General features: G+C 44.2%; 9 protein-coding genes across 25 annotated transcripts; 4 read left to right on the top strand and 5 right to left on the bottom strand.

Annotated features, from left to right (window-relative positions):
* Positions 1 to 851: 851 nt before the first annotated feature.
* zbtb7a (zinc finger and BTB domain containing 7a) lies at positions 852 to 21,406 on the bottom strand. Of its 7 annotated transcripts, none has more exons than XM_081708407.1 (5): positions 21,201 to 21,406; positions 20,049 to 20,980; positions 12,752 to 13,288; positions 11,421 to 12,319; positions 852 to 8,356 (listed from the first exon to the last, which is right to left on the bottom strand). In XM_081708407.1, the coding sequence occupies exons 3-5, from the start codon at positions 13,208 to 13,210 to the stop codon at positions 7,915 to 7,917; spliced, it is 1,800 nt and encodes a 599-aa protein (XP_081564533.1). In that variant the 5' UTR covers positions 13,211 to 13,288; positions 20,049 to 20,980; positions 21,201 to 21,406; the 3' UTR covers positions 852 to 7,914. The 7 variants fall into 7 exon arrangements, with proteins under 7 accessions (XP_081564533.1, XP_081564528.1, XP_081564532.1 ...); XM_081708402.1 differs by having other exon boundaries at positions 12,752 to 13,378; XM_081708406.1 differs by having other exon boundaries at positions 19,834 to 20,980.
* A 972-nt stretch (positions 21,407 to 22,378) lies between these two features.
* map2k2a (mitogen-activated protein kinase kinase 2a) lies at positions 22,379 to 32,804 on the bottom strand. Of its 3 annotated transcripts, none has more exons than XM_035523382.2 (12): positions 32,655 to 32,804; positions 32,110 to 32,217; positions 31,815 to 32,025; positions 31,577 to 31,723; positions 31,078 to 31,155; positions 29,898 to 29,949; positions 27,028 to 27,152; positions 26,635 to 26,848; positions 26,103 to 26,167; positions 25,905 to 25,966; positions 25,547 to 25,592; positions 22,379 to 25,375 (listed from the first exon to the last, which is right to left on the bottom strand). In XM_035523382.2, exons 1-12 carry the CDS (start codon positions 32,705 to 32,707, stop codon positions 25,265 to 25,267), a joined length of 1,272 nt encoding a protein of 423 aa, XP_035379275.1. In that variant the 5' UTR covers positions 32,708 to 32,804; the 3' UTR covers positions 22,379 to 25,264. The 3 variants fall into 3 exon arrangements, with proteins under 3 accessions (XP_035379275.1, XP_035379276.1, XP_081564392.1); XM_035523383.2 differs by having other exon boundaries at positions 32,601 to 32,804; XM_081708266.1 differs by lacking the exons at positions 31,577 to 31,723; positions 31,815 to 32,025 and having other exon boundaries at positions 32,601 to 32,804.
* A 5,525-nt stretch (positions 32,805 to 38,329) lies between these two features.
* Positions 38,330 to 43,474, bottom strand: pias4a (protein inhibitor of activated STAT, 4a). The gene is made up of 11 exons (XM_027028362.3): positions 43,415 to 43,474; positions 41,937 to 42,321; positions 41,749 to 41,833; positions 41,538 to 41,579; positions 41,346 to 41,436; positions 40,652 to 40,780; positions 39,929 to 40,034; positions 39,668 to 39,741; positions 39,131 to 39,291; positions 38,886 to 39,034; positions 38,330 to 38,715 (listed from the first exon to the last, which is right to left on the bottom strand). Exons 1-11 carry the CDS (start codon positions 43,439 to 43,441, stop codon positions 38,447 to 38,449), a joined length of 1,518 nt encoding a protein of 505 aa, XP_026884163.1. The 5' UTR covers positions 43,442 to 43,474; the 3' UTR covers positions 38,330 to 38,446.
* Positions 43,475 to 45,567: 2,093 nt separating this feature from the next.
* scamp4 (secretory carrier membrane protein 4) lies at positions 45,568 to 49,381 on the bottom strand. 2 transcript variants are annotated; one of them, XM_027028363.3, is made up of 7 exons: positions 49,109 to 49,381; positions 48,622 to 48,638; positions 48,369 to 48,497; positions 48,095 to 48,251; positions 47,903 to 48,004; positions 47,061 to 47,178; positions 45,568 to 46,813 (listed from the first exon to the last, which is right to left on the bottom strand). In XM_027028363.3, the coding sequence occupies exons 2-7, from the start codon at positions 48,626 to 48,628 to the stop codon at positions 46,631 to 46,633; spliced, it is 696 nt and encodes a 231-aa protein (XP_026884164.2). In that variant the 5' UTR covers positions 48,629 to 48,638; positions 49,109 to 49,381; the 3' UTR covers positions 45,568 to 46,630. The 2 variants fall into 2 exon arrangements, with proteins under 2 accessions (XP_026884164.2, XP_026884165.2); XM_027028364.3 differs by lacking the exon at positions 47,903 to 48,004 and having other exon boundaries at positions 49,109 to 49,380.
* Positions 49,382 to 53,409: 4,028 nt separating this feature from the next.
* chaf1a (chromatin assembly factor 1, subunit A (p150)) lies at positions 53,410 to 63,672 on the top strand. 2 transcript variants are annotated; one of them, XM_081708420.1, is made up of 17 exons: positions 53,410 to 53,744; positions 54,751 to 54,839; positions 54,936 to 54,986; positions 55,670 to 56,280; positions 56,994 to 57,044; positions 57,217 to 57,461; positions 57,563 to 57,623; positions 57,850 to 57,918; positions 58,123 to 58,340; positions 58,970 to 59,141; positions 59,736 to 59,816; positions 60,182 to 60,280; positions 60,513 to 60,756; positions 61,358 to 61,496; positions 62,192 to 62,507; positions 62,696 to 62,777; positions 62,992 to 63,672. In XM_081708420.1, exons 3-17 carry the CDS (start codon positions 54,938 to 54,940, stop codon positions 63,108 to 63,110), a joined length of 2,556 nt encoding a protein of 851 aa, XP_081564546.1. In that variant the 5' UTR covers positions 53,410 to 53,744; positions 54,751 to 54,839; positions 54,936 to 54,937; the 3' UTR covers positions 63,111 to 63,672. The 2 variants fall into 2 exon arrangements, with proteins under 2 accessions (XP_081564546.1, XP_026884135.3); XM_027028334.3 differs by lacking the exon at positions 54,751 to 54,839.
* Positions 63,673 to 64,142: 470 nt separating this feature from the next.
* Positions 64,143 to 69,217, bottom strand: ubxn6 (UBX domain protein 6). Its single transcript, XM_027028361.3, has 11 exons — positions 69,026 to 69,217; positions 68,451 to 68,608; positions 68,176 to 68,240; positions 67,966 to 68,094; positions 67,783 to 67,880; positions 67,620 to 67,695; positions 67,450 to 67,534; positions 66,850 to 67,069; positions 66,060 to 66,190; positions 65,381 to 65,529; positions 64,143 to 65,241 (listed from the first exon to the last, which is right to left on the bottom strand). The coding sequence occupies exons 1-11, from the start codon at positions 69,106 to 69,108 to the stop codon at positions 65,116 to 65,118; spliced, it is 1,320 nt and encodes a 439-aa protein (XP_026884162.2). The 5' UTR covers positions 69,109 to 69,217; the 3' UTR covers positions 64,143 to 65,115.
* An 84-nt stretch (positions 69,218 to 69,301) lies between these two features.
* Positions 69,302 to 77,678, top strand: hdgfl2 (HDGF like 2). 2 transcript variants are annotated; one of them, XM_027028333.2, is made up of 16 exons: positions 69,302 to 69,347; positions 70,891 to 70,967; positions 71,283 to 71,421; positions 71,864 to 72,034; positions 72,234 to 72,356; positions 72,782 to 72,850; positions 72,940 to 73,120; positions 73,271 to 73,352; positions 73,690 to 73,987; positions 74,070 to 74,191; positions 74,302 to 74,369; positions 74,495 to 74,565; positions 74,773 to 74,874; positions 75,193 to 75,343; positions 76,004 to 76,127; positions 76,741 to 77,678. In XM_027028333.2, exons 1-16 carry the CDS (start codon positions 69,306 to 69,308, stop codon positions 76,835 to 76,837), a joined length of 1,917 nt encoding a protein of 638 aa, XP_026884134.2. In that variant the 5' UTR covers positions 69,302 to 69,305; the 3' UTR covers positions 76,838 to 77,678. The 2 variants fall into 2 exon arrangements, with proteins under 2 accessions (XP_026884134.2, XP_026884133.2); XM_027028332.3 differs by lacking the exon at positions 69,302 to 69,347 and adding an exon at positions 69,856 to 70,073.
* Positions 77,679 to 77,920: 242 nt separating this feature from the next.
* Positions 77,921 to 99,182, top strand: ap3d1 (adaptor related protein complex 3 subunit delta 1). Of its 5 annotated transcripts, none has more exons than XM_081708216.1 (34): positions 77,921 to 78,229; positions 82,318 to 82,413; positions 82,771 to 82,851; positions 82,954 to 83,034; positions 83,435 to 83,542; positions 83,690 to 83,819; positions 84,132 to 84,271; positions 84,348 to 84,421; positions 84,925 to 84,974; positions 85,076 to 85,125; positions 85,575 to 85,623; positions 86,905 to 87,050; positions 87,448 to 87,596; positions 87,824 to 88,054; positions 88,195 to 88,426; positions 88,524 to 88,669; positions 88,868 to 89,009; positions 89,342 to 89,413; positions 89,524 to 89,599; positions 89,843 to 90,042; positions 90,142 to 90,215; positions 91,256 to 91,400; positions 91,607 to 91,750; positions 92,647 to 92,700; positions 93,519 to 93,602; positions 93,838 to 93,996; positions 94,412 to 94,459; positions 94,768 to 94,788; positions 95,182 to 95,371; positions 95,772 to 95,860; positions 95,938 to 96,023; positions 96,139 to 96,260; positions 96,467 to 96,546; positions 96,714 to 99,182. In XM_081708216.1, the coding sequence occupies exons 1-34, from the start codon at positions 78,134 to 78,136 to the stop codon at positions 96,807 to 96,809; spliced, it is 3,741 nt and encodes a 1,246-aa protein (XP_081564342.1). In that variant the 5' UTR covers positions 77,921 to 78,133; the 3' UTR covers positions 96,810 to 99,182. The 5 variants fall into 5 exon arrangements, with proteins under 5 accessions (XP_081564342.1, XP_081564341.1, XP_035379251.1 ...); XM_081708215.1 differs by having other exon boundaries at positions 77,922 to 78,229; positions 91,604 to 91,750; XM_035523358.2 differs by lacking the exon at positions 94,768 to 94,788 and having other exon boundaries at positions 77,922 to 78,229; positions 91,604 to 91,750.
* A 405-nt stretch (positions 99,183 to 99,587) lies between these two features.
* On the top strand, positions 99,588 to 108,837 carry cdc34a (cell division cycle 34 homolog (S. cerevisiae) a). 2 transcript variants are annotated; one of them, XM_027028331.3, is made up of 5 exons: positions 99,798 to 100,503; positions 105,491 to 105,577; positions 106,423 to 106,520; positions 106,894 to 107,028; positions 107,139 to 108,837. In XM_027028331.3, exons 1-5 carry the CDS (start codon positions 100,318 to 100,320, stop codon positions 107,353 to 107,355), a joined length of 723 nt encoding a protein of 240 aa, XP_026884132.1. In that variant the 5' UTR covers positions 99,798 to 100,317; the 3' UTR covers positions 107,356 to 108,837. The 2 variants fall into 2 exon arrangements, with proteins under 2 accessions (XP_081564633.1, XP_026884132.1); XM_081708507.1 differs by lacking the exon at positions 105,491 to 105,577 and having other exon boundaries at positions 99,588 to 100,503.
* The last annotated feature ends 2,453 nt before the right edge of the window (positions 108,838 to 111,290 follow it).

A 111,290-nucleotide genomic window follows, 5' to 3' on the forward strand; every position in this document is an offset into this window, starting at 1 on the left:
GGTATAACCCGTGTGATACCCTGCTTTCAACTCAATCTGTTTGTGGAAAAAAAAAAAAAACACCCCTGATGAGAACAATGAAACCCCACAGCTTGGTCTGTTCTACTTAATTATTAATTTCCACTCAGTTGCTTGTTTCACAGTGCCTACTCCCCACTAAACATCATTATGGCAAGCTATAGCTTTTACTTTTCAGTATCTGACCTGGAATATTTCATCATTGTACCACGATGTGTTTAGATAACCTACTGCGCTAAAATCTGGCAAAACCAAACCTTATTAACTATGACTGTTGTCTGGCGGGTCTGAGGCTGGTGGGCGGAGTGCTATGTTTGCTGGGGAAGAGAAGACAATTTCATTCGAAATGCCAAACCCAAGGGACCATCAACGTCTGTCAAGACACTCACTGGGCTGTTGTTGTTAACTTAGTTACTTTGTCCATTCGAGGTCTATATGTACACGTCGTATTACCCAGTAACACGGAATTAACTAAAACAAAACGTCTACAATTTTCTTGCGATTTCTCACACAACACACACGGCCTAAGTTGGGTTCACAATTTAATTCAAACAACCATGCATAGGCGTTCGCGAGATGCCTGAATGCCCTTAGCTTGAAGTTTTGTGCCATCTTCTGGCCAATGATAGAACTGCAATCAGACAGGTGGCTGAATTCAAGAAAAAGCAGGTTTATTCTCATGATTTGTGGCTGGTTAAAATAATCGCTTATGGTAGATTTAGCCTGACTGCTTCTTCAACTCTGCCCAGTAAGCCTACATGTTTCATTAGGTTCCATCTCATATTAATATTAACTGCTTCTGATCTGGATGTAATGTAAAAGAGAGAGAGAAGTCGTAAACATTCTGCTTTTTAATAGAAAGATCTTATTTCTTAAACCAGGACACCAGACATTTTTTGGATATATTTTGTAAAAATAAACAAACAAACAAAAAATAAAAACAAAACCAATAGAATAAAATGGAAACCATAAAAGGAAAAATGGAATTATGATTTAGACATTGTACATTTAGTGGTCTCATATACAATACAAATTCTTTTCATCGCCAAAAGTGCAAATTCTCCCAAACTTGCCTGTCCCTCCTATAACAGACACTGAGGGACAGTGGAAAAGGAACAGGACTCGCTTTAAGCTGAAAGAGGACAGGACTACCACTGTCCAAGCCTGAGAGACTGGGAAACGCTCCGAGAGACTGGGAAACGCTCCGAGACACTGGGAAACGCTCCGAGAGACTGGGAAACGCTCTGAGAGAAATGGGAAACGCTCTGCCGCCCCAAGATCTGCCAAAGTGAAGCGTTCAAATGTGCCCAAATGCTCTTTGCAAACCAGAGGACTGCTGCTCAATGACTGTTTTTCTTCTGCACTCTGCACTGTGTTATATTCTTTATATAATCTCCATGAAGATCTGACAAAAATAAAGAATGTTGCATATATTCCTGCATATATTATCTATATTATTCCCTCTAACAGCTGAAATTTCAGAAGTGACTGAAAACTACTATAGTGTGCTTGTACAAACTAGCATTACGGTGGGAAAAGCAAAGAGAGGCATATGTGGCCCCTACATGTGACAGATGAATCGTTTTTCCCAACCTGACTGACACTGCATTAGAGATGTATACAGCTTTTTGCTACATTGGAGGGGTTTGACGGGACGAAGACCATCCCAATACCATTCTAAATGTATCCTGCAGTGTTATTCATTGTAAATATAAATTCTAAGAAGTCCTTTAAACATTTTTAGAGGTTTTTCCCTCCCCAAACATCACTGTTGAAGGGAGAAAGCATATATTGTTCGGCTCACTGTTGTTAACGTATTTTTTTTTCTTTTTTTTTAGTGGGGCGGCAGTTCAAATGGACTTCAACCCAAATATTACATATTCAAGTTTTTTTTTCTTTCTATGTAGTTTTTGCATTTAAATAACTCATCATATCCACAATGAGATAACAAAACAAAACCATATCAACACAGAGAAGAGAAAAAAACAAAACAAAATTAAACAGCAACAACAACTTTAACAGTAATAACCGATGGAGAAAGCGCGTGATATTCTGGATGGCCATTCGCAAAGTGCTTTTATTTATTACAATCACCAAGCTGCAAACAGCATGATGGCTTTGAGAAGCCCAGCTCACTGCCGACCTGCTGACCTTAGAGCTAGCGGAGCTCTGGCAGGGGACGGGACGGAGAACCCCACAGTTTAAGACCTCTGAATCTCCTTCTCCCTCCATCCCTACCCAACCCCTTCTCCTACCATCAATCCATGAGTGGGAATTTTAGAAGTTACGGAATGCATTCCAGATTCCTTGGTGGCTTCGGACCCGAAGTCTCTCTGCGACACAGTCTCTTCCGCCGACATTCTGTGGCTTAGTGTGTGGAAGGTGGCCAGCACAGACAGGCTATAAGCCCAGAGGAACAAAACAATATCTCTGCAGCCCTGGAGCCACCATTCAGTAAGCCTGTAGTGACAGACTCCTTTCGGGCACGCGTTTGCTTCAGCACACATGAACACACGTAACGTAGGCAAAGTAATGAGGGGACTACGGGCAGCTCGGTCCTATAACACATAGGTCCTGTCTCCACATGGATAGATAGAGTACAATAAAGCTTTGATTAGACGAAAGGCAAAAAACTGGGCTGGTACCAAACCAATGGACTGCAGTGTTGTTCAACCTGAGAAGCAACTGACTTAAAAGGATAGATGATTTCCCATAATACCCAGAATAGTGACTTGTGTTTTACACCACATTCCAACCCCCCCTCCCCCCGTACACACACGCACACACAGAAATGCACCAAAAATTCACTTCCAGCATCATGTCCACGGCCAGCGAAGCACGACCCGCTCGGGCCGTCATAGGCTTAGGTAGCTGCCATTCCTTCCTTCCTGCATGCAACGACACAGCACACGCTGCCATACCTTTCCCAGGCTTTCCAGGCCCCGAGGCGCACCCTGGTAAAAGTGCCCCTGACGCTCTCCATCCTGGGCAAACCCCCGGCTCCACCCACTAGGCTCTTAGTGCAACCCGGGCCGACCGGCCGCAGGCAGGAGGTAGGAGGCTCTCCGCAGGTCTGCAGGCGGAGCCGTGCCCTCTGCCTGCTCTGGCGTGTGGCAGCCTTCGGTGTTGCTAGGCTGCGGTCTCGCCTCAGCATCTGCACGCTCTGCTGCCGCCCTCACCGACTCCAGTCCCGTGATCATTATCATCGATTTCTTTTTTTAAATAATGCTTTTTGACATCCCATCCAATAAATAAAACAAAGACAACATTTGGATATAACGACATATCTGGCGTCTTGTAAAAGGGTTTGTGAGACACCTTCTCAGTGTAGCATCTTCCTAAGGAGTCATAGTAGGGGACTGAGGCTGGGGCGATTCACTGTCGTGGACTTTGTGATGAAGCCTCAGCCACGCTTCATATCCAAATCTTCACGGGCTTAACCGATCGGATTTGTCGCAGTTGATTACAAGAAAGGAGTTTCACATTCGGCCCCGTACAGTACTTCTGTAAACGTCCTACAACAGATCATGACTTTAATTAGACTGGTGAGAGACTCAGTGGGGACCGTCATTAGCAACTGGACAGGGAATGAAAACGAAAACGTCCTTTTGAAGAAAACCCCTCCCGATATGCTCCCGCGTTAAGGCACGTTCTCCCCCAGGTCTCTCCATCCCCTCACCCCACCCTCAGCCCAGGCCTCAACACCCCTACCAGACTCCTTGTGGATCCTTTTAAACAAAGCTTAAGTCCCAAGACAAGACCTTTGAGTTGCTGTGAACCAGCAGAAGCATCCTATTAGTCCACTGAACAGGTGTGTGAAATCAGGCATTTAGGTTTTGATCTGATGAACCTGCTGAACTGGGCTAGTCCCCAACACTGTATCTGTGTTAAGGAGCCTATGTTGGGGACAGAGTTTTTTTAACCACACAGAATCTTAAAAAAAACAAACAAACAAAAAAAACAACAACCTGTGTTATTCAATGTTCAGTAATATTCGCATTACAGGAGGATTCTGTCATCTGAAACCAAAGATATAATTAGGGATAAGAGAAATCTTATTCATCTTATACATATACGAGTAAAATTAATTCAAGTAATCCAGGCCTTTGTCTACTTTGGTTTAAAAGTGATTAATAAACATACAGTAGAAAAGGTGATGGAAGGATGGCTTAAATTACGCTGTGTTCACAGAAACTCAAAGGTCTTGCCGAGATTTCTAGCCCTGGTCCTCTGAGGACAAAGGTGTGACTTTTAGTGCAATACTCGTACTGTCTCAGCCAAAGCACCATATTCAGTGCTATCAGCATTTACACCCCCCACCCTGACACACACACACACACACTACCCCCATCCCTGCTACCTAAACCCCTAATCCACCTCCACCGTGTAAGTTCAGATCCCCTCACATACACTTCAACTTATACAAGAACCATTAACTTAGAAAGAAAATGTAGCAACACAATTTGCAAGGTAAAAGAAAACAGGCATTTCATCAACTAAAAGGTCAGTGACAGACAGAAAAGGAGGTCAAGTAATTTCTTTCTCCGCAATGAAATCCACTGCTACTTCTGCGTATGTAAAGAGGGGAGGTTTTGGGTGCGTCAGTGCTACCAGTTCAGAGCTACTGTGTGTGTGTAACACCTGCAAGCTGACTTAAAGAACAGAGTGTTAGAGACTGGTTATAAGTTGGCCGTCAGCGAAAGAAATCGTAATCGTAAAGATATGTTCCCAATAATGATTTAAGGCTGAACTAAAAATGTGTGAAGCGCAGGCAATCCGAACTCACGGCGCAGTGGGCACTGCGACATATGGGTGCGGCCCTGTAATAGCGGCCTAACCCTTTCCCTTTTATGACATGGACTACAGAGGTCGTCAACTGGGCGACCCCTGAGTCAGATCACAACGGGTATCCTGTCCTCTGCACATAATGACAGAAATAAGAGCAACAAACCGGTCAACTCTGTAAATGGGATATGCTTATTAAGAATTGCTGGAAGACCCCTGCAGACACACACACACACACACACACACACACACGTACGTGTGCAGCCACCCCTCACCTCCACCCCGTTCTACCCCACCCGAGCAACCACTGCTCTGAATTAAGACAGGTATTAAAAGAAAAAAAAAAAAAAAAAAAAAAAAAAAGATTGTTACATCAAATTAAAACTTCAAGTACAAAGAGATACATGGGGAATCATTTTCGTTTAGGGGTATTTTTAAAGTTTGCCTTTTTCCCCCATCAAGGCCAAAATACCATTTGGGAAACACAACTAGCTGAAGAACCCTGCAACTCTGTGACTGTACATGTCTTATTTTGGCAGCCAGTCTTAAAAACAAACAAACAAACAAACAAACAAAAACAAACAAACAAACAAAAAAACAATACAGACCAACTAAAAGAATGACCTAAGCGTCACCATACGGCTGGGCCTCATTTTATTTTAGCACATTCCTGCATTTGTTTTAAAGTACCCGTTTCTCTTGACAAAAAAAAAGTGCCCTTCTCAGTAACAAAGTGCAATCGAAACCTGCCGTTTTCCCATTAAGGTGCAAAGGACTTAAACGCTGGGCACGAGCGCTGTGGGAGGGGCTGCAGGCGTGTGACGCGGTGACGTCTGCGCTACAAACTCCGCGATAAAAGACAAAAAGAGGGATACGGTGTGACGTCAGGCCGCTGCAGCCGGCCGGTACGGCGAGAGCGTTGCGTGCATTCTCCAAAGCAGGCCGCATGCCCCCCACCCTCAGGATTCAGGCGCAAATCCTGCTAACTCTGCAAAATCCATCAAACTCTCTGGAAGACCTGGACCTCGTTCATTCAGCTCCCCTCGCTAAATGGGCCCTTTTAACAAACAAACAGCTAAGGAGGGGAGAAAAAAAAAAAAAGAAAACCAAAAAAAAAAAAACCCAGAGGCCATAACTGTGCAGCCACTGTGCCAAACCTTTTTTTTTTTTTTTTTTTCCGAGGGGAGCGTGTTTGGACGTGCCCACAAGCCTGACACGCCGGGGAGTGAGTCACGCAGCTAGGATGTGGCCAAGGGACAGCGTGGCACCTCACCCACCCTGCACCCCACCTCACCCCACCCACAGCCTACTGGGGACCTCCAAGCAAAGGGTGGAGGAAACAAATAGATCTAAGTGCACATACACTTCATCCCATGTTGAGTTGAAAGTGTTTTTTGGGTGGAGTTTTTGTTTTGTTTTGAGGAGCTGATTGGTTTGGAATCTCTCTCCGCCCCCCCTCTACCTGAGCACCCAGTGGGCATGGCCTGTCTCCTGGCCCCGACTGTATGCTAATGTGGCCTCCCGTATTGGACAGGTGTGTATCGCACAGGTCAGGATAAGTACTTTAAACTGCCTTTCCCACTCTTGAAATAGAACACTCTTTCTATCTTTCAGATATCTTTAGTAAAGCTGTGCAAATGCATAAAACGGGCTGGAGTCCGTCTCTCTCTCTCTCTCTCTCTCTCTCTCCCCATTCTCGGCTTTAGTGTACCAGCTATTTTGAAAACAGTGGTCCCCCATATCTCTCTCTCTCTCTCTCTCTGCGCTGGCAAACCCCTGCATAAACACACAACGTCAAACATGTGAATTCATACTTCGGGCGGGAACTTGTGGGTTCCATCAAGTGCTGAGTTCAGGACAAAATGGGTTTCTTAAATTAAATGCTTGCAAACATTCAGACAGTATTTTCCCCTTTACAAGCCACACTCGGGGAGAAACCCTTAAGGAAGATATAGAACCTTATCAATCTGTAGTATATCTCTTATAAAGGGACTGATATCATTATCACCTAATATATACACACACACGTATACAATGTAAAGTGTCAAGTACCCAAAACAGTCAACTCAAAGGAAAACATCAACGGCGGCCCAAAAATATTTAAGACAAACAAGAAAAGGAGGAGGAGGTGCTAAAGAGGAAAAGCAGGCGTGCAAGAGGTAAAGATTCAGCATGGTTGCTGTGGCAACCTGACGCCAGAAGTGCTTCAGCCCCTCCCCCTCGCTCCCACGGCTTAAAACGAACGAGCCCCCCAGAGCGGATTCGGCTCAGAATTTTAACCTTTGAAAAAGACAGAACCAGAGTTGGCTTTTTTTTTTTGTTGTTGTTGTTTTTACAGAGAGCGAAAGTAACACTTAAAATCAAACCCCTGTCTGATTCTTTCTGGTACATTTAGAAAGAAGGTGTTGCATCAGAATTGCATAATATTGCCATATTGATCGGAGACAATATAACGTTTTTCTTTATGGTATAAGTAAATGCTTTTTTGTTTTTTTAAACTGCATTAGAAAACGAGATTAACTTCTTGTTTCTCCCATCACACTTCGTCCACCTGTTGCACTGGTAGCAGCACTGAGCCAGGTGTTGGACACCCCACTTTGTATTAAGACAAGGCCCCGTGAACGCAACCTGGAGACGAGGAACCAGTGTCAACTGCATAGTAGCTCCGCCACCTGGTATGCATACGTTTAAGCCGTCGCGTCGAAGTCTATTAAAAAAAAAAAAAAAAAAAAAAAAGCAAAAAACCCCCAAAAAGAAGGAAACTAAGAGACTAAAATGAGGACCCAGAAAGATGGACCCAGCACAGGTGAGTGACCTGAAGTGCTCTTCACTCGTCCAACCAGCCAGGAACTTTAGGCTTTAGGTCTCTATGCTGAATGTTAAAGAAACATTTTTTTAAAAAAGAAGAAAATTAGAAACGGAAAGTAAGAGATTAAATTTTTGTGACACCCTGATTTGGTTTTTTTTTAAAGAGGATCATGTAGTTGTTTTTTTTGTTTTTTTCTTTCTCTCGTTTGCTTTCATTTTTCCTGTTTTTTGTTTGTTTTCATTTGTCTTCCCCCTCACACTGTGCAGCAACCCTGCTCCTCTTCACCCCCTCGCTGCCCGGCTTCATGGCGTGGCTGAGTCCCTCTGCCTCACGCCTCCGTCTCCCCGACCGTGGCCGTCGGGGCTGTGCGGTGGGCTCCCGGGAGCGTCTTCCGTCGCCGGTTCCCCGCCGTCAGGGTCGCCGCGCCGCCGACCCCGGACCAAGCGCGGCCCCGGACCGGCCAGTTCCAGGGGCGGCTCCAGCAGGTCAGGCTCGCGCACGCGGGGCTTGCGGCCACGGCGGGATGGGATGCCGTTACAGCCGTCCTTCTTCAGGTGGCGGTGCAGGTGATCCGAGCGTACGAAGGTCTTGAAGCAGCTGGAGCACTGGTAGGGCCGCAGACCCGTGTGCACGCGCATGTGGTTCTTCAGATCGTAGTTGTGGGCGAAGGCGGCACCACACTGCGTGCACAGGTACGGCTTCTCTCCTGTGTGCTTACGCATGTGAACCTTCAGCTTGTCCTGTCTGCAAAAAACGCAATGAAAACAGATATTTTGACATAAAAGGGCTCACAGTGACATATATTCACTAAAGACTGACCTTACCGGGGAACAACAAAGCTATTAATGGGTCATTTCATAAAAGAGATTTATTCTCATCTCTCCTGTGATGTACAATAAGCATGTTACTGTTTTACTATAGAAACAGAAACAATTTTACATGAATGGGACCATCATAGTGATCAGACAGACATTGCACAAATCACACACACGCGCGCACACACACGCGCACACAATTAATGATCTATGGGCTGTCCATGCAAGAAAATACGATGTCACGTTTAAATCAAACAGCCTAAAGGGCTATAACTATTCTCAAAAAGAATCCACCTTTCTTCCAAAGGATGGTGTAGGCCTGATTATCTTGCAACATATGTTTGCTCCCAGAAGACACCAGGTCATGTGGGGACGTGGGCCATAAAGCTCAAATCTTTATCGCTATCGTTTCTCTGTCGGGCAATGAAGAACTGGACGGCTCAATGTTCAACACTGAAGGCTCCCACAGGAGTAGGGCAGGGGGGCAATGTTTTATCATAGTAGAGCACTCGGATTTACTCATACCGGGGCAGGCAACGGCCAGCCTATGGTGATGCATGCGTGGAATCTTTCTGGTTTTACATGGCCAGCACGAGGACGCCTTCCGGAACATCGCGACATCAAAGGAACAAGTAGAATCAAACCGTAGGCTCATCAAGATCTGTTCAGGAACGGCAGCGTTTAACCTTCACACACACTCTAGTTTGATACACAGTCAAGACATCACAAGCTGCGCTGGGGGGAAAAAAAAATCCACTAAAATAAACATGGAAATGTGTAAAAACATTCAAGTCCATAAATCTAGAAGGAGTGCTCGAATGGTCAATATAGCTAAAAGATTTCTAAAGACCGTTTAAATATAGAAGCATGGAAGTGTGAGGGAAAGGGCATTCTGTGTCTAGCAGGGAACAGTAAGGGAGCACTCTTGTGCTACTAAGAGGAAGGCCTTGTGTTTGTGTGTGTGTGCGCGCGCGCGTGTGCAAAGTGTGTCTTTGTGTGCGTGTGCGTGTGTGTGCGTGCGTGCGAGTGTGTGTGCGAGTGCGTACGTGTGTGTGTGCGTGTGTGTGTGCGAGTGCGTGCGTGCGTGCGAGTGTGCGTGCGTGCGTGTGTGAGTGCGTGCGAGTGTGTGCGTGCGAGTGTGTGTGTGCGCGCGCGAGTGCGTGCAAGTGTGTGTGCGAGTGCGTGCGTGCGCGCGAGTGCGTGCAAGTGTGTGTGTGTGTGTGCGAGTGCGTGCGTGCGTGCGAGTGTGTGTGTGTGTGTGTGCGCGCGAGTGCGTGCGTGTGTGTGTGTGTGTGTGTGTGAGTGCAGGACCTCTACATGCGCTTCACTCCCCTCTCCCCCTCCCCCATAGCCTGTGACCAGGGCAGAGTACAGCTAAATAAACTACTGCGGCTAGCCAGCCCGGAACTGAGGAGGCTTACTGTACAAATACACACACACACACACACACACACTTACCTATATAAACACCCAGACATACAGGCATAACCACACATATGCACCAAACACATGCACGTATACACACACACACACACACACACACAAACAGACGAAGCACATGTGTTTAGGTCTGCCTTCATGGGTGCATTCTCCCCCTTGACATCTCACACATGTGCAAACACCCTGCATATGTGTGAGATTCTGAAGCTGAGAACTCACTGTAACCTATATACTGGTGCACACAGGCACGCACACACAGGCACACACACACACACACACACACACACACATACAGGCACACACACACACAGGCACACACACAGGCACACACACACAGTCCCTATGGGACAGTGTAATAAAGTGGTGCACTGACAGAATTAAATTATTTAAAGGACAGGATTGATTTATTACAGTGTGAGGAAGACGCACTCTTAACCCTGATCAAACAGGATTAAGATTACAATGCCCCTTCCCACTGTCTGCTGCATTTAGAGACACCCGCCACAAAACAGTCTCCTGGATATTTTCAGTGCGGCGTCTATTTCCAATGCAAGTCCCCTGATTAATTCATCAAGGGGATGGTTTCATGGAAGAAGTGAGGCGCTTAAAGGCATCCCAGCACCTCAGTTTTCATCAGAAGGCCATCGCAAAGAGGGCCATTTGTGTAGCCGTGTGTGCGCCCGGGGGGGGGCAATAATCAACGTAACACCCAGGATCACAAGTTCAAATAACTCACTGGCATAGATAGGGCACCAATCCGTAATCCCGTTTAATATCGGTATGGAGCAGTTTACAGCGGCCTCATCTCTGATAAGTGGCAGCCAAACCATGCCATCACAGCCCATTTTTATTGGATCCCCCCTCGTTAAAATTCCGGGACTTTGTCATGCAGGCTGCCTGTCACTATAAAATGTTGTTTTATAGCTGCATGCAGCCTCCTGGCACACACAGTACCTGCCCCGTTTCACTGTTCCTTAGCATTTTAGGTTTGAGTTAGCAAAAACGCTACTGCTGACAGGCTACACAGTTGCTAAATTTACAGCAGGCCTGCCTATTGTAAACATGCCTGTCGAGCCTGGCGAGGTAGTTGTGCCAGCCTGCACCCCCAACCCCCTCAAACACAAGCTTCAACTTTTTTTCTTCCTTTTTGACATTTTTTTTCCCCCTTGCCTGCCAGTTTAGTGGTGGTCCTTCCCCAGTGTAGCAGCTTTGTCGGCCTGTTCATTGCACTGAAAGGAAAAAAGGCTGAATCCTTGGCTCCGAGGTTAGCCAATACTGTCTTTCCCTCTTGATGACAACACAGCCTATTACGTGCTTGCGGAGCCCTGGGCAGCACATGGCACAGCTGTGATTCAAACCTCTTAAGGCGGTATGGTCTAAATTTGCGCCGCTTAGTGCGAGTAGTCCCTCACGTTAAAAGACGAGTATAAAAACAAAAATAACCAAAAGGATGGCAGGAGCAGAATATTATCTAACTTTACCAGAGGAAAAGAGTTCTTAACAATGTGAAACGACTCTCCGTTCTCCTTAAAAGAAGCGCGTTTCTGGCTTACCTGGTGAAGCGTACTTTGCAGATGGCACACTCGTAGGGCTTTTCTCCCGTGTGTGTGCGGATGTGGCGCGGAAGTTTGCCTGCGCCTTGAATGACCTTGGAGCAGATGGGGCACTTCTGGAAGGCCTTGGAGCGCATCTTCCTCTCTCCGCCGCCAGCCACACCCCCAGCGCCTTGGTGTGCCCCACCGCCACTGCCTCGCACAGGCCAAAGGGGCAGCAGTCCCTGCGTGACGGCCGCGCTGGCCACCTCCTCGTGCTGGGCACTGTTAAAGTACTTCAAGTAAAACTCCACGTCAGGCTCCTCGGCGTCGGGGCCCTCGTCTTCCTTCCCGGGCGGCTTCTGCTTCTCTATGGAGTCCATCATCTGTTGCAGCAGGGCACTGGCAGGCCCGCGCTGTTCCTCCGCCTCCAGCCCCGCCTCCCGCCCCGCCTCCCGCTCCGCCTCCCGCTCCGGCTGGTGGAGGTAGAAGTGTCCGTTCTCCCCCGGGCCGTAAAAGCGCGAGAGGACTTCGGCGCCGTTGCCACGCGCCCATGCCAGCGCCTCCTCGGCGGCAGCGGCACCCGGCGGCCTGTCCCGCCGCACCTTCTCGTCGTCGGGGTCATCGTCGTCGTCGTCGGGCTCAGGCGGCAGTGGCTGGGTCAGGACGTGGGCCAGCGGGGAGAAGTAGGTGGCCGGGCCGGGGGCCCTGCCGTTGCTATCGGCGCCGTTGCGCTGGCTAAAGTGCAGGTGTGCGGGCGGGTCCCTGAGCTCTGGCGTACTGCAGCTGCTGCTCCAGTGCGCCCCCCGCTGGAAGAACTCCAAGTACTCGCGGGCACGCAGCCGGCGGGCGCGCTCCCCTCCGCTCCTCCTGTGCGCCTCGTCATCCTCCAGCTCATCCTCACCTTGCTCACTGCTCACCTGCAACCAGCAAACACAACCACAGCGTATCACTGGACACAGCAGTTCACTTAAGCTGCTTAAGATATCACCAAACACAGTCTTTAGAAATGCTTGCTCAATCACTGCTTGCATTTCTACCCTTTTTCCTGTTAATATATACTGATTAATTATATATATAATTTTCTGAAATCAGAAAACACATAGCAAGACTGTCTGAAGCTAAGTGGAGCGCATGGTCCTTGGTCCTTTTAAGGTAAGCTTCTTACACCCCTAGGACTAGCCAGCGGGTCTAAACTCTCATTCCTCAATCTTGTACCCGTCATACTAGTCTCAGTACAGTTCCTGAATAAAACACAGGACTTACTGAATAATATGCCTGAAGACAATAAGTAAATAATAGCCTGGTGTTCAGAAGGTTAACCATGACAGCGTGGGAGCAGGGTTACCCACCGGCGGGGAGAGCACTTTGGTGTCCAGCAGCTCCGTACAGACGTCCTGGACGGGTGAAATCTCGAGCAGGCGCGCAGCGCTGAGGATATCGCCCACGCTGCTGCGGCTGACCGTCAGCGTGGCCGTGTAGGCGAAGTCCAGCAGCGCGGCCAGCGCCTCGGCCCGCACGAAGTCCAGCGCGTACACGCTCTGGCGGTCGGCCGCCAGGCCCGAGGTGAACAGCTTGTGGAAGTAGCTGCTGCAGGAGGCCAGCACGGAGCGGTGGGCAGGGAACTCTCGCTCCTGCGTCACCAAGAGCACGTCACACAGCAGGCCGCTCAACCGCTGGCGGTTCAGGCCCTCCAGTAGGTCGGCGCTGTGCTCGGGGAAGGGGATGCCCACGGGTCCCTCCACCACCTCGCCCGTTGACCCTGCCGCGCGCCCAGCCCGCCCGCCCCGCCCACCGGCGCCCGACGACATCTTCCACCAGCCTGCCGCCGAGCCGCCAATCGCAGCCGCCGTCTGCGCCTCCGTCCTGCCGCCTGTCCGTCCGACTGTCTGCGAAGAGAAACGCACGACGCAGCTTCAGTCCGGGGTTAGGGCTTCCACTGTAGCATCATATGGGCTCTGTTGGGTCCACACGAACTGCTGGAAACAGAAGATTTCACCGTTGGTTAATCGATGAAAACTCCAGTGTGAGAAGATACCGAGAAGGGAGTATCTGTGCGAGTCGTTCTTCCTCTTCTCTGTACAGCGTCTCTTAGTTCGGGATCTCACTTCCTTGTGGGGTGAAGCAACATTTCTGCCATTATCGTCAAGCGGCGAATGCAAATTCGACGCAGGAGACGAAAAGCTAACAGAACGAGGCCTAACGGTTGCCTTTATCAAAGGCAGCGAGGCAGAAGACCGCTGATCAGGACCGCAGGACAGTTCCAAACAGCAGTGTGAAGTGAAAGTTAAAAAGATTATGAATGTTAATGACACACAGCGGGGGAATAACATACAACATGCCGGCTCCAGCATAAGCCGCTTCAGTGAGCTGCATCTCCCCCTGAACCCAGTGGCAGCACCAGGTTTGAAAACGTTGACTATCATCTCAGTGTTATCAATAACCCCATAAAAGCCTCCAGATATGCTACATGAGTTCCATTTGACGCACCTCTGCAAGCCTGATATACTTGGACCTACTATTCTGATGTGCCTAGCTATCCTGTGTTATTATAACTGAAGAGAGTGTCTTCCTGGAGAACGTTCCAAATTAGTCGCATCTGCGCGCCTTAAACTCGGAGGCTCTATACAGCACGGTATCCTTAAGATACTTTAAGTAGTCCCACCACTCGTATAGACTGTGTCGGACTGTGATCGAGTGTTTGTGCTGCAGTTGGGTGACAGAGGGCAGGAGAGGTGTGGAAAGAGGTGAGGGGAGAGGAGAGGTGAGGGGAGAGGAGAGCATGTCACAGTTCAGACTCAGCACGGTGAAAGTGAGACAGAGCAGGGCGGCATGTGCACTCAGTGGCGTGCGGTGGGAGTCACAGTTCATGTCACATGGATGGAGGGTGTGAGGGTAGGGGCTACGCTGTCGAGTGCAGGCCGGAGTGGAAAAAAACCCCACTGGTGGAGGAGGAGGAGGAGGAGGAGGAGGAGGAGGAGGAGGAGGACATGCGCGGGGCTCTGAGGGAGCCGTATTAAATAGGGAGGTTGTCAATCCGGTCTGAGCCGGTTTCCCCACCCTGCGCTTGTGTGCCAAGTTTCAGGAAAGCCTTGCCCCCTTTGCTCACGTGTGGGGGAAAGATTAAAACGATCGACCGCAGCCGTGGGGGGGAGGAGGAAGTAGGGAGGGGGGCACTTTGGAAAGCAACCCTCCACAATTTGTCGACTGAGCACGAAAGCCAAGCGGGCGAACTCCCCTCACCCCTTGCTTCCGTCTGGCAGATCCCCCGGCGCAGGAGGGGCCCAGGGGAGAACATGCTCCATAAGAGCATTTGACTGGCATTCCTTCAGCCCAAGCCCCTGGTATGTAGGCAGGACCTGCTCGGCCTGGGCACACGCCCTCTCAGAAACCTGCTTCCGTCCCCACCTACCGCTCCAGCTGGCACCGTGTCAGCACCCTGCAGAGGTCACGCTCAGGTAAACCACAGCGTAAACGTTCCAAACAAACCCGTCTTTCATTTTCTAATTCAACCCCATTTTCTACCTCAAGGTTCGCAGGTTCCCACCAGTTCTCCAGCAAACAGCCCCATCTGCCTGGGTTATCCACCCAGGACATTTCACGATAGGCAGGAAACGATCTTTTCACTGACACTGCCCCAACACAAAAATAATGATTTTAGCCACTACGTATTACGAATGACAAAAATACTTTAATCTAGGGCACATACGCAGCACACAACTTCCTATATAGCGCCCCTCAGGGAAACCTTTCCAACAATAGTTCCACTCTAGACCACGGCTTGGCTGGTTTAAGTTGAATGGTAATGCCCATAAGTGCAGCACTTTAGCCCCTGTCAGCTATGACACCCCCCCCCCCCGCCCCATCACACACACACCCCTCGCTCCCAGCAGCCTGGAGCTCATTTCACTATCTTTCCCCCACAGCTCATTTGAATGAGCTGTAGAGGGGAACGGCGGAATGGTCAGGAGTAGTGGACGAACGCCTGTCAAGCTGCGGGCTCGCGCCCGGCTGGAGGCTCGTGCCCGGGCCCACCTCCCGATCTGCACGAGAGCCTGGGACAGGGGTAAGCGGCACGAGGAGAGGAGCCAGGTTTACAGGAGCGGCAGACGCCCAGGGAAGGGACGTCAGGAGACGAGCTCCTGCGCTCGGGCTGGCAGGTGACGCCCGTGTCCCAGAATAAACCCGGGCTAGGCTGACAGAGAGGAAACACCGCAAACAAACCTGATCCTCACACCTTCTCATGGCTCCAAACATTCCTCATCACTAATTCATGGCTGCCGGTGAAGGGGGCGGGGCCTGGCGTCTCTCCGGCTGGGGCCGCGGCCGCTCGCACGCATTCGTGGCTGTGACGCTGCTTTGCAAGGCAAAGCGCCGCATGCTCCGATCGTCCATCCCTCCCACCTCAGCTGAGCCTGCCTGTCCCGGCTGAAGCAGAGCGAGATTACCGGGGCTTCCTAGCCTAGTTCTCTTCCCAACCAGTCCTCGACACCGAGTTTCGGACTATCCATATATGTTTTTGAGAGGCTTACTGAAAGTAAAACTCGTTGAAAGTAAACACTCTTAATTACTTACCTGTAACTATATACCCGAGTACTCATATGATAGTTACTGTACAAAATGTTTTGTTTCAGCAAACAATGTAATACCTTCTTAAATTATGCTTAATTACTATAAAGGAGGAGGTGTATATTCATCTAACCTTGTGCAACACCAGACATCGCACTGTTGTTACAAACGAACCTGTCCGAATAGTGTAAGCAACCCTTCCAGAGATAACTAAGTGCAGCGCTAGCTTCTGTGAAGGGAAAAAAGGCAACGTCTTTTGAACGTGTTAAAGGAGTAGGTTCCTCTTCACCTCAAATGACTCTGAAACGAGCACAGTTCAGCATGGCATGCGAACTGGATTGGATCATAAATTTCTATCAAGTGTAAATGGACACCTCAAATTGAAACATCTTAGCTGAGCACATGCCACACATTCCAGAAACACACACAGAGTTATGACACAAACCAAAACAATCCGAGGTGTTTTTCAGCGCAAAGCACACCAGTATTTTATATTAGGGTGTGTTTTAACCCACCACGCCCACCATGATTGCCCCCATTATCTCAGTGTACCTTGCCCCAGTCACATTTTATGGTGAATTTACTGATGAGATCAAAACACAGCATTCATCTGCCATGCACGAGGATTCCCATGCTGGAAGATTACTCCCACGCACACGAGCTGACACACTCCGCGTGCCGTAGGTCCAGTACCTTGGCGGAGGGCAGAGAAAAGTGGAGTGGACAAGCTCCCCCCGACCTCCATGTCCACTCAGTGTGTGTGTGATTAGTGGCGTTGCCTCGGAGACAGAGAGGGAGGGGAATTCACAGCCTGCAGGTCGGCAGGGTTCAAGGTCAGAGCCGAGAGGATATTAGCGGATAATCGGAAACACTACGGAGAGGGGGGTGTCTCATTCCAAGAAGAACAGGATTTTGAGCAAGGCCTTGGATATGAGTCACTCCTGCCAGCCGTGGTTAGAGAAGCCTGATTGGCCACACGAGTGCAAGCAGGAAGTGGGCGAATGACTGATAAAACTGGAGTTGTGGGGTTGGGCCATTTCGCTGGAGATATGTCAGTAGCCTGCCAAAAATCCAGGCTTGTGTTCACAATGCCCCCTGAAAGGTAGTGGGCGAGGCCACTTACCAACCAACGTACACAACACACGAGTTGACTCAAGTCTGTCTCAGCCATGTCAGAGGCTGTTCGCTTTCTCTAGAAGTACAAAACCAGCATCCGACCCCACATAACCCCGGGCTTGTGCTCCACCGGACAGTTAATGCAACTTATGTCGTCTGGCTCAATAAATGTTTTAGTGCAAGGAACTTGCGTTGTTTTTGTGGAGAAGTCTCAAAGTTCCAGCAGAGCCTTTCCGTCAGAACGGAATAAAACGTCCAGAGGCTTCCGAATGAGCGGTGGCGTGCCGGCATTCCCCCCCCCGGATCAGACGGGAGGTTAGACCTGAGTGCGAAAATGTCCTGCGGCCCCCTCATAGTTTGACCAAAGTTTTCCAGGCCCGATTCCCTGCATCTGGCAGTGGGCTGGCCGCAGCTCCGGCGAGGCTGCGGGACACTGCGGCCGAGCTTACAGGAAACCCGTGGGGAAGAGAGAGACCGCCCGACACGAGCCCCTCCCCCGGAAAACCGTGGCCGCGGCGGCTCTCGCGTTTCCAGTGCCCTTGCGTCGGGCCTGTGGCTCCTCTCTCTCTCTCCCTCTCTCTCTCTGTCTGTCTCTCTGTCTGTCTCTCTATCTGTCTGTCTCTCTCTCTCTTTCGTGCTCCCTCTCCCTCAGTCTCTGCTGCAGAGGGCCTGGCAGGATGGACGGAAGATGACTTCCTGCGTGAATCCGGCGGCGGTGTAACAGAACCTGCTCTGTTATCAGATGTCCAGCTCCCCCAGATGCTACGCCGTGACCCTTTCTGCTGCTGCTCCCACTTCCTCCTGCGCGCCTTCGCCGAAGAGGTGAACAGGCTCCTCACGTGTCCCCGCCTCACCCAACGCGCCCTCCTCCCCCACCACCTTGTCTCGCCCATGTCTCTCGACGACGGCGTGTAGGTAAGTGTGTCAAGGACTCCTCTGCATGCTGGGGGCCACAGCGCCGTCACAGTGAGCGGAGTTGATCGAGGGAATGACCTTCCAGGTAAGTAAGGCAAGCAGGGGCCCCGGGCCCCGGGCCCCCAACCTCCCCGCGCACAAGGCCAATAAGTGGACAGAGGCCCTTTAAAGAGCGCAATGAGAGCATAATGAGATGAGCTCTCTGATTACCGATAGGAAGGTCGGCATGCTGATGTCCAGCTCCCAGTGTTCGGGCCTTTCGTTCGACCATTTTAAAAAGTGCTTCACAAAAACCCACTCAAGCTGTCGCCCTGCTCAGCTGCCCGCGACTACAGCTCCATGTCCAGAAGCGTTCGCCACCAGTCTGACAGCTCCTCCAAGGTGCGTCGGTTTAAAAACACACCAACACACCCAGCTGCCCCGAGTGATGTTTTATGTATACAGTAGTCTGAACTTTCTGAATATGAAAGAATGGTAAATCTTAACAAGAAACATATGTTTAGTTTTAACTTCCAATCAAAGGAGAGGGATCTCATGGCACATGTAACTCAGTACATTCAAAGTAACAAGCGTGAAGTATTAAATCTACACAACAGCACTGAGGGTGTGTGTATAGTGACTATGCATAAAAATTGCTGCGTGAAAAGGAATTATGCACAGTCAAAACAAAAACAAATCTCCATCTGCAAATCTAGTCTAGTGACAGGTGACACTTTCTTTTTACATACATGAATATTTTAGTGAGAAATTAGTCCTGCCAATTTTGGTTTTACGTTAAGGAAGACCGACGTTAGTGTTTACTGCATGGGTGGTGCTTCTGAAGCGCTCTCACACACACATACACACACACACACACACACACACACACACACACACACACCAAGGTTCTCTGGTGGCCTCATAACATTCCTACGTAGGTGTCGCGACCCAAAGCGACCCCGCGGTAGATTTACCAGTATACAAAGTCCAATCAAGTGGGCATAGATATGTGTGTCATTCATGCAACAAGTAAGAGACAATGAAGATTGGCCTCACCCCTGACAAGACAAGGAGCCAGTTCTGTGTATTGTTCAGACACAGGGCGTCATCTGCGAATAAAAATACCCCTCGCGCCCTCCCTGTACCCGCACCAGTGAAAACGAGTCGAGCAAGTATGGGTTGGAAATCATCCGCATACATCCTTGAATAAAAAAAAAAAGAGAGAGAAAGAGACGAGAGAGAGAGAGAGAGAGAGAGAGAAAGAGAGAATGTGTGTGTGTGTGTGTGTGTGTGCGCGCATGTTTCCAGCCTTGGCTCCATATGCAGGACACCCATGCAGTGTTGCTCTGACTGAAGTCATGAGACACTACCGAAGCCCCTCAGTTAGAGAACAGTGAGGGGGATGTGCACCGAGACTGAACTATATAAAGTATGAGGAAGGGGTTAGAAACACACCAACCACATCTGCCAGCGGAAGGGACTGAACGCCTGCAGGTCCAGGGTTCGGTGATTTCGCTTTGTGGCATAAATAAACGGCACTTTTTCATCACACGTTAGCAGTGAGCTTGAGGTGAGCACAGTTCTTCTACACACAGCAGATGTGTCAAAACTCAAGGACCAGCAAAGTCACGAAATGCCGTCCAACTCTGCGATTCAGACTTCTTTTTTTTTTTTCTTTTTTTTTTTTTTTAAAGAACTTGCCTACAGCCAGCTTGTGCCTACCGGTTAAAGTAATATTTATGAACAATGAAGCACATTTTTAATGGGTCACATTCTAGACTTATTGGCAGCACATTAGAAAAAGTCATTCCCCCAAAAGTTAAAGTTAGCGGGACGTGACCTCTCCGGGCCGTACCTTAGAGCTGCGAGCCCCTGTCTCCCATCTCCGCCTGCAACTGGGTCAAGCACTCTGCTCAGCCAAGCCTAGTGCCTCTCTCCCTCTGTCCTCTCACTAGTCCTCCACTCGCCTGTCTTCTCCACTCCGGGCAGTGGAGAGAGAGAGAGAGAGGGAGAGAGAGAGAGAGAGAGAGAGAGAGAGAGAGAGAGAGAGAGTGTGGTGGGAGTGCTTACCGGCCAGGCAGAAATGTGTCTCTTTCCGTGGGCCGGCAGTCTGCCCTGCCTGCCTCCGTGTCTGGGCAGGAACCTGCTCTGGAGCAACTGCAGACGGGAAACTTCCAAGTGGCCCGATCCACAGGCAAGCCCTTGCCTGATCCCACACAGGCAGACACCTACTAACTCTCCCTTGTGCTCCCCACCCCTCTATTTTCAGCCCACTGCTCTGGCTTCACTTCCCCCTCTGCGATTGGCCTGACAGCTGCTTACTCACCACACCTCCCCACAGGGATAGGCTGCTGGCTGTTCCCTTTCCTGTATGGCCAAAGGCAAGGTACTCTGGGATGTGGAGTTCTTGAAAGCTACTTCATCTGTTTCTGGGCCACTGCTGTGAACTACAAGTCCCAAGAAGTCCACTCTCATCAACCCCCACACCTCGGAGCCCTGGTTCAACGTAAGCACTCAAAGCTGAATTATACACTACGGTGTGTTGCCAGCAGGATGCCAGGTATTAAGAGTACGGACCAGCCATCAAGCAGGGACAGGACACGGGACAAAATGAAAAACTCCCAGCACTCCCAGTCAAAACCACGCAACACAATGCTAACATGTCGCTAGCCTGAATAAATAACGTAAGCACTCTTGACCTAAATAAGACTTTTAAGCCAGCCTGACATTTCCCAAAACAGCAGGAAAAGGACAGCAAAAATAAAAATAAAAGTCCAGGAGATACGGGGCGCTGAAAGCTCCGACACCAGGTGTTTGTTGCAGCCGGTTCTCTGCGACGACAACAAACCCAAAAGCGAAGGCTGTGACACACCACTTTACCTTGTCCCGTGGTGTTAATGTTGGTTCGTCCTTCCTCGCATACTGCCTCACTCCTTTACTTTCAACTCCAACTCCCCCGCCACGCTGAAGTGCTAATACCCCGAAGTTCAGCAAAGCAATACCTACACATGCAAGGTGAGTCGAATGAGTTAGGCTGCACACAGACGAGGAACTCAACTACTCAACACTTAGCAGCCCCCTCCCAACCCCCCTTGCTCTCTCGCTCTCTCTCTCTCTCTCCCTCTTTCTCTCCGTTCCCCTCCCTCACTCCTTGCTCCCTCTGGTCGACGGGCCCTGGCCAGACAGTAGGGTGACGGGTGGGAGGTGTTGGGCTGAGCTCACCTGCGATGGCCGTGGTGCTGCTTGTTGTGGCTCCTCTCCTCTCCTCCTCTGTGGAGCGCTCTCTCTCTCTCTCTCTCTCTCTCCCTCTCTCCCCCTCACACACACACACACACACAGTCTCTCTCTTTAGCTGTCCCTGCTCCTCAGAGCTCCGTATGCGCTAAACAGGCAGCAGCAGATCAACTCAATTCCCTTCCTGGTTTCTGGAGGGCAAAGAGGTCCCTCCCTTTCTCTGTCTCTCTCTCTCTCTCTCCCTCTCTCTCTCCCTCTCTCTCTCCCTCTCCCTCTCTTAAAGAAACAGCATTCTCCTCACCGGTCTCCTCCACACCTCTCTGGGGAATACAGTAAAATTATATTACCATGTGACAGTGTTAACAATCTTTTGTCATAAAAGCAGGTTGCAGAGTGCAAGCGAGGTTTCCCATAAGCTCTGGCTGTGTTTTCACAAAGTTATTCAGCCAGGCATGACATTTACAGTGAGCGAGAGTGTGTGCTAAAATTATGATTGTAACCGTCCTTTTCTTTCTGAAGTGGCTCTGTGGAACAGAGTCACACCCACCCATCCCACAGCCTGAGGTCATGGAGTCCCACCCCAGAAACAAGCCTTGGCACATTCCGAAACACTCAGGGTCTGCCAGCAACACCCCCCACCACACACACACACACACACACACACACACAATGCTGTCTCACTTACGCGGCTCAATGCACTGCCTCTCAAGGGTCTTCAGTGTGAGGTGCCACTCCTCCCATTTATACCTCAGGCACAAATTTTAAACTATTTTCCAGATTAACAATTCGACACATTGCTTACTTTGAAAGTGATTCATAAAGATGTGCAAACAAGATTCCAACAATTTGCACTGTGACCACGCCAACCCTCTGAATGCCTACCTGGACAGAGGGTGACCTCTCCCACCACCGCTCGCCCACAATCTGAGCAAGAAATCAGACAATCGGGGGCACAGCATTTTACCGCACCTTCTTAATCTTACGCAGATTAGGCATAACACGGACTCCACCTTTAAGAAGCTTTGAGGCAGAGTACTGCTCGTGTCCTTGGGGAAGGGGACCCCAAAATGCAAACTCACACACTGCCCACAGAGGGAGCTGTGCACAGGTCAGCGACATGGCAGACGCACGGTAACAATAACGTTAATGACCATCCAGACGGAGCCTTTGGAATAGAGGACTTCTTTTATTTGCTTTTACATTTCTTTCAAATGTTAGAATTTTAAAACACTATTCAGATAAAGTGGCATTAATATTAATGTCAAACGGTGGAACTGGCTAAAGCTGTGCTTCATTTAGTTTCTGATTTGAAAAAAAAAAAAAAAAAAAATGCGTGATAGTAGTACATTTCAAATGATGTAAAATATCCCTGGAAAGTTTTATGTTTAGCAACTGAAATAGATGAAGGCAGACATGTGAACTGTAAAGTCACCCTTGTATTGGGTATAAAATATATTTTCCTGGTTCCTAAAAACCCACAAGTCTAGCTGTGGCTTCTCTGGGGTATAATGTGGTTTTGAACCAAGTAACACAGAGAAGGAAATAAACGCTCAAAATCAAGGTTGGCCAACTCCAGTTATGGAGGCCTGGAGATTTTCTTGCTCTGTCACCATGGTCATTACCTGGTCATTACCTAATGAGCTGAATCAGGTAGGTGTGTGTGTGTGTGTGTGTGTGTGTGTGTGTGCGCGCGTGCGTGCGCAGGGATACTACCAGGCTGCGCCGTGTGCTGGACTGTGGGTCTCATTGACTGCCCCTGCTGAAAACAGTCAGGGTTTCCTAACCCATTCCTGAAGGAGTCCCAGCCAGTGCACGTTTGTGTTACTCCATCAGGTTGGGATTACTCCATCAGGAGTTTTCCTGATGCTGAACTGGAACAATCATGTGGATGGGCTGTAAAACTTCCTTTACACAGTACACTCTCATAAATGAATTATGACACAATGCCGTAACAAAAAAAAAAACATTTGTTTTTAAAAAGCAGCTAAAATGTCAACTGACTATAATCATAACAAGAATCAGGAGTGAAACTATGTAAACTTTCATTCACAAATAAGTTTTATTCTTCTATGAGAACTGTATTCAGCACATTTCAAATGATAAAATGACTTCCTTTTTTCTCTATACCTCTCAACAAACAAACAAAAACAAACAAACAAACAAAAACAGAAGAAAGCTATTTTTAAGACCGCAAAACAGTACCAGAGGTACTGTACAAAAAAATTCACACACACGTCTGGCAATGGATTCATTTTGGTCAGTGATGAATGCCAGTGTGTAGTAGCAATACATTGTTGTTTTTCAAAAGCATCACGCGGGATTTAAGATCATCGCGGCTACAGTTAAGACAGTTCAGAAGGATACTGGACCACTTGGGGATGCTCTTTGCTCTCAGAATTTTTTGGAGAAACCCTGAACATTGAAGAAGAAGCAGAAGAAAAAACAACCAGCCAAGCACCGTCTCCGGTCTGAGCCCCAGAGGCATACAGCGAACTGCTACACCCGCTTTACCACACCCACCCACTGGCTTGGGCCAAGTCTACATCCTCCTTTACTCCAGCCATCACGCCTTGCAAGTACATGTCACTTCTGAAAGAACTTGGTAAGTTATGTACTCTGCAAATGGCTTATTAGTTCATATTAAACAGAACTTACGGTTCATATTCCAATGCAAAGGACAGCTGTAACGTAGAGTGCAATTCTGGTTTGACTTCAGTCTTTATGTGGGGTCAGAAAATAAAACTACATCAAAGCACAAAACAAAAAACAAAAAAAACCCAAAACCTTCATTCTAAAACAACAATAGTTACAGCGTGAAAAGAGAACTTTCAGATGATGAACATAACTCAAGCAGCAGACACAGCTGTGAATAAAACACCTTAATTAAAAAAAAAAAAAAAATGTAATGGCCTTCTGAAGAAAGTACACCATGCCTGACTAGCATTAGTGTTACAGCTCTTGCTGCAGATTTAAGAACCAGTTCCTTCCTTCAGCTGATGAAAGGTTAATACACCAGGAAGTTCATCCATATTTCATTACTGATATTCAAATCAAATTGCTTTTTTTCTGAAGGAAGGGTTCATTACCACGCTTTACGGCAGAGGGCACAGGAAGCTGTGAATGCTTAACGAATGCTTAATGAACGCTTAATGAACGCTTAACGAAGGCTTAACGAACGCCACGTGACATAACGTAGAACAGAGCCATCGTCTGGCAATGTCTCGGGTTGGGGATTAGCTGAAGATCTGTGCACATGCAGCAGAGAGCAAGCATGCTGACGTCATGGACTCACTCTGCTCTGCTCATGGACACTTCCAACTCTGCCCAAACTCCAGGATGAAGCGTAGTGTGATCCACAGTAACCCTCTTTGGTCTAGACCATTCAGACGCAAATGAGACCAGAATAGGCGTACATCTTCTGAAATGGAACGTTCCCTATTTGACCAAACTGACGTTTTGGTTTTACAGCGCAAGAGTTTTCACCACGTAGCAGATATAGTCGTGAATTATCAAAGGACTTCATGGATGTATCTGAAAATTTGAGTGGAAATATGCATTTTACAGTATACACCCATGTGCTGTACGCCACACCTGAAACTCCCCCAAGAACTTAGGTGACCCGCTGTAGCGAAGCGTAAAGTGTTTAAAGTAAAATTCAGATGGACAGGCAAACCAACAACAGAGAGGAAAAACACACCACCCATAATCCAGTGCCTGCAGTATGTACTGAGGCACGGAGAGAGAGCGGAATGGAGAGGAGAGGAGTGGAGGGGAGAGGAGAAGGGAGGAGTGGAGGGGAGTGGAGAGGGGAGTGGAGAGGAGGGGAGAGGAGAGAAGAGGAGAGGAGGGGAGAGGAGATGAGAGGAGAGGAGTGAAGAGGAGAGGAGGGGAGAGGAGAAGGGAGGAGTGGAGGGGAGTGGAGAGGGGAGTGGAGAGGAGGGGAGAGGAGAGAAGAGGAGTGGAGAGGAGAGGAGGGGAGAGGAGATGAGAGGAGAGGAGTGAAGAGGAGAGGGGAGGAGAGGAGCGGGGGGGGGGGGGGAGCGGCTCCGCCTTTACTCGGCGTTGCGCGTGGGGGTGCTCGGCTGGTTCAGACCCATGGTTCTGCACAGCCACCCGGCAAAGTCCACATCCTCCAGCTCCGCACGCTTGATAAATGTGTGAGCCTGGAACAGAGGAGGAGTGGCTTAGAAACACCGCACGCACGTTTAAAACGGAGTCCTACCGTTACTAACCCAACAGTGTTCGCTATATGGATGGCAATGGGTTGGGCTATAAATGAAGATTGTAAGCGTGTTTGCTACAGTCACAAGAGAAGGACAATAAATAACAAGTACCATCAACATCTTCAGGTCAGCTCTGTCCGCAGGGTTCTTGATGAGGCTGTGGGGGGAAACAAAAAAAAACAAGAAAAAACAAAACAAAGAGCTAAAAACAAAGTCAACCTGAAAATCCCGTTGGACAGTGAGGAACGTGACCCCAAACCTACATCCTTTTATCATTTAAAGCAGGTGACACATAATAACGTCTTTTTTTTTAATACAAGTATGAGTTTTCAGGCCAACATGCGACATTAAGACAATACGAAAAGGGAAAAGAAAACACTTCTGGCTCTAGCAGCTAGCCGACCTGTGCAACATCGTCTGTGGAGAGCGGCCGCCATGCGAGATGAAGCTATAAGAATATGGGACTCACCATTTGGTCACAAAGTCCTGGAAGTCTGGGGTAAACAAACCATGCGGCAACTTGGGTGGGGGCTGTGAAAAATGGAGGGACAGAGGAGAGAAAAAAAAAAAAAAAAAAAAAACTAGGGGTGAGATCGAGGAGCCTTTGAGAGAGAGAAAAAAATATTAAAATATGAGACAAAGTTGTGTACTAAGCAGTTTCTCTGACCTCATTGACAATGTAGTCCAGTAGCTCAAATATAGCCATGGCTGGCCTGCTGTCCACACCATGGCCTTTGGGGAAAATAATTTCACATGAGTCAACTAAACCAGCTTATATTTTATAGCCCCAGTCTCTATAACAGTCTCTAAGATAGGAAGGTCTCTGTGGGGTACCCTATAGAGAGCACCACTGGTGTTTTACCTTGAATGAGAAAAGATCGTAATCATGACAATCACAGGGACGCAGCGGACACAAATATGTTCATGCCAAGATCCACTAACCCTACCGCTGAGAGTTTACATTTGTTTCAAATGAATCAGTTTTGCTGTGAAAATGTGAAAGAGGCAGACTAATACACCTGAATGTTGCTTAAATCAAAACGGAATGTTCAATAGTTGATCGAGATTGGAATATTGGCAATCACTAATCACCAATATGGTCACGATAAGACCATTTCTCTGTGATAAATGGACTCAACTTTACACCTAATTCAGTGTGGAAACCAGAGAAGCTATGAAGGACGGCAAGGCGTCCTCACCGCTAATGGGCCGTCCAGGGGGGCGGGGCCTCGGCGACGTGCTGTGGGCCTCCATGCCTGCTCCGTCCAGCACGGGCCGCCCGAAGATGGCCTCCAGCTCCTTAGCGTCCGGCGGGGGGATGGGGTAACGGCCAATGGCCAGCTCCACCAGCGACAGGCCCATGCTCCACACGTCTGACTGCACCGAGTAGTGGGTGCCCTGGAGTCTCTCCGGCTGTCGAGGGAGGGATGGAGGGATGGAGGGAGAAGCCAGCAGAAAGCATGTGAGTGGCCGGGCCTGGGAGGAGCGTCGCGCTCGGCGCAGAGGAGTGGGCAGAGCTGTCGGTGCCCGCCTCCGCGGGCTCAGGGATGGGCAGCGGCAGAGCGGGCGAGGCGAGGGGAGGGCTGACTCACCGACATGTACGAGCGCGTTCCCACGAAGGAGTTGGCCATGGAGTCGATGAGCTGGCCGCTCACGCCGAAGTCACACAGCTTGATCTCGCCGCGCGAGTTCACCAGGATGTTGGAGGGCTTGACGTCTGCAGGGGCCAAGGATCACGAGAGAGACAGAGAGAAAAAAAGAGGGGGGGGGACAGAAAAGAGAAAAGGAGAGGGGGAGGGGGAGAGAGAGAGAGAGAGAGACCAGGTGAGACAGAGGGATGAAGAGGGATAAGGGAGAGTAAGAGTGCCAGAGCCCAAATCCCACCACCTGGCTCCTTCCTCCAGGCCTGCTCCTCCTTGCCAAGTATTCAAGCAGAAAAACATTTCACAAGAAGCCCTGCGTTCAGCAGCCATGCGCAGCTCCCAGGATGCAGGGCTGCCCGTGATGGCGCACACGCACGCCTGTATTTGCACCTCCCCAGAAAGTGGCAAAGAACCAGAGGAGCTACACAGCTATTGGCCCCAGTACCACAAGTGAAGTGGTAGTGCAGGTATCGGCAGTGCCGATATGATACATAATATATTAATTTCATCTCATGTTGCAGGTATGTTGGAAAGCTTGATTATATAAATGCACAAGAATGATACAAAGCTTACCACTCCCATATGCAAGACCAGTATACAAACTCAGGTTTTGGAATCAGAAGAACCAGTGCGTCCATACAGATACCGTGACCTTGCGCGGTGCTGCACACAACCTGACAACTTTGAAAGGAAGTTCCAGAACGAGCCATCAATTCCAACCAGGAACTCTTTCGGGGCGAAGTTAGCAAAGTCCTTCGCCAGGCTAGAAGCTTCCCGTGAGTTCTGCAACATAAGCTTCTGCTCCCAGCATTGCCTCCCACTGGGAGAGCTAAGAGAAACTGAGTGGGCAAGAGACAATGGGGAAGAGGGAGAGAGAGAGAGAGAGAGAGAGAGAGAGAGAGAGAAGGGGCTGCAGAGAGCGGCTGCCTTATAATCACATCCGAGAGGCCATAATTACCGGCCGCGCTCCGAGGCAGCATGTTCACTGGTTCTCCCTGCCACCGTAGCGCAACTACAGCGCCGAGTCTCCCACAGCACTGAGCCTGGCTCCCTTAGACCGTCACACAGCCTCCATGACATCCAGGCAGCCATTTTGGGCTCGCCCTTAGTTTCATAATGTCCCTGTCGCGGAGGCCAAAATGGCAGCCGAGTGACGACGACGTCAGACCACCCGTTGGACTTCGCATTCGTTTTGTACTTACTGATATTAATTTTCTCTAATGCATGTCCTTTGGAACGCGGTACACATAATAGCTCGACAATAACGTGAGTCACATAATTAGCATTGTTATTTCGCCGCGGTTTGTCTCTAGCAGATGAGTTTACGTATGTTGACTGACAGTACAGGCATGCAGGCTCTGTTACAACGAGACAAGTAACAAAGACTGTGAGGAAGAAGACAAAGTTGTTTCGCCTGGCTCGTTTTAGCGCAGTTTAACTGCTTGCTGAATAAAGGGTATTAAGTGACCGGGCAGGAAGTACAACACACCTTGAAAATTTTAAATGAAATATTGGAAGGCTAAGACGGTGGGCGGGGTGGGGCAGAAGTCAAGAACATGATGTGGAGTTGTGGAGTATGGACACAGCGCACATCAACAACTGGTTGGGAACGAAGGCCGAAGGAATGGTCGTGAACAGGTGAGGATGGATGAAAGTCCAAAAAGGACAAAAGAGGGATAAGTCCAAATCAAGCTGGAAAATGGCTTCCGTTTCTGCTACTTTGCAGTTTAAAAAAAAAAGTTTAAAAATTCAGCAGATTTGGCCTAAGTACAGGCCAGGAATTTCACAATACAAGTCCCTTCGAAATCTTTAACCACAACTGGCAAAAAAAAACAACAAAAAAACACAAAAGTAACTACTTTGTTCCTTTAACTGTAGTTCTAAGAGTATATTCAAGTGAGTAATAGTTTGTCTTTGAAGTAAGAGCATTTTTGTTCCTGAGTATCACTCTCTTCGCCTGCAGGCAGTACTAACTGTTAGATCATTTACAGATCTAATCTGAAGATGCACTTAGGTATCACTCTTACAGGCAAGTCTTAGACACTGCAACAGCGGAAGAGCTTGGTTAACACCATGACACGTCGTATGTATGTTGACCAAGCTCTCTGTTACCAGGCTCAAAGCTGATACTGCCGCATAGACCTTAAAATTGCCCTGATTTGGACTTTAAGGAATCTTAATAATGGGATTAATGGATTAGAGATGTAAACTATACAAACTGCCATTTGTGTGTACATGTATATACAATGTACTTAGCATGTATGGAGAGGAGTTTTATTGTTAATTGCGAAAATTTATATTTATGTATTTGGCAACTTATTTTTATAGTGTTCCTAAGTGACACTACCATCTGAAAAACTACCAGATGAAAATACAATATTCACACACACACACACACACACACACACACACACACACACACACACACACACACACACACACACACACACACGTTTATGTAGGTAGGGGGAGGGTTGGGGTGTGTGTATAATCAAAACTGCAGTAAAGTACACAAGGTTTAAGCAAGATGTTGCACATCTGATTAAGGACCTCTGTCCGAAACGTCCTGCTTCTCTGGAAACCTGGACATTTTCTCTGGAAAATTTGACTACCTCTACATCTTTTACTACAGTACACTGCAGTTATTCCCCAGAAACTCCTTCATACATTTTAACTCATAGACCATGAAGCATCACTGTTCTATTCTGGATTTCAAAAGCTGTATCAATGTGCCCAGGTCCTGCCCTGCCAATCTGGCAGTAATTTGCACATGCACACACATGCAGCTTCACTGGTTCGGAATGTTGCTCTCAAAATACCTCTGTGCATGATTTGGTGTTTCTCCCGTAGATAAGCAAGCCCACGAAGCACCTGTGGAGAAACACACACATCACCAATGAAATGCCAAAACGAATCACAGTGTCCATTAGTTAGGAATGATTAGTTAATGCATAGTTAACGCATACTGTCTACTGAGAAATTTGATGCCTAAGTGATACAATAGTTTAAATGCTTAGACACTTTTGCCACCAGCAAACGGTCAGACGTGAGGCTATTAATGCTAAGAGAAAAGTGAAAAACACACTGCAGAATGCTTAGGAAGTGCCGTGTGTCACCAGGGCATTTAGGTGACTTCCAAAAACATCTGGCAAGCCACCGACTTCGCTTAAGGCACAACCTTCGGGTGTGGACAAAATCCTTTTTAACGTATGCCAATAAAATGTTCATAGAACGTTCAAATATCATGGACCAAATCAGAGGTTCAAATACAAGAATGGTGCAAAATGCTAGGATACTAGAGACACTACAAGATTATACCATTATTATTGTAATATAATATTACTTTGTTGAGCAAAAATGTTATGTTTCCCTTAACTTTGGCTGGCAAAAGAAATTTACTTAAATTAATTGCACAATAGAAGGCTTGGTCAAATTACGCCTAAGAATTAACCGAAGTAACTGAAGAGAACTGCTTATGTTTTTTTTATAATTGTAGTTGTATGACAATAACAAAGATACAAATAACCTCATAAAACTGTCATACAACTCATATCACTGCTTATTGTGACGAATTACCATCTTAGTGCCAACTTTTCTGTGTTAACCATTTGCTGCATGAACACACTTGTGTTGGTCTGCGCAGTTAAAGATCTATTTGTATCTTTTTCTGCAGCCTTTCACCTCTTTTCCATCATGAACACTATAGCAATAAAAAGAACAAAATTTAAGAACTGTTTTTTTTCCACTCCATCTACAATCAATATGTATCTGACTGCCTCAAGAGTACGTGAGGAACCAAACAGAACCCCCAACTGACGCAGCGTTTGCTTCTCTGCCAGCCTGTGAAAGGATTATAAAGATGTACTACATGCATTATAAAGAGGGGAGGTCACATACAGCAGACACTGCAGGTGTCAAAGTAACAAAACACTATTGAACAGTATAGCTTTCTTATGATTTTATGCTTCCAGGAATGACTGACAAAAACAGAATACTCACAGCAATACTAACTTTCCCTAGGATTTCCTCTGGAATTCTTCTAGCTTCTTTTAGCACCTGATCTAGGGAGCCTCCATCCTGCAAAAAGGACAAAAAAATGGGAAAACATTTTGGAAAACTTTCAGACAAAGCAGCATTTTAAGGAACATCCTAATGGATATGAATTGCTAATTTTGCAGCACCGTTCAATTGCTAAACTTAGACCGAAACCTGCCATGCATCTAAATATAATAGTACGTTGTAGTCTTTACTTCTCAGATGCATCCCAGATCCAGCAGCATTTTTCCCACTCCAACATCCCTGAATCAAACTATGACGAGTTAAGGATAAGGCTTCAATTGAAACTAATGAGTAGGACCAGATGCGTATCAGCAAAACACTAAACACTAAAGTGCTGAGGCCCTGCACTGCAGGCTGATTTTCAAAAGCCCAAATATCTCTTATATCACTGTATACCTTTCAAAGCCATTTTCACCTTCACTCATCTCCTCTCACTCACCATGTGCTCCATACAAATGCTGATCTCACCATCGCTGTAGAAAGCCCCGTAGAAGCCCACAATGTAGGGCGAGTTGCACTCATGCAGCACCTGAAGCTCCCGAATGATCTGGTTCCTGATGGCTGGTTTGATTTCCAAATGGATTAGCTGCAGCGCAACACGAGCAAAGTGACTCAGCTTCATCCAGAACCTTGTAAACAACTAGAGAGGGCTGAGCGGGTACAGTTAGAACGCTCACCTTTCTAGCCATAACTAGTCTCGAGGGTTTATGTCTCACTTTGTGAACCACCCCACCATTGCCTGCACCCAGTTCGCAGATGGGGTCAAAGTCATCATCCTTCAACTCGCCCACCTGGGCTTTCTGGGTGAGGAAAGCCTCCAGGCGCTTTCTCTGCTGCTCATCCATCTCTAGCTCTCCTAGTTTCTTCTGCAAGGCCTCCAGGTTCGCTCTAATAGCCAGGGGGCAGAACCACACAGTCTGAGAAGCAGCTTGTTTAGAATGACCCAGGTCACGTGGCATGTCGAATACTCACTCTGAAGCTGCATCAATGTTGGTTGACGCTTGTCCCTCTCCCGTGGGCGCAATGTTTAGTGGGCCGGGTCTTCTCTTCGGTGCCATAACTGACCAGTATGGGCGATGGCTATATTTTTAGAGAGAGATGTAACGGCTTAATTGTCGTAACTGTAATTTCTCCTAAAATCACAATCTCTGTGTATTTAAAAAAAATTTAAAATAAAGATAACTGCTTTTATTTTCCGTATTTTTCTAAGGCCTAACTGGAAGAGCCCGTCGTGTCTTTTGAAGCCACATCATGCAGTCTGGCAGGTAGCTAGAAGGCGGATGACAGGAAGACACCAGAACCGCTTCTCACATGCATTTGCTATGCGTAAGCCCTGCTGACTGCAAAGCAGTTTACTTTAAGGTATGTACCAACGTTTCAGGAGAGCACATCGTTGTAACGTTTATCTGAGCAATAGCTGCAAACAACAACAACAACAACCAAAAACCAAAAAACAATCGTGCCTGACTCGCGCGATGGCCCTGACTCCTCAGTGCTCGAGCAGACATAAGAAGCACCTTCGCGCAAATGACGGCTCGCTGTTCTCGCACAGCCGGTCCCTCTTGTTCATCGAAAGATTGCCACATAAAGCACTTCAGAGTGTCTACTGTCGATGCGAGAGCGTCTTCAAAATTCTGTTAAAACTCCTCATAAATGTAACGGGGGGGGGGGGGGGGAAATCCGGTACAGGAAGCAGCTCTCCAAGCAGGCGGAAGCTTGCTTTCCCTCACGAGATTTCGTGCAAAATACAAATCATCGCGATAAGACGGTCTGCTATAAATGTGAAGCGTGTTAAGTAAAGTCAAGTAAAAACGGAGGCTGTGTACGTTAAGAAATGCACGTCATGTCTGTTCACCAAATTTACTACCCACTGGAAGGTCACGGAATCGTTTCAAAACCAAGAAAATGTTAACTGCATAGGAATAGTTAGTGTGAGTTATAGAGATTCATCGATCTACACATCATTCGTTCCCCTGACTTTCGTGTGCTGTGATATTCAGATCGCAGGCTCTGCCTTTCAGAAGCCGGGGAGTCGGTTTTAGTCTGAATCGTCGATGGAGCGCGGATGGCTTCAAATAGATCAGTACACTGCGTGCACAATTATTAGGCAAGTTGTATTTTTGAGGATTCATTTTATTATTGAACAACTAGAGTGCTCAGTCAATCCAAAATGTTAATAAACCTCAAACCTGAACATTTCAGAAAGTGAAAGTGAGGTTTTGGAGAATATCTGTGTGTGCATAATTATTGGGCAACTATTAGTGTGTCGAATTATTATGCAACTAAATGAAAACGGAAATTTTCCCATCTCAGTTTATTTTCGTCTCTTAAAGTGAGAATAAACAACTCAATTTACAAATAAACATTTGACATTTCCCAAAAAAAAAAAAAGTGACGAATCTAACCACACTTCTTTTCAATAACAGTCATAAGCCTTCCATTCATGGAGTCTGTCAGTTTCTTAATCTGTTGATCATCTTTTTGTGCAGCAGCAACCACAGCCTCCCAGACACTGTTCAGAGGACTATATGGTGTTCCTTCACCATAAAGCTCCCGTTTAAGAAGGGCCCACAAGTTCTCAATAGGGTTTAGGTCAGGGTAGGAAGAGGGCCACGTTGTTATTCTTTCATGTTTAAGGCCATAACTGGCTAGCCACAGAGTGGAGTGCTACGATGCATGCGATGGAGCATTGTCCTGCATAAAAATCATGGTCTTCTTGAAAGATGCAGACTTTTTCCTGTCTTCTAAAAACTGGCAGTAGGTTTGGGAGTTGATTTTGAGTTCATCTTGAACCCGAAAAGGTCCACCTAGCTCATCTTTAATAATACCAGCCCACAGCAGTACCCCACCTCCACCTTGCTGGGGTCTGAGTCGACGTGGAGCTCTGTGCCCGTTCCTGATCCAGCCACGGGCCCGTCCGTCTGTCTGTCAAGAGTCACTCGCATCTCATTAGTCCATAAAACCTTCAGTCTTCAGACATTTCTTGGCCGTCTTGACGTTTCACCTTGTGTGTCTTGTTCAGTGGTGGTGGGGTTTCAGCCTTCCTCACCTTGGCCATGTCTCTGAGTACTAAACACCTTGTACTTTTGTGGTTCTCCATGTAGGTTGCAGGTCTAGAATATGACAGCACTGGAGGATAATGGGTTCCTGGTCACTTCACGTTTGACTCTTCTCAAATCTTTGGCAGTTAATTTGCGTCTTCTTTTTTTTTCTCTCAACACATTTCTTGCGACCCTGTTGACTATTTAAACAAAATATTTGATGGTTCTGTGATCATGCCCCAGTAATCTTAAGAGTGCTGCATCCCCCTGAAAGACTTTTTACCATTTTTGACTTTCCAGAGTCAGTTAAATCTCTTTTTTGGCCCATTTTGCCTGAGGAAAAGAAGCTGCCTAATATTTTTGCACACATTGATATAGGGTGTTGATCTCCTTAGGCCACACCCTCCCTCATTACACAAACACACATCACCCGATATGCTTAAATCCAATAAGCATTCAAGTTTATACAGCTTGGCGTTGGAAAATATGCATAAAAATGATGATATGGTCAAAATACTCTCTGGCCTAATAATTGTGCACACAGTGTATATATGAAGCAGCAAGAATAATGTTGTTAATTGTTATTAATGATAAAATTATACAATTTTAAAACTTCACTGATACTCCATTCTCTTAGAATGCTTACTCTACATTATTAAAGATATAAAGTGATACTAATTTATGTAGTAAGTAGATGTCGTAAAGGAATGAGATTGATAAATGTTTGTTCTTTTTTGTTGCTGCTAAGCTAAAGCTTCCAAACGTAAGCTCTGAATACGCGTAAATGTTCTGCAACTGCGTTAGCATATTCTTGCTCGCTTAAAATCCCCAAAACGACTTGCGTTTTTGTATAGCAGCGACTGCTCACTCAGTGCGACATCTAGTGAAGTAATCAAGAAATTGCCTCGTTAAATTAGTTCAAGCCTCTCCACTATGGCATCTTGTCAAATGAGCTTTTTTTATTTATTTATTTATTTTAATTTGAAGTGGCTAATTATTTAAAAATAAAATCTTAAAAAACACTTGAAAGACAAAAATTATTATTTTTTTTAAATCAGTTTAATTAATTGCACACATAAATGACATGTTAGAGTATGACTTCCTTAGAATGTTTACATTTTCTCAAAACAGGGACAGCTGAATACTTGTTCCTAAGGCCAAGTCCAGTGTTGAGGACATGACAGTGTTTCAGTGATTTATATAACTCTTATGAATGTGGCAATAGCCACCCACTAACATTTCAGTTATCTAATTCCACCCACTTCAGCAATTGGAGGCAATTCAGAATTTGATAAAATATTATTTATTATTTTTTTTATTGGCTTTTAATATGAACATATAAAAAGACACAACAAACAAAACATTTACATCAAGGATTGCAAGCCACTGCCCATGCTGTCATAAGCACTGTAAGAAGGGATGCCACCACTGAAGTTTCCTCCTACCCCAAAGAACCGAGAATCAAACCCTACATTTTTAGCCTCACCTAGCAGGTTACTCAAGCATTCTATACCCCCTGACTGTTGCAAAGCTGAAAGTGTGTTTTGGTGTTACAAAATCATCCACTGGACACATCAGCCTTTTTCTACCCACTTCTCTTAGAATGGATCTGCATATAAGAAGCCTGACGTGAAGGTCCTACATTTTAGCTGCAGAAACGAAGAGAGAGAGAGACCACACAAATGTAGTCCAAACCGAGGCACTAACTACCACAGGGACGTGCAGAGAAAATATGCCATAACCAGTTTCTCTACTAAAACGTGAAGTTGGGAGTATTGTGAAGGCAATACATGGAAGACCATGCTCTCACACACACACACACACACACACACACACACACACACACACACACACACAATTAAATTTGACTTTATCCATGGCCAAGACATTCCCTTGCACAAATGGAATACAGTACTGAGTGTCTTTTCAAGTCAGATTTAAGGATGATGTGGGGGGGGGGGACAAAAAAAACCAAAAACTAAGGCGGCAAGCATGCCACCCAGAGCAGTGGAAATTATGCAGTGGTTTCAATAAACTTGATTTTTCAAATTAAAAGCATGAAATTTAACTTTTCATTGAAAATGAAAACGCTTTTAAAACAATAAACAAATGATCTCTTTTTGTGCGAATCAAATCAATAACGTACAGAATGCTTAAATCAAGGATCACTACTAATGAATCAAATGACAAAACATGTGAAGGAAGTCTGACTAATGACTTGAGTGTCTTTTCAAGGGGATCACCATCCTGCAGACACGGGCTCACATACTAAATATCATCACAATTAGAGTGCTGTTCAGGGATCTGTTCCTTTCGCCCCCTCTACATAACTGCACTTATTAGCATTTGATAGGAACAAGTGATCCCAGATTCTAACTGAAGTCACGGACACGAGTTCTGAGAACAGGATAAAGTCTCAGTGATATTCCTGCCACTGTCCACATGCGAGCGGAGTACCCAGGCCCCATTAAGTGGCTGAGTACAGTGAAATCTCCCACCTTAAAAACGAACGGATGGGCAACCAGCCAAGAGCCTGTGCAAATAAACAAGCCTGATAAGCACAACGTTTCTGTTCCTTATGAGAGAAAAAAACAAAAACAAAACAAAACCTCCACTCTTCTTAAATGCCAGGCCATTTTAAAAGGCAAACAATAAAACCAAAAATGAAGTCTCATTTTGATGACAAAAAAAACAACAAACAGAACATTAGAAGAATATTGCATGTTATATGAATTCCAACTTCACATCAGAAAATGTACCCATCTCACGACAAAACATAACATCCCAACAGCACTTCTGATTCACAGGGTTCACAGTGGAAACAAACTCTCCCCATCATTCGGAAATCAAAAATAAAGGTCCCACTGCAAAAAAAAGCATCACACAGAAAAGCTAACCCATAGTCAGGTGCCTACTGTTCATGCTGTCAGTAAAAGTCCAGGAACTGAAGCTGTCTATGGCCACTTGGCTTCTTGGCATTGGGTGGGCGTCTGCACAATCCCCTCTGCCCCCACCACCACCTCTACCCCTGACAAATTAAAAGTCCTCATTTAAAGCAGTCTTACTTGATCTAAATCATTGCTCCCCTTCACAGTCTTAACCGAGTAACCCAATAGAAGTGGGAATCAGAGACCTGCAATCATCAGATAATGCTCTAATACATAATAATTATGCCCTACTGTACAGTATTTACCTGCAGGAACATCAATTCCAAAAAGGATCACTAACTGAAATCCTCGTGTTCCAAATGTTGACCTTTGACGTTTATTTAGTTAATTATGCGCAAACCAGATTGGAAATCCAATGCTTATGGCAAAGTTCAGGGATGTTTTAGTTCAACATGTAAGGGCACTACAAATAATGCAGTGAATGAGTTTTCCCTCCAGTGTTACCGCGCACATGCGCGCGTGCACACACACACACACACACACACAAAAAGAATCTCAAATCAAGTCAGGTTTGCCTTTAGACTGAGGTAGGTTGTCCATTTCTGTGAACAAAGGAGCAATAGAAGGGAAAACAGAAAAATACATGGAGAGAAAAAAAACAAAAACAAAAACAAAACAACAAACACCCCTTAGTTTCCAAATCCGACTGAACCATGCATGATTCCTGGAACATCCCAAAGTCGTTTTGGCTTTTTGTTGATGGCAACTGTATAATATATCAAAGCCTAATGACAATGCCTCCATATTTAGTTGTGGGTGGTACAGTCAGAGGGAAACAAAAAACAAAAAAAATAAAATTAAATGAAATCGGTACGGCTTTTGATCTAGTGATATTGCCAATATTTGGAGAAGAGCAGTATCTTTTATAAGCATCTCCTCGCACAGCTGAACAATGGTAAAAGCTAAAAATGCCTGATTGTGAGCTTAAGTGGTTTGGGACAAAAAAGACAGTGAAAGTGAATGAGAAAGGAATGCGGGTGTTTGTAACTCCTCCGTAGTAATTTAAAGGGAGAATACGGTATTCGGATGCTGAGGAGGAGAGAGAGAGAGCGAGAGAGAGAGAGGATGGCTTTTAGTGGGCATCTGTGGGTTTCCAGTGGTGTCATGGGGATGCCCATCTGCTCCAGAGGTCAACAGCTTAGGTTTGTGCATGTGTTCATGTGTCTGCAAGTGTTTCGGGGCAAACATGTTTTAGGAGAGGAATAAACAGGGGGCGAGGGGCTGGGGGTGGGTGGGGATGACTTCTGAAATTCCAGGGCTCAGATCTGACCCGTGCCCCCCCCGCCCTCAATCCCTCTCAGTCTGCAACTTCATCCTGCCTCAGTACGCAGTGACCAGGTCTTTGTCATAATCGTATCGGCCCCTCTTAGGAGGTGGACTGTCCTGGCTGTCTTCCGTGTCCTCGCTGTCCCCGGCCCCCCCTCCCCCCTCCTCGTCTGACGAGTCGTCCAGAGTAAGGTCCACCACGGCCCCACCTCCCGAGGTACTGCCCGTCCCGGCCGAGCCCACTGCCGGCCCGCCCGGCGCCGACTTCCCCGTCTGGCTCGTGCTGCTGTGCGCTGGGGAGTGGCCGTTTGCCTCAGGGACGCCTGCCGTGAAAAGACGACATGCAAGACAGATTAACAGGGGCTCCAAGAAATCAGACTTCTTATATACCAAAATAAACAGCTCAAATAGAATTACGCAATCCCTCTTTTATTTAGAGGTCTGGCAAACACGAGAATCTTTTTTTTATTTTAAGAACACAAGAACATCTTACATATATCCACCAGAGGGTAGTCTGGAGTGTGGCTTCTTTCCCGCTCCCTCTCCTTGTCTTTCTCATCCCTAATGGGCCTCCACGAGCCATCAGTCAAGTACTCGATCTCCTCCACGTCCTCCGTTTCCTTCAAGATCTCCGACAGCAAGCTGAAGGTGAGGGGGAAAAAAAAAAACAAAACAGGCAGCTTGTAGTCGACGGCATCTCCGCTGGCATCAGGGCACACGGCGTCACCCTCGACTCACCCATCAATGGTGAGCAGCTCGTACGGAGCAGGCTTGTCACACACGGGACAGGTCCACGTGGGCTTCTTTTCGTTCATTTGCAGGAAGAAGACGGCGTCGAAACACTGCAGGTGCGCGCAGGTGAGAGCCCGACACGGCACCCCTAGCCGCATCTTCACCAGCTGATGAGAGGCAGAGTCAGGAGTGCATCATTTACAGTTCCCCAGAAATGTCAGTTCATCGATATATATGTCTTCAAACGCAGCTCACTAGTCGTTTTTAATATCAGGGAGGAAAGACGTTCCATCTTTAGCTATCCCTTTTGTTGCAAGGATATACCTGGCCATACAAAGCTTGTCAAACAATAACCTGATTTTTTTTACTTCAGCTCCAAAACAGAAGTTGAAAGGGCCAAAATGCTCAAGTATCTCTTTAAAGTCAAAGACTTAATGCTTGTTGTGCTACTATTAGATTTTTTTTTACCACTGCTGTTAAAAAGGTAACTCATGTCACACATGGGAGATGAAATGGAAAAGTATAAAAGGCAAAAAAACATACTGGGCAGATGAGAGACACTCGTAGTCCTGTAGTAGCTATCTCGCTCTCAGGATCAAAACGCAACTTGTCCTGAACTGCAAGCAAGCACACACAGCAACGACTCGCACAAGTTCACCTTAAATCCATCTAACATTCGCAGAGAGACGGTCATAGAAGAAAGTACCACGAAAAACACTATAATGGCTGCCATAATGCTGTGGCCTCACAAGCGCACGTGCCAAATGTAGGGGCAGGGGTGGGGTTTTAAAGACAGCGACTCACTGCGCTCGCGGCATCGCTCTGCACTCTCCACTGAGCAGTGTTTGAGCTGGTTGAAGAGCTCGGCAGACGTGAAGACCCTCACCAGGTACACAGCCACGGAGTATCTCTGCAAACGTGATGAGAAGCCATGCCCACTTAGTGACCACAGCGCTCACGTTCTTTGAGCATAACGGCAATTTGCAGACCTGCTTCCCTTATCACCAAGCTAATTTGGTTCATGGTGGGTTAAAAATAAATAAATTAATTTTTGTTAATAATGAGGTCATGCTACAATAGCCTGAGGAGCCAAGTAAAGGACAAGGGTTTGATTTCTCTCTGCCATTGTTTTCTTCTGTGGAGGCAAAGCCCATAAAACAATGACAAGGTTCTTTGCATCTGCCCAACATTCTAATACAGTAACCAACTCAACAGCTTAATCAAGTTGTTTAGGTGTCATCTGATGTGTCCATTTTAAATGATAACACAAATAAAACATGATTCTTAGCAGCATTTTAATACAAATATTATTTGTATGAATCCCTTAGACACACACCATTATCTTGAGAAAGAATATGAAATTATATATATAAAAATATATAAAAACAACTCAAATCTAGATTTTAAAGCTTTTGTCCACTTTTGGATGCAAATGTCCACAGTAGCCTCCTGAGAAGACTTGAAATAAAAATACACTAGACTGATCTGTTCAAGCGCTAGTCTTCGGAATATCTTTTAGCAGACTACCTTTCCAAAGTTGCCCCATGTGATGGTGACCCGGTTGGTGGCTGTGGAGAGATGGAGCCAAGGGGTGATATTAATTGGACGACAGGGTCGACGAGGTTCCACACCTGGTTTATTGGACGGGTAGTAGCCCTGGAGATGACAAGTGACAAAAGAAATGGCAAGAAAAAATTCAAAAAGATTAGGAGAAACAGATCAAGTAGGCCTTATTAAAAATAAAAATGTTAAATGTCCTTGTATTGTGTTTAAATTAACTTGACCTTAAGGGTCCTATTTATTCCAAATAAAAAGACCCTAACCACTTCCCCTACTCTTAAAGAAAGATTATAAGTTAACTTTAAAATATAGATAGAAACAAAAAGACCTCAACCTCAATTAAAAAGTAGCTACATCATTTAGGGACAGTTTCTCAGACCCAGATTAAGCCTAAACCTGCATTAAAAAGAATTTCTAATGATTCATCATTTGCACCGCAGGTGTAATCCAGGTACAGGAAAACAGCCCTTACAATAATCATTTACTTGCACCAAATGATCCCATGCAAGCAGAAGTAGCTAGGGAGAGTGAGGAAGGTGAACTAACATGTCCTTTCAGGCCAGATTCATACGTCACTTGTATTCACCAAATGAATTGCCCCTGTCATGCCATGAAAGTAACCAAAACCCAAGGTTCATGAAACCCAGATAGACCTCCTTACCGGAACATGACAGTAGGACTGATTCACTTTGACAGCGATATTTGGAGGGTATTGATCCTCCTGGACACCAATAGAGTCTGTATAACAGATTCTGAAAAAGATCATTAAGACAAAGAATTTCAGAGCCATTTTTCATATCATATCTGATATTCAACAATAACAACAACATGGCAGATGTTCTGATAGACTTGCCTAAGAACCACCTGGACTGATTTCACTCCTGGGCGAAGTTCACTAAGAACAAAAAGGACAGAAAATAAAGTTTATACTTTTACCATTTCATTTTGCCTTATCATCATTTACATTGTAAATGTGTAAACATACAGGCAAATGAAACACTATAAAAACACACTGCACAGAGGAGACCCATATCTTTTTTATTCCTTTCACTGCTATTTCTCACCTGGAGTTTCGGATCTGGTCCACCTGGCTCTGTGTTAATTCAAAAACACACTGACTATCCTGTAGTTTCTCACTGTTTTGAGCAACTGCAAAGCATGGCAAGATTGGATCAAAAATCAGATTTGTAACACGGCAACAAACAGAGTGACAATGAGGACCCGTCACACTTTCTTAAGCAACGTGACGTACTTAGCTCTGTGGGTGGCAACAGTGTTTCTAAGTTGTGGTAGAAAGGTAAGGGCACTAGTTTAACTTCGGCAGCCGGCGGAGCTGGCAGCTTGGGCATGCCGTTGAGGTAGTCTGTGCCCTGCATCGCGCCTCGGGGGGAGGAACTGAGAGTCGGGTAGGACACCGCCGTCACTCCCTCTGGGCGGCGGGCGGCCAGCCACCCGGAGGCCTTGGGGAAGCGCGTCTCGTAAAGCTGCCGGACGTGCTTCAGGAGCTCGGGGCTGTATTCCGTCTGCACGAGCCTCAGCGCTCTGCCCACCAGGTCCTGCTTTAGCCCACTTTTACTGCGTCCCATTGAGGCCAGCAGAGTCTGTAGGTCAGACACCCGGAAACTCTTCACCATGTTCTGTCCGCGGCATAAGCAGCAAGAGGATGGAGAAAGGAGAACAAAAACAAATGGAACACATGTTAAAAATGTCATCGCACAATCCGTAAGCATCTCAACAACCAGACATATGGTTTATGCATATGTGTCTTGTTCACTTATTTACAACACGCCATGACTGGTACAAAACGATGTATACCTTACTTGCCTTTTTATAAATAATTAAATATAGCTCTTATTTTCTCTTCATAAATTGACTGACAAATGAAGAGAGGGTCATCACGTGAACTGATCCCGTAGGTGCTCATGACTAGCATCATGAACGAAGAAAATATTGCTTAACTCACTTAGCTAAGCATTTAATACGGCTCATGCGAAATTTCAATCTCGCCTGCAAAGAACCAAAGCGTTGGCATTTTATTTAAAGGACAATGCTGCAAATGATGCATCGACTGTCCAAAGTACCCAATATAGCCAGCTGCCTCCAAACCCATGTCTGTTTTCAGCAACATGGTAGGTTAACTTACACTAGGCAACCATGCACTCTCATAAATACAGGCCAACGTTGTGTGCCGTACACTAGCAAAGGGCTAGCCAAGAAGCATGGGTGCTATCATGCAGTGCGAGCACGGGAAGGCACCGGATGAACCGACACAAGTCATTTATTAGTCTCACTTCTTGTTGTCACAACGTCCAACCTGATATGTCAGGAGTGTGTTAAATGACAGCCGCATCTACCTGGTAAATGTTCACATTCGCAAGTAGTTGTGACAGCCAACGGTCGGACCTCGTTGCCTTGGTTTCGCGCCTACATTGTGAGCGACTGTTTTTAACATCATTCATCTCCACCAGCGTTAGCTTAGCTTGCTCCAGGCAGACAAGTGAGACAGCTAGGCTAGCTAAGATAGCTAAGCTAGTTAGCTAAGCTACGTCCCCTGCCCCGGCACAGGCACAACTGCCAACGCAGTTTAAGGGAGTACCAGTAAAAACAAATTAGGATAACATTACACAGCCTCCGATTCGGTTTTAATTACGTTCAGATGAAAAGCAACCGGTCTCTCTTGGCCTTGTTAGCGCTTTTATTTTCCTCACGAAAAAGATCTCATCTACTTACCATCGCTTCTACCAGTTCAGCCGCCATCTTCACAAAGCAGCCCCGCGAGAGCCTGAAGCGAAAGGCAGCGGCGCGCCAATGAAAAGCGCAGAAGGCATTCGGCTACGCCGCGGAGCGTCCAATCGGCGACCGCGAAGTCATAACATGGGCCGGGTTAAGGGAAAAGGGGCGTGATTGCGAGGGTTTAAAAAGACAGTGCGCTTTTCAAAAAAAGAAAGCTCGCAGCTAGGTCTACCTTACCTGATAGGCCTCTCGTTCTTGTAAAGCTGTCCGGTGCTGTCTGAACCTCGTAGTCTAACTCGCCCACTTTAATAGCCCGGTGTAAGGGCGAAAGCGCGGCGTATTTTTAATTCATACTCAACGTGAGTATGGTGCATTCCGCGTGAAGTGGAAAGGAGCGCATGGCTCCGTCGACTCCATTCCGCACAGAGAAAATCCATTTCATGAGTTGTAGGAATCCAAACACCGAGGAATATATGCTTTGTTTAATTTTTACGTTCAGTTATTTTGAGCCCCCATTTAAACAACAATGCAGAGATTCATCAATAGGTTACGATCCTAACACATCGTAGAATACTCTAAGATACATCAGAGCTCTTTACCTGCGACGACAATGAAGAAAATGGCTTAGGAGAATGGACAAATCTGTTTTACACATTCCTCACCCAACTCCATCTCATGTTTTACTTGCCCACTGCAAGTGGTGGGGGAGGGGAAGAATGTTGAGAACACTGGTGTGAAAGAATCAGGGCTATGAATTGTCAGTACTGGTCTGATAAGGGAAAACCTCCTGGATTTAATTTGCACAAGGAGGCCAACAACAAAGTCATTTTCACCAACTAAGTGACAACAGTAATATATTATATAAAGATGCTTGTACTAATATATATTTAAGTGGTTTTGTGATCAAAGATCATGCATCGTTTGAGGAAAATCAGTACATTTAAATTTTAAATCTGTATTAAATCTGTAATTGATCTCAGCACAAGGCTGTCTCTGGGAAAGCAATAACCCAAGCTGTGACCTTATGCAAATATTATATATATATATATATATATATATATATATATATATATATATATATATATATATATATATATATATATATATATGATGCAGATTAATTAAGACTTTATCCCAGAACAAGTTTTTCTTCATGGGAACTGTTATCCATTTTTCTACTACTTATGTGATGTTGCATGGTCTGCCAGGTTGGTAGCTTTTAGGAACACTCACCAGCACATTAGTATTTCTTAACGATACACCCCACGGTTCGTCTCGGCACACCTAATGCTTTGGCTGTGGGCTTGCTTTGCTCAGATTTTTCAGCCATGTGATGGTCTACCTCTCTGGCATCCTCACTTGACATGGACACGCCACATTTAGAATCATCTCTGGACCTTTTTGTATAGCTCTCTCGTGCACGAAGTAATGATGCAATGACACTTCTGGCTAAGAAACCACTGAGCAGATGGGGAGACGATGCATAAAACAGTCTGCAATTCCCAGATGGTTCTTTCGGTACAGCTGTATGTACCCTTGAAATAAAGCCTCTGCACTTTAATCTCAGAGACATTGTTTACTATCCAATTTATTGGAGTACAAAACTCCATTACTGTCCCTTCACTTGGGGACTGCACTGTGAATAACCTCTGATCTGTTTTGGATTCCTGCATTTTAATAGTTTTGTCTTACAAACAATTGTTCATGTATCATTCTTACACTAGCAGTATGAGAATGTTTGTTTGTATCTTCATTTTTATAATATAAATATAACCAAGGTGTCACAAGGTATTTTATTTTGTTGGCTCAGCCCCACCTGAAGTCACACATATATTAGATGTGTTGGTGTAATTGAGGAGATTAAATTCGATGGTGTGGACAGAAGTTGATTTTGAAATGATCCAGCTGTTATACTCATTGTTATCAACAGACTTCACTGGAGCCTTTGGCACCATCACTAGATAGTAACGCTGCAACAGAGCCTGTTTCTTAATAAATTATCTGAAGTAACCACATACTCAGTTTCAGCTGAAATCATTAAAAAAATTTTTTTTACATTTTAAAATTAAGTCAGCATCTGGTGATTGATTAAGAAGCCAACCAAGTCAAAACATTATTGATGCTAACAGATTAATAACAAAAGCACTGAGTCTGAAAAGGAATGTTTTATTAAAGTAAAACAGTAACACCTTTCTGGTGAATTTAGAGTCTTATCAAATATATTCAGTCAATTGATGTCTCACAGATCAAGTGTAGAGATGAAATGCATTTAATGAAAAAAAGTCTCAATTTCGAGAGCCCACAAACGTAGTGTTAAATTAGCTGAAACACTGGCTAAAGGAACGCATGTTTCAACAGCATGGCACTAACATTAAAAGCAGCGGATGTCCAGGAGATAAGAACAGCATTGAGCAAAGTGATAATACTGAGCAATAGAAATTGCAAGCATTAAGCAAAATAGTACTTATGATCCTGCATAGTTGCACAAGACCATATCCCCATGCGGAACTGCAGCGCTTCAGCCACTTTCAAGATCTTTAAGACATGCGAGCACGAGAAGGCATTTTCAGGTACATCTCCATTTTGAAGATCAGGTACACATTCTGAACAGTTTCATGAGAGAAAAAAGGAATTACAGCTGGCACATTAAAAAACAGGCAAGTCATATACTCATCTCCAATGTAAAAAAAAAAAGTTCCCAGTAACTGAATCGTGTCAGTTTCGGATGAATGTCAAATATCTCTTAAAACACCCGCAAGATACACCTTTACATTTTGTATGAAAATCTAGATAATTCCAACAAAACAAAAATATGAATTCATGGCTTCTGTTCTGGAACACAAAGGGTGCAGTTCTGCAAGGTGTCTTACATAGTGTTACAAAGCAGTGTAAATAAAATGCTTGGCAAAGTGCCACTATTATAGTGTGAGTAGCATCGCATCAAGATGACTCTCATCCAGTAAGATCATTTCTATTCCTGCAGATATGACTGTACTGTATGCGATGCAACATGTTTCTGCGATGCAGCTTGTAAACAAAAGTACACCGGACTCCATCAAACAACTGTTCTGTCTTCTCGTTGTAGGTTTGTCATTATTGTACATTTTGTCGTGCCTTTACGTGTTGAGAAATGAGTTACCCATTTGGGGCAGTGGAAAAAGTACACTCCGGCTCCATCTACAATTTGCTGACAGGGGCGGGGGTCCCCCTCTTTTACCACGGGCTGTTTTCTGGATAACTGGGCACAGCGGCTGGGTACTGTGGAAGACTGGGACCACTCTCCGCAACGGCTTTAAAGCCAGCTTCTCTAGCAGGAGCACTCTTCCACACACCAGTGCTCCACTCATCCTGGGCACGCTGCAGGCTGCCTCCCCCACCACGGTACAGCCGGTGAACCTGAAATGACACATACAAAAGTGTCACCTTCGCCACACTGTTTAACTTATTGTTCTGCACAGCCATCATCTAACATTAAACGACTCTGCACAGCACGAATCCAACGATGACAATGCTACCACAAAGTGGCGCTCCCCACTGCAGTGTATTTAGACAGCGGAAAGAATGTATTACGTCTACAAACTGGTCGTTCAGTACAGGACCACGCGTGACGTCAGGCCTAAAGTGTTTCATGCGTCAGACTCACCCTGATGAGCGCCAACACCATAAGTGCCGAGACACCCGTGAAAAGCAGAGCCGCGAAGAGCATAATCACTCCGGAGCCCACGTTAGTGCTGAAAAACGTCACTGTTGCTATCCAGCCACTAGAGGGAGGTATAAGGCAGGGACAGGAAGACAGAGGCTGTGCTCAAAATGACCTACTAAACACTACTCACATACTGACTGGGCCCCAAATCAGTATTCAGTATGCAACCGACATGTTTTTCCAGTACACAAAAGACACGCGGATGATCTACTACTCCAGCCAAATGTTCCAGTATGCGACCAGCACCATCTTTGTGGTCTACAATATGCTGTCATGTAACAGTGGCAGAAAATCTTTCACTAGAAGGCGGGCACCTTTATACGTTCACGTGATCTCATGGTATAGTTTGGGTCCGTTTCATAACGTATACTGTACTGTATACTACTATGGAGACTAGTACGCAGTACACAGTAGGCAATTACAAACATAGCCAGGGTTAGTCATTACCTTGCCTTTTATCATTGCCCTAACATTTACACAAATCATGTGATGATGACTATTAGAATTCATAAATCTCCCAGGTTGAACTAAACCTTGGGAATACCAACAACCTGAAAAAACTGTGGGGATTAAGCTCTATTGATAAGAATTCACAGAAGGGCTATTTTCTCATGAGCCCATTTTAAAAATCATCAAAAATACACTAGTGCAAGAAAATAAGAGTCAAAACCGCTGACATTATGAAAATTTCCCTTGGGTTGTTTACCTGTAATAAACACTCATAGCTTTCGTCATATGAAAAATTGCACGCTGCATCCCTAATGTGTTTGGCCCATACTCACCTTGCACCCCAGCCATTAAATCCTAAAGTCTGTATTAAGGCAAGAACACACTGAAGGAAGAAAATAAAGAAGAATGCCATGAAGTTACATGAACTGTCAGCCCTGCAGAAAGAGAAAAATCAACGAGTTTGAAATGCTGTTTATTTAGACACATTGGCTATATACCTCTGCTCCCATTTCCTCTGCGGTTACCTGAATGCCTTGTAAAGGGCCCTGAACCAACAGATGTAACTGCAGGGGCTGAACAGCAGTAGCCAGAGAAGCGCAAATCCAAAGTTAGCCACACCGCCCCCGCCAGCCCACCAGGCTATGCAAGACACCACGTTCACGCACAGCGTAACCGAGTACACTGGGAAGAAAGCAGCACGAAGCAACAGCATTTTTAATGAGAGTTCACGGAGACTCGGCTAATAAGGCTGCAAAGTCACAGATTATCGCGGTCTCAGTATAAGTTTCCGCCGCTTACACATCCAAAGGTAGTAAACTCTGCGAACGATCTGGCGATGAACTTCGGGAATTTCCTCGTCGAAGTTTTGGTAGAAGCATGGCTTAATGCGCAAAAATCCAGGAAGAGGTGGAAAGTTGTTGACCCGTTCTGAGAGGACAAAAAGGAAATCTCATCTAGACAGGTGCTGGACTCAATGAAGTTACGAACGAGTACTTGTCTAGTCTTAGAAATATACAAAGTTGATCAGTTTCCGCCACACCAGGCTACTCACCCGTCATTGTGATATTACTGCAGTTATCGTGTAAAACAAATACATAAAGGAAAGAAAAAGATAAATCAATATAATCACAGTGAAATCGCCAAAGTACTATTAACGTCAAGTAACTGTTTTCTGAAATATAACATCATCTGAATTGTTAAACGTGCACGACCCACTATCTTAAGTTGCTTGCACATCGCCTTCTTCTATATATTAGTGAGTGGTTAAGTATTAGTAAATCATAGGACTCATGTCAGCTAGATAGTTTCAAAAGGAAAAACGAAAAGTGAAAACTACTAACCAGATTGCACAATAAAACTTAGCCTGCGGCTTTGCTTCATGAGTAGCTAGACTAGCCAACTCGCACGCATGCAACGATAGAGGGAGCTAAACAAATCTCTTTCAGACAGCATAAGGAAGGTATGTAATAAATACCTGATATATTATGAAAGAATCATTCTCACTGCAATTATATAGCCTATGTAACGCTAACACCTACCTGTTAGGACGCTGAGGCTAACGTCGAGGATGCACCTCGGTCGCTCGGTTCCGTAAAAAACGGGAAATCGGTTCATTCCACTTGTAGGAAATGTAGTCCAAAGAGCCGTGCAATAGCTTTCTTCAGCTCGCCCAAAAATGCGTGAAACTACAGATCCCATACCAGGATTTTTAAAACTCGGGACTGCTTGAAAAAGCGCTATTGGTCGATTTGCATTTTAGGCTTCCTTTTGCATTTTAGGTTGCATGCGAATAAACGTTTTCGTGTGCCGCCTCAGTGCCTTGTTAGTAGCCCAGTGTTCAGTCCTCATAATAACAACCATTTCACCAACAGCACGAAAGATTTAGTGAAAACGTTGTGTTTCTCATTCTGATTTTTTTGTTCCTATTTAGTGCATGAGAGCTTTTCAGTGCAGTTGTCCAAAACGGCCCCCAAGAGTATTTTATCAATCGAAACGCCATCAAATTTCCTTTGGATTCCGTCAAAACGATTGAATTAAAGTAGTGGTCATTCCTTCTGGGGTAAATATGTTCAGCACAGTTGGACCAAAACTGGCCTAGCTGTAGCAGCCAATGTTAGAACCGGGCCATCTTTCGTCTGCTATCTGGGTATGACATAACAGTGCTGTAGGAAATAACATAGTTCTTTGCCAAAGTGTCATTTGGCTGAAATTTTATGGGGTTTATGCCCAGAGAATGCTATAAAAAGTAATAAATAGCATTATCAACGGAAATGTTTTAGAGAGATGTCAGAGATAATTTTAGCTTGAATTGCTTCGGCGTTGTAGGGGTTATAGACGTGTGGATCACTGCTTGCCTTCCTCATATTGGATTGAACGCAGTCTTCATCTTGCTTCACCTAACACAAAGTGGAGCTACATAAATCATTTTGTGTGCATTCTGCAGAATCTAAGATATTGGAAAGTGCGTCATGGCAAGAAACAGTTCCACCCAGGAAAATAATGTCACAACATCTTCCCCAAGCTGCTAAACTGCATCACTCAGACAGTATTCCAAGTAACAGTTGGTCCCCTGAGCCACAACAAAAAACATTAGTCATACTTTATTCACATTCACATTCAGAAGGAACTTGGCACTATGATATCTTTTTTCTTAATCCATAAATTATTCTTGGTTGGTTTTTGTGGTTAGTTACACTCCATCTGGGTTGCTCCAGACACCCTGGACACATATTTTTAAGAAGTATGCTTTGGTTAAAGAACGGCTCCAGGAGTATGGGACAAATGTTCAGGTTTAAAGATAAAACCTCCCGTCTTTTTTTTCCTAATTGTTAGTAATGCTATGACAATGTTTTGGGAATTGTACCCTTCAGATGGATGTGGAAATATAGAGAGTTATTTTTAAAAAATGAAAGGTTCCATCATGTTTTCCTGATGTAAGCAATGCAATGAACAAAGTAAAAATAATTTTAAAATGGAAATTATTTATAAATGGTATTTTATTGTTGTAAGATGAAATGTAGCAGTGACATTTTACTTATTTCTGTTTTAATATCAAAATATTACATATACTGTTGGAGAAAGTTATCCAAAATACTAAAAGTGGTGCATTAAAGCTATTGAAGAAATTGCAACAGTTTGTCATATAGCCCATGTTAGGTTGTAAATAAAACAAAGACATAATACTTAAAGTAGTTTAGATTGGCAATTGAAGTTTATGTAGCATATTTCATACATTTGGCAAGTACAAATAATAGAGAATAGGACAAGTGATTTAGTAAGACAAAGCATATTTTTTAATTGAAAAAATGTGTAGAGTACAAAAAATGTCTAGATAGAGTACATAAAATGTGCAGATAAAATACATAAAATGTGTAGAGTATATAAAATCAAATAAAAACTAGAGGATAATAATAAAAGGCAAGACAACAGTGCAGTTGCTGAGAGCTAAAACTGGGATCTCAAAGATCCAGGGAACCTTTTCAGATGGTTAATCTTGCTCTTATTGCCACAAGAGTAAGATTGTAATGACCATCTAACTACAAAGTGTGTTCTGGGAGTATTGTTCCAAAGTTCAGTAAATGAACAATTTATTTAGCAAGAATGTATTCCCTTATATTCCCTTATTTATTGCCTAGGTGGAAGTTCTTGGGAAAGAGAACGCTACATGGTGAAATATGTTTGGTGACTTCAGCAGTGATGTGAACTGGAGTGGCGACGTATAGTTGCGGCAGTCAGTACGGTTGGTGTTGTGAGTTATTCCAGTCAGGTTTTCAGACTCATTGTTAAGAAAAAAAAAGCACATCTTAACATTCTCAACAATCCTATCGCGAAACAAGAGCAGCCTAACTTATTTACACTCACTTTGTGCGGACTTATTTTTATTAGAAATGGGATTTTTTTTTTTAAGAAAAGAAAATAACCCACCTCAAAAATGTAATGAAAAAGAAAGATATAACCATTTTTGATGATGATTATACAGAGAAAAAATTATTATATGGAAAAAAAAAATACCACAAAGGAATCTATATTATTTTTTTCAGACTGGAGAGAAGCTCTCTCTCTCTCTCTCTCTCTCTCTCTCTCTCTCTCTCTCATATATATGTGTGTGTGTATATATATATATATATATAGCAGTTGTTTTAACATGGTACATTGTAATAAACAAGACTGTGTTATCGCCTTGCATTTATTCCTACTTGTCTCCCAACTTCTTACTTCTAATATTACTAGTAATTCAGATGGAGTAACAAATTAACTGTGCAGCTCTCTCTTTGGAGGTAAATAAGATGTTGGTAAAGAAACTTGACAGTATGCTCTTTGTATGAAACTTTTGTAAAATTTGTATGATAAAAGAAAACAAATCAGTGTGGGGAATTAAATGTTCTGGATTTCACAAACCTAAATAATGTATTTAAAATATTTTTCAATCATAAATAAATCAAGAACATTGAGGAATTTTATTCAAAATTATGTTTTTTCTAAAATGATCTTGTTTTTTTATATTATTTTGAAAATTATGATGTCAATAAACTACTAGCCAAACGATCAAATTTCCATAAACAGCTACTGGCCTAACTTTTGTCTATGCAGTTGCTACATCTGGAAAAATAACACATTCTCTACAAAACAAGTTATTACTCTACAAACTGGTTGAGAAACTTAATTTAGCTTTTCACTATATAACAGAGACTTTCACTTAGGAAGGATAAATGGGTGCTTTGGCTGCTACTGCAGGGAGCTGTCTCTGTGGTCTGGTGGTCAGAGTTCAAGTTTACCTCCTATCAGACCCAGGTTTGAGTCTTGGGTAGAGTGGCTGTTTTCAGCTTTTTTCACAGACTCAAATGGCAAGCCATATTGTTACCAAGATTTTTTGCAAAAAAATAAATTCCTATGTCAGATATGGAATATGCAGATGGACTGGACATTATTCTAGATGGTGCGAACATACCTCTGGGGTGTTCTGACTTTCAGTAATTATTTGAACAGTCCCCTGATCTTTTATGTACTTTTATTGGTGGTGTGACTTTCTGCAGAGCAGGAAAGTAAAATTCCAGAAAGATATTTTAATTGCTTATATTGCCATACTGGGATTGTATTGTGGAGAATATACCATGGCATAATCCTTACCACTCAAGTATTTGCTTAACCACAAAGCCAGAGATGTTATGCTCTGATTAATCCCCAGATTCTACATGGCAAAAGCTTTACTGAAAATGTTCAAGCCTCACATAGATACAGCATAGATACAGTGCTTTTTGTAAAAATGCTGTGAAAATTCTTACTCCTCTGTTTTGACAATGTGAACATACAACCCAGTTGTCTGTTCTCTTGTTTGATGAAGCTAATCTCGTTGCTTTTTCATTTTGTTATAAAGATGTCTTCTTTTGTATGTTTAATTATAAGAGATAATATAAATAAGTATTTTATAATAAAAGTCCATATCAGTAAATATAAATTCAGTGGTGCCAAACCTTTGTCCCTTACTTTCGAGAATGAACGTAATGAATGCATGGCGACGGAACAGTTTCGAAAAACTTCAAAACAATGAAGACCGTGCTTCTGTATTTAACGTTTAAAGGTTTTTAAGACCCCCAATGGCAATATTTTATGAATTGTTATATGTGGTTGAGTAGCGTAATTGCTGATGTAATCTGTATTTACCAATAGTGAAGCGTAAAAAATAAATAAATAAAAAAGAATAGGAAAAAAACAGAAAAAAACAGAAAACCCTCCACCATAATGACCAATCGCTTGATGATTCGTCTTCGCCGACGAATGGGCCCAATACCCAATCAGCAGCGGTGACGCAGGCTCGCGACAAGCTCCCGCCAATTCTGAGTAGAGCGCGAGGGAGTCCGTGGGGTGGCGAGCGGAGAGCCGTTGACCAGTTAAAGAGGGAGACCAGAAAGCATCGCGGAGAGGATTCGCCGAGACGCCGTTGAACGTTTTGCCTTCTTCGGGGATTGCAGAACCCACGAGAAACTGAGCTTTCGTTGGAACTGAAAAGTCTCATTAGATTCTTATTTTTTGTTCTTTTTTTTAAAGTCGTTTCACGTAAAGTTTACTTGCGGATTCAGGCCGGCTAGCAAAGTGCTAACCTACGGATGGTGGTGGTGATGCTTGCGGCCGAAGACCCATCTGCGGACGGGCCTTTAGCCTCCACGCCACGAAGAGGTCTGAGCGGGAGACACTTGTTCATGATTTTGTAAAAGTCTTATTCTATCTAGCTAGTCTTTAACTTTAGTTATCTAGCTAGCGTTACGTTTTTAGTCGAGATAGCTAGCGTTCGCTGGGTTAGCTAAGTAATGTCTCCATATAATCGCAGGTTTTTGTTTTGTAGACCAGTGCATTATTTAGCAAGTTAGCTAGCTAGTTACTGTAAACAATTTACTCATAATGACATGTTGGCTAATTGGGCACCAAGCTAGCTACATTAGTATTTATGATGGCAGCCACAAAACCGACGCTTTTTGATGGTTTGTGTCTAGTTGGATAGTAAATCAATGCTAATGTCACTTTACGTGGCGAATTTGTTAGGCCTTCGATTCGTCGGCAGCAGCAGCTATCTAATCCAGCTAACGCTAGCTCTGAATTTAGTGTGTACTCGCTTATGGACTGCACAAACCTATCTTATGCTAACTAGCTAGGCAAGTTTACATTAGGTAATCAAAGTTTTGTATCTTTCCAGAGTAAGTGCCATGAGGAGCTGGCTATCTGTGTTTACCAATTAGGAAACACATTTTACAACAAATAAAGGCTAGATAGCTATAATGTTCTTTATGTTTCGGGGGAGTTGCTAGCTGGCTTTTACATCAAGTCTGGCCTACTAGCCAGTACTATTAGACTCGGATTCATTTGCTGAATGGCGGGAGAGCAAAAGCAAACATTTTACTAAAGGTTGTCCTAGTCACAGTCTGTCGACGTGTTATTGTAAAATTAGTAAAGTTTGGTATGTTGAAATTTTGTTGGATGCGATGAAACCATATTTTTGTGGAAAAAGCTCGTTTGAAAGCAACTTTTAAAAGTTGCATTTATCTTGGTTAGACTGGTTAGCTTTAGTTAGCTTGCTGGCTAACGCGTAAACAGTCTTCCTTGTTGACCAGCTAACTAGAACTACTGTCAGTAGTAGTGGCGTGATTCATGAACGCTAAATGGTAGCATGTGTCTTTGTTTTACATAGACAAACTGTCGAGTAATCGAGACCTACCGTTTATTATTGGCAATAGTTTAGATCGAACGTTTTATTACTTGATTTCTATCACTAATTAGGTGAGATTTTTTTTAATCTTAACGTATATCATTTAACATTTTAACCTAAGGTAATGCTAATCCTGGTAGTTAATTCAAAATCTTTTTGCGGTACAGGTATGGATAGCGTGGACAAAGCAAATACTGCCACCAAGAAGCTTATTCAAGGTAAAAATAACATGAAAGATTGATTATACCTACGCATTTATCGTGTTGTATGCCATTTTTAAAAAAAAAAACGTAAATGTATTACTTGGATTTAGTACCAACAGCAGAACGTGTATGTTTTGAAGTGAAATTTGGTGTATACTATTAACTACATTCAACATTTGAAAGCTATTTTTATTTATGAAAGTTTGGAATCGGAGTAAGGTTCTCTCTTAACTACCTTTCCTATATAACCAATGGATTTTGAAAGGCCTATGTGGAATTTAAAAGCAGGATTTTTTTTAAAGTCCTGTACTTGGTTACACTGTCAGCTGTGTAAATGGTATGTTCTGGAAACATAATGGGACTCACTGTAACATTACATAGCCATTGATGAGTATAGAGTCTGAAACCTGATGGGAGTCGTAGCATTACATGGTCATTAATCAGCATAGAGTCTGAAACCTAATGCGACTCGCATTACATGGTCATTAATCAGCATAGAGTCTGAAACCTAATGCGACTCGCATTACATAGCCATTAATCAATATAGTCTGAAACCTAATGGGACTCGCTGTAGCATTACATGGCCATTAATCAATATAGAGTACCGTTTTTGTGTACTTTTTTGTATCTATAATGACTTATTGAACTTGGTCTCATTTTCTTTGAGACATTTTAATGATTTTATGTTTTCGTTCCAGCCCGTCTTCCTTTCAAACGTCTTAACACAGAAACCAAGCAAACCAGGGAGACCAAAAGAACCAGACCAGGGTCTTCTGGTCCACCTACTCATGAGCTCAGTGCTTCTGATAGGGAGAATGAAGTAGACGCGACCTCCCTCCTCCTGCCATCTAGATCTGGTTTGATAAATGGCCGCGGACCCCTCGATGGTTTTATGAAACGGGCCAAGTGTCCTCCGGTAAGCACCATTCCTCCTATGATTGACCTAACAGAGGACTCTAATTCCACTGATGCTGCCAAACAGCCTCCTGCTCTTGGAGATGCCTCGTGCCCCCTTATGGGCGATGCCACAAAATCTACCCAGGCTGCCGCGCAGGCGAAAGAAGCCGAAACGTCTCCCATCATCCTCTCACCATCAGAAGTGAGTAAGGAAATGGCCAAGGCAGAGGATAGCATCGCTCTCCTGCAGATGGACAACACTCTAGATTCTGAACCTGAGACTGAACAGCAGCAGGAGACTGACATGAGTCAGGAAAATGGATCATTGGTCTCCCCCATGTCTACCAGTTCTGCGTCATTGGTCGAGAGCTCGCCAGAGCCCGTCAAGAGCACACCGACCACACCTGTCTCAGTGAGTACAATTATAAGGCATCTCTGCAACATCCATGGAGCTTTCCAAAATATTTCAGCTGATTGGAGATTTAATGACAAGTGTTTGTCCCAGGGCTGGGTTTATGCACGTGACTGCGTGCTCTTGAATATGAAGTGTGGGAAAGTGGGAGGTGGAGCTAGGGCAGAGCTATTCAATTCAGTTGTTTGCCAACCTTCCATTACCTGGGAGACAAGTGTGACAACACATTGCCGATCAGTTACCATTGTAATCAAATGATTAAAAAATCCAGGACCAGATTTGGATCCTTTTGTATGCCACTGGAAAATTGACGTTAAAATACATGCACAGAATAATGCTTTATGGTGGCATGCAGTATCACCTTCGCTTCCCAGTCAAGCTGCTAACCAAACCTGTGCTGAGGTGATTGAATGATCATCACAGTGCAGACTTGTATGTCTTCTAGGGAATTAAATCTTTGGATTATGAATATCACTCATGTAACTCTTTAAAAAGTAAATTGCTACTGATTTAATATGGGTGACTTGGAAGCCTGCTGTTTGTTTCTAAATGATTGATAATCAACATTTAAAATTTAGTTATATTAGGAGTACAGTCAGTATAAGTCAATTATATTAGGAGTACAGTCAATATAATGTAGCAAGCTAATACATTTCCTTTGTAATAGGATGAATGAAGTATAACTAGCTTGTTTTTAAATATTTCTCACACAGGTACCAGGGACGGACGCAGAGCAGAAAAAGGTGAAAAGACGGTCATTCAAGGTAAGATTCATGCTGAATTTCTTTGGGGCATTGAAATTATTCGTTTTCCATAGTTGCTTTTGGAAAACTGTCATCAGTGTGCGTTCTTTACTTTTACCATTGTTTATCAAACCCTTATAAAGTTGTGCATTTATGGTGACGACGCAAACTTTTTTTTTTCTGTGTGCGTCAGAGTCCCCAGGAGGTGGGAGAGAGGCAGCGGCAACGGGAGGAGAAGGAACGACAGAAGCAGGAGGCTCGAGCAGCCAAGGAGAAGCAGAGAGAGGAGGCCCGCAGGCTGAAGGAGGACATGAAGCGGGAGCGGAAGGAGAAGAGAGATAAAGAGGAGCAGGAGAGGCGGGAGAGGAAAGAAAAGGATTGTAAAGAGAAGGCAGAGAGACTGCGGGCAAAAGAAGAGCAGCGCAAAGTGAAGATACAGTGAGCAGTGCTCTTATTGTGCATCTGATTGCCCTGATTTCATCACTATTTTTCTGTTTGGTAAAGAGGATACATTTTTATTGCTGTGACAATTTTTTTAGGGCTAAACTTGAAGAGAAGAGAAAGAAAGAAGAAGAAAAACGGTTGAAAGAAGAGAAAGAGGTGTGTTCCCGGTTTTCAAACTGAGTACAGTCACTTTTGAGCTTCCAAGTAAAGTTTGAGCCATTGGTGTTCATTTACTCAGGCTCAGCCAGCAGTAGGATAGTCGCTACCTGTTTAATGTATACATCATCTCTTAGGGTTATTAGAATCACAAGTTTCTTTGAATTGAGGCTTATTTGTTTTTTCAAATGTTGCATTTCTATAATGCATTCTGTATTCTGTCTAGCGAATCAAAGCTGAGAAAGCTGAGATTACCCGATTCCTGCAGAAATCCAAGACTCAGTTAGCACCAAAGGTGAGCTACCAACTGTACATGGTGGACCTTATGGGCTTGTTCATTGGCCATGCATATACATATTGATCTATATGTTTTAAAAGTCGCTTTATTAATATAAAATGAATTTTTGTTTTTCTTTATGAAATGTGTTATTGGTGTTAATTTGTATATTGTATGGTCGTTTATTCACCAGATGAGTTGAAGTTCCGCTCTGTGTTTCAGACCCTGGCGTCTGTCTGTGGGAAGTTCGCACCCTTTGAGATCAAAGAACACATGATGCTGGCTCCTCTGAACCGAGTGCTGTGTGCAGACGTGCTTCTGGAGGCGCTGGATCGGCACCTGGCTGAACCAGATAGCACTCTGGACGGTCTAAGGGACTGGACGGCACACAAGCCCCGCAAGTCAGGCGCAACCAAACCAAGACGCAGGGACTCCACGAGGTCAGACCATAGGTAGACGTTATGGAACAAAATGTGAGCTGCTAAGTTTAAAAATGGACAAGTTGCTTAACAAAAATGTGTATTTCGGCTAGGCAAAAGTTGTCCTTCAGAGAAGTGTAGCTGGCTACATGACAAGCTTCAAGGCAAAAAGTTTAGCTGTATTAAAACTGCATCAGTTATGTAACATTTTCTGCTAATTACAAAAGGACAAATGAAGCTGTCTGGACACCGTTTGTTCCGTAAACAGTTTGGTCTCATTAGCAGTAACCTGGGTTATTTGTTCTTTTTGTAATAAGTAGCTGCTGCACAACTTGATGTATATATCGGATATATATTAGGAAGTAGGAAGTTAAGAAGTGTACCATTTTATTACTGTTAGTCTACTGTTTTATTAATTAAACTGTAACAAGCTACGTGATGCCATCTCAGTACTAAAAACTATTAGCTTGGTCCAAAATGTAAGTGTCCAACACAGAAAATATCATGGTCTTTAGAATCTATGGGCTGTTGCCTAAATAGAAGCTGCTGTTGAATGCTTGTGCTGCTGGTAGTATCTCAGTAATACCCGTGCATCCCTGAGACGTTGAAAGGTCTCCTCACCTCTTAAGGTTGCTCTGCTTCATCATCAGGGACTGTATAGTGGTTACTGATGGTCCAAAACCAGATGAAGTTCCTTACCGCAAACGCTATGGACGCATGAAGCTTCTGCAGTTTCACGAAAACTATCGTCCTGCATACTGGGGCACCTGGAGCAAAAAGACTACGTCCATCTCTCCTCGCTGCCCATTCCGACAGGACAAGGTGAACACCTCAGTACACAACATTGATGCATTGCCAGTCTGTGGTTATATGGGCATGACTAACTTAGAGTGAAAACAGTGTAATATTTTTGGTTTAAAAATAGCACGGGGGCCCACTTATCCATAAATATATTTTATGTATATATAGCATATTTCTTAGTCATTTCCTTTCTGATTTCTCTCTGGAGTCATTGTTGGGTGCTATAACTCCAGATACATTTTTACTATGTTGACCTGATTCTGTTTACTCATTAACAATATGTATGATCTTTGTTCTTTAAAATGTCAGCTAGTTAGACAATTATCATATGATAAAATTTGATCTATACTGTTTCATTCAAGTGATGACAGGTTGTGTAAATGTATTGCAGTAAAAAGTAAGAGTTCTTGGTGTATAATGTAGAGTAAAACTGTACTCTCCCAAAATAGGAATAAATCCAGTAATGTATAAATGCTTCAACATTGTAATTGAGTACAGTAATGACGCTGATGTACGGTGTTACTGTGCACCGTTGCTGCTTGGTGTACTGTCCTGTACGTGCACACAAAAAATGAGTACACTGAAGTGTTTTGTAACAGAGATTGTGTTTATTAGGACCTGCTGGACTATGAGGTGGACAGTGATGAGGAATGGGAGGAGGAAGAGCCAGGAGAGTCTCTGTCCCACAGTGAGGGGGTGAGGCACATATTCCTGTGTGCGGTGTAAATCTTCCAGCGTACTACAAGAATGCCAAGACAATGTGATGATTCAAAGGGTTTGATTTTGTTTTTAAAAGATGGATATGTTTTTAGGAGAATAGAAATTGAGCAATATTTATCTGCAATTGGTTTATTACTGGATAAATCCTTAAATCATTTTTGACTGACAACCTGGAAAGTTGTTGTTGCTGCTCTCCACAGTTTGGCCTCAGCCCATCTCGGCTGTGGCACTCTTGGTGTACTCGTGTACTCATCAATCATTGCTTTTGTTGGTTGCATGGGTGTAGTACTAATGTGTAGTGATCTGTATGATGCTATCATAACCCTTATGTGTTGTGCCAGGATGAAGACGATGAAGGAGGGGATGATGATGACGAAGATGATGGATTCTTTGTACCACACGGCTATCTGTCAGATGGGGAAGGAGCACTTGAAGATGAGGTATGATTAGTAAAATGTCTGAAAAAAACTGGTGAAGCTTAAGTTTTATGCATGTTTTAGTTCAGATGTATGTATTTTAACTCAGATATACTTTTTTAAAAATAATTGGTTAGGCTTGGGTTAAGTTTATACTTGATTTAAAAAAACAAACAAACAAAAAAAACAAACAAACCACTGGTTTGGTTTGAGAGGTCACTGAGGTGTGGCTCCGTGTGGGGGTGGGTCCGTGTAGGAGGGCGGAGATCCTGAGAAACAGAAGGTGCGACAGCGTCTGAAGGCTCGAGAGTGGGATGAGCTGATGGCTGAAAGGAAGCTGAATGTGCTGGTGCCGGTGGTGGTGGGCTGTGCGTGGCAGGGAGAGGAACCTCCACCAGACCTGTTGCTGCAATATGCAGTATGCATGCTGGAGCCCCTCCCTGGGGAGGAGCCTAGCACACCCGAGGAAGAAGCATCAAGTCAACAGAGAAAAGAGCAGTGTGAGTTTGTTAGAAATGCCCACTTGAGGGAGTAATGGGAATATTTGTCACTGCTACAAGGTACACTGTATGTACCTTGCCTGGAATCATTGTTTTTAAGTAATTGATTGAAGTCTGGTTTCAGGTTACAGGTTTTAAAACCACTTCTGAATAGTGTCCTGGTGCTGTGAATTTTAAGATGTGCTTGTTGTAGTTGCACACAGACAACTCACTTCATTCATTGACTTCAACTATATAACAGCAACCAACTAAAACTCCATTATTGTAGATGAACACACTCAGTTGGAAACACCCTCCATAGCTCAGTCAAGTGAAGCAAGTTATATCTGCCAAATATATTGACCTGATTTATTCATTTCATGCTTTGTCATTGACCCTTGTTCACAAATTAAAATAGCATTTCTCCTACCCATGGAGCACAATGGTGTAGTTTGTCACTAGGCAGTTACTTGCTATGTAAATAGATGATCTGTATTGTCTAACATCACTCTTTATCATAATTGTGTTCTCAATTAGTGATGTGCACAGAGCTGGATTTCCAAAGTGCTTCCTGACATTTCAAATGATGTGTTCTCCCAATGTTTCCCTGCTTGGCTCTCAGTGCTGTCTCAGCTGCTGCCTTTACTCCATGGGAATGTGAACAGCAGTAAGGTCATCATCACAGAGTTCCAGGAGTTCTATCGTCAGCGGTCACCCTCGCTGAACAGCAGCCCTCAGGGCTCTGACACTGTCCCTCCCCGGTGGGTCATTGCACAATACATTTATAGAGAAAGAAATGTCCCTGTTTTACAGTGCAAGTTTTAAATAAAATATTTGAGAGGGTTTTTAAAGCTGAAAGCTCTGTCTTCCTCAACATAACATTCCTCAACTCAACATAGGCTGAAATGGTTTCTCTGAGAAAAGGAAAAATTCTCATGGGTGCTGGAATGGGCAGCAAAATGTTTGCAGTCTAGCAGTTCTAACCAATGCAGGAAAAACTCACCCACCCACACTAAGCTTACATGTGTTTGCAGAGGGCCTTTGTAGAAAGGCCTTGACTGAGGGCATAGGACTGAACGGAGGAGGGCACCAAGCCTGGCAAGTTAGCAAGAAGTCAAAATAGATAATGGTGGCTTTAAGACCTGGACTGTCTTTCTCTTTGGCCATGTGGAATTCTTCAAGCCATCTTTACAATTATGCATGATTCAAGGGAAATGTTAGCAGCTCTCCTTTTTAGATACAGAGCACCTCATCGACCTGGCTTGTGACTCTCACCCATGTTTAGAGTAAAAATAAAATTGTCTACATGGGTGCTGTTAGCATTGAAATAGCTTTGGTGCTTTGCGTCAATGACACTGTTCTGTTCGTGTTAGTTTATTTATTTACAGTGACTCAGTAGTGTCACTGGAAGAGCTTTTAACACCGAACTATTCCTGTGTTTTTAATTCTCACTCAGGATTCACGTGAAGCGAATCATAAAGGAGAACGCGGTGTACGAAAAGCGCTCGGCCTACAGGCGCTGCTGCTGGTACGTGCGTGCTGATGTGCTAGCGCGCTTCAGCCAGGAGGCCCTGCCCGTACCCTGCAGGTGGACCTACCTCACTCCTGGGGCCAGTGTCGCCCGTGACGAGCCCACAGGACAGCTGCCATGCTCACAGGGCACCTCGCCCACCACACCACAATCTGCCTCCACTACACCCTCCAACAAGAGGAAGAGCGTCAGAAACCACTCCATCACCAAGTACATGAAGAGATGTGGTGACGCTGAACAGGTGGAGACTTGGTTTTTTTAGTGCCGTGGAGGTCATTTGTTGTGCCTCCATGTATGGATAGATTTCAGTGTGCATATGCAGATGTCAGTGTTGCATAGATCTTAGCTATTTTAATACTGGTATGGCATTATAATAGGATTAACAACAAAAAAAAATTTATGCTCTGAGGTCTGCTGTGCGCCCCTTAGGCTGAGGCGATGGAAACTGACGGTTTTCAAGCAGACACTGAGGATGATGATGATGACTGCCTTATTTTGAGTGAACAACCTGGTAAGTGCAGAACTTCAAAGCAAAAGGTTGGCTTTGCAGACCAATATTGGTTCTAATCCTAGGCTAATGGGTCCAGTCAGTGGAATCGCCATGGACATTTTGACTTGGTCTACAGCTAGGCTTAATCCATGACCAGGAATCCAAATCTAAACGTACAGAATATCCACTACACAAAGGAAAGATAAACGGTGGCTTGCTTTCGCTCTTTGTCTAGGACCTTTCAAACAAGATGGCTCAACCCCCCCAACAGAAGCCAAGAGTACAGTGCCAATGGATGCAAACACTTGTGATGCTGCTCTTACCCTCCCCTGCCTCACACCAGCTACAGCCTGAAACCCAACACTCCTGTTCGGTGTGTGCCGGGAGCGGGGGAGGTTAAAGATTGTAGTCGAGAGTCACAGATAATACACAGTATTAAAGGCCCCTCAAATGAGCGGTTATGCCATTAAAATGTTAAATTAAGCTTTAGATGGTCCATTGTAATGTGAGCAGTGGACAGTTTTAAGCTCTAACGAGGCTCTTTTGAAGAGGCAGCTGTGATGTAAATTCTTGGTCCCACTGATGACTGGTGGTAAGGCTTCTGAACAGACCTGAAGATTCTTCAGGTATACAGTGGTGAAGGGTTTAAACAAGTCTTTAAATATCACAACCCTGTCTGACCAAGAGTAGTAGCTGTCTGCTGGACTTCTAGCTAGTTCACTTTCAGCCTTTTAAAAAGTACATTTTAAAAAGAAAAAAAAGAAAAGAAAAAATATACATACATACATACACACACACACACAAATATATATATATAAATATATATATTTTTATATATATTTATATATATATTTATATATATATATTATTGTGTTTTCCCAGAATACTTGAACTGGTTTATTTCATTAAAAAAAGATTCTTTAAAATGTATCGCACTTTTATATGCCTTTATTCTAATCTTCATCTTGGCTTGTGTATGCTTGCTTGTTTCTCCTTTTAGTTTCTTAGGGCTTTTGTAAAAAGAAAACAGTACACGTGCTGTTCTCCAAGCTGCTAAAAGTGGTGTAAATTTATAGTTAAGACATCGAAGTGTAACACTTGAAGATTTGTTAGAAATAGATAATGGGGGTGGGGGGAAGAGAGGTTGTGAACTTTGGGGAAAACTAATTTTCTAGGATAATGTGCAGCATAGTTTACAGTTGATTGGTGTATTATAATACTTGTTTAAATAAAGCATTATTAAATCAAGCCAAAAAAATCCCCTTCACGCTTGCCAAAGGGTGATGAGACATGGTATACTAGTGATTGAGATTTGCTTGTGTTTTTATAGTAAAATTGGAAGTTTTCATGTATATCTGCAGTTTTACTGTGCAGTTTCACAACAAATATGTTGGTGCATCCTTTATTACATACATTAAATTAGTTTAAGCAATAAAGTAACAGTGGTATTACAGACAGCATATTTAGCTGTGCTTTGCATACATTTCAGAAGTTCTCAAAGCATTGTCAAAGCAAACCAATACCTCTTAGCAAGCAAGTTAATTTTGCTCCGCTATGTCTGCTGGGTACCGGTTACAGATGCATACTGTAATACTTGGGTAAATTTCTTAGTGATTTCTCTCTTAAAGGAGTGAACATTTTAGTGTTTTGTAAGGAGGTAGTTTATCTTGCTTTAGGCAGAGAGCAATGTGATGCTTTACAAAGCCTGCCCTGACATGGGCCCAATTAATTTTCAAAGTTCTTAAAATTATTAGGTGTGTTTGAAATGGCAAGTAAGAAAATGACCCATGGAAAACTGGTTATACATCTCTTTAAAAAGAAATCCATATGTGCTGCCACTGTCCATAGAAAAGGAACGTGTAGGTTTCACATTAAGTTTTTTGTCAAAGTAGCCTCAAAGTGCTTTAATGTGTTCCATGGTTAAAGGAATCATTTAAAAAAAAAAAAAAACTGGAACAGCCATTACATTCTGTGGTAAAATGCAACTGAAGATACAGGGACTAGTTTTACTGCAGCATCACAGTGCAGTAGATATTATTTTATTCTCTAGTACATGTATAATAAACTGAATACTTGCGCACAACGGTTCTCTTTTAAAGAGGCAAAACACCCCTGGATGCTTGGGTAACGGTGTGACCGTGCTTTTACTTAGTTGTAAAAGTGGCAGCATCTGTGCAAAGGAGCTGTCACTAAGCTGCTTAATCAAACCATTAAACCCACCCATGTTTCTTGCTTTGCCCTATCAGCACGTTTAGTGATGTACTCTGGCAGCTCAGGGTGACGTGGGGTCCGGTGAGGAAAGGTGTGGCTGCTATTAGAAGAGTGGAAAAAAAGGGCCAAGCCCTGAAGAGCAGGGTGTTCAGCTGAGGGTCTTTATGTTCTCCAGCAGTTCGGGCTTCAGCACCGAACGGCCATGTCCACCAGCAGCAGTGATGTCTGCCTGGACGGCAGCGTCCCACGCAAAGTTCAACAGCGCAGCAGGGGCCTGGGGGAATGAAGAGGAGCACGAGAATCCATGCAGGTTCAGTAATTCACAAGTCAGCCACTCGTCCTTTGCCTGGTTAAGAATGAGGAAAAGAAATGTATCTGGCCTGTTGCATCAAGGTTTACTGGTGACTACGTACAAGGTTGCATTCGTTCAGTGCCACGTCCTCTTCCTCCTTCAGTTTCTGGCCACCAGGAGCAAAGAGCTCAAAGGGCTGCCAGCCGTTCTCCAACGAGTCGCGTACAAACTGATATGACGCTGCCACTTTGTCCCATGCCAGGAATGTCCCTGTGTGAGTGGGTACAGTGCTAAAACCATCCTTGAATAAAAGTTATTACTACAAATAGCACAGCTCAAAAAAGTGTCAAACTTCGATTACTCTCAAATATACTTTATAAAATTAAGTATGAAAGCTCTGAAAGTACTATGCACATGAAAGTAAATTTACAGCATTTAGCTGACAATATCCAAAATGACTTAGAATTATAACTGAATTCAACTCAAGCAATGTTAAGGGCTTTGATCAGGGGCCCAACAGTTGCAACTTGGCAGTGGTGGGGCTTGAACTGGCAACCTTTTGATTAGTTGAGTACCTTAACCACTGAGCTACCACATGCACCTGAGTAAATACTGTATAGTTGGTACCCACCTTTGGTGGTAAGATAGTAAAGTGATTCATAAGATCTACAAAAGTGGTGTTAAAAAGCGAAATTGAGACATTTCAGAATACCTACCTGGAATTAATATGGCCAGTATTTTAGCTGTGAAATGTATGTGATTTTGAAGAATGTTTCTATAAACAGGACCATAGTTCATACCCTGTAGTAGATTGCCATCAGGTAAGCGGATTCTCAGCAGGGCGTAGTTGTATTTCCTTCTCTCCCTCTGCTCATCTTTTTCCCGCATGGCTTTTGTTCTTAGCATGCTGTTTCTCTCAGTTATATCGCTTCTGAAATAAAGAATGTGTTGGAGAAAGTCACATGGATAGGTGAGAAGTTTTCATTGAGTAGTTCATCTTCTGAGCGCCATAATCCGATTCAGAGGTACAGGGTCCGGAGCCCATCATGGCAGCTCAGCAGAAGGTGGGGCCCGACCCAGGACTGGGTGACAGTCCCTCACAGGGCATGACAAGTCTTCAGTAGGATACAATTATATCTTAATGGATACTAATAAACTATAGTTTTATGCAACTATAAATAGCCATCAGAGAATTATATAGCAAAGCTGGGGTCAATAAATTAGAGAAATATGTAAATTAATTAAGGGAATAATTACTATAAAGATGTGGCCTGAAAGGATCAAATTTGGGTACCAAACAACTTGCTGAATTTCTTAACTGGGAATGAACCAAGATTGCAGATGTGTGATACTGAAATGATTTTCACTGAGCTCAATGCAATCTTAGGGCATTCCTAGTCAATCCACATGTTTATTGTATTCCATCTACTAACACCTCTTAAGCAGGTAATTAATAAATCTGCATCCCTTGATTAAGTTGGTCAGGCGGATGAGGATCTGGAACAGAAAAACCTTGTCCTAATCGGGGCTCCATAAGAACTGATTTTAAAAACTCGGCTACTGAGCGTGAACCTCTGTTTGCTTTCATACTTGAGCCGCTGCTCTCTCTTCAGCTCTTCTGCTGTCAGGTTATAGAAGTCTGGGGGCAGCTCGAAGCGTGAAGCATGCTGGGAAGGTCTGAAGGCTTGTGCCTGGCGGTCCAGCTTGGCTCGGACAGGCTCTCCATTCTGCAACTTCTCCTTTTTCTCCTTCATCTCTTCCAGAGCGCCAGGCTCCTGTTCTGCCAGCACCAAGAACTCTTCAGCGCCCTCTGGAGAACAACGTGAGAAACAACAAATGCACTGTATTCAACAGGGCCACATTTATAACCTGTTAAAGTTCTACTGAAGTGCTTTTTGCCTATGGACCTAAATATGTAATGGAAAAATAACAAGGTTATCGTTTACTAGCAGGACCAATATATATAAACTGTTAACCATAAATCTTAAATGCACCTGGCTAAAGCAAGGACAATAAACTGTCAACAAGTACAGACTTATGATGCTCTGTTCACAAGACAAATTAAAATGTGGTGTTTCATTACATCTGTGCAATACTGTATCTCTGCATAAAAAGATAATTGCTTATGCAATGACAAATGTTAGCCCCATCACAACGGCTTCCAGTTACCGTAATGTGTTTTTTGTTTACCTTCGCCCTCCACTGGCAGCATGGTGCTCTCAAATCCCAGAGCCTGCAAGTACTCTCGACTCCCCTCGATCCCGCTGACCTTCTCCTGAAGGATGTGACATGAAATGAAGGATCAGTGAAATAAGTCAGTCAAAGTACTGCTTCTGTTTCTGCTTTGCACACTTGCTTACCTGAAAGACCTTGTTGCTCACTTTAATCTTCCTGTATTTCTCTTCTGTTGGATGCTTACAGATGTTGTCGATGTACCTGTAATGTGGTAACGAGAGCAGTGTGACATGAGATGCAGGGTTTGGCCAAGCACAGAAGCATGAGCTCGTTCCATCTGGGGCTCACTTGCTGATGATTTCCACGGCCGCCTTCACCTTCTCCCTGTCCTTGTTGAACGTATGGATCATCATAACAGATGCCTCCACCGGCTTCTCCAAAGACCTCTACAAGAAAGGTCAACGTTGTGAGTTTCTTCAACAGTGAGTCAGAGCGCTCCCGGAGTCGTGTAGACACTGTAAATAAACCCACCAGAAGAATAGCCTCTTTGATGTGAACTTCTCTCTCGCTCTTTTTCAAAGTTTTCCCTGTCAGAGGGCAGATGAAATACACTCCTGATACAGAGAAACACGCAGCGTCCTTCGATGCAACTTTGGAACCCTGGACAAGGACATAACGGATAACTGATCAGATTAAATAAGCAAGGTATGAGGGAGAAGCGTGTAAAGAATGACTTCTTGCCTCAGCCTCTGTGTGTGGATGTCCAACTGCAGTAGCTACAGCCTCTGCCTCAAATTCCCTCCTCACTGAAACCAAAAAGCTTATTTACTAAATCTGGCCCAGGCACATAAATACGTTGGTGCTTTTATTGTCTGGCTTCAGTTACAGTTGCCTATCTGGTATCCATCCTACAACCAATATCTTTCACAGTAAACATATTTATTGCTCATCGTTATTCTGCAGAAGGAAAGGTGGCTTGCACTGACGCCTGATATTAACATCATAGTATCGCTCACCCTGGCTCCTAATCGTATCCTGGGACGTTTGTGGTCGAGGTCGATGCTGCTGCTCGATTCGTGCCAGGGCAGCTGCCCCGGCCCTCTGCGCGCTTTCGTTGGGCGCCTGGCGGGGCTTCCCGTGGCTAGCTTGTTGCACTGGAGGCTTAGCGTCAGTGCTGAAAACGTCAACATCAACAGAGCTCTTTGCTGTGGGTATACTGTTATGCCTAATAACATAACTTGCTTTGGAACAAGTTGTTACAATACAATAGACGTTGCAAGCAATCTGAGCCAAATGCCGAGATAATCGCCTGTAAGGCGAGGAAAACATGTCTGAAAGAATTCGAGTGAAGTAGGTTAGCAATATTTTTTCTTGACTTTGCTTAACGCGGTTATTGATATTAGACGAAGATAAACGTGACAAAATGCATCAAAACCTATAAAGGTTTAGATAAATGTGATCTGATCACGTATAGTGAGATAATTTTAAGTGTACTAAGAGGCTAAGTGATGTAGCTAGGTAGCCTAAATAAATTGGTATACATTGCGACTATCTGTCAAAGCTGGCCGACTGCCCTTAATATCATTTTTACCTAGTTTCATCCGTAAGTTTCTTCCCGGGCCCCGCTGATTTGAATTTTATATCCTTCTTGATATCTTCGAAAAACTTCTTCATTTTTATTCTGGTAATACGAAGAAAAAAAAAAAGACAAACGTTTTCTTAGTCGTACAAAACGTGAAGCAATATGTTTACATCAATGGGAAGGAGTACCTTCTAGGCAGGAAATTAAGCCTTCCGTGACAGAAAATAGCTTCCAGCGACCTCTAGCGGAATGGCTGTACAAGTACAACTGAACACGATTGTTTAGTCTAATGTTCAGAAACCCCGTCCTAGGGATCCCATGTTCTGTACAGGTAGGTCGCGCTCCTCCGCCAACATATTTTACTCAGATAAAATAGCTTGACAGTGAGCTCATAACCTTGAATCAGTTGTGTTAAGTGAGGACACTACTAAACTGTAGTGGGTATCCCAGATTTGGAACCGAGAGCTACTGTTTCAGTCCAGCAAACGCCACAGAACTCAACTGTATTAACCATCGTATACGGCTGCTTGCTGATCCAAACTGACCTCGGACAGATTTTTATATTTATTAGATGTAGTGTCGGTCTGATATTACTTGACACATTATATTTTTATAACAATTTAAAACGTTCTCCTTAAAAGTTCTTAGATTTGTCCACTGATCTCGTTTAGTAATTTTTTTGAATGTCGTTGCTTGGGAATGTTTTCACTTAATTATGATAATAAACCGAGCTCGTCCATGGCGTATACACACTGTAATTTCTCATTGGTTTAGAGCGAGTATTGGCAGACAATCTCACCTATTAGTGATGATCAGTAGGCAGGACATCCGTTCTTCCAGTCAATTAGCGGAAGTTGGTGCTGGAACCAACCGCCTAACCTCGCGTTGTAGAGGTCCTATGTCGGACTGAAAACGGATTGCGCGGAGACAAACAGCACCAAATACTAAGAAAGAAAATAAAGACGGTGCGCAAAGAAACGAGGAAATGCCACATAATTTCCGGCCCGGGGATCTCGTCTTCGCCAAAATGAAGGGGTACCCCCACTGGCCGGCCCGGGTAAGCCAGCAGAAGCGGGTTTGTGCTCGCTGTGCATCCCTGGCGATAGCATGTCCCGCACACCCCCTCAGGTTGGCTGTAGCTACCAGACCACGTATGCTCAGAGAGTGTCTGCAGGGTGCGCCTTCGTGATCGTCTAAGCACGAATATTCTTATTTTGACTCGGGAGCATTTTGCTGTTTACGTCCTCAGGTGGGGTGGCTGGTTAGCTAGCGTCACTGTAATGAGCTCAAAAGCTAGCTAACTAGCTGGTTTACCTAGGCTGGCTAGCTAACAACATTGCCAGGTTACAGTGCAAGTAAACTTGGTTGTAAATTAGATACCCAGGTTGTTTAGCTATTTAAGAAACGTTCAACGTTCACTTGAAATATACTTTACTTTAGCTTACTGTCTTGGGTAATATTAGCATGGTTACATTTTTGTTTTTGGACAGTCTGACGGGAGATTCACCCAAGCTGGCTATGACGAAGTTTTATTTGTTTTCATTTCATGTAGGTTACACTGTAGGTAAACTCTGACGTGTAAGCTTTTTCTCTTTTACTTACTTTCTTAATGACCCTCTTTTTCAAGGTGAACTTTTTTGTGACTGAGTCTATTGTAGAATCCACCATAGAAGCGACCCTTGGTTTACTTTTATTACATTGCTATAAGCTTTGTATTTGCATGCATTTTTTAAAAATTTGTGAATTGCCATGCTGTTACCAATGGTCATCTTTGATTCTCTTATTACAAGTTTTTTTTTTTCCTTTGATCACCCCCCACCCCCCGATTAGTTAACTAATCGAATAATTGGTTTTGGTCTTTCTGACATTTCTAGATTGAAGATGTTGCTGAAGGTGCTGTGAAACCGCCACCAAATAAAATCCCAATTTTTTTCTTTGGGACTCACGAAACGTAAGTGCTCTTATTTTACCACTAACACGTTTAATGCTCATAAATTATCTGCATAATGAATGTCAATTTTGCTATTGGGAGTAGGAAATTTTTAATTGACTAATTAGCAGTTTATTTTAGTTTTCTCTTGCTGTTGCTTAATTGAATGTGGTGCCCAGTTTTGGAAAAGTTGTCTTGTGTCAAACTGCAGTTATTTTCACCAGTAACTGCATACAAAATGGTAGCTGGGGCTATTCCTTTTGCTTCTAAGAGCCAATAGATGGCACTACAAAAACTTCTTTTTAAATTTTTCTTTTTTTGCTTCTCTCAATGTAGAGCTTTCCTTGCACCAAAAGACCTCTTTGCCTATGAGAAGTACCAGGACCGGTATGGGAAGCCCAACAAAAGGAAAGGATTTAATGAAGGATTGTGGGAAATTCAAAATAATCCACATGCTTCTTACAGTGCCCCTGCGGTAAATGTTCCTCAATTTTGCTATTTGATAATCAGCCTTTGCATGTGTTTATTAAAAAAAAAAAAAAGTACGTGGAAATAATTCACATTTACGGCATTAGCTGCCACTTTTATCCAGAGTGACTTAGAGCTATGACGGAGTACAGCTTGAGCAATTGAGGGTTAAGGGTCTTGCTAAGGGGACCAACAGTGGCAACTTGGCAGTGGTAGGGTTTGAACTGGCAACCTTCTGATTGCTAGTCAATTACCTGAACCACCAAACTAATGAGTTTATGTAACTTGTATTAGTTCAGTTATTTAGCTAGTAATTTAGGGAATTTTGGGGACATCTTTTTTTAAAGTATACTTAAAATGTCCATAACTAATTTCCGGAGTAAATATATAATCTGTAGCGGTAAAATTTCTATCAAAATTTCCTTCTTGATAAACTACGAAATGTTTAGCCTGCAAGCTCATCTGAGAGTGAAGACAATGAAGGTGCAGCAGGAAGTGATGCACAAGATGAGGAGGAAGTAGTGGTACCAAGCAAGGCAGAAACAGGAAGTGACGACTCTGACTCTGGGAGTGAAGCTCAAAGGAGAGGACCGGTGAAAAGGAAAGCTCCAGCAGCAAAGGTAGCTGCTAGAGGACATGTCCGTCAAGATCCAGCAGTTCTTGGGCTGGGTCATATTAAAAATTGATACAGTTAATGATTATGGAAATGCTGATGTATTTACTTGATATGATTTGAAGAGATTTTATTCTTGTGAAACCTTGTGATGTATTGGAGCTCTTCACCCCCCCCCCCGACTTTCTTGGGTTCTTCCTCTGTAGCGGCCCCCAGCAAAGAGAGGGCGAGCGTCATCCAGTGACCGGGATGAAGAGGAGAGTGGATCTCCCTCTGAGCCGGAGCCTTCACCCAGCTCTGACTCTGACTCAGGCAAAAACAGTGACCAGGTATTTGTGTAATCTTAGAATTTGTTGACTGGGCTGTTCTAGTTCCATACAGTGCAGCAAAGTATATGCTGTCCCAGGTCTGACACACCTTGATCAGATTAAGTCCATGGTCAGACTTCAGATAATTCCACTGGCATATAGATGCAAAGTAGATTGGGTGTACTCTGTATACACATTGGGAAGTTCATGTTTTCACCACGCTCAGCTACATGGTTTCTCTCGTGTCTCAAAATGTATTGTGGTTATATCAACGATCAATATCAAAGCAAAATTGCTTCCCTGGGCATATCAACTATGAGTTAGCCAATTCCATGTGATTTTTAAAGGTGACGGGAGCATGAATTGTATCCAATTGTTGCATTTTGCAATGTAGTAATTTTTTTCTACCATCACAGCTTATGTTTCATAATTTGTGTCTTTCTCAGGACTTCACACCACAGAAAGAGTCAGGAGGTCGAGGTGGCAGGAAACCTGCAGCCAGAGGGAGGCGGAAGGTTAGGACAAGATGATCATCATGTGCAAAGTTTATGGTTATATTGATGGTAGCATGCATTATTATGGTGGGTTTTGTGGGTCATTTCAGAAAGCGTCCACAGAGTCCGATTCAGAATCAGGTTCCCATTCTGATCGAAAGGGAAACCGGAGCGATTCGGAGGATGTGAAGCCACGGCCAGCCCTTTCAGGATCCGAGTCTCAGTCTGGGTCCAAGTCAGACTCTGACTCTGAGCCTCCACCCCGGAAGGGTCCACAGGCACGGAAGAAAGGTGTGGTCAGCAGACTTTACATAACTGACTTCATGGCTCGATAACATTCAGAGGGTTTACCTTTATTTGATAAACATTTGGCTGTCTAATGACTGATTCAGGATTAACAAAACAGCATGCAGTTTGATTATTGCCTTGTTTTGCTTTCAGAGAAACCACCGCCAAAGCCACGTGCAAGGAAACCCAAACCAGCACCAGAAAGAGCTGCATCCTCGTCCTCAGACAGTGACAGGTACGCTGAGCTCCAGTGATGACTGATGCACTTTACGTGTTGTAGCTGACAACAGGAAAGGGGTTTGGGAAGGAAGGCATAAAATAATTGTAGTAACAGAAGCATGATTTTGAAAACAGGAGTTCCCTGACAGGGAAGTGTTTAAATGCTCACATTTTGATAGAATCAACTCTTCGACCATGATACCATTAAGGCAGTTGAACACCTGTTTACTTAATATAAGTAGTATGGTTAAGCCCTGTCTTAAAATGTACTGTAGCATTGCTTTAGTATAGAAATAACGAGCACCGAATGCCTGTTGAGTGATGCACGGAAAACCGGGCCCGGCTTGTTGCAGCGACAGTGAGCCAGACCGCATCAGTGAGTGGAAGAAGCGGGATGAGCAACGTCGGCGGGAGCTGGAGGAGCGCAGGAAGAAGGAGGAGGCGGAGGAGCTGCGGAAGCTGAGGGAGAGGGAGAAAGAGGAGGACGAGAAGAGGAAGAGGGAGAAGGAGAACAAAGGGCGGCACGGGCACCGCAGCAGCGCTGGCAGTAGCAGCTCGGACGAGGGCACGGACGAACATCCGCTCAGGAAGTCTAAGAAGCCGCCGCCGCCGCCCATCCCTGCACCTTCAGACTCCGACTCGCCCGCTGAGGCAAGACTGGCTCTAGGATGTACCCTGTTGTTTTAGACTACATCATGTTCTCCAGATTTTAAGTCTTTATTTATTTATTTAGGTGAAAAAGTCAGCAAAACGTCAAGATGGCCAGAAAGGCAGACAGAAGAAAGAGCAGGAGAAAAAAGATAGGGAGAGAAAGGAGAAGAGGACGCAGAGGTCCGAAGAGAAACACAGGCCAAGGTGTCAACTTGGGCTAAATACTTGGCCTCTCTTTCTGTCTCGACTAAGCACAGAATTTTGCTGTTGGAGTTTGCTGTCATTTTGATAAACTTCTTGTTCTCCTTCTTCAGGTCCAAGCATGAGAAGCTGAGACGAAGACCTGAGCGTCCCCCCGAGAAGAAGGTAGAGAAGAAGAAAGGTAAATGCACAGAACTCCATCAGGCTGGGGTTGTAATGCCTTATTAATACCTGCACCTGCTTATGAAGTGTACTTGGACTCTTATTCTGATTAGTCTTTGCCTTGCTTGTTTTCTGTCTCCTCAGAGCCATCTCCAGAAGAGAAACTTCAGAAGCTTCACACAGACATCAAGTTTGCACTGAAGGTGGACAACCCAGTGAGTGGATGCTATTTCATGTTAAATATACCTAACTTCTCCTAACTGGTGGCATTCAGTAGGACTAAGTGGGTGTGTCTTGTTTACCTTCAAATCCGATGGACCTGCTCTTGCCTAAACTTCATTGCATCTTCTGTTCTGTGTTGTCATGAGAAATGTTTGAAGCACTTTGTACCTGTGACTTAGTCTCTGCTTTTTAACTCTCAGGACATTGAGAAATGTTTACAGGCCTTGGAGGAGCTGGGCTCTGTACAGGTCACCAGTCAAATCCTACAAAAGAACTCTGATGTCATCACCACACTCAAGAAGGTCAATTCCCCATTTGAAATCTATTACCAGTTATATAGTATTTATAAGTATTTTGTGAAATGAACATATTGTGAAATGAAAACTTAAAATAAATGCTTCAAAATGCACTATAGGCTATTAAAGAATATTGATTGATTCATAGACAGAAATATTGTACAAAACATTTGATTGTAGTATATTTATAAAATGTGCTGATATAGCTTTTAACTCTAAGTACAGAATGTGTTAATGATTTAGACCAAGGTAAGTTGTACTGTAGACTTTATTTGGTCAGAAGTGTCCAACATTATCTTATCTCAGCCTTTGCTTTTCATTCAGATCCGTCGGTACAAGGCCAGTAATGCAGTCATGGAGAAAGCTACAGAGATCTACAACAAATTAAAACTTCAATTTGTTGGCAAGTTGGAGACAAATAAGACAAAACCAGAGGAAAAGGTCCAGGGGGATAAAATAGACACACCAATCACAGGTAAACCTTCAGCATAAGTCCTGAATAATTCTTGCATGATTGCTTGATTATTTTTTATTTTTTCCTGTTCTACACAGACCACTTTCATTTAGATCCACTATGTGACATTAGTTCAGGGTCCTTTCTGGTGACTCATTGAACTATAACTCAGTGTGTTTTAGGTTGGGATGACTTTCAGTTATGCAATTTCCACTGTTACATTTACATTTATGGCATTTAGCTGACGCTTTTATCCAAAGCAACTTACAATTATGACTGAGTACAACTTGAGCCATTGCGAGTTAAGGGCCTTGCTCAGGGGCCCAACAGTGGCAACTTGGTAGTGGTGGGGCTTGAACCAGCAACCTTCCGATTACAAGTCAAGTACCGTAATCACTGACCTACACTGTTAAGCCCAAGTGTATATCTTAGTTGTCCTTACTGTTTTATTATTTTCTGCTACATTTGGTCTGTAAACTCCACTCTAATTTTAAACTTGCTTCCTGCTAAATTTCAGAGAAAGTCTATAAACAGATGTAATAATGAACAACACAACTGGTATTTTGTTCTCTTGACTGACAGTTTAACTGCAGACAATCTGATTTCAAAGCAGTCTGATCAGAATCCACACACTGCTTAGGTTCTCTTTGGATTCACATGACTGTTTGATTTTCTCATTAGATTCCAAACCAGTGAATGGAGAGTCCGAAGGTGAGAAAAGGGATATAGTTTCTGAATCTGAATGTAATCCAAAATCTACAGAGCAAGATGAACTAGAGGACCACAAGTCCCAGAACACTGACAGGTAAATTTTTATTTCATGACTGCTTTGCACACATGGAAGCACAGTAATATTGGTGTTGGACTGGTATTGGTGATTGCTTAATATCACATCAGTTTTAGACCTTGTGCTCTAAGACACATTTAACCCCCTATAGCAAACCTTCTGAGCCCGTTTTGTGATCACAATTTTCCTGAAACGGTCAACAGTGGAAATTTCACCTGATCCATATGTGTTGGTTTTTTTTTCTTCTATAATGTTCTTTTGTTGCAGTTTATTAAATATGTTACAAAAGTTGCCTTTTGTGATTTGAATGGACAGAAGCCATAAGCCATACACTGTCCCAATTAGAATGTTAGGGGGTGGGAGTGGGGGTCCATGTTTTGCTATCCTATCAAGATACATCAGTGTTGGTAGCTATCCAACAGCCCAGGGTCTCTTCCCACATGAAGGGAATTTTTAAAAATTTATGTCTAATTTCAAAACCCATATAAATGCCAAGATTTGGAATGTGAATATTAAATGAAGCTCTCCATCACTAGATATGTATGTGATGTCAACTATTACCACATCACAAACTTTCAGAAGAGTGTATCCATGTGGTGTTATGATTGAGATGAGATGTGCATTATCGCAGGCTTGGACCAGACAGCCCCGAAGAACAACCCGCACACACGCCTGATGCAACAGATCGCACTTCAACAGCAGAGACGGAGCAGCCAGCACAGAGCTAAAGATCGGAACCACAGTTGTCTTTTCCCAGCTGAATGGAGAACTTTTGTCATAGATACCTGTATTCTGTGCAGATGTTGTCCTTAAACTAGACTGCATCCCTTTTACACGTGTACACACACACACACAGACTCTTATTACATTTGTGTTGGTTTTGTCCACCATTTATGAACACCATTTTGTATATAAAAAGATATGGAAATTATTCATGTTTTAAACATGAAGTGACATAATGAGGTCAGCAAGCGCCTTGTACATGTTCAGTGTGGCAGTGATTTTGCAGAAAAACGATATTTGGTCACTGTAAAGGAGTCGGCATTATTTAAAAAGAACACTGATATTTAAAGCCAATGCCAAGGCCCTGATATGTGAAAACTGTGTGGTTGGTACTAACTAAATAGGCCACCTTTTGTTAGCAAGACTCCTTGAATTTTCTTCTCCCTTTTTGTATAAAACATAAAATAGAAAAAAAAGACCATGTTTTTTTTCATTAATCAAAGCCCTATGTAAATTGAACTCTACAACAGGGACTAATGAAATATTTTCATACAGTAATACACCTGGATTTTAATCTGTCAAATATGATTTAAAGTGTCATAATATGGGCTTAATGCTAGATGCTGTAGAGGAATTCTGTACCTGTTGTCAGATTTCCCGTTCCTAATTCACACTGAGTAGGATGAATTTCATCGTGTACAAGCTTAATAGTATACAAACAATATTCTGTTGGAGCTAATTAAACATTTGCTTGTCTTGCATATTATAGCCATGTTTTAGCGCTATGTAAATTGGTCAAATCATTTTTTATCATTAATGGAAAATTAAATAAACGTCAGCATGGTGGCCCAAACTTATTCTTTAGATAATAACGGTGGAGTATGTCTAAGGGACTTCGCGTCTCTATTCTTGAGTTAACTATAAAAGGTAAACTAATTGCGTTATTTTAAAAGTTATACTATTCCACATTAACCTACGTCTGGTCAATTGTCAATACCCTAAACCCCCACAATTGACCCTTCTTATCCTAAAATTCCTCAAACAGAACCGTAATGTAGTTAGTCAGCTGACGCGGGCGCCATCTTGTCAGCCATTTTCTAGACGGGTACGCGGCCAGTGAGTGTGCAGTCGCAGGAGGACTGGCCTCGCCTTCAGGCTTGGATCCGCACACGGTATCGCACGGCTGCAGGGACGGTCCTCGGTTGGATGAAAGCCTGTCTAGCGGGCCTGTCAGTTCAGCGAACACCGCGCTTGCCGCTTGCTTTCCCTGGACAGGAGCGACGGAAGGCACGCCGGCAGCCATGGCTTTAAAGATTGTTAAAGGGAGCATCGATCGGATGTTCGATAAAAACCTGCAAGACTTAGTACGTGGCATTAGGAATCACAAGGAAGATGAGGTAAAACGACTTCGGTGTGGAAAAACGATGCGATCTTCATCGCGAATTCACTGCCGTCTGGGCTAATGCGTGTGGGCCGTGTCACCGGCTTAAACGGCTAGTTACCCACCGCTAACTAGCGAGGCTAGCATGTCGATTGTTCGAACTATGCGCGCTAGCTGGCTCGCGACCGAGCTACCTGGGTAACTGACCGGGCTCGCGGAGCTGCTACCTAACGAACTGGCCGGGCTCGCGGACCTGCTACCTAGGTAACTGAGCTTTCCCCCAGTCGAGCGACTTACGGGCTCGCTAGGACGGATGCCTACCTGGCTAGCCGGCTTTCGGTGACGGCTCTTCCCAGGTGACTTGGATGGCGAGGTCGCCATCCTTGCTACTCCGTTACTTAACCTTGGTAAACAAGCATTCGCGAAAAATATTAGCTAGCTACAGCCCACTTTGCCTCGTAAGGGCCAGGCATCTGTTCCAACTTGACTTAGCTGGGGCTAGCTAGCTACATTGGCCTCCTCTCTCGTGGTTGTTTGGTTATTACCGATGAATTTGCTCTGCATTAATGACAATTCCGATAAAGTGACAGTTTGCGTGTTGGCAGCTAGTTGCCACGTTGAAAGTAGATATTGAACTGATGCCATTTCCCTGTAGGCTATATAGGTTAGCTAGCTAGGATATTTAGTTAGCAGTCAATACCCATTTATATCAGGCCTAACGCTACTAACGCACGTATGTAATTATCTTAAAGGTTCTTTAAGAAGTCAGCTAACTAATTAGCTATCTTGCAAAATTAGCGACATGCTTTTTATGTAAACAACTAAATCCAGCTAATCCCAACGTCTGCAGATGGACTCTCAGCATATGTCAAATGAAACATGCCCGCTAGCCTGGTAGGCAGGCAGGTAGGTAGCTGGATTAGCTAATACTGCCCTTACCTGTGTCTGTGTCGTACAAAAGAAGCCTGTGCTGGGTGAACCTGGCTAGGTAGCAGGTAACGCCTGTCAGTTCGCGTTCAGCGTCAGCTTTGTGACAGCCAAGCCACGGAGTTTTCACGGGTTTCACTAAATCAAGAGATCACTGCGGGGTTAGGCCTCATCTTAAATGATAACTAACCTACTTGTTCTGTTGACAAAAGAATTTCAGGAAGTATCAGAGTACAGTGGATTTTTATTTTTAATAACACCGTTCCCTTTTGAGTGGAAGGCGATTAAATCGTCAGTTTGTTCCCTCTTCTAGCGAGAATGAAATTGACTATAAATAGCTACAGATGGATGTCCGGTATTGAGTGCTAGGCAGTTCAACGCAGATGTCGTATTCCGTGTTAAACTACCAGTGCTATATCTGGATTTGGTTGTGTTTTATGTCTGTGTGACAATAAATGTGGACCAGGTTGCTCTGTAATTGTATCAGCCATCTTAGGTGTGTGTGTGTGTGTGTGTGTGTGTGTAGTGCTTCATTGGTCCCTGTCCATGTTCAGCTGTGGTTTTTATTGTAAGGACTTTGTTCCCATAGGGGACCCTAAGGATCTGATGTGGTCACACACGGCAACATATTTACCCCTTGGCTTAGAGAGCAGCCACAGTAGATTGCAGGAAGTGTTTCAACTGGGAAAATAGTTTGAGTGGCTCGGTATATGCTCTCCTTTACATAATATATCTGTAGGAGTCTAATAACACTAATGAATTCTTTTCTTTCTTTTTTTTTTTAAGTCTCGGTCTGCAACAAAATGGAGAGAATTTCAGTTACTTTCTATGAGAGCTTTCAGTGTCTGTTTGCTCAGATGGCATCTAAGTGCTGCTCGTTTTTCACCACACTGGTTTTGTTTGAAATCCTGATAGAAGAAAATCCAAATGACTATTTGGATTTCTGTCAGTCAAAACTGTTTAAGCAGGCCTAGAGCCACAATGCTGCAACTCTGATCATCCTCTCTCATAACATTACCTGCTTGGTTGCTGAATAGCACCACCAGCTTGGTAACTTGTACAAGCTAAGCTTTACTACATTGTTGCTGGGGAAACTTGCACTCCATAAACCACTGCAATAGTGATGCTTATAAATAAGTTCAGGGTCAGCATGCTTTGACAAGTAGTGTTCAAAGACCATGTAAGCCAAAACTGAAATATTATAGAATCAGACATTTACTCTCATTCCCTGCGTTAATGTGCAGTTTGGAGTAGGTGTGCAACACACTTGCATTACATTTGTTAACATTTTTCCCACTGACGCATGAAGCTTGGCATGGTAAATGCTTGCATTTTATTCTACAGTGATTGAGTCGATCAAAGCCTGTGGATTTGTAGACCTGTAATTGATCATTCAGGACCCAGCTAGGTCGGATCCGTGGCTGTTTGCTTATGGCCTTTGCCAACTTTATTTGCCTACAGTTGGCCTTCCACTAAACCATGTTACAGGTCGCCAAGTTATGGGTGCTTTTCATTTTATCAGTATTTCTGAATCTAGTGTGGAATTGTCTTCAAAACTATTTTGATGTCTCTTCACTCTTTGTGTTCTTAATGCTCTGTTTGATCCAGAGACATTTGGAGTCAGGTGTCACAAAAGGCTCCCTCCGGGTAACCTGTACCAGCTCACCTAGATATAGTGTCTGTTACCTGGCCAACAGTGGACAGAGCTCTGAAAAATTCATGTTGTCCTAAATGAGCTGTCAGACCGTGCGCGCAACTGAGGGTGGGTGTCATCTTTTCCCTGCAGTTTTCTCGAAGCCATGTCTGTTTGTTTTCTCCAAGAAGCATGTGTGTTTCTACCCAGAGTGCTACGTTCCTCACTCGTGTGATCCCTGGCTTTGGCCTGAAGGGTCAAGGTGTGCAGGGCTGAGTGTGACGTGGTCTAAAAGTCTCACCTGCCCAGGTTGTTTGTGCAGTGACTAAGACAGAGGCTTGACATTTTAACTTGAGTGCCTTTTACTGTGCACCGTTGTGCCTGAATAGGAGATTGAATGTTTTTTCCATAGATTACAGGGCGACTGCTAAACCAGTCAGATTTCAGGCTGAATGACAAATGCTGCAGTCATGCAGATGGGCTAAAATTGCGTCTACTGCCTGTTGAATGAGAAAGCTGTGAGCTGTGTCTAGAGCTAGAGAGCAGCTGCTGTGAACTCTTCGGCCTCCTCGTTTGCTAATGCGATTGCTCTCTTCCTCTCTCCTTCACTCTTCCCTCCCCTCCTGTCTCTGTGCTGTCTTATGACTGGAAACACATGACCAGCACCGCTTCATTAATCGTGTGTGTGTGTGTGTGTGTGAGATGAGGAGACTGTTGTGTTCAAGGTCTTCTCTGTAAGTGCTGATGGAAGGTATCTTTCCAGTGTCTTATTTTGTAATGTTCCCAGCTATAAAGCCACTGACCTTGATCATGTTATGCGGTAGCCAGCTAACTGTTCCGCTGTATTATCCAAATTTTGTGATGAATTTTACTGAGTAAAATGGCAAGCTTTGCTAAGTAAAATGACAAGTGAATGGGTGATGTATCCAGTTGTTAATCCTATAAATTAAAGCAAAGATTTACTAATTTTCTTTGAGTTTTGTTTATTTACTTTCCTTGAGCCTAGTTAAAGGTTAAGGGGTAAGGATATTCCTGGAGCCTTAAAATAATAATTTTAGTAAGGTAATGTAATGCAAGTGTGTTAGGCCTCACTGCATTTCCATTATAAGACTAATAAGCCCAAGCCTCAGGAGGCAAAGCTTATTAATGATTATGGTTCCTATCAATTATGTAGTTCTGGGATCATCTTGGGTAATAATGTAAAACTAATAAAGCTTTTCTTTAATTGTGCTAATTATGTGAACATATGCTAAGGGTGTCAAGTTCTTCCTTATTGCAGTGTTCAGATCTGAGGTATGTACTTTTTCTCAGTAACGGAACAATGTGGCGTACATGCGCCGTCATTAAAGGTGTGTCTGTTGAAAAGCCTGCTAATTCAAGTTCATGAATCTCAAAAGTGATTTCCACAGTCTAATGGCATGCTGTAATCCTGAAGCCATTAAGAGGAAATGAAGAAGCTACTCCCTCAATATTGCAAAATCAGTTAACCAGTCCTTTCTCTGCTGGTTTTCTTTACGCAGTGTGTGTTCATTGTCTCTCCACAGGCAAAATACATCTCCACGTGTATTGATGAGATCAAGCAAGAGCTCAAGCAGGATAACATCGCTGTCAAAGCAAATGCAGTCTGCAAGCTCACCTACGTAAGGCCTTTTATTGGACTTCAGATACACAGATGTTATCAGACTGAAGAACTGCAGTTACTTTATGTCTTCGTCTAGGGGTGGGTGATATGGTTAACAAAATATTGCAATAACTGAGAACTTTCATGATGTATGGATCATGACACCTTTTTTAAGGTCTGCTACGTTTTCATAGACACTGCACCAGCAAAACAATGCCACATTTTAAAGAAAAACAGGCAGTTGGTCAGTGTTTTAAGTACTGACTGCCTCAGTATGCGCAGAAAAGTGCATAATTTATATTACCCCTAGTTTATTCCTCTGTTTGTTTCTTTTGTAAATACACTGTTTTCTGCTTCTCCTTCTACGTGTTCACAGTTGCAGATGCTGGGCTATGATATCAGCTGGGCCGCATTCAACATTGTGGAGGTGATGAGCAGCTCCAAGTTTACGTACAAGGTGAGAGGCCAGGAAAAAAGTATATTGCCTCACTTTGAGGCCTGATGTTTGTCAGAAAAAATATCCATGCAACATTTGCATCTCCTGGTCTTTTTCTCTCAGCGAATTGGCTACCTGGCTGCTTCACAGTGCTTTCATGAAGGCACAGATGTCATTATGCTGACAACCAATCAGATTCGAAAGGCAAGTTGGACTGTTTATTGACACATTTTTCACAGTCTTGTGTGTATGTGGGGGGTAGCTCTACTGCTTGGAGCCCAGTCTAAGTCCCAGGGGTGCCGTTCACCATCTGTGTCCTCGGTACCACTGGGGCACAGTAAAGCCTGCTCTCATTAGCTGGGAGGAGCGGTCTGTTGGCCAATTGGGGCATGTGTTCGCATCTTCACTGTGCACCCATTAGGTCTGCATAAGTTATGTGAAAGGTGCTGGTTGCCTTAGTATGATTGAGGCAGACCTAAACTGGCTATTATCGCCACACAAAAAGGAGGCAGGGTCAGGTGCCTTGTTGCTGCTTTATCTGCCTTTTTCCACTGTTTTTTTTTTTTCTCTCTCTCTCTCTCTCTCTCCCCCTCCCCCTCACCAGGATCTCAGTAGTCCAAATCAGTATGACACAGGTGTAGCTCTAACTGGCCTTTCCTGTTTTGTGACCCCTGACCTGGCCCGTGATTTGGCCAATGACATAATGACTTTGGTGAGTCTCATAATCGTGTGAACTATGAACTGAACAAGCACTCATGTATAGCTTCATAATCTTGATCTGTGGTGAATTAATTGTAAGACCTCTGTATGACAGGTTATTTCCCCCCTCCCCATTTGTCTGTTCACCCCCCCCCCCCAGATGTCCCACACTAAGCCGTACATCAGGAAGAAGGCTGTGCTGATCATGTATAAAGTGTTCCTGAAGTACCCCGAGTCCCTGAGACCTGCTTTTCCCCGCCTGAAAGAGAAACTGGAGGACCCTGACCCAGGTCAGTGCTGCCATGACTACTGTTAAGTGGAGACTTGAATTTGCTGAATGGACAGTGGATCACCAACACACAACCCTTGGTTTTTTAAATTTATATATATATATATATATATATATATATATATATATATATATATATATATATATATTATATAAAATTTAAATTTTAAGTAGTTTAGGTAGTACACTTCTTAATGTATGAGGACCATTCTCATTGCATGCCTATATACGTGTGTGTGTGTATATAAAGACAAGCAAGTCAAGTGCAACGCAAGACCCCATTGATCTGAACTCCCCCTTCTTTGTGTACCAGGGGTGCAGTCAGCAGCAGTTAATGTCATCTGTGAGTTGGCCAGAAGGAACCCCAAGAACTACCTGTCCCTGGCACCCCTCTTCTTTAAGCTCATGACCTCCTCCACCAACAACTGGGTCCTTATCAAGATCATCAAGCTGGTAGGAGCAGGACTGCTACTGTGTGTGTGTGTTTCTGACTGAGATGTATAACTGTGTGTGTGTGTGTGTGTTTCAGTTTGGAGCCCTCACTCCACTGGAGCCTCGTCTAGGGAAGAAACTGATTGAGCCTTTAACGAACCTCATCCACAGGTAGCACCATCAGCTAACCTAAATCCTTTGCCTTCACACATGCTGTTCTGTAGAATGGAGTTGCTGGTGTAGTAGGTACACTTATTCTGTAGCTGTGCCTCTAGGCTAATAGTCCTTTTCCAGTCAGGTTTGTGTACTCAATAGTAAACTGAATGAGGGTAACCCGTTCTCTCTACAATTGTCATGTTTGCAGTAGCCTCTTTTGTGAATGAGTGGACAGGTGAAGTCTGCTTTTTTTTTTATATATTACACCTTCTTCTCATTCTGGCTAAAACTGCAAAACTAGGACACTCATGAAGGAGGTCATTAAAGGTGTAGTACTCAAGTACTGTCTGTCCACGGACTGCACTATAGAATAGTGGTGCCAGGAGTGTTGGTCTGTTTATTGTTGAGTGCATGCCGTCCTGTTAGGCACTGTTGTACAGTGGGTTTAAGTTACCAAGTGGCCACTCAGTAGAGATTAAAGATTGAATGGGCTTCTCCTTGTCTGTCTTATCTTTCAGTACCTCAGCTATGTCGCTCCTGTACGAATGTGTGAACACAGTGATAGCAGGTTGGTGATCACTCTGCATCGGGCTTCAGTGGAAAAGAATGTGTGCCTAATTGGACTTGTTTTGCCTATTGTGTGTGTGTGTGTGTGTGTGTCCAATGCAGTGTTGATTTCCCTGTCCTCCGGGATGCCCAACCATAGCGCCAGCATTCAGGTGGGTCTCTCGGCGTGGCCTTCCTTGGCCACTGTGCCTCTCTGTTTATGATGACAGCAGCTTTTGTCACTGCTTACAGCAATCCTTCAATTTCTCCAATGGAGTTATTCTCAGTGGCACAATGTGTATCAAGCACCTCCGAGTGTGTTTGCTCAGCTGGCAAATGACATGACAGGTTGCCCCTGGATCAGATCTCATACCCTGAGAAGGTTGATAAATGCAGGACAAAATCAGTAGGCAGTGGGTATTTGTCTGACACTGGAATTAAAATGAAAGTACTGAGCTGTACTGTGGAAACAATGACTGACACTTTCTCTCTCCCTTCCTCCTGTCCTTGTTTTCTCTATCTCTTTCGCATTTTTTTTTTGCTTATTTATTTATTTATTTATTTATTTATTTATTTATTTATTTATTTATTTATTTATTTTTGGCTTTCCTGCTGTTCACAGCTGTGTGTGCAGAAACTGCGAATCCTGATCGAAGACTCGGACCAGAACTGTGAGCCTTCTGTCAATGCCTGCAGTGTGTCATCCTCTCATTGTCTGCGTGTTTGTGTGTTAGTCCACAGCCCCCTCACAGATGGACGTCACCTGGTGACCTCCATCCTGGATAACTCGAAGTTGCCTCAGTTGTTCAGTCTATGCATAAATGACCTTTTTAAAAAGCCCAGGCTCCAGTCAGAGTTTTAAATCAGAAATTCTAATGATGAAATACATTCTTGGATATATTGGGGCAAAATGTTTTATGAATGGCATGTTGCTGTGTAAGCACAGCCCTACTGTGTCTGTAGTTCATGTAATGCCACCTCTGATTCCTGTGCTTGGTGCTTTAACGTTTCGAGTTATCAGCCTCCCTGTGTGTAGTGCAGTATGTAGAGGACCTTTTTGCAGTACATGCAGTGGTATGTGTGGTTTATTTGCCGGTTATTTGCAGAACCTAACATGCAGCCTCATGTTAGTTTCTGTAGCTAGATGACTGTACACTTTTGAGAATGAATTTGTTTGGATTTGTTGGTCATACTTGAAAAATTTCCATGTTCAGTTGTCCACTTTGGCAAAATAGTCAGTAACCAAAATGAGGCCATGAGAGGAAAACTGTGTGGTTAAGCCACTGCAATAGAGCCCCATCACTGTGAAACACCAAATATAGTGTATAGGTCTCTTGCAAGCTGTGGACTCTGCATGGTCGACATTTTAAATCACATCGGAGTTGAGATTAGTCACGTGTCCGATCATTTGGCCAGACCAGCATTAGAAAGCCTTGTGTTCCACATTGTGACTCAGCTGTGCTAATAGTCTCGCCAGCAGTCCAACAGCACAGAATCACTTTGCTCAGTTCCTCATGGGTTTTGAGTCTGCATGTGGCTGTAAGTGTTTGTGTGTGTCTGTGTGCAACCCACCCCCAATTCATGTTTGTTTGTTCTTTTTTGTGGTGTAGGACAACTTATGTAGACTTCATGTATTGAAATGCAGTCAGTACATATAAAGTGACTGGCAAATAAATAAATAACAGTCTTTGAGCCTGGGTACATGGACTATACATCATTGTATTAACTGTAGAAGTGTTACATTTTTGAATCTGAATACATCTGTGCCAATTTACCAGTAGGTATTGAGCATGTCCACCAAGAGTTAGACCTCTAGAGCTGTGAGCCACAAAGTAATGTAGCATTCTAACATTTTGCATGTGCTGTAATCAGAGGCAAGTTAGTCTGCAGCCTTGGCCGGCCAGGCTGTTGCAAGACTGTCCCTCATTGCCTGTATGTCTCATTGGTTACAGTGAAGTACTTGGGTCTGCTGGCCATGTCCAAGATCCTAAAGACGCACCCAAAGTCTGTGCAGTCACACAAAGACCTCATCCTGCAGTGTTTGGATGACAAGGATGAGTCCATCCGCTTGAGGGCGCTGGACCTGCTCTACGGCATGGTACACTCTCACTCTCTCTCACACACACACACACACACACTTTACCTGCTACTAATCAGTGACCCAGTCTGAGAGTTTACGTTTGGACAGTTTACTGGATAAAATGCATATTTTGAATCTCATTAATTTTATTGATGATATAAACCTGCATAGTTAATTGAAAGAAAACCTTCCAGTCTGGCACAATTAGTAATCAGATGGAGCACTGGGAAATTTATTTTTTTTCCAATTTGAAATCTTGATAGTCTGCAGCACTCCTCTTTAGGAAAGCAAGCTGACTTCTGTTGCAAAGCACTGACCTTTTAAGAGCTGGTGACCTTTTAGAATTTAGCTGCTTTGTCCTTCAGAGACCAGTAGGAGAAATGACAGTTTGCTTTTTCTCCGTGTGTGTGTGTAGGTCTCCAAGAAGAACCTGATGGAAATTGTGAAGAAGCTGATGCTGCATGTGGACAAGGCTGAAGGCACCACGTACAGGGACGAGCTCCTCACCAAAATCATCGACATCTGCAGCCAGAGCAATTACCAGTACATCACCAACTTTGAGTGGTAAGGGCACATACACACAGCTCTGCGTTTGCATCAGATGATTTGTACTCACCACATTTTAGCTTAGTAATGGAAATAATATTTTAAATCCCTTTCAAGGTTAAACTAGTTCAGTTCAGTATCTTTTGGCTCTGATTTTGATTTGAGCTTCTGTCAATTAAGGTCCATCAATCCATTCCCCCCCCCCCCCCTTTCCTACCTATCCCCGTCCTGTGACGTGTCCTCAGGTACATCAGCATCCTGGTGGAGCTGACGCGGCTGGAGGGTACCCGGCACGGCCACCTGATCGCCTCTCAGATGCTGGACGTGGCCATCCGCGTGAAGGCCATCCGCGGCTTCGCCGTGGCTCAGATGGCCATGCTGCTGGATAGCGGGCACCTGCTCACCGGCAACATGCAGCGCAACGGCATCTGCGAGGTCCTCTACGCTGCAGCCTGGATCTGCGGCGAGTTCTCCGAGTACGTGCAACGGTTCCCCTAGTACGGGAGCTGGCTGGGAAGGAAAGCTTCAGGGTTGTGGGCTAGGCCTCAGTGGTCTTTAGTGGCACTTCGTACCTCATTAGAATGTCCTTCACGTTGCTGGGCTGTGGCTTTCTCAGGCACCTGGACGACCCCATGCAGACGCTGGAGGCCATGCTGAGGCCCAAGGTGGCCAGCCTGCCCGGACACATCCAGGCCGTGTATGTGCAGAACGCCGCAAAGCTCTTCGCTACGGTCCTGCAGAAGCACGAAGGCGCCACGGACAGCCAGGCAGCGCAGGACACTAGCCAGCTCCTCATAGAGAGACTGCCGCTGTTCGTCCAGAGTGCCAACCTGGAAGTGCAGGAGAGGGTGAGCGCTGAAACACACCCACGTGCGCCATCTCCGTCGTACTGTTTGCGTACGCTCACTAATCTAAACATGCTTCATTGCTTGCTGCCCCCTGCAGGCGTCCTGTATCCTGCAGCTGGTGAAGTACATCCAGAAGCTGCAGCAGAAGGATGTGGAGGTGGCTGAGGAGGTGTCTGCGCTGTTTGCAGGCGAGCTCAACCCCGTGGCCCCTAAAGCCCAGAAGAAAGTACCTGTGCCTGAAGGGTGAGTCTGCTGACAGAATGCCAGTACATTCTTAAAGAAGCAGTCCACCCAAATCCATTGTCCATTAATTCAGTTAAAGGTTTGTTGGCATTCATTTAAACATTTTAACCCTGTCATCTGTTTGCTGTATTCACAGCATTTGTTTTGCCTATACAAAGGTCACAAAGGCACCAACTCCGTGTGCTGTTTGTTTTGCAGTCTGGACCTGGATGCCTGGATCAATGAGCCTCCGTCCGAGAGCGAGTCTGAAGACGAGAAGCCCAAAGCTGTGTTTGCTAAAGAAGAACCCAAACAGTCTCGAGCTCGCCATATTGAAGTGGATGAGAAGGAGCTGGCACGGGTGTGTATATAGCGCGCGTGTATGTGTGTGTGTATAGCGCGTAGCGTGCGTATACACACAGGTTTACTGCCCTGTATCGTTTTATGTCTTCCATGCTCTTGGTTAAGAGAACTGATTCAGCTTTTTAAAGCCCTGCTACTGGATCTCCTGGACTGGCATTTGGTGCACAACTCCAGCGCACACACACTCGCTAGCCCATTCATAAACATGAGCCCCCGTTTTTGGCAGTCTCTGTGGTTATTGTCTAGCCATAATCCTCTGCACGCACACTGGGTCTCCTGCTAATCCCCCCCCCCCCCCCCCCCCCCCCCCCCTGTTTTCATCCCAAATAGAGGAGGGAAGCCAGGAAGCAGGAACAAGCAAACAACCCCTTCTACATCAAATCCTCCCCGTCCTCCCAGAAGGTACGCTGCAGCGGAGAAAGCTCAGACACCCTGTGTGCTGGGGAACACCTGGAAAGTGCTTTCACCTTTTGTTCTTGTGAAGAAAGGTTTGTGTGCACGTGTTCACGCAGGTGTATCAGGATGCACCAGGTGTAGAGCACATTCCAGTGGTACAGATAGACCTCAGTGTGCCTCTTAAAGTCCCAGGTGAGCGTGCGTGCGTGCATGCCTGTCTGCCTGTGAATGGAATTACAGCTGGCTTTCTACAGTCTTCCTTAGGAATTATTATTATTATTATTATTATTATAATAGTTTTTTCCATTTCTAGATTTAACCCCCCCCCAAAGGTTTTTATTTTTTTTTACTGCAATTTTAGTTTTAATAACAAGGTTTCCTTATTTTCAGTTTAAGTTTATTCCTGTACGATATACATTTCTTTCCTTCACGCAGGGATGCCCATGTCCGAGCAGTACCTCAAGCTCGAGGAGGAGCGGCGGCAGAAGGAGAGGGCGGACAAGAAGAAGAAGGACAAGAAGAAGAAGAAGAGGGAGAAGCGCGGGAAAGGCAAGCGGGATGACTCGGGCCCCGAGAGTGAAGAGGACATCACGCCTGCTCACCAGGTGGACATAGTCACGGAAGAGATGCCGGAGGTAACACCCGCAGAGCACCTCGCTTGGACTGCTCTGCTCAGACGCGTGCCCTTCAGAGGGAAGGAAGACTTCTGCGTTTAACATGTTTCCTTTTCTCAGAATGCCTTACCCAGTGACGATGACGACAAAGACCCCAATGATCCACACAAAGCCCTGGACATAGACCTGGACAAGTATGTGCCGTCAGCCGAGAACACGCTTCATAAAGTCACTGTTTGTATGCTTCATGCCGAAAAGCAGGGTGATCTGTCTATCACACGTCACTTCCTTGTGTGAAGTTTTGCAAGGATTCATAGGCAAGAAGGGTGTAGGTGTTGCATTTTCATTCATTTATTAATTAAAGCAGCGCGTGCACTTTTTCATTTTTTTTAAATCATTGATATGTTCCACTCATGGGATTGGGGACACCGGTGAAGTCCTCAGCCAGCTCCCTCTCACATTTTCATCTACCTCTTTGTTTCTCTCTTGCATCTGTCTCCCTGCCAGTCTGTTATTGGGTAATGACTACAGGTGAGTGCTCGTCTCATGAGCCAGTGAGATGGGCCACTCAATTACCAGTCCCTGGTACTCCCTCTCTCTGCTTGACTGTGTAGGTACTTGACCTGACAGGTGTCGGTGTATGTTTCGCTTATAGGAAATCACTCATTCAGGATGTTTTAATAAGTTGTGTTCAGTAACCATCGTGATGTCGTCTGTAAATGTTTAATCCCTCTGCTAAAAGAGTGCCATGCATTCTCAGGCCTGGATTTAAATACTACTACTACTACTAATAATAATAATAATAATAATGTAGCAAAACAGAAAATGCAAGAGTAAGTTACAATCATTAAAGTAAAAGTGAGTAAAACAGACTAGATACATAGACTATAAAAACAGTAAAGTAATAAAATATAACGAGTAAAAAAAAAAAAAAAAGTAGACTAGGCCTAGTCTAAGTTGGCACGCCATAGAACATGCTTTGAATGAGTGCTTAGTAGCTGACTCATGCAGAAAGCTTTTGTTTCCAATTTAAGATTGTGCCAGCATCCTGGCCCCTTTACCTTATTTTTATCAAGGCTTACCCTTTTGGTTTTGCTCTGGCTTCTTCGTGAACCTGCAGTCTGTCGTATCTTCCCTTCCTAAGCTTGGCCTTGGTAATCCCCCCCCCCCCACGAGGAGGGCGCTCGGGCCGAATGCAGGGGAGTGAAGGGTGCGTGTGTGCTTGTTCCTCCAGGCCCCTGGCAGACAGCGAGAAGCTGCCGGTGAGAACGCACCGCCGCGAGGTCCTGAAGAGCCCAGAGGAGGACGGAGACCAGGACGGCATCACGCAGGAGGCCAAGAGGAGGAGCAGCAAGGAGAAGAAGGAGAAGGACAGGAAGGTGCGCGGGCTGGGAGGCGGGGAGGAGACGGAATGTAGGAAAGGGGGGAAGCACTACTTCACCAACAGAATGTGGTGTTTGCTTCCTGTTTTTGTTTTTTTCCTCCCGCACATCAGCGATCGCAGTAACCGTCATCTTAACTGGGTGATCACGGCCCAGTGCTTTGGTGTTATGGGTGATGTGCTTTCTTGTCATTGCCGCAGAAGAGTAAAGAGGAAGAGAAGAAAAAGAAGAAGAAAAAACACAAACACGTTGTGGAGGAGGAGCCACCGGAACCCCTGTCAGAGGAACCGGTCCAATCAGAAGAGAGCGCTGAGGTGGCGGCCCCACCTACCTCTACATCTGCCGAGGTATGTCATTACGAGGCCTCTTTGAACAAAAACTGCTCAGGAATGGGTGGGTAATTGGCTAATCAGCGGAATTATGTATGTTGCATAATAAATGGGTCATGTACAGGAACTCGCAACTTTGCACTGATGGGATATTCCAGTACTGGAGTCAAAATGCACAACAGGATAATCAAGGAAAGGTTTAAAGTGCCAAAGAAGTCAGTTATTTACTTGATCTCTTATAATAGTGTATTGTAACCTCAGTTTTTGTATTACATTCTTTTATGCTTTTTGGATATTTACAGGCAGCAGTGTCCATTTTTAGAACTTTCTTTTGATCTCGTTTGGCATAATCATAACACCAAAAGCACTTGACATCAGACAGATGGACATGGCCAATTTCTTACTAATATTGTGTATTGCTCTGTACTAACACAGGTGCTGGTATTTCTACCACCACGTGAAGCCGCTCTGGAGTGTTCTCTTATGTTGAATTTGAGTAAATGTTGACATTGCCCAAACCAACAACATAAGAAAGGGATAAACGCCCCAGGTGTTGTTTTAGGGTTTCCACATATTGTTGGACTCCCCCCCTCCCCTCCCTTCCCCAGCTACTGCTACGTTGTCAGGTCAGACCAAGTGTGCCAGAGTCACACGCACAAAGCATTGCATCAAACGTAGTTCAAAACTTTCAATCTTTCACACATGGGTTATACAGGTGGGCTTATATACCACAGTGATGGAAGTGGAGGAAAGGTGTTCAGATGGCAGTAAACTAAGTCTATGTAGTGTGTTTGTTTGTTTGTTTTTTTAGCTTTTCTTTCATGTTTTAAACTTTGAAGTGTGGTGCAGTGTGATGTCCATAACGGGGACCGTTTTGCCTGGACTCATCGGCCCTGCCTTGCGCTCTCTTCTAGGCCTCCGATCTGGATTTCTGGCTGTCTAGTGCTCCTGTTCCCCCACCCATCAAGGTCCGGTTCTTTTCCCTCTCCCCATCCTCCTCCTCCTCCTCCTTACATGGTGATGTCTGTTCTGTATTCTCTTAACACATTCTCTTCCTCCCTTCCTTCCTTCTCTCCCATGCACCACTCTCGTTCTGTCACACGTTACACCTGACAGGATTCATGATTTTTAATTTGTTTCTGGCTGCTAGGTCAGTTGCTGGCATTTTGTGTTTCTGTCTGTGTCTGACATTGTTGAATAACCAATCGTGTTTGTGTTGCTTTGCTTCGAGTGGTGTTTTTGTAGTCACAAACAAAATGGAATCTTGCTGACAGTTCCAGTTGATCAAGGCTTCCCCTCTGTCCCTCACACAAATGTACACAAATCCCAGTGATGGTGCTTTATGCTCCTTCTGACAGGCCACCCACATGCTAATCATTTTTAATGGGAAAGCTTTTAGATTTTGCCAAATTGTTATATGCACTAGTCACCACTTGTATGCAAGGATAGGAAAATAAGACCTGTTGTTCCCCTCACTCTCGAAGTCTCGCCTCTTTCTGCAGTGTCTTTCGTTTCAGGTTGATTTGCTGCTGCTGTTGCTTTCCTTTCAGTATGTTCTTCCAGAGCACTGAACAAGTCAGTCAGCTAGACAGGAACACTGCTGCAAAATCACTCACTTCCACATTTTTTGTTTGTTTTTTTGTTTTAATCCTGTGTGCATGATCTGTTGCCATGTCAGATTCGTACATAGCGGTGTACGATGTAAAAACCCGTTTCTGAAGTCATGTGTGCTGAGCTGGAGGTTTTTTTGTTTTTTGTTTTTTTTCTCCCGTCTTCTTTCTTTCAGGAGGCCCTGGCCCCGAAGACGAGCGTAGCAGCGGCCCCGGACTCTGAACCAGATGTGCCCAAAGATGCCGAGCCTGATGAAGAGGTGGGTCATGGGAAGCCTCAGGGGAACAGTTCTGTGGCTTCTGTGTACGAGCCTTACTGTGTTCTTTATTTGGACGCTGTGACCATGTCGAAGGGTACATGACTGTAAGTGGTTTCTCATATAGCACATTCTGCCATGAGGTTTTATATGCATCCATTGGTTTCAACCAAACAGACTACATCTAGTTGAAGCAGGTCATTTTAAATAGGTTTTCCTGGTCCCACTTCTCGTTCAGAAATCCTTAAAAAACAAGAAGAAGAAGCAGAAAAAAGAGAAGGACGAGAAGAAGAAGAAGAAGCGTCATCACCACCACCATCACCATGGCGATGGAGGAGGTGGAGATTCTGTACAGAACGGCACTGTGGAGGAGGAGGAGGAGGAGGAACCTCTGCCAGTAAGTCGTTTTCTGCCAATCACAGAACAGAAGAATACTGCGCTAAGCATAACTTAACTGTACCCGTTAGGAATTGGAAAAGTGTATTATTTTAAATCTTTGGTCTTGCAGTATGTAAAATGAATGAATGAAAGAATTCTCATTTTGGAGTGGTCTAAGCTGCTCTGTTCTGTTTAAACCTGGCAATGTGCCAGTGACTACAAATTCCAGGCAGGCAGATTTGTAATCAGATCAGTTGCTGGTCTGTAGGTACTTGGTGATTTATGTACCCAGTAGCAACCTGGGTACAGTGAAACTGACTCAAACCACGCTTACAGTTTGAAAGAGCTTTATACATATGTGCAACACTTAATTGTCATGTATTCTTTTACATGCAAGTTGTGTGCTCACTAGGCGTATACCTCTATCTTTACAGCCCATGTCAAACTACTGTCTGCTAGCTGAAAACTCCTACATCAAGATGGTAAGTGTGACACGGACTCAAATTCAGTTGATCTGAAGGATTAATAATTTGTGTCCCTCTGCTGTGATGTAAATACAGTCCTGCTAATGGAACATTACCTTTTAGTCATTCAATATTGGCCACGTTCCCCACATTTGGTTAAAATGTTCCCGTAACTATTTGTTTTGCTCCAATCATCACATCTGGCAGGAGCGCATATTGAACTTTCATGACTCACTAATGTTAGTCAGCCTCCTTGCTAACAGCTGCTAGGGAGTTTTGGTGTCTAAATGTTGCCCTGTTCCCTTTTCTTTTTGTGCATGTTAAAGATGATGGAGGATGCTGATCAGGTAATGGCTGGCAGACAATTTAGCTTCTGTGAAGGACTTGTCTCTTCTTTGCTGTGGATTGATTCTGAATAGTGTTTGTTTGTGCTTAAAACCTGAAATGCGTACACTGTGAGTTCCAAAAGACTTTATGGTATAAAAAAGCCCAGCAGTTTGTGCCCCAAAACGTTCTTTTGATGCTCACTATCGCTGCTGTCACTATTCCTTAGATCTAGCATAGATTATTAATTATTAACTCTTGTTTTGGATGACACATGCCCACTTTGATCTTTTTGTATTCCAGACTCTTCCTGCTCTCTAAGTAACTGAGGTTGAAATTCCAGCGTTATGCATGCAGAGGACTGTGGCTCCTCGTCTTAAACTAGTAACGGAGCTGCTGTCATTCTTTCCTTCCAGGTATATGATATTCAGGGCAACCTGCAGGACGGCAGCCAGGTGGTGGTGTCTGTCATCTTTGAAAACAAAAGCAACAGCTTCCTCAAGTCCATGGAGTTCAATGTGCTGGACTCCCTCAACTCTAAACTGCAGCGACCAGAGGGAGCCAGCCCCCACGATGGCCTCGTTGTGCCCTTCCAGCTACCACCAGGTACAAGATGGCCACCAAAGATTAGAAACTTGTAGGCACCATGCAGTCCTAGAGAAAGTGAGAGGGAACAGGAACCTGCAGTTCTAACTTGGTTCATTTTCTTTGAACTTCAGAAGCAACTGGAATAGATGATTGTGCAACATCTTCACCAATGTATATACAACAGCTGTATGTTTTGTGTGGACCCTTGGTGTTATACGGATCTATCAAACATCAATTATGTATACATAATGAATAGATGGTTGCAAGTATAAAATGAGGTTTCCTGATTGCACTGATTGTTCGGGAAGAGCGCATTTGTCATGCCTCAGAAGGTCAAAAGATTATTTTGCAGGTTTGTTTCCACCCCCCGCCATAGGCTTATATTGGGCTTCATGGTTCTTAATGTGGTGTTCTGCAGGGGTGTCCAATGAGGCTCGCTTCGTTTTCTCAGTGCAGAGTATCGTCATGCCTCAGAAACTGAAAGGAACTCTCACCTTTATCGTCAAGGTGAGGCCTTCTAAACATGTGCATTATACACACAACGGTTTGTGTGGCTAAAAGGTGACTGAAGTGTTGTGTTACAGTCAGAAGATTCTTCAACTCATGAGAAACTGGACTTTAAACTGCACTTTACCTGCACGTCCTACCTAATCACCACTCCCTGCTACAGGTCAGGAGCCAGACTTCTGAGTAAAATTCCGTAATTACACCTCATAGCCTTTAGAGCTCAGAGCACACAGCCTGCATTCACTGGTGAATTGCACTGCTTGTGATTGTGTGAACAGTGATGCTTATGCCAAGCTGCTGGAGTCTGGGGACCTGAAGAGCAGCTCTCTGAAGCTGGAGGGGCTCAACATGCCTTTCCACCACCTCCTGGCCAGGATCTGCTTCCATCACCACTTCTCTGGTACGTGTCGGGGAAGCCATTGGCCAACGAGCGCTATTTGCTTTCTGCTCTTCTCACTGTTAAACAGTGTATACAAGTAGATTAATTAAGAATGACTGACTAAAAGAGCCAGAGCTAGCAAGAGTTTATTGGAAGTGTTGGGATCATGTCGCCCTGTGTGCTTCTGTCTCTCTCCCCTTGATTATAACACACTCTCTCTCTGGCAGTTGTGGAGAGGATCGATTCCTGTGCCTCCATGTACAGCAGGTCAATCCAGGGTCACCATGTTTGTTTGCTGGTCAAAACTGTAAGTTCTTGATCTTTTTTGGGGGGGAGGTGCTGTGTAGTCATGTAAAATGCATCTGTGCAGCCTGCCATTAACTGACTCTTCTCGAGTACTATAGGCAGGCTAAGCTTATCCTGCTCATGTTAACTTCAGCGCTCTAACTTCAGCTCTCTGACACTTTCTCCCAGGCTAATCAGACAGTCTCTATTGACGCTAAGTGTGACGAGCCATCACTGCTGGCCAACGTGCTGGATGAGATAAAGCAGACCTTCTCACAGTGTTGATCACGCCTGAGAGACCAATGGTGCCCTTGCCCCTCCCCCCCATGCCCTACAGCTGAATCCAACACTCAGAATCATACCACACACGCTGAGGCTGGCTTCCCCTCTTCTCCACCTCCCTTGTATTTATTCAATCTCCTGTTCATTTGTGTTTTTTCCTTTTTTGGAGAACACAAATCCAATGTATTTAGGCTGTGTTAATCTATACTGCTCTGCACATTCCTTTTGGGTCCTCTCTCTCCCCTCTCTCTCTCTTCAACCCTCTTTTCCCTGGATATCTGCTTGTCTGTGACTGCTTCAGTCTCAATGACCTCTCTATCCTCATTGGGCTCTCCTGGTGTCTTAATTGTCTGACATCCATTTAATTAACTGGATTTATTTGTTGTTGTGAATGTTGTTGGTTGTTGTTTTTTTGTAATGTTTTGCGTTTGGTTTGCTGCTTTCTTTCATTTTTGAATTCTTTCTGCATCTTTTCCCTCTTTGCATTAAACATGTTTGTTTACTGTTATTTCCTGGTGTGCGTGCGCACGTGTTTGCGTAGCACGCTCTTACTTTCTACCTTTTTGTAAAGAGTTTCAAAACGTCCTATCTCGAATTTATGCAAAAAAGCCTTGTCCCAGCCTCCAGGTGACCTAAGATTTCCCTCAAACATGGTTCGTTTAACCTAGTGCACTTCTGGACTTTGTGAAAAGGATAAAAGACCCCTGGGTTGCATGTCTGTCCATGTGTCCTTACTCTGAAGCAGTGTAAGGAAGCAGGCGTAACACCATTACTCAGTTGTCCATTGGCCTTTTTCACATGAATGTAAAGCACACTGCTTTACAGGTTTATTGCACACTAAAAGACTTGAAGGAATTATGTAATGAACAGTAAGACTAACACATAGTTGAAGTAATTCTGTCAAGGTCATTACTCTATAATTCTGTTGTCTCTCCAGGTGGTATAGCTTAATTAACATTTCCGGGAACCCAGAAAATTGTGTCCCTGTTGAAAGCTGACGGTTTTCTTATTATATGAAAATTATTGACCAAACCAAAAGCAGGGGTTAAATTTCCCTCTGTCAGTATTGTAAGTGGTTCTGTCTTTTTTTTTTGTTTTTGCGCTTGCAGTTTATGGGAAACAATATCCTGAGATTTGCACTCCATCCCATCTTTCTCTGTGTCACTTTTCACCTACTACCTGTAATCTGGACCGAGAGCAGACTCTTGTCTGTGCGTGTCTGCTCTTCTAGCTGCTGTCTTGTTTATTTGGCAACTGTGGTAAATTGGATAATTTTGTTAACCCCCCCCAAATACCCTTACCATACCCACACTACTGTACATGTGCTGAAGAATTGAGGAACTTGCTTAAATGTAATTCCTAATTTTGTATGCCTGGTCCAGCACGCTGTAGCACTCTGTTATAACCTCCAATGGAAATAGTAGTCCTCTCTCCTTTTAAAAATCTCAAATTACAGTTTTTCAATCAAAAAAAACATTATTCAACATGTGACTAGTCTATATGGTTTAAAACGTGGTTTCCAATACAACAGTGAATGTTGAACCATGGTGATAGGCTGGTCATTTAAGACCAAGGATCTGTTCATACAGATTAATCACCATACAGCATTGTTCAAATTTTCAAGTGAGGTCCATATAAAAGCATAAGGTGCCCGTTTTATTTATCAATGAGCATGTGAATGCAACTTTCATTGGACATCTTGTTCATGGATGACGGTGGGTCATCTATATGAACACAGTACACCCCAGGATACAGAGGGGAGCAAATGTAATTATTATTTTAAAAAACCCTGAAGATTGATATTTTCTGTGTAAAGTTGATTTGAAATTTATACCCTGCATGAGTAGAAATGTATACTTTTTGTTACTTTTGTCTTAAATAGACACATGCATAAACCTCCCAATCATTCCTTTGTTACACTTTCTAGTTTTCTTTTATATAAAAACATACAGTACATTTAAGTAAAAGTTAGCTTCATTCATGCTACACCTTTGATGGTATAATGTATTTTTATCTGGTGAAAGAGCAACCAATTAAAAAAAAAAAGTCCTGGAATGATTTTAAAAATGACATTTTGTGTTAAATGATATAGATGAAAGGACAGGTTTTGTTGGTGTCAGAGATGCTGAGACAGGCATGTCCAAATGGATGAGTAAGCAGCTGTTAAACACAGCTCGAGAGAAGCTGCCCACGTCCTAAAGGTTTTCCTCCTGGCAAAGTGTAGTCCAGATTTGGCTGGTTTTTGCTTATATCATACAATATGCTCTCAATGCTCTTCGTTTGAAGGTACTGTCTGGCTCCTTCACTATGTATTTTCTGACTGTATGATGTATAATAATGTTTCAAGAATAAATGACCGAAGAGAATGACCAATAATTTGCTGTGTTTCCTTTAATTGAGGTTCGTGCTATAGAATTATGAAAAACGTATGCACAGGTGGTGGTGTGTGTGTGTGAAGTTGATGTATTGAATTCATACTTCATGCATTTCCTTTTTGTTTTATTCTGTACATTTACAAGCATGTGTTAAATGTAATTTATGCAGTCGGTTATTTTATATTACAACTATTTTAGACATGAAATGTTCGTTTAGATACGACGCTGCCCATCAAGAACAAATCAGCGTGGTAATGGGAGTAGTGATTCTTGATCATGTCAGGATCACATGCAATGCCAGATTAAATCCTGTGGCGGTCCCTTGGCAGTCGTAATCTTGCAGACCCCTGCAAATCATCTTCGTACGTTTGGTTTTTGTTCCGGGCCCACAGTCCGCTGCCTACTCGACCTGTTTGGTAACACGTGGCAGGAACACATGAAAGTAATTCAGGTGTTTTTTTTTTGTAGTTTGTTGGGTTTCAAAAGCACCATTAAAAGGTTATCTTTGGACATCATTTAGGATGGACTTTGATGAGACAGAGATTTAAGAATCAAATTCAGAGCAGTGATATTTATAGCCAGAATTCTGAAAGTTGAGGGGGGTTAATATATAATGTATGTGGCGAGTTAGCAGAATTATTGGCTTTTCATTGGTCTTCACTGAGAAGGGGAAGGCAGCTTCTGTGCAGGAGTCTACTTGAGCGTGTTGTTGGGTGGCTCCTGCGCCAGTCGCTCCACTGGTTCATTTGTCGACTTCGTTGACTTTTTGCGATATATAAGAGCCGAACGGCGCGTTCAGTTTTACGGTAGCAGCGTGACTGATTCACGGCGGAACAAAGTCGCTCAAATGACCTGCGCCAGCGACAAACCCTCCAGAGGAACTGTTAGCTGTTACTAGGCTCGGGAGTGTAAGTGTTCACGGGGTGACTGAGCTGGGTAGTCGGCCTGGTCCGGTTTGTGTCGGAGCACTGGAGAGAGGAGCGACTACTGAAAACGCGCAACCGCAGGCCGAATACGCCGCATTTCACCAAAGTTGAAGGGCGAGATTATAATCGTTTCGCTTAAGAAAGGGGGGGAAAAAAGAGAAAAAGACGAGTGTACACTGTGCAGGTTTATCCAGCCTGGTTGCCTGGAATATGGCTCACCATGGACAACATCATGTTGCGAGTTCACAAAAGGCTTTGATGTTGGAGATGAAAGGTCTACAAGATGAACCCGTCGAAGGGTTCAGAATAACTTTAGTGGATGAGTCAGACCTGTACAACTGGGAAGTGGCGATTTTTGGACCCCCTAATACCCATTACGAGGGCGGTTATTTTAAGGTGAGTCCACAGATGAGAGCATGGCTTACTTTACTTTACCTGTGGTTAAGTTCTTCGAAATGTTGCTCACGTTTGTCCATGCTGGGCACAACCATGTTCTGAGTAGGTTAGCTTGAAAGAACAACTCTGTTTCGTAACCCTTGCTTGTGTCGTAGATTTGTCCCATCACTTCCATTCAGTCTCTGCCGTCAAAGCCGCACTAGAACACTGTTAAGACGTTTCCTCAGCAGTCTTTAGCTGCCCGGATTGCTTGCGACGTTAACTGGACGTTTCAGCTGGAACTTGAGCATCTTTGCTTGGTTAGAGAAGACCTGGCCTGCTGCCTTCACCCCACTCCGCGTTTTCTCGTTATTGTTCTGTGCCTGTTGTCTCTAATGGATAGCCGTTTTGTGATAGAATTACACATTTCAGTTGCAAAAAAAGACGAACATTAAGCCCACGTTGTTGTATATTGGGCCTGATAATCGCAATCCGATGAAAAATAAAGAAAATGCGGAAGTGTCATTTTATTCGATTGTTGGTATTAAACTCCGCACGCTTCAAACAATGGACCTTAATGCTGCTAGTGTTTTGATTACTTAAACACATCCCATTCATTCGCCTAGTGTTAAGGCACTGATCTCATTAATCATCCCTGACTAGATGTTATTGATTTTCTTTCAAGGCAAGTGAATTATTTTATAGTTTCTATTTTTTATGTCTGTTTTCATCATTTGGAGCTAGACTAAATCTTAATTCATTGGGGGCACGCAACCATTTTTTTTTTTTTTTTTTAACTTTTCTCAAAGCTGTTTCTTGATTACAGTGCAATAAGTTTTGGGCAGTTTGTTAATGCATAGTTTATTGTGGTTGGATAAGTAGCCAGGTGCACAAGGTGTTACTTTGTCAAATAGTTATTAGAATTATTGCCACTCTAATGAAAAGAAACAATACCTTAAAAGATGGCAGGAAGCACCTGGTACAGAACCTTGTGTTCATTACGTTTCTAGCCTGTTTTGTCCTCTGTTTATAGAGATAGAGTACTGAAGTGTAATGTTAGCTGCCCCTTGTGGCTTTCTGAATCCATGTAATGAGGTTTCATAGTGTATGTCAGGGTGTCTTTTCAATAAAATGGCTTCTAGGATTGTTAACCTATTGGCATTGTGTAGACAGCAAATCCAGAAATAGCTGGTGTGCCATTGTGTACCTGTACTAGTACTTCTGACAGCATGGTAATGTAATTCCAGCACTGTCAGGAGGAATGGCAAATGAAGAGATGCGCGGACATAATCTGCGCCTTCAAGAGTATTGCAGTGTGGAGCCCCCAAGATCCTGTAGCCTGTACAGTGGCGCCTATCGTACGTATAGACTTTTAAGAAAAGAACACTTCTGATAATCTCACTACATGCAATCAAATTGGGGAAGAATGTGATCTGAATACTTTTGACCGTGGCACGGTTGTTGGTGCCAGACAGGCTGGCTTGAATATTTCAGAAACTGCTGATCTCCTGGGTGTAGCATGCACAGACACAGTAGCGTGGATACCAAAAACATCCACTGAGCGTCAATTAAAAATCTGGGCTTTTTTGCAACAAGAGATTTGTGTTTGTTACAAGTGGCAGTCAAGTCAGCTAACATGGTCTGGTGCTGAGTACCTGCTGGGGTCCTGGGAGCACGCGTGCACGCCATCCCCTAGTGGGAGATGTGAGCTGGACTAGTTAGCCAGGCAGCTCGACTCATGTTTCCTCCTCTGGGGCAGATGGGGTGGTGTTGGGGAAACCTGAGCCAGGGCAGAGAGTGGGAATGGGAGAGACTCTGTCTGCCTGCATTCAGAGTGGAGAGCCATGTGTCGGCGGTTGTGCGTGCTACCCTCCTCTCGGCCGCTCCTTCGGGTTTCGGTGCGACTGCAGCGCAGCGTTGATGTCGTGCTTGTGCCTGCCTGTGCAGCTGAGATGTTGAAACCACAGCAAGTGTCTCCCTTGCTCACAGCCAGCTTGCTCTAAATATGCTCTAAATATCAGGTTTCTGCTACCTTTTGCCCAGCAATGGAAATCTTTCTCTTTTTATTTTTATTTTTTAGTTTTTGTTTGTATACCAGTTGGCTTAAGGCATGTTAAGTGGACTCTGTTGTGGACACAATTCTGGCTATATCTCATCCTTTTTCCTGAAGATCCAAACATATTTGGCGAAACTGATTACAGTCAGAAATTAGTAAAACTCATTGCAAGTGTAAAACCCTTGCATTTTACTTTTACATCCATCTTCACAAACTAGCTCTGTGCCCATGAAGAGCATGACAAATTTGCATGTTTTCTTTAATATGTGGTCATGTCTACCCCTGTTGAATTCCTCCGAGGCAAAAACATACAATTTTTAGCGGGAGGGCACAAAAGCAGAGAAGGATCTCTGTTTGTTTGGTTGGAGCTTACAGTCGCTTTAATTGAAAATGTGTTGATGAGTTTAAAGACCTTTTTAACCACCTTTTCTAATTTCATTTCTGGTTTCAGATGTCAGGGAGTTCAAAACAAAAGCTCACCAGTAAGCTCTGAGTGAGTGAGTTCCAGGAGAATGGTAGTTTGTTCCAGGAAACTGCTTTACCTGTTCTCTCCCCTTTCCCTTACACTTACTCATTCTTTGATGTCTTTTTTTTTTTTTTTTTTTTGCAGCAGAGAGTTGTTAGGTGTGATGTGTGTTAACATAACAGTGTCTCAAGACTGAGGAAAATTTGTGGACTTTCAAAGGCATAACTGATTAATAATTTCCAGGCATCTCCCTGTTGCTTGCCTTTATGGTTCAGGCCTGGTTCACCCAACACACCCCTACACCAAGGGCAGCATTTAAACAGATGGTTGTTTTCTTTTAGCCAATTAGGGCCATGTTTTTCGTATGAGGAGATCCAGCAAAACAGCCCGAAGCGTGCAGTATGTGGAGAATGCTGAATGAAGGACATGCTTTCTTAATTGAAGCCCGTGGAGGCCGGGCCTGCCTTCTTCAAAAAAATGTTTAGAAAGAGGGCTGAAAGTTTAATGTACCATTTGCTGCAATTAAGAAGCAAGTGATGAACTTGCCAAGGAAAGAGCCCAAGCGAGGACGTCTGTAAGGCAGCCAAAAAAGGAGGCGTGGCTGGCTGACGCACCGGGGCAGCCAAAACGGGGCTTGGCACGGCCGTGAGGCATGCGGAGCTTCTGTGCTGGCCTCTATCACATCAGAAGAAGCACTGGGGGGTTGTGGGTGGTGGGATTTGGACTTGTTTTGCTGCAGTGGTCCTCTCATTAACATCAGTGGTGTCATGAATGCTGCCGGGTAACTAGCCAAATTCACTCATGATTTGCACCTCGGTGTCTTTAAACATTTAAAGGCGAAGGCCGAGTTCTGGCATGCTCAGCGAAGGCCGAGCCAGGTCCAGGGAGAGGTTGGCAGGACCGGGCAGGAGCGCAGGCCTTGTCATCCGAATGCGTTTGTTATAGACACGCAGGATTTGGGGTTTCGTTTTCTGCCTTTACAAAGGGTGTCGGTAACTCTGGACACGTCTGGGTAGTTTTCAAGAGCGGCTGTAGTTTGCAGCTGGTTTTGCCTGTGCTCGGTCGCTGAGCTTTCCACTGCTCTTCTGTTCCTGTTGTGTCATGGAATTTGGTGTCCTGTTTTGAGGGTGGTGTTGCTGCAGCCTGTTCACAAGATCACATTCAGTCGTGTGTCGTCTCCCACACCCACCATGCCAAAATGTTTGGTTCTGCACCTAGCCGTGACTTTCCAGTGCCGAGTGCTGGGTGTTGCATGCAACTGCAGTTCGAGGAGAGGTCGGCACTGATGTTTTTCCTGCTCTCCAAGATCCTGCTCTCACTGGTGTGGTTTACCTTATTTCACGAGCCTTTGGGAATTGCACTGTTCTGAATTTCCCGATGGGCTATGATGCAGAGGAGGCTGGTAAATTGGGAGCCCAAAGCTGTTGTCTTCGTACAGAGGGATCACTGCTTCAGCTTGCACGAGCTTCCTGGCCTGGTTGTTGCACGGCCCTGGTCAGTTTACAGGAGTCAAATAACTGTTAAGCGTGTGTCTGCCTGTCTGTGTGTGTGTGCGCGTGCGCGCTTTATTGAAGGATATGATGCTCAGCACATGCATGTGTCGGTGCCAGCCTGGCTGTAATGGCTTTGGCCTTGCAATAGTGAAAGAGGAATACACCCCAAAACGGATCTCAATCCCCATACTGTGCGAACACTACACGGCTATGGGTGTTGGTGGGAGGTGTTTCGTACTATCTGTTGAGTACATTTAATAAATGGTTGAGGTTCTAATTTCACCAATATTGACCCTCTATGACCGCTTGCGTTTAAGCAAACAGAATGGATCAAAGCCACATGGCTGAAGTGCATTCTCTTGTGTTGTATGTAGCAGAGAAGCACAGTCTCCTACCCCTCTACAATTTAACCTTACTAAAGAAGTTCTGGTTGAATGCATGCAATAGCTTTGTTCAGGAAATTACTTTGTTCAGGGAGTTTTGTTTTCCATTGGTATTTCCTTGCAAGGACACCCATGTGGTTGTACCGGGTGCCTGTAGTGTTTTTAAGAGACTGAATGTTGTTGCAGAACATATGGAAGCTTGATTGACTGAACTTGGGTGTCTTAAGGAGCTCTTGACCGCTCACGTTTTTGTTTTGGAAGCTTTTCTGGTTTACTTGTGCAAAAATAAATGGCATGCATGGCCAAGGGCATGAAGTTTCTTTAGCTAAGGTTTTAATTTTCATCTCATTTGTGTTTGAGATAATGACACGCATGCTGTGGCGTTCACACCGTCCTTTAAATGAATAGCCACTGCTAACTGTTACGCCTCCGTTGGTTTATTTTTACCCTAAATTCTGTCGAGGCAGTTCGAACAGAGTTCTCACCAAGCTCACATACTGTTACTACAACAGTTGTGTTCCAGGAAGGCAGCCTGTCCTGCCCTACCCGTTGGCATGTGGGCTCACTGTGGGTCCTTCATTAACGAGTCTGTTCTCTTTTCTCTTTTCAGGCTCGTATCAAATTCCCTATTGATTACCCTTACTCTCCTCCAACCTTCAGGTTCCTCACCAAGATGTGGCACCCCAATATCTACGAGGTAAAGCCCTTCCCTGGCTGCTTTGTCAGGACACCAAGGCCGTGTTCATGCTTGTATTTCGGTTCTATTGGTCCAGACCACACAAGAAAATGTATACATTTACATTTATAGTCCTGGTTTTACGAATTTACAGTTGAGCAAAAATTAAGCTTTAAAATGAATAAATAAGTAAATAAAAAGATGTGATGCGCGATGCACGTATGATGCAGTCTGTGGAATTAATACCACCACGCAAATGAAACTGCAAATTCCTCCGCTGCACATACCATAGAAGGTAGGAGAGAAGACCACGTTTCCGATGCCTGTACCAAACTGTAATGGAAAATGTTTTTTTGTTTCCAATGCACTTTGTTCTGTCGCGTCTCGTTTATTGTCGCATCTCATGACGTCACGTCCTGTGTTTCGTTCGTTTAGATGCCTTTGGCTCACATTGCGTTCGCACTTCAAATGAACCGCACCCGAATTTGTTTAGATTTGGACCGAGATCCACCTGTTCAGATGGTCTCGGTTCACGTACTTTGCGTGCAACGGGGTTTGAAAGGACTCGTTCACACTTACTCTAATGAACCAAACAAACGGAGCAATCGTACCAGGGTACGTTTTAATCAAACCAAAGCTACCAAGTCTGAACAAACCCTAACGCAACATTCACATGGTGGGGGCACTAATGTGCCATCGGCTCGGCCAGTCCAGCCTCAGTACCAATACCTCCTTACTATTTGAACACTTTTGCTAACTTCCCTACTGAAGAAAGGTCTCTTTACAGGACGTAATGCTTTGAATGTTGGAGCATGTGTAATGGAACTGCATGTATGTGTGCACGCGTGTGTTTGTGTGCTTTGCAGAATGGCGATGTGTGTATTTCTATCCTGCACCCCCCAGTAGATGACCCCCAGAGTGGAGAGCTGCCGTCTGAGAGGTGGAACCCCACACAAAATGTCAGGTAACGCACGTTCCTAAACTCTCCTGTCTGCCCAACTTCATGGACTGTTCTAGTGACAATTCCTTCAGTAATGTCTTGTCTGAAATATGAAGGATTACAGTTGCATATACATTTGTTACCGTTGTTCCAGGGCTTCATCTTTTTTCTACTTTTTACCCAATGCTATTATTTTCTGGTTGACTAATACTTATTCCCACAGTACGTTATAATTCTGTTTATTTCAAATCAGCAATGCTGCCTCCCAAGTTCCCCCTTGCTGAAGTCTTTATCTCGCAAAGAATAGCTTGCGAAACGTTTCATTCAGCACTGCTCTGCTCCGTTTTGTCCTGAGGGGGGGCGATGTGATGGGTAAACTGGGCCTTCCCCTTTGCAGGACCATCCTGCTCAGTGTGATCTCTCTGCTGAATGAGCCCAACACGTTCTCCCCGGCCAACGTGGACGCCTCCGTCATGTACCGCAAGTGGAGGGACAGTAAGGGCAGGGACCGCCAGTACGCCGACATCATCAGGTTTGGCACGAGAGCCGCACCCGCTCTCCCACTGCTCGACCCGAAGAACTGGTCGATTAAAAAGTACTTCTCTCTCTTGGTCTCTCTTGCTCTCTCTCGCGTGCGTGTAGGAAACAAGTTCTAGCCACCAAAGCTGATGCCGAGCGTGATGGGGTGAAGGTGCCCACCACTCTAGCCGAGTACTGCATCCGCACCCGTGCCACGCCCCCTGACGAGGGCTCCACCCTCTTCTACGAATACTATGACGACGACGAATTGGAAGGGGAGGACGATGAGGCGGAGGACTGCTGCTATGACGATGATGACTCTGGGGCCGAGGACTCGTGACCCTGGCGCACGACCAAACTGAACTAAAGAACGCTGCTTCCTCCCTCGCTTTTAAACCCGTTCGGATAAACAAAGCACAACTCGGTTTGTTTGGATTTTTTTTTTCCCCCCTAGTACTTTTACCCTAACATTTTTGTCTTATTTTGTGACACAAGATCATTACTCGTCAGTCACCGTGCTTGGCGAGCTTGTGTTTTAGTTTTGTTGACTCATGGTTTTGGGTTTTGGGTTAAAGGTCACTGTCGAACCATTCTTGTGCACCTGTCATTGAGACATCACCTCTGTGCGTTGTCTCCGTTCAAGCACAACGTTTTATTGTCACTCTTCGCCAATGAAAAGCTGCTCAGTCAGATTTACATCTCGTGACCTAAAGAGTGCAGGTCTGTAGAACGTAACTTGGCCTCATGCGGAGTGTTTTTATAGCTGGCTTTCCAATCGCATGTACGCGCTCCTCAGCAACGTCAGTGGCGCTGCCTCGGACGTCTTGGACGTCTGACGCAGTAGCATAGACTCAGGGCTTCTCTTTCTAATAACAAAATAAATATCAGCTTGGCATATGTGTGGACGCTGCTGTGTCTGTATGTATTTGAGTGAATGCGAGGAAGTACACTGTAAATCCCCGAAGAAGGCTTTTTCAACCTGAAGTGCCGAACCTGTGAACTTGCTCAACAGCTAAAAGCCAGGGGAATCTTAGAAGTACGTTGCAAACCTGCTTAGCTTTTGAGCTGAAATTATTGAAGGGAATCAGATGTCCTGATTCACTTAAGTTCAGTCAGTACCTTTTCAGATCAGTTGCTTGGGCTCATGGCCTGGTTTTACTCTGGGTTTCAGTAGTTAGTAAACCCTACATAGTTGCATCAGGCACTTAAAAACCCTATAGCATTCTTTACTGGGACTGACTGGGGCTTTATTTACACAACACATTGTTTATGATCTTTATGGTTTTAATGGTTTTGCTTGCTGAACAAGTTTATTTTAAAGTCAAACTAAAACACACACCACCCCCATCACTTTAGTACGAGCTTGATATTTGGAAGCCAAAGATCCAATAAAAACCTGTAAAAGCCAGAATAATCAGACGTCAGGCCATCATGCTGTTAACAGATCCTAACACTGTATGGCTCTCATGCAAACAAAATGCTCCAAGTCCTAAATTTAGCCTGTCGTCAGTCGTAGCTGCAACCACTACCGTGCAACAGGAAGCAGCCTGCGGACGGGAGGACGATCACTCGCTCTGCGCCTGTGTAGCCGTCTCTATAAGCCGCCCTGTATGCAACGTGTCCAGGCATTTCTACACACTATGATGGTTGGTTGTTTTTGTTTTTTTTTCCCCGGGGGGAGAATAGCATTCACTTTTCTTCTGTTTTGAGAACGTGTTCATACACACGGATTGTTGTTACCATGAACTTTGTACCTTTTTTTATTTCTTCTTTTTTTCCTTATGTAAATCTATTTAAAATCTGAATAAAGATCTTTATTGCAGTTGGTTAGCATTACTGATGTGAATGCCTCGGTGGTTTTGAAAATTCTGTTTACCTCAATTTGCTGTTTTAAAAATACCCTGGACTGGTTGACAGCTTTTCCAACAGTGCTCCATCAGCTGAAAAATTAGACGGCTCACGTGGCTTGAAAGGTCGCCTGCTGTGTGAGGGAGGGCAATGCATGAAACGATAGACCCCAGGTGTGCTCTAGTCAGATATGCTGTATGTATTTATTTAAATTTTTTGGACCATTTAATTGCCAGTACATGTGGGCAATCATGGAAAGGAAGGGGCTTACTTTAGCTGACGTTTATGCGGAGTTGTTTGGGTGCAATGATGAGCTGGAAGCAGAGTGTGGAATGAGACGGGGTGCATTTACGCATGCAGTCAATGCGTAAGTGTAAATTAATGTTTGTACATAAGAAAATGCATGCTATATATTACCAGTATTACAGCATTTACAATATTTTCCTAGTATAATCTTTTAGCCTATTAAACAATCAAACTAATATGGCTTAGCAGGTTGTCGAGCGTTACCCAGCGTGCGGTGTATAATATAGCATGTGATGTCTTGGCAAAAAAAAAAAAAATTGAATTGAATTAGAATCCTGATTACTCATTGTGTATATGTACAACTTCCGTTAACTAGTGTTCAAGTGTAGAACCGTTTAAAATTAACTTAAAAGTAGAAGTGTACATGGGTGGTTAATAGATGGATACTGCGACACCTAGTGACGCTTCAGGGAGGTTCTAGTTTCGAGATCAATGCACCATGCTTCCCAATGACGTTTTATCCATTTCAGCTCGCTTTTTGTGTGTGTGTCACATCTCTTATCGAGTAATTTCCTCAAATATGTACTGCACTTTGAAAAATACATTCGAGACCAGCTAAATTTGCATCTGTACATGTATGACAGTCATTCTTTTCAACTCTTTATTGAATTCCAACACAGGCACACTTAATATTATGTTAGGTATTGATTAGTCAAGTCACATTTATTATATAGCACGTTTTACACCCATTGTCACAATGCAGCTTTATACATGTCTGAGTCCAAGGGTGACCGTGGCAAGGAAAACCTCCCTAGAGAATGAAGAAGAAACCTTGAGAGGATGCAAGACTGAAAATGGGGGACGTCGCATCCTCCTCTGGCTGACCATGGATTAGGTGATCACCCGAACCTAATCTTATTTAATGAGGAAAAGTATAAAAACTACTGCTGTGGTCATCACAATTGTTTTGCAGTAGTACCATGTGGATGGTAAAAAACAGTAATAGTAGTACTTCAAAAGCAATTGGAATGGAAAATAACCATCAGCCATGTCCAAAGTGTTCAAAAGAGAGGTTTTAAGTGCAGGGAAAAGGGTTCAATCCTGGCTTTACTACCAGAGGCTCCATAGATAGTGACAATTCCCCTGCTACCTAAACCAGGGAAAGAACGAGATTGCAGGTTTAGCGGTTAGGGTTAGGTTTCGAGAACGTATAATGACCTCCCTCATTGCTGTCCATCAGACGGCATGGTTGAGTGGGAAGGTCAAAGGTCGTGCACGGGCCGATGCTTGCTAAGCATTGCCACTGGGCTTTTGGTTTCTCATATTAGACTCAACCTGAGTCGGTTTGGTGTTAGGGTGCCTCATCAGACTGTCAGAAGTTAAGGGCTGGGGTGACTCATCGTATGATTTCAGGGTGGCATTCAGGTTTGCAGAAGAAGGGGCGCCGTCGGGTTTGGCCACTCATGCCTGTCTGGGCACTTTCTGCTCACTTGCCCATCTTTCTTACCTTAAATTGAGAAGCCAGAAGGTGGGCAGGTGTAGAGTTGTGGGTGCATCATTAAGGGAAATTGTCTGCTGATTTGAGGGTGGCATTTGGGTTTGTAGACAGAAGGTGCATCGCTGGGTTTGGCGGGACACCACTGTTAGACACTGGAGCCTTTCTGTCCTCAGACACCCAACGCAGCGTCTCTGCTTATCAGCCATGACGTAACTGCTTGACCATGGGCTGCTCGCCTGAGGTCATCCACTCCCTCTTCTTGCGTACTTTACGCTTCCGTTTGTCTTTCTCTCTCTCCCTGTCCCTCTCTACGCACGGGAGCAGCTCATGGATCGGTCATGTGGAGAGCATCCTAACCTTTACTAAGCTGGCTTCTCTCTTTTCTTTGTAGACCCATAGATTAAACCGTAGAACATACGTCACCCTCTCTCCGTCATCCTGTAGATTTAGATAGTAGATATAGGGCACATATATACTCTGTGCTGTCTCTTCTTGAGTCACTACCCTGGTGTCAGTGTCTCTTGACTTCCCCAGATCGATCTGGCTACAGAGGACAGAGGGCAGAGGGTAACTTACAAGAGATCAAACCTGAAGTTCTGGTCACTTTAGACCAGACATGGGATACTGTGCAAGTAAGGGACACCCCATTTAATGTGTCTTCTTCTCTGCTCAGTATCTCTGTG

This window comes from Electrophorus electricus, chromosome 26 (assembly GCF_041902795.1).
Source record: "Electrophorus electricus isolate QZ-2024a chromosome 26, ASM4190279v1, whole genome shotgun sequence".
In the NCBI taxonomy this organism is placed as follows: domain Eukaryota; kingdom Metazoa; phylum Chordata; class Actinopteri; order Gymnotiformes; family Gymnotidae; genus Electrophorus; species Electrophorus electricus.

Coding starts and splice junctions, on each gene's coding strand:
- hdgfl2 (XM_027028332.3), top strand. CDS start 70,002: ATGCCACATAATTTCCGGCCCGGGGATCTCGTCTTCGCCAAAATGAAG. Junction 72,851..72,939: donor CAGCCAGAGGGAGGCGGAAG/GTTAGGACAAGA, acceptor GGGTCATTTCAG/AAAGCGTCCACAGAGTCCGA. Junction 76,128..76,740: donor AAGTCCCAGAACACTGACAG/GTAAATTTTTAT, acceptor GCATTATCGCAG/GCTTGGACCAGACAGCCCCG.
- pias4a (XM_027028362.3), bottom strand. CDS start 43,441: ATGGCGGCTGAACTGGTAGAAGCGATG. Junction 41,834..41,936: donor GTTGCCACCCACAGAGCTAA/GTACGTCACGTT, acceptor CATGCTTTGCAG/TTGCTCAAAACAGTGAGAAA. Junction 39,035..39,130: donor GAGCTGCTCACCATTGATGG/GTGAGTCGAGGG, acceptor CCTCACCTTCAG/CTTGCTGTCGGAGATCTTGA.
- ap3d1 (XM_081708215.1), top strand. CDS start 78,134: ATGGCTTTAAAGATTGTTAAAGGGAGCATCGATCGGATGTTCGATAAA. Junction 84,272..84,347: donor TTATCAAGATCATCAAGCTG/GTAGGAGCAGGA, acceptor TGTGTGTTTCAG/TTTGGAGCCCTCACTCCACT. Junction 84,422..84,924: donor TTAACGAACCTCATCCACAG/GTAGCACCATCA, acceptor CTTATCTTTCAG/TACCTCAGCTATGTCGCTCC.
- ubxn6 (XM_027028361.3), bottom strand. CDS start 69,108: ATGAAGAAGTTTTTCGAAGATATCAAGAAGGATATAAAATTCAAATCA. Junction 67,535..67,619: donor TGAGCAACAAGGTCTTTCAG/GTAAGCAAGTGT, acceptor CACATCCTTCAG/GAGAAGGTCAGCGGGATCGA. Junction 65,242..65,380: donor CACTGAACGAATGCAACCTT/GTACGTAGTCAC, acceptor TCATTCCCCCAG/GCCCCTGCTGCGCTGTTGAA.
- map2k2a (XM_035523382.2), bottom strand. CDS start 32,707: ATGAACAAGAGGGACCGGCTGTGCGAGAACAGCGAGCCGTCATTTGCG. Junction 31,724..31,814: donor GACTAGTTATGGCTAGAAAG/GTGAGCGTTCTA, acceptor GTTGCGCTGCAG/CTAATCCATTTGGAAATCAA. Junction 29,950..31,077: donor TAGGGAAAGTTAGTATTGCT/GTGAGTATTCTG, acceptor GTTTCTCCACAG/GTGCTTCGTGGGCTTGCTTA.
- zbtb7a (XM_081708408.1), bottom strand. CDS start 13,210: ATGTCGTCGGGCGCCGGTGGGCGGGGCGGGCGGGCTGGGCGCGCGGCA. Junction 12,320..12,751: donor CCAAAGTGCTCTCCCCGCCG/GTGGGTAACCCT, acceptor TGCTGGTTGCAG/GTGAGCAGTGAGCAAGGTGA. Junction 8,357..11,420: donor TGCAAAGTACGCTTCACCAG/GTAAGCCAGAAA, acceptor CGTTTTTTGCAG/ACAGGACAAGCTGAAGGTTC.
- cdc34a (XM_027028331.3), top strand. CDS start 100,318: ATGGCTCACCATGGACAACATCATGTTGCGAGTTCACAAAAGGCTTTG. Junction 105,578..106,422: donor GGCACCCCAATATCTACGAG/GTAAAGCCCTTC, acceptor TGTGCTTTGCAG/AATGGCGATGTGTGTATTTC. Junction 107,029..107,138: donor CAGTACGCCGACATCATCAG/GTTTGGCACGAG, acceptor GCGTGCGTGTAG/GAAACAAGTTCTAGCCACCA.
- scamp4 (XM_027028363.3), bottom strand. Junction 47,179..47,902: donor TTTAATGGCTGGGGTGCAAG/GTGAGTATGGGC, acceptor ACCTCCCTCTAG/TGGCTGGATAGCAACAGTGA. Junction 46,814..47,060: donor TGGTGTTGGCGCTCATCAGG/GTGAGTCTGACG, acceptor GTGTCATTTCAG/GTTCACCGGCTGTACCGTGG.
- chaf1a (XM_027028334.3), top strand. CDS start 53,675: ATGGTGGTGGTGATGCTTGCGGCCGAAGACCCATCTGCGGACGGGCCT. Junction 59,817..60,181: donor CTCTGTCCCACAGTGAGGGG/GTGAGGCACATA, acceptor GTGTTGTGCCAG/GATGAAGACGATGAAGGAGG. Junction 61,497..62,191: donor TCTGACACTGTCCCTCCCCG/GTGGGTCATTGC, acceptor ATTCTCACTCAG/GATTCACGTGAAGCGAATCA.